We start from the raw sequence: 144,179 nt of genomic DNA, 5'->3' as shown, positions 1-144,179 counted from the left end.
ATCAGTGGCACCGACTGGCGGAGGCCACGCTCCCACGGGGCAATTTCCCCCACGGGGCGGAAAAGGGGTCACCGCCAGGTGGTAAGGAGTCGGCGCATGGCCAACAATGGGTCGGAGCGCCGGGCGGGGCAGAAAGTCGGAGCACGGCGGAAACCCGGGGCAAGTGTTGATGTGTCCCACCCTCCACTTGCCTTCAGGCGGAAACATCTTACCACCCCATTAGAGGTGGTAATGGCCCTTAAAAAAGGGGGCAATTTCGGCCCCCTAATATTTCAAATCTTTCGTCATATTTGTATTTCCTCATACCAGGCAGCATCTTAGTGAATCTGGGTCGAACCCCCTATAAAGCCTCAAAATTATTTGTATAATGTTTGGTTCAATATTGTACTCAGTACTTTAACTGAGGTAACCAATAAGGGAATTTTTTTAACCAATAAGGGAAATAAGGGTTACGGGGAGAGGGCGGGTAAGTGGAGCTGAGTCCACGGCCAGATCAGCCATGATCTTGTTGAATAGCGGAGCAGGCTCGAGCGGCTAGATGGCCTACTCCTGTTCCTAATTCTTATGTTCTTATGTTCTTATTAACATTATTTGTATTGACTCATCTTTACCTCTTGGCTTTTAGATTCTGTGCCTCTTGAGTTTGAACACTGTTTACGTCATTTTTCCAGGGTTTCTGTGGCTTTTCTGCCAAAGTTACAACAAATGCCCAGGAAAACCCCCACGGAATAAAGGGAATTCAGAGAAAACGTCTTTACCTAGCGAGTGGTGAGAATGTGGAAATCGCTACCACAGGGAATGGTTGAGGTGAATAGTATAGATTCATTTAAGGGGAGGCTTGATAGGCGCATGAGGGAGAAAGGAATAGAGGGTTATGAAGATAGATTTAGATGAGGAAAGACAGGAGGGAGCCTCGAGTGGAGCATAAACGCCAGCATGGACTGGTTGGGCCAAACGGCCTGTTTCTGTGCCGTATAGCCTATGTACTCCTATGTAATCCTATGGAAATTCACCCCCTGGTCTCCAAAAGTAAAGAGTGGGTATACACTATTTACCAGGAGAAACCCCAACATTTCTTGAAATAGTGCCACGGATTCTGAACATCGGGGACAGGCAAGTGAAGCTTTGCTTTAGCCGCTCCTCTAAAGGATGATGCAACATTTACTCAATATTTTGTCAGACTAGTTAATGTGCCAAAGTCCCGGAGTCAGGCATGAACCTATAACCTATTGACCCAGAAATGACAGTGCGATCAAGTGAGGCAGAGAGAATGACAATTGGCATCCTCTCAAGTATACAGTCAGTCATTAACAATAATCCTCAAAATATAATTGTATACTTCATCAGCAACTAAAGCTGACACTTTACCGTGTGCATTGAAGCATTGAGTACGAATTATAACATTATGTGTCAGACATTTAGGGAGCTTTTGTCATGAAATTTGGAGATTTTCACACAATTACTTTTGAGGCACAACTGCATATGCAATTCCAGATCAATTTCAACATTATGAATTCAGCATGAGCCACTGAGTTGACCATAGCTGATCCATAAAATACATTATGTTAATGCCTTGAATAATAATTCATTATTTATACTGGCGGTAGATGGAATTATTCTTTCTTCAGTGAGGCCTCACAGTATTTGCAGCATGGAAAATGTAGAAGTGTACTACTCGGGGGATCAAGGGTTATGGCGAGAAAGCAGGAAGGGGGTACTGAAGTTTCATGTTCAGCCCTGAACTCATTGAATGGCGGTGCAGGCTAGAAGGGCTGAATGGCCTGCACCCGCACCTATTTTCTATGTTTCTATGTTTCTATGTTTCTAGAAGGTCAACATATACTTACATAAAATTTTATTTTTGGTCAGCATGAGAGTCAGATGAGTGCTGAATCAGTACCTCGAACTCTCAAATCATCTCAACATTCTTTTCAAACAACTGGTGATTAACTTAGTGTGGATTATGAGAGGCAGGTAAGTTTAAATTAGATGATGTACCATAGTAATAAAAATAGAAAATGCTGGAAATACTCAGGCAGCATCTGTGGAGAGAGAAACAGAGTTAATGTCTCAGGCCGATGACCCTTCGTTGCTTCTCTCCCGTTTAAATGAAGGGAGAGGCATGATGACCACACGCGCACTGACGTCACCCCTGGTCTGCCGCTGAGTGACAGTGGCGGAGACTCCTTCCCACCCCCACTTCCGCCCCTCACCAGTACTTACCGCTGCACTTCTGCCCCTATTATGACCGGCTTCCGGTCCGATGCGAAAAAAACTTCAAAGAGGAGAAAATCGGTCGGAGGCTTGCCTCATCGCACCCAACGGTAAAAACTTCAAAAAAGAGTTAGGTGCGCCCGCTTTCTGGCGGGCCTGAATTTCGACCCCTCTGTTTCTCTCCCACTTTCTAACTTCTTTGCTGCACCTTCTATTCTTTTACTTTCTTTGCACAGTGCTCTTGCACTTTGATTGTTATCTCTATCCTGCCTCTGACTCTTTGGGGATGAATTGCCATGGAGGTTCTCGTGTCTACCATAATTCTGGCAAAAGAGCTGAGAAAACCCTGGAAAAACAGCATAAATTGTGATCCCAAACCTCAGGTATACCTGAGAAAAGAAAGTAAAAAAGACCTGCAATTATATAGTGTCTTTCACGACCACCGGACAAGTCAAAGCACTTTACAGCCAATGAGGTACTTGTTTTTAAGTATAGTCACGGTAATGTAGGAAAGTACAAGAACAGGTGAAAGAAAGGCACGTGTAGGCAGTCAGGGGAGGCAAGGCCTTAAGAAAGAGTAGGTTGATTGGGCACACTTTGGAATTCACAGTTGTCATGGTGCTTTACAAAAGAAACTGGACACTGCCCAGGAGTAGAGTTAGATGCAGTGATCAGAGGTCAGGTTTGTTATGTCTTTAGATTCTCTGATAATGAGGCAATGTATTGTACTTGAACTGCAGTGACCTTAGTCCATTTAATGTAACTCCAGAGTGAGGATCAGGCCTGGCCCACCTGTAAAGGTAACCTACAAGTCTCCCACTGCAGTGCCCTCTGATGGCACACCTCAGTGACCATACAGCTGGTGTACAAGTTTCCCATAGTAGTGCCCTCTGGTGGCATATCATATGTAATAGTACAACAGTAAATATGTCTGGATACATGACACCACTCTCCCCCAAGTCCTTAGTGCAAATTGCCTTCATACATTTACTGTGCTCTGGGCTTAGCTCTATCTGGTTGACCCTTGGAGGGTCGTTTCCATCTTGGGTGAGTCGGTGGTGTTTCGTTGGCGGTAGAGGTGCTGGTGGTTTCTGTTTGTGCATCCATGACCACTCCATTCTCTCCTCCCCACATATAGATTATGCCGGTGGCTCATTACATTCATATACATTCAAATCCAGAAAAAAAAAATTGTATTTACATCATTACAATTGTGGTACAGTTGTGAGGCAAGTACATTTGACTGGTGAGGTGCATACTTGATACATACTTGGAATCAGTACTGGTGTGAGGACAAACTAGTACCAGAACTGCTGGATGGTGTCCAGGCAGTCTGGTGGTGGCGCGGTGCCTAGTGCTGGCAGTGGAAACCCGGTTGGCTCAAGTTGCCTGCTCTCAGGGCCTTTGCTGTTGCTCCCAGCATCGGGCAGGTTCACAGATGCCTGTGACCTCCCTGTCCTTTCCTTATGCCCCGAGTCGCTGCTGCTCCCTGAGGAGCAGTTGTCTGGCAGTGCGCAGGGAACTGCTGACTCGCTTGCCTGGGCGTTATTTGGTTTGAGATCCTGGCTGGTCCCAGTCCCATTTGGGAGAACCATTGCGGGTGACCCTTTGTTCCCGGGTGTGGCCTTGGTGCCTATAGGGTCTGGGGGCTGCACCTTAGCGCAGTTTGCTCTTTCAGGCTCATGGCGGTTGGTGCCATCGGGTGCCTGAGAGGTGGAGCCGATCAGGGGCAGGGTATCGATTCCGGTGCCGTTGCCCTCCTGAGATCGCTTACTCCGCAGCTTGTCTATGTTAGCTGCTTGTGGCCACACTCCGTGGTGCATCACTCTGGTCCCAGGGACACAGGCTACTACATTGGGTAGCTCGCTGAACCTGTGTGCTCCCAATGGGTGCTTGCCCGCTGCATTAATCGCACAATGTTTCATTACTCATTGTAGATAAACTGTAGCTCCGATCGCAATCGCACGACTTTTCTTTGCTTATTACATGTATAAAACTCTGATCATTAATTGTAAGCTTTACATTTAACTCACAGTTGCTGTTATATTGATTGAGAATGTGGACCTGTCCCTTTAAATGTGGTGGTTCCTGGCCTCCTTTAAGAGAGCCTTGCTATCTTTAGCCCAATCCTCTTCTTCACTTGGTACCACGTATCGCTCCCTCAGCACTGCACCTCACGGTCTGGTCACCGCCATCTTTTTCTTCAGCGCTTCACCTCGTGGTTTGGGCGCCATCTTTCTTCCATCCATGATGTCGACTGTGGTGATCCTCTTCTCCCTGGGTTCTGCCACCGAAGCTGGGAAGTCGCCTTTGGATCAGATTTTCTTCCTCCGGAATCCTGCCACTGGAGCCCGGGAGGTGCGTTCAGGTCGTCTCAGCTGGATCATTTCCACGCAGTCATGCTGAATGGTCTGTGCCTCGGGTGCTGTGCTGGTCTGCTCTCTGGTGCCGGATCCAACCTCAGGTGACGGCTTGTTTTGCCTCTGAGCGCGGGCGACGTCTACCGCTGAAGGGATGAAATCTTCCCAGCTCCAATGGATCTTCTCCATCCAACTTCTTCTGAGTAGCGTTGGTCCATCACCTGCAACAATCCACAGGGGTAACTTGTGCACCACGTCTTCATGGAGTACCTTTATATCCGCACTACCAATGTCTGGGATAAGCTCATTGGTGTAGGTGCGCAGCTTTGCCTGAACCAGGACCAACTTGGGTCGTTCAGCTTGATTGTCCCACAGCCTCTCAAAGCTTTTTGATTCATTACTGACTGGCTCGCCCCCGTGTTCACTTCCATGAAGACTGGAGCGCCATTTAACTCGACTTCCATCCTCAACGGGGAACATTCTGTGGTGCAGGTAAACATTCAGTGTGGGGCTGAGCTGCCTCTCTGACTATCGCTTCATAATCCACGCTGGATTCATGGCCATCTGCAGACGCTTCATCAATACAGTGAGTCATATTTCTCTTACACAATCGCTGGAGGTGGCCCTTTGTGCTGCAGCCTTTACACACATAATCCTTAAAATGGCACTGGTAAACCCTGTGATTCCCTCTGCAACACCAGCATGGTGCTACTCGATTAGACCCCTTGGTGGACTCTGAGTTAAGGGACTTGGGGGCCTGTTCTCTCTCCCCTGAGGAGATTTACGTTCTACAGTCCAGTCGCTAAAAGGCGTCATTCTGTGTACAGTACTTGCCGGGTTTGAGTCCTGAGGATGAGTCATCTATCTAGAGCCGCAGGTCGAGGTCATGAATGCCTGGCTCACGGTGATGGCCTTCTGTAGTGTGACTGTGGTATCCGCAGATAGTAGTCTGTGAAGAAAGCCCTCGTGGCCGATTCTGATGACAAAGATATCCCGCAGCACTTCGGTGAGGTGGTCGCCGAAATCACACGGTGCTGCCAGCCTCCTGAGGTCTGCAGCATATTTTGCGATTTCCTGGCCTTTGGGCCGCCAGTAGGTGTAAAACCAGTGTCTAGCTGTGAGGATGCTCTCTTTGGGCTTGAGTTGTTCTTGGATCAGCGTTACAAGATCCTCATACGTCTTGGTCGCTGTCTTCATTGGTGCCAGCAAGTCCCTGACGAGGCCATAGAAGGTTAGTCATTTTCACGTGAAAGTCCGTAATCTCGTCGCGAATTGTTATGTCTTTAGATGCTCTGATAATGACTCAATGAGGCAATGTATTGTACTTGAACTGTAGTGACCTTAGTCCATTTAATGTAACTCCAGAGTGAGGATCACACATGGTGGCCTGCCTTTTATACTAGGCCTGGCACAACTGTACAGGTAACCTACAAGTCTCCCACTGCAGTGCCCTCTGGTGGCACACCTTAGTGACCATACAGCTGGTGTACAAGTTTCCCATAGTAGTGCCCTCTGGTGGCACATCATATGTAATAGTACAAGCAGTAAACATGTTTGGATACATGACAAGGTTGATGAGATTTTTTGGAGGCTTTTGAAAGCAAGGAGAGATGCGGCAAAGCAAAGGGCTTTGGGAAAGGATTTTTGGAGTGCTGGTGTGTGGTGACTGAAGCTTAACCACCGAGGCTGGGGTGAGAAACATACACAAGGCCAGAGTTGGAAAAAGTGCAGATCTGCCATGAACTAACTGAATGACGGAACAGGCTCGTGCGGTTAAATGATCTACTACCATTCCTATGTTCCTATGGACATAGGGTTGGAAAAGGTTGCAAGAGTTTCCAAGAATTTTTAATTCAATACATTGGGGTATAGAATTTGATGAGACAGGAGTGATAGTTCAACAGCACTTCACCAACAACAACAGCTTGTATTTATATAGCACCTTTAACATAGGGAGATGTCTCTTCACAAGAATATTGTGCGATAAAAAAATTTGACACCAAGCCACATATGTAGAAATTAGCACAGGTGACAAAGGGTTATGGTTTAAGGAGTGTCTTGAAGGAGGAAAGAAAGGTAGAGAGGCGGAGAGGTTTTGGCAGCGTGTTCCAGAGCTTTGGACCTAGGCAACAGAAGGCATGGCCACCAATGGTGGAGCGATTATAATCAGGGATGCTCAGGAGGGCAGAATTAGAGGAGCGCAGACATCTCGGGGGGGTTGTGGGGCTGGAGGAGATTACAGAGATAGGGCGGGGCGGGGCCATGGAGGGATTTGAAAATAAGGATAGCATTAGAACCTAGAGTAAAATAATTCATGTGAGCCTATTCCAGACTTTTAATTTCAATTATAGTAGTGTGATCTGATTAGTCTTAAAATTCATTTCTACAAAAGATCTATCATTATGAAATTAGATCTCTGCAAAATAACTTTTTACAGAAGGAATCAATCCATGACCGTTTTTGTGTAGTCTGAGCCATCACCTTCCCAAGGCCGACTAAGGATGGACAATAAATTGCCGGTGATGCTCACATCCTGAGAATGAATAAAATAAATGTTAATTATGCATCTGATTCAGAAATCAATCATTATGTCCTCCAAAAACATACTCAAGGGATGACCAATGTCAAATGTCAAACCATACTGACACAGAATATAGAATTTTAAATGAAAGTACAGAAATTTGAACCCCGATTTTAACTTGGGGCAGGAACTGGACGGGCAGGATTGCGGGTGGGGGGGATTCGGGCGGTGGGGGTTGGGGGGATATTGAGTGGCAATGCCCTGACATCCCCAGCATGAAGCCTGGCATTATTTTAATATGTTTAATGGGTTGCCCATCGGGAAACAGACAGCTTGCTCATTGTCATGGTGCAAGTTCTGGCGGCCCTCCCGAGGCCTATTTAAAGTGGAAATGCATATCTTGAGCAAGGTTGCATTCCCTGCTTTGAGCTTTCATTGCAGCAGTGCTGGATAGAATTCAACTCCTATAAATGAGTTGGAGGGCTGTTCCTAGATTTTCTGCTGCCTCCCTAGAGATTCTGGTAGAGGAGATTATGGCAAAGAGTGGGCTACTGTTTTCCAGCACCCACAGGGGCACACCAAGGCGACTATCCAGCAGGCCTGGACAGAGGTGGCTGAGAGTGTCAGTGCCAGCAACATCACCCCCAGTACCCGAGCTCAAAGCAGAAACAGGTTCAATGACCTCACAAGAGCAACGAGAGTGAGTACAGTTCTTCATCTCTCCGCCTTTGTTTGTATCTCTCAACAACATCTGTCAACATTTCTGGCAGCCCCTCCTCCACCACTCTCAACAGTTCCCTTCCCCCACATCCTTCAGTATACAATCACAAGGACACACTGCACTACTTCGCTTTATCATTCCAAACACAGATATCTCTTCCTTTGCTCTCTTCACATCACGTGTTAACAGCAGTCTCACTCACATCCAAGCACTTGTGCAATCACTAACTCCTCACCTAACTCCTTCCTTACTTGACATTCCACACACTTGGCTTTATACCTCCCCGTCCTCATTCCATCTCACTTCTTCTCCAGCTCTCAGCCCATGCACTATCTGCACAAGCCCCACACATCTCCACTTTTCAACAGCCTCTCACTAACACTCACCCTCTCTGCAGGACAAGCCAACAGCTAATACCAGGGAAAGCAGTGAGCATTGGGTAAGGTGAGGCTGGGGTATTACCTGAGCAGGTTGTCCGCATATTGCTCGTAATCCTTTATTCACCTCAGCAAATATTCAACAAGCTTCACAAATTCAAACTGCATTCTGAAGACTGTCACCTGGTAATGTCCAGCTTCTCAGTGCCATCCTAAATCTTGTCCCTTTTTTCTTTCCTCTAGTTCCTTCTCAGTATTAAGAAATGCCTAAAAAAGGCACCTTGGAGGAGGGCGATGCTCTTGAGGATGCACTGTCATGCGCTCCATCCATCCCAAGCACCTGCACTGCTTCCAGTGCAAGTATATCCTTCCTAAAATAAGGAGACCAAAACTGTATGCAGTACTCCAGGTGTAGTCTCACCAATATCCTGTACAGTTGTAGCAGGACTTCCCTACTTTTATATTCTTTCCCCCTTGCAATAAAGGCCAACATTCCATTTGCCTTCCTGATTACTTGCTGTACCTGCCCACTAACCTTTTGCGTTTCATGCACAAGGATCCCCAGATCCCTCTGTACTGCAGCATTTTGTACTCTCTCCCCGTTTAAATAATAATTTGCGTTTTTATTTTTCCTACCAAAGTGGATAACCTCACATTTTCCTGCATATTACTCCATCTGTCAAATTTTTGCCCACTCACTGAGCCTATCTATATCCTTTCGTAGATTCTTTGTGACCTCCTCACAACTTGCTTTCCCACCTATCTTTATATCATCAGAAAATTTGGCTACATTACACTCAGTCCTTTCATCCAAGTCATTAATATAAATTGTAAATAGTTGAGGCCCCAGCACTGATTCCTGTGGCACCCCACTAGTTACAGTTTGCCAACCTGAAAATTACCCATTTATCCCAACTCTCTGCTTTCTGTTAATTAACCAATCCTTTATCCACGCTAATATATTACCCTAACCCCATGAGCTCTTATCTTGTGCAATAACCTTTTATGTGGCACCTTATCAAATGCTTTCTGGAAATCCAAATACACGACATCTACTGATTCCCCTTTATCCACCTGCTTGTTACATCCTCAAAGAACTCCAGCAAATTTGTCAAACATGATTTCCCTTTCAAAAAACCATGCTGACTCTGCTTGACTGCATTATGATTTTCTAAATGTCCTGCTACTACTTCCTTAATGATGGACTCCAACATTTTCCCAATGACAGATGTTAGGCTAACTGGTCTATAGGTTCCTGCTTTCTGGTTCCCTCCTTTCTTACATAGGGGCGTTACATTTGTGGTTTTCCAGTCCGCTGGGACCTCTCCAGAATCCAGGGAATTTTGGTAGATTACAACCAATGCATCCACTAGCTCAGCAGCCACCACTTTTAAGACTCTAGGATGCAAGCTAATCAGGTCCAGGGAACTTGTCCACCTTTAGTCCCATTAGTTTGCCTAGTACTTTTTCTCTAGTGATAGTAATTGTTTTAAATCCTCCCCCCCACCACCAATAGCCCCTTGATGATCAATTATTGGGATACTTTTAGTGTCTTCTACCGTGAAGGCCGATACAAAGTATTTGTTCAAAGTTTCCTCTATTTCTCTGTTTCCCATTATTCATTCTCCAATCTCATCTTCCAAGGGACCAACGTTTACTTTAGTTATTCGCTTCCTTTTTATATACTGTAGAAGCTCTTACTGTCTGTTTTATGTTTCTTGCTAGTTTACTCTCGTAAGCTATCTTTTCTCTCTTTATCATTTTCTTAGTCGTCCTTTGCTGGTTTCTAAACATTTCCCAATCCTCTGGCCTTCCACTGTTCTTCGCAACATCGTATGCCTTTGTTTTCAATTTGATACCATCCTTTACTTCCTTATTTAATGGTTCATCCTTCTCTTCGAGTCTTTCTTTCTCACTGGAATATATCTTTGCTGAGAGTTATGAAGGATCTCCCTAAATGTTTGTCACTGCTTTTCTACAGTCTTACCCTTTAATATATTTTCCTAGTCCACTTTAACCAACTCTGTCTTCATACCCTTTATAATTACATTTATTTAAGTTCAGGACACTAGTTTGAGAACTAGCTTTCTCACCCTCAAACTGAGTTTGAAATTCTACCATGCTATGATCATTCTTCCCGAGGATCCTTCACTACGAGATCATTAATTAATCCAGACTCGTTACACATTACCAGATCTAAAATAGTCTGCTCCCTGGTTGTTTCCACAAGGTATTGTTCCAAGAAACTATGCCACATATACTCTATGAACTGTTCCTCCAGGCTACCTTTGCCAATTTGATTTGTCCAATCAATATGAAGATTAAAATCACACATGATTATTGCCGTACCTTTCTTTCAAGCCTCTATTATTTCTTGATTTATACTCTGTCCTACAGTGTGGCTACTGTTTGGGGCCTGTAGACCACTCCCACCAGTGACTTTCTACCCTTATTATTTCCTATCTCCACCCAAACTAATTCTACATCTTGATCTTCTGAACCAATATCATTTCTCACTACCGCACTGATCTTATCCCTTATTAACAGAGCTACCCCATTTCCTTTTCCTTTCTTCCTATCCTTACGAAATGGCAAATACCCCTGAATATTCAGTGCCCATCCTTGGTCACCTTGCAATCAGGTCTCTGTAATGGCAATCAGATCACACCCATTTATTTCCACTTGTGCCGTCAACTCACCTATCTTGTTATGAATGCTTCGTGAATTCAGATATAGAGCTTTGAATTTTGTCTTATGTGTATACGCTCTGTCCCTTCCTGTCACACTCTGGTTATCATTATCCCCATCGATACCCGGCACTTTTGTCTTCTCCTTTCTCTTCTTATATTTCCTCTCATCAGATCACTGCCCGCTGCCCCCCCGCCCCCCCCCACTATTTAGTTTACAGCCCTATATACAGCCCTAATTATTCAATTTGCCAAGGCTCTGACCCCAGCCTGGTTCAAGTGAAGTCTATCCCAATGCAACAGATCCTTCCTATTCCAGTACTGGTGCCAGTGCCCCATTGAAACCTATTTCTCCCACATCAATCTTTGAGCCATGCATTCATCTCTGATCTGATTTACCCTATGCAAATTTGCTTGTGGCTCAGGTAGTAATCCAGAGATTATTACCTTTGTGGTTCTGCTTTTTAGTTTGGCCCCTAGCTGCTCATAATCCCTCAGCAGAACCTTTCTGTTAGTCCTACTTATGTCGTTGGTACCTACATGGACCATGACAACTGGATCTTCCCCCTCCCATTCCAAATTCCTCTGCAGCCCTGAGGAGATGTCCTTAACCCTGGCAGCACAGCCTTCGGGACTCATGCTCTCAGCTGCAGAGAACAGTATCTATCCCCCTAACTATACTGTTCCATACCACTACAACATTTATTTTTACTCCCCCCACTTGAATGGCCTCCTGTACATCGGTGCTGTGGTCAGTTTGCTCATCCTCCCTGCTTTTGTCCAAACAGGGGGCAAGAATCTCATACCTGTCGGATAAGAGCAAGGGCTGAGGCTCCTCCAATGCTACATCCTGGGTCCCCATACCTGCCTCACTCATAGTCACACCCACCTGTCCATGACCACGGATCAAATTTGAATTAATTAACCTAAGGGATGTGACTGCCTCCTGGAACACAGCGACCATATATCTCTCCCCCTCCCTGATATATTGCAGTGTCTGCAGCTCGGACTCCAGCTCATCAACTCGGAGCCAAAGTTCCTTGAGCTGCAGACACTTAATGTAGATATGGTCACCGTGGACCTCAATGGGGTCAACCACTTGCCATAACACTTATTTAATTAATTAAGTTTTCACGTTTTGAAAGTTTCGATTTTTAATGCCAGCTCTTAATTTAAACCGATGCCCAAGAAAGAGAGAATAAATACAGACCAACCAATCACTTCCCTACTTTCCTGTGATGTCACACTTTCAATCTTTTTACTTCTTATCTTCCCAGGTCAGTTGGCACTGGGTAGGCTGGCTGTCGCTGCTCCGGCTGACTCGCGCTGTCTTTATCTCCCGATCAGCTGGTGTACTCTCGTGTTGGTTGGGCTGGCTCTCGAGCTGATAATTATGCCCATGGGTTGAGCCGGGCCGCCAACAGGCAGCCTGGCACTCCCTCTTGGGTGCCAGGCAACTTGCCCAGTTGAAATCCTCCCTGGTTGCCCAGTGTTTGCCACTAAAGTGGCTGCAGTGTTCGCAGCGGGCCTCCCCTTTAACTGAAGGGGAGGGACGTTGTGACGCGCCAGCGCGGTGACATCATCAGCGCGGCGCTGATGACTTGGAGCATCGACCACTCCGACCCGACTGCACATCCGACCGGAAACATAAGCCAAAGAGTTGAAAATCACCCGACAGTCTGCCCCATGCATTGGGGCGCGTGGAGCACCTGAACACCATTAGGTGCGCCCTGTTTCAGGCGGAGGGCAATTTCTGCCCCTGCAGCATTTCAGTGTGAGCTGGGGCAATCTGGTTTAGTTGGCTGTGTGGCACTAACAAGGGCACTGGTGGAGTGGGAAAACAGGCACGATATCATCTTGAGAGAGGACAGCAGGGGTCTCTCTCTTGGAGCCATTGCTAAGAAACGGGTTAGCTTTTAATGTGAAAGGAGATGAGTGGCTACTGAATGCAGCAGCAGTTGGTAATGCAGAGTGTACAGGGTGAGATAGAAGAGTGAAGGGAAAAAGAGGGTTAGATGTGAAGAAACCCTGCGCGACATGTCCTCCAGCATTGCCACTCACCACAACAATAATTTGTATTTATATAGCACCTATACTGTAGTGAAACGTCCCAGCAGTGTTGTGAGAAAAAAAATTGACACTGAGCCACATAAGGAGAAATTAGCGCAGGCGACCAAAAGCTTGGTAGATTTTAAGGAGTGTCTTAAAGGAGGAAAGAGGTAGAAGAGTGGAGAGGTTTAGGGAGGGAATTCCAGAGCTTAGGGCCTAGGCAGCTGAAGGCACGCCCACTGATGGTTGAGCGATTGTAATCAAGGATGCTCAAGAGGGCAGAATTAGAGGAGTGCAGATATTTTGGGGGGTTGTGGGGCTGGAGGAGATTACAGAGATAGGGAGGGGCGAGACCACGGAGGGATTTGAAAATAAGGTTGAAAATGTTAAAATCGAGGTGTTGCTTCGAGGGAGCCAACGTAAGTCAGCGAGGACAGGACTGATGGGGGAGCGGGACTTGGTGCGACTTAGGACATGGGTAGCTGAGTTTTGGATCACCTAAAGTTTACAGAGGGTAGAATGTGGGAGGCCAGCCAGGGTGCATTGGATTAGTCAAGCCTAGAGGTAACAAAGATATGGATGAGGGTTTTAGCAGAAGATGAGCTGAGGCAGGGGCATAGACAGTGATGTTACGGAGGTGCAAATAGGCGGTCTTAGTTATGCTGCGAATATGTGATTGGAATCTCATTTCTGGGTCAAATATGACACCAAGTTTGCGCACAGTCTGGTTCAGCCTCAGACAGAAGTTGGGGAGAGGGATGAAGTCAGTGGCTAGGGAATGCAGTTTGTGGCAGGGACCAAAGACAGTGGCTTTGAACTTCCCAATATTTAATTGGAGAAAATTTCTGCTCATCCAGTACTTGATGTCAGACAAGCAGTCTGACAATTTAGAGACTGAAGGGGTCGAGAGAAGTGGTGAGGTAGAACTGGGTGTCGTCGGCATATGTGTAAAAACTGACACTGTGTTTTCGGATGATGTCGCCAAGGGGCAGCATGTCGATATAGGAGGTCGCCAAAGATCGATCTTTGGAGGACACCAGAGGTAATAATGCGGGAGTAGGAAGTGAATCCAATCCTGGTAGTTTTCTGGCTATGATTAGATCGATAAGAATGGAACCAGACGAGTGCAGTCCCACCCAGCTGAATGATGGTGGAAAGGCATTGTAGGAGGATGGAGTGCTCAACCGTGTCAAAGGCTGCAGACAGGTTGAGAAGGACGAGGAAGGATAGTTTACCTTTGTCACAGTCACAAAGGATGTCATTTGATGAGAGCCATTCCGGTACTGTGGCAGAGGCTATGACTCTTCCCCCGCCCTTGTTGTTCCAGAGGGGAGAAGATGTACAGGCGGGCTCGGCCTCTTCCATTTGTGCTCTCCTGCTGCATGTTGTTCGTGACCTTCTCCTGCAAGAATGAAGGCAGTGTATTAGTGGCAGCATTGTGAGGTTTGCAATAGCATTGCGAGTCAGAAGTGCAGAGTGTGTGAGCAGGAGGAGAAGGAGGTGGAGTGCAGTGATTGTTGGAGAGTGAAGGGTAGTAGGGGAGGGGAGTATTGTGAGTAGTGAGGCTGCAGGTGGTGTAGATGTGAGGAGAGAGTAACTGAGGTAAGAGATAAGATTCATACCTTGAAAAAAACTGGTGCGGTCATTGAACTTTTTTCTGCATTGCAGCCATGTCCTGGGAGCTAAGCTTTTTCTGCAACTCCTTTCCACTAGTGACAATAGTGTTGCCTGGAGGTCTTTCTGTCCCCTCGGGGGAGGAAAAAGGACCTCAGTCTTCCTGATGGGGAATAAGGAAATAACAGAGACTCTAAACAAATATTTTGTGTCTGTCTTCACAGTGGAAGACACAAAAAGCATACCAAAAATAGTGGGAAACCAAGGGGTTATAAGAGTGAGGAACTTAAAGTAATTAATACCAGATCAGAAAAAGTACTAGAGAAACTAATGGGATTAAAAGCTGACAAATCCCCTGGACCTGACGGCCTACATCCCAGGGTTCTAAAAGAGGTGGCTGCAGAGATAATGGATGCATTGGTTGGAAAGTTCCTTAGATTCTGGAATGGTCCCAGTGGATTGGAAGGTAGTAAATGTAACCCTGCTATTGAAGAAAGGAGGGTAAGAGAAAATAGGGAGCTATAGGCCAGTTAGCCTGATATCAGTCGTCGGGAAAATGCTGGAATCCATTATTAAGAAAGTGGTATCAGGGCATGTAGAAAATCATAATATGATTGGGCAAGGTCAACAGGGTTTTATGAAAGGGAAATCATGTTTAACAAATTTATTAGAGATTTTTGCGGATGAAACTAGCAGGGTAGATAAGGGGGAACCAGTGGATGTAGTATATTTAGATTTCCAAAAGGCATTCGATAAGGTGCCACATAAAATATTGCTATGCAAGATAAGGGCTCATGGGGTTGGGGGTAATATATTAACATGGATAGAGGATTGGTTAACAGACAGAAAACAGAGAGTAGGGGTAAATGGGTCATTTTCCGGTTGTCAGGCTGTAACTAATGGGGTGCCGTAAGGATCAGTGCTTGGGCCTCAGCTATTTAAAATCTATATTAATGACTTAGTTGAAGGGATCAAGTACAATATATCCAAGTTTGCTGATGATACAAATCCATGTGGGAAAGTAAGCTGTCAGGAGGACACAAAGAGCCTGCAAAGGATTAAAGACAGGTTAATTGTGTAATGTATGTAGGCACCTTTAGTAATGACTCCATGAGGCAGGGTATGATACTTAAACTGTGTAGACCTGTAGTCCTTTATTTGCAGCTCCCGAGTGAGGACCACAAGCTGCGAGCTCCTTTTTATACTGGGTTGCCTTAGGTCTCCAGCAGCAGCACCCTCTGGTGTACAGGTAAGGTGTGTACAGTGTAAGGGTACGTTCAGTGTTGCATAACAGTGTTACAGACATCACACAGTAAACAGGCATGCATACACAACAACACTCCCCCCTAAGCATTTTTCATATCCTTATTGTCATGACCAGGGGAGGTGATCAGTGGTGGCTATAGGAGGTTGTGGTGAGGGTTGTGTGGTTGCCAAGTGTGATCCCTGTGCTTGAGGCTGGCCTCGTACGTTTCTCTTCCCTAACACAGACCAAGTGGGTGTCACTGTTGTGGGATCCTTCAGCGGGGGTAGCCACGGCAGCAGTGGATGTTGTGTATACACTGTGATGTGGGTAGTTGTGGGGTGGTGGTCTGGGCCACAAGACTGGGTGGGTTCCTTGTCCACCAATTGGGATGAGGGTCAGGTCATCACAGGGTTGGCCAGGGAAGCTGGAGGGTATTGGCCTCACACTCCTGGTGTTGGCCCTGATGGCCAGGGGTTGTAGGGCTGGTATGGAGCAGGTTGCCATTGGTGGTGGCTGGGCTGCCCATTGACCACTGTCCCTGTAGTGGGTCTGCTCCCACTGGCTGTGTATGTGTGCTGCAAGGGGCATCATATTCGTTCCAAAGGTCCAGGCTACATGGTCAGGTAGCTTGCTGGACCTGGGGGTCTCTCACAGGGAGATTCCATTGGCATCAACATGGTCCTGTAGGACCCACTGTCCTTTGGCAGTGTCCTCCCAGTATACATGACACCTTGGATCTGATCACATAGTCGAGCCTGCATTGTGCATTCTATCAGTTGCATCACTTTTGGGTGTCCTAGTTTCAACAGATATGGTTACATTAGGCATTTCACATTCTCTATCATTATTGTTAAGCATAATAAACTTGTTCTTAACCTTACTGACACCTGTATTCATCTCATCAGTCATATTAGTTAAACCAGCGTCACAATTCATGGTTACATTGCATACATTTTCATACTTGCATCCTTTTATTGCATCGTTACCTTTAAAGTCCTTGTACTCAAATAGTTGAAACTTCCCCTTTAAATTTCTTTGGTTACCGGTCTTCTTTAAGGGAGCCTTCAAATCCGATTGGTTGCTTGGTGTCGCATGATGCTCCTCCAATGCTGCCCCTCGTGGTATGGCCGTGGCCATTTTTGATTTTAGGTTCTGCTCCTCGTGGTGCTGCAGCCATCTTCTGGCTCTGCTGCAGGTAGGCTGTGGTGCACTTTTCTTCCACAGGTTCGACCCTGGACGTCGGGAATCCATTTCTTTTGTTGATGTTCCTCTTTTGGAGTGCTGCCTCAGCCCGGAAAGTGGAATTTTGATCCTCGGCCCTGGAGATTTCGCCATGGTGCAGCGGAGTCGTTGCCGCGCTGGACAGTGGAACCTCTGGATGCAGTGATGGATCCATGTTCGAGGTCGATTGCCGGAGCCCGGAGACCTGGGGGCAGTTTCGCTTGGACAGGATGCTGTTGTGGTCGATTGGCGGGATTCATCCAAAGTTCTTCAATGGTCGCTTGGCTCATCACAGACTGACTTGCCCCTGTGTCGCTCTCCATAGATACTTTTATCGCCCACGGAGAACTTTCGGTGGAGCATGTATGAGTTCCATACTCTCCTTCCAGGGGTTGAGCAACTTCATCTTCATCTGTGTCGAAGCCCGGTGATCAGTCAACTCATCAGAGACGCGGTGAGTACAGCTTTTTTTGCACATGCTTTGAAGGTGCCTTTTCTCTTTGCATGCATAGTCTTTGTAGCGGCACTGGTGGGCCCTGTGGTTTCCTGTGAAGGAGTTAGTTATAAAGTGGAAAGATTGTTGTAAATCATTAGAAAGATAAAAATTATGGAGATGTCGCACGAGGGTTCGGGATGGAATCTGCAGGAGGTTGCAGGGAGAAGGATGGCAAAACCCTTCTCTGACGAAGAAAATGATGCATTGGTCAATAAAGTCGAGACGCGGTGGGGCGAATTATCCCAGGGTGGGCATGTGACACCTCCACTCCGGATATATCAGAAAATATGAGGCGAGATCACCGATGTAGTGTCGTCAGTGTTCCATGATAGGCATGAATCCAACCAGTGCCGCAAGAAGTGGAACAGCCTGGTTGCTTCTGCAAGAGTAAGTATTAAATAGATTTTAAATTGTAATGATCCACTGAATATGTAAATCTGCCGGATTGTAATGAGGCTGGGTAATTTTGCGTAGTTTCCCTGCTAAGATTTGGACTGGGGTCAGAACCTGCGTCCTTTAAGTCTAATTTGGGCACCGTCTCCTTTTGGGTTACGTTGATGGATGGGGCATGACTGAGCACTGAGGGGTCTGGTCACCTTTACGCAGACTGTGTCAGTCTCTCTGGCTGCTGTCGCTCACACGTCTGGTTTGCCCCATGTGGCGGACTCAGGATTGCGGGACTCAGGGCAGCGTTTCTGCCCTTAGAAGTATCCATGCGGTGCACTGCTCTCGTCGGTTTAGAGTCCCTTAGTGCTTCATTTAGGTGGTCGCTAAAGTCTCACGGTGCAGCCAGTCTCCTTAAGTGTTCCAATCTTTCTACAAAAGTGTCCCAATCTTCCCCATCGGTAAATTGCTGAAAGATGCTGAGATTCGACATGCTGAGCATGTGGTTCGTGACCTCATATTCTCGTCGCCAGTTGTAGTGTATGTAGGCACCTTTAGTAAGGACTCCATGAGGCAGGATATGATACTTAAACTGTGTAGACCTGTAGTCCTTTATTTGCAGCTCCTGAGTGAGGACCACAAGCTGTGAGTTCCTTTTTATACTGGGTTACCTGCAGTGTGCAGGTAACCCTTAGATCTCCAGAAGCAGCACCCTCTGGTGTACAGGTAAGGTGTGTACAGTGTAAGGGTACATTCAGTGTTGCATAACAGTGTTACAGACATCACACAGCAAACAGGCATGCATACACAACAAAGTGAATGAGCATAAAGGTGATAGATGGATTATAATGTGGGGAAATGTAGGAAGAATTGAAAAACAGAATTTAAAAAAAAATGTTGGTGTTCAGAGAGGCTTAGGTGTCTTCGAACAGGAAACACAGAAAGCTAGCATGCACAAGCAATTAGGAATGCAAATGGCATGTTGGCCTTTATTGCAAGGGGGTTGGAGTACAAAAGTAAGGAAGTCTTACTACAATTGTACAGGGCTTTGGTGAGACCATACCTGGAGTACTGTTCACAGTTTTAGTCTCCTTATCTGAGAAAGGGCATACATGCCATAGAGACTGTGCAATGAAGGTTCACTAGGTTAACCCCTAGGATTAGAAGGTTGTCCTAAGAGGAGAGATTGAGTAGATTGGGCCTCTACTCTCTGGAGTTTAGATGAATAAGAGGTGATCTCATTGAAACATATAAGATTCTGAGGGGGACTGACAGAGTAGATGCTGAGAGGTTGTTTCCCCTGGCTGAAGAGTCTCTAATTAGGGGGTATAGTCTCAGGATAAGGGGTCAATCATTTAAGACCGAGAGGAGGAGGAATTCTTCACTGAGGGGTGTGTATCTTTGTAATTCTCTCCCCCAAATTGCTTTGAATGCGGAGTCGTTGAGTATATTCAAAGCTGAGATAGATAGATTTATGGACTCTAGGGGAATCAAGGGATATGGAGATCGGGCGGGAAAGTGGAGTTGAGGTCGAAGATCAGCCATGATCTTATTGAATTGCGGAGCAGGCTCGAAGGGCCGTATGGTCTACTCTTGCTCCTAATTCTTATGTTCTTACGGCAGCCTGGAGCAGGGTCTCTACAGCTGCATCGGAGGACCTCGGTCCTCACTCTGTACCTCTTCAAGTCATTTTAGATCTTCACAGCCTTTCCATGCACTGCCCCTTTAAGAGATGCTGGCTACCCTTTGGTGAAGCTCGATTTTCCACCTTCCCGATGACTAGCGCCGGTAGCTGTAGAGTAAACTGGCAGCACAAATTTAACGTGGCGCCTGCGACCATGGGAACGGGCACTCGGAGCGTGTGGCCCGCCCCCTGCAGACCGTTTTCGGGCGCGATCCAACTTCGAGTCCGTGCTGCACTCTTACCCACCAAGCTAGCTGGAGGAGTGGGCGAATGATAAAAATGTGTCTGCAGCAGGCTTGCGGCAGGAAACTCTAATGGCTGCTATTGCTCTTTCAGACCAAGTCTCAGTGAACTTGGAGCAATTACGTGCGCTGGGTTTTAACTGTGTGAACTATCGATAATGTGCCACAGCACGTTGCTTTTTCTGGGTTCCTCGATAAATACGATCAAGCCAAAGTGCTCGGAGGCGCAAAGGCAATGACAGAATGCTCAGAAGTGAGCTTTCATTGGGGATGATATAGCAGTGCTACAGCTTTGAGCTGCTTTAGGGAAGCAGCAGGATTTGTTTGTTGACACCGGGTACTTTATTAAAGAAACGAGGGTACTGCTTTTGAATTCATTGCACAAGGACCTCTGAGACACCATAATCTTTAGTATAATTTAGAATTAGCTTTAAACTACTTTGTTACACACTTAAGAGAATAATAGTAGATAATAGATAAAGAGTAGGAGAAATCTGGAATTCTCTCCCCCCCAAAAGGCTGCTGACACTGGGACAATTGGAGCTTTCACAACAGAGATAGATAGATTTTTGTTCGGTAAAGGTGTCAAGGGATATGAAGCAAAGGTGGGTAGATGGAGTTAAAATATAGCTCAGCTGTGATCTAATTGAATGGCGGAGCAGGCTTGAGGCATTGAATGGCCTACTCCTGTTCCTATAATAGATGAGAGTTAGTTCTCCGTGCTTACGAAAGAGTCTTTAATATTTAACCAGTTTTAGATGTGGATCAGTGCATCAAGGAAAAGCCATTACTAGCACCGAACAAGTGAATAAATGAAGCAGTTTGTCACCATTATGTGCTAATAAACACAACCTTTCTGAACTCAAGTGGATGTTGCTGCTGATATTTTAGTGCATGGTTATAAAATGATTACAGCTTAAACTGCGAGTACTCTGAAGTTATTTAGTGGCATATTTTACTCTGATGCAAAGAAAGGGTTAACCGTGCTTTTTGTTGTTGTAGATTTGAAGAGTCAATGAACAAAATGAGGGTTGAGTGCAAGACTCCTCTACATACAATGTTGTGAGATACATAGAAAACCAACCAATCACAAAATGGTTTCTTCACACTTCTCAAGCAGCAAAAACATCCACCTAGCTGTGGCAAACCTAAGTTGTGTGAAATGGTTTCACGGTAATGGAGAAGATTCCAATTTTTGTAGCGGGCTGCACATACAGGAACAATTACATGCACTTTGCCAAAACTGGTTCAATGGTCCTTAAAAAGTCATTTATGGTGTTTATCGGTAGACTTTATAGAAGTGCGTGTGTTAATAAATTTGTAAACTTATTCTCTTTGCTCTTTAAAATTCTGTAGTTGAAACATAATAACAGTTCTGATTACTTCATGGGGCCGAAATTGGTGAAGGCCAAGGCCTGCCCAAGTGCCGCCCAAAGGAGCGGCGATGGCCGCCGAGAGACCGGGCGGTACTTTGCCTGGAGATTCCTCTCAAAGAGGTAGCAATACTACCCAGTGGCCAAACAACGGCTTACACCGTCAATCTGGGCGGCAGCAGGCGGGAGCTCTCAATCTCGGCGGCAAAGGCTCTTGCCGCCCAAGTGCTGCCGAGGATGGAGTTGGGCCCAGAGAGGGTGGAAGACCTGCAAATAAAAATCATGGCAGAAAAAAACACCGGAACACCTTCAGGGGACCCCATCCAGGTAAGTTGCTGTGAAAATGTTTTTTAAACTATGGGTCACTAACCTTTTTTTTCCATTCTTCATACCTATCATCGGGGTTAGAACAGCCTCCACGCAGTAGTCCTTCCCCCTGCTCGCGCCGACTCCCACCTGCACCAATCTGGCATCTCAGCAGGTGGGAAGCCACTTGCACTGCTTGGCCACCAGAGGATGTCAGCGGGCGGTTCCGGGAGGTACTCCCCCCTCCCCACTCACTCCAGCCCATATAAGAGCTGAGATGTAGGCTATCGCCCATATTTGCTGAAAAGTGGAAACTAGTGCCCGATTATAGCCCATTTATCGCCGGCCCAACTTTCAGTATACATGAATGAGCTGCATCGCCCGGCCTACTTAAAAAAAAATATGATGTCCTCTTCGTGCAAGGCCAAGAATAGTGCTTATAATGGAAACTTGCGCTTGATTATGGCCCAGATTATGGCCGAGCGCTACTTTCGGCATTTCGCCCACAATTCACCCAAATGATCACTGGCCCAAAAATACGCTGAAGAAAAGCTGCAATAACTCAGCACTACTCAGTACTACGGGGAGGATCTGTAGTAAAAGGCTGTCAGGAGAATCAATTTGTGAGTGATTTTAAGGGCCTTATTGACTCTTGCCAATCATCTAATCACATTTGTATTTCTTGAGGACAAATTAAGAGCGTTTATAGCGATTTATAGTGATGGGGCCTATACTTTCTCAACCAGTATTGATCACTAATCACATGCTGCAGAATAGAGATGGGAGAATAAAATGAGAAAAGTTACATACAAGTACATTGCTGTAATGTCAGAGTTAATAAATCATGGATCTTTTCCCCTCTGGTCCACAATACAAGTAGAAGCAAAACTAGGGTATGTCATCCCATGAGGAAGGAAATGGAGTTCACCTCAGTTAGCTGATAGACTTTATTTTATAAAGCAACAGGGGCTAGAATAAAAGAAAGGTTCTATAATGTTATTGATGGGGACCAGGTCCCTTGTTCTCTCTGTCAACCCCCGTGGGAAAAGTTCTTTGCCTGAAAGAAAAACGTGCATGCGCAGAAGGCTGTTGCTGTGGTTGCTAGCCTTGCACGACTAAATACATCGCTAAGGCTATCGCCCAAATTAAAAAGGCGAAACTAGCGGTTTTTAAAATGAGTGATATTCCAGGGATCATAAAAAATAAAAAAAGCACTAAGGCCATATCGTCCATTTTTGGGCGATAGAGACCATAGTGGAAAGTCTAGCCCTATATTTTAATTTGGGCTCAGTGGGGGTCATTTGGATTTTGTGCCATAGTGTAAATTGGTGATAGCGAGTTGGCAGCCCATTTTACATCTCTCCCGATTGACTTCAATCAAAATATAAAATGGGAAACATAAAATGGACCACTAATTCGTTATCACCTGTTTTACACTAGTGAACAAAGTTAAAATTACCCCCCAGGTATTATTTATTTGCTCAATTAATGCGAAAAAAATAACTTCTGACAGATTCCTGAATCAAATCTTTTGAGAAGTCAAATTAGTCACACTGACACCAACTTAATTCAGCTAATTAGGTGTAAGTTTAGCCTCAGTACACAACTGAGCTAAAAGGAGAATGATCATATCGCAAACCTTCACTACACATGGAGAGCTCACATAGAGCACAGATTCTGCAGTCCACAAGTTTCTGACTACATGTATTGCCTGCAAAACCATAATTGATACACCATCTTTGATGGACAATTGAAAATATCACACTCTTAAATACTTTAACTCACGGGTAGGAAAGCAGCCTAGTGAGCGAGCAGCCCATCCAGGAGTGGGTGTGGGAGGACCAGAAGATATTATTGGCCTGGCCTCATTCACATGCCGCTGGCCGACTTCCTGAGCAGAACGACCATAGAAACATAGAAACATAGAAAATAGGTGCAGGAGCAGGCCATTCGGCCCTTCGAGCCTGCACCGCCATTCAATGAGTTCATGGCTGAACATGCAACCTCAGTACCCCATTCCTGCTTTGTCGCCATACCCCTTGATCCCCCTAGTAGTAAGGACTACATCTAACTCCTTTTTGAATATATTGAGTGAATTGGCCTCAACAACTTTCTGTGGTAGAGAATTCCACAGGTTCACCACTCTCTGGGTGAAGAAGTTTCTCCTCATCTCGGTCCTAAATGGCTTACGCCTTATCCTTAGACTGTGACCCCTGGTTCTGGACTTCCCCAACATTGGCAACATTCTTCCTGCATCTAACCTGTCTAAACCCGTCAGAATTTTAAACGTTTCTATGAGATCCCCTCTCATTCTTCTGAACTCCAGTGAATACACGCCCAGTTGATCCAGTCTTTCTTGATATGTCAGTCCCGCCATCCCGGGAATCAACCTGGTGAACCTTCGCTGCACTCCCTCAATAGCAAGAATGTCCTTCCTCAAGTTAGGAGACCAAAACTGTACACAATACTCCAGGTGTGGCCTCACCAAGGCCCTGTACAACTGTAGCAACACCTCCCTGCCCCTTGCTATGAAGGCCAACATGCCATTTGCTTTCTTAACCACCTGCTGTACCTGCATACCAACCTTCAATGACTGATATACCATGACATCCAGGTCTCGTTGCACCTCCCCTTTTCCTAATCTGTCACCATTCAGATAATAGTCTGTCTCTCTGTTTTTACCACAAAAGTGGATAACCTCACATTTATCAACATTATATTTCATCTGCCATGCATTTGCCCACTCACCTAACCTATCCAAGTCACTCTGCAGCCTCATAGCATCCTTCTCCCAGCTCACACTGCCACCCAACTTAGTGTCATCCACAAATTTGGAGATACTACATTTAATCCCCTCGTCCAAATCATTAATGTACAATGTAAACAGCTGGGGCCCCAGCACAGAACCTTGCGGTACCCCTCCAGTCACTGCCTGCCATTCTGAAAAGTACCCATTTACTCCTACTCTTTGCTTCCTATCTGACAACCTGTTCTCAATCAGCACACTACCCCCAATCCCATGTGCTTTAACTTTCCCATTAATCTCTTGTGTTGGACCTTGTCGAAAGCCTTCTGAAAGTCCAAATACACCACATCAACTCATTCTCCCTTGTCCACCCTACTGGAAACAGCCTAAAAAAATTCCAGAAGATTTGTCAAGCATGATTTCCCTTTCACAAATCCATGCTGACTTGGACCTATCATGTCACCTCTTTCCAAATGCGTTGTTATGACATCCTTAATAATTGATTCCATCATTTTACCCACTACTGATGTCAGGCTGACCGGTCTATAATTCTCTGTTTTCTCTCTCCCTCCTTTTTTAAAAAGTGGGGTTACATTGGCTACCCTCCACTCGATAGGAACTGATCCACAGTCTATGGAATGTTGGAAAATGACTGTCAATGCATCTGCTATTTCCAAGGCCACCTCCTTAAGTACTCTGGGATGCAGTCCATCAGGCCCTGGGGATTTATCGGCCTTCAATCCCATCAATTTCCCCAACACAATTTCCCGACTAATAAGGATTTCCCTCAGTTCCTCCTTCTTACTAGACCCTCTGACCCCTTTTATATCCGGAAGGTTGTTTGTGTCCTCCTTAGTGAATACCGAACCAAAGTACTTGTTCAATTGGTCTGCTATTTCTTTGTTCCCAATTTTGACTTCCCCTGATTCTGACTGCAGGGGACCTACATTTGTCTTTACTAACCTTTTTCTCTTTACATATCTATAGAAACTTTTGCAGTCCGTCTTAATGTTCCCTGCAAGCTTCCTCTTGTACTCTATTTTCCCTGCCCTAATCAAACCCTTTGTCCTTCTCTGCTGAGTTCTAAATTTCTCCCAGTCCCCAGGTTCACTGCTATTTCTGGCCAATTTGTATGCCACTTCCTTGGCTTTAATACTATTCCTGATTTCCCTTGATAGCCACGGTTGAGCCACCTTTCCTTTTTTATTTTTACGCCAGACAGGGATGTACAATTGTTGTAGTTCATCAATGCGGTCTCTAAATGTCTGCCATTGCCCATCCACTGTCAACCCCTTCAGTATCATTCGCCAATCTATCCTAGCCAATTCACGCCTCATACCTTCAAAGTTACCCTTCTTTAAGTTCTGGACCATGGTCTCTGAATTAACTGTTTCATTCTCCATCCTAATGTAGAATTCCACCATATTATGGTCACTCTTCCCCAAGGGGCCTCGCACAATGAGATTGCTAATTAATCCTCTCTCATTACACAACACCCAGTCTAAGATGGCCTGCCCCCCTAGTTGGTTCCTCGACATATTGGTCTAGAAAACCATCCCTTATGCACTCCAGGAAATCCTCCTCCACCGTATTGCTTCCAGTTTGGTTAGCCCAATCTCGATGCATATTAAAGTCACCCATGATAACTGCTGCACCTTTATTGCATGCACCCCTAATTTCCTGTTTGATGCCCTCCCCAACTTCACAACTACTGTTTGGAGGTCTGTACACAACTCCCACTAACGTTTTTTGCCCTTTGGTGTTCTGCAGTTCTACCCATATAGATTCCACATCATCCAAGCTAATGTCCTTCCTAACGACTGCATTAATCTCCTCTTTAACCAGCAATGCTACCCCACCTCCTTTTCCTTTCATTCTATCCTTCCTGAATGTTGAATACCCATGGATGTTGAGTTCCCAGCCCTGATCATCCTGGAGCCACGTCTCCGTAATCCCAATCACATCATATCTGTTAACATCTATTTGCACAGTTAATTCATCCACCTTATTACGGATACTCCTTGCATTAAGACACAAAGCCTTCAGGCTTGTTTCTTTAACACCCAAGAAGATAGCCTATACCAATTGCCTGGCCAGTAAAATTGAGTGTCTTAGAGGCTGCCGGCCGGGTCTATGCTAAGTGCAAGGATGGGGTAGTGGTGGGCTGGGGATGGGGGATTTCCAAGCTGTCAATCGTTTGGGAAGTGGGTGGGAAGCAAGTTTTTGCAGATAGGCTACACTTCCCTTGTGTAGCCTGGAGGAGCACTCCTGCTCCTTCTGACCCCACAAAGGAATGAAATAAACTTACCTGAAACGGCCTCTTCTATTGCTGACCTTTCTACTTCAGCCTGTCAGGAAAGCCACAGCCATTTCCCCACTCAGGCTAACCTTAAAATGACAGTCAGGTCCTAATGATGTCATCGGGACCCGATCTGCATATTTAAAGTAGTACCCCACCAGTTTTGAGCGGATGTTCTTGGTGCCAGCAATTTAAAATTGCAGTCAGCGGGATTGGCACGTGAGGCAGGCGGGGAAATCTCACGCTCTATTTTAACAGCTGTATTTTAAGTGATTATTAAAGTCTGGTTCTCACCAGGTGAGGGAAGGAGTGTTAATATTTTCCACGTCGTGTAAATTTCATAATCTAGTTGGACCTTTCCAGTTTACCATCCAATCTAACCTTATCGATCTAATATATTTACATCAACCATGTGCAGTGGAGTAAAACTAGATTTCAAAGTCACACTTATCATGGCACAATCATCCCGTGAATCACGTTTTTAAGTCCACTTCATTGCGGGAGACATAAAGCTTTTAATGCTATTATCTAACACATAAATTATAGATGAACCAAAATATTGATGTTACTTAAATTGACAATGGGTAGTATTCAGTTGCAGTTGTTTATAGGAACATGGAGGAATTACTTATCTCATTATCATCTCATTTTGCCTTGCAGCACTGTCATTTAACTATTCCTGCCCTCCACCCTATTATAGACCCGACCCCTCTCCTTTCCCTGGCTCTGTGCTTGCTCAAAAGCTGTTTATTTCTAATATCTGCCTGTTCTGACAAAAGGTTAGCGACCTGAGACGTTAACTCTGTTTCTCTCTCCAGAGATGCTGCTTGACCTGCTGAGTATTTCCAGCATTTTCTGTTTTCATTTGATGAAGATGGGTTTCCTGCCCTAACTGTGTGCCCAACTGCTCAATGTATATTCTTAAAGGTGAGTTTTTTCTCCGCGTTATCTTTGTGGGAGTTTGGTCTGCGTCGTATATTGGTCATAGAAAGAAAAAAAAGGAAGAGTACATTTATATAGCGCCTTTCACGACCACCGCGATGTCTCAAAGTGCTTTACAGCAAAGTAATGAAGTATTTTTGGAGTGTAGTCACTGTTGTAAATGTCATTTGTAAATGTATAGATTAAACCCATGTTTAGTAGATGTCATGGGGATAGAAATAGGTTTAAGCCTGTTTTCGGATGCAGAATGGACACCACGCTCAGAGTGAATGTTACTAAGGCCCAAAATTTGTCCACCTGATGAATTTTAATACAATAGGTGAGCTGCCAGTACTACGCGTGCTGTTCATTGGCTGTTTGCCTAATAGTAGCATCAGTATTGCATGTTAAAAGTAGTCTGCACCTCTTAAAGGGGATGTGCACTTTGGCTGTAAGTAACTGAAGATTGTGACAATGACAGGCACAGGAGAAGCTGCAAGGGCCCCCCGTGTTCCTGATGCTGCATTGGCGATATTGGTGGATGATGCCGGCAGGAGGAGAGACAATTGAAATTCAGCAGGCAACAGAAAGATATCAAGGCAAGCAGCAAGGTGCGAGTGAGCAGAGGTGGCAGAGTGGGTCAGTGTCCGAAGCAATGACCTCACAAGGTTAACCAAGGTAAGCCAAGTCTCCTAACATAAGAACATAAGAACATAAGAATTAGGAACAGGAGTAGGCCATCTAGCCCCTCGAGCCTGCTCCGCCATTCAACAAGATCATGGCTTATCTGGCTGTGGACTCAGCTCCACTTACCCGCCCGCTCCCCGTAACCCTTAATTCCCTTATTGGTTAAAAATCTATCTATTTGTGATTTGAATACATTCAATGAGCTAGCCTCAACTGCTTCCTTGGGCAGAGAATTCCACAGATTCACAATCCTCTGGGAGAAGAAATTCCTTCTCAACTTGGTTTTAAATTGGCTCCCCCGTATTTTGAGGCTGTGCCCTCTAGTTCTAGTCTCCCCGACCAGTGGAAACAACCTCTCTGCCTCTATCTTGTCTATCCCTTTCGTTATTTTAAATGTTTCTATAAGATCTCCCCTCATCCTTCTGAACTCCAACGAGTAAAGAACCAGTCTACTCAATCTATCATCATAAGGTAACCTCCTCATCTCCGGAATCAGCCTAGTGAATCGTCTCTGTACCCCCTCCAAAGCTAGTATATCCTTTCTTAAGTAAGGTGACCAAAACTGCATGCAGTACTCCAGGTGCGGCCTCACCAATACCCTGTACAGTTGCAGCAGGACCTCCCTGCTTTTGTACTCCAGCCCTTTTGCAATGAAGGCCAACATTCCATTCGCCTTCCTGATTACCTGCTGCACCTGCAAACTAACTTTTTGGGATTCATGCACAAGGACCCCCACATGTCTCTCATTACTCTCTGCTTAGCCTTGCACTACCTGTTGGCCCAGCATGGACAACCTTTCCCTCCCCCAATGACATAGGAACAAGAGTACCACTCAGAAAAACTTTTGCCAAAGCAGCCCAAAGGCAACCGAGAAGCCTAAAATGACTAGCCAGAGACTTACCTTAATAGAGGTTAGGATTGATTTAAATACCACTTGTGAAAGCTGCTTGCCAACTATGCCTGCCATGATTTTCTGGGCGGGTAAAGGAAGTGAAGTTTCAGACACACACGGACATCTATTTCACAAAAGGATCCTGATTCAGGCGCAGGACCATGACTATCATATTTAAATGATACTTGCACTTGTTTCAGGCAGCCGCAAAGGATGGCTGTTTAGCACCCGAATCGATATAAATTCAATTTTGTGGTGCCTGTTTTGGAAATCATGTCAACTACATACCCGTTTCCACCCCCATCTGTTTGTATGCTAGAACAAGGCCCATTTTTTTCGGCCTTAGCCACCTAGTGGAAAGTCTAGCCCATAAATTGGAACAAGTTTCTGCATAATTCAAAATATCACTGCTGTATGCAAAAATAGACTCAGTTGTGTAGCTTTTGTATGTGGATAATGGACAGCATATAAATGTCATGTAAAAATTTAAACTCAGATCATTAGGCATGTCATGTGCTTTTTGGTGACCTGCACATATTTATGTTAAAAAAATAATTCACAGGAAAACCTTCACAATCTGTCAATGTAAACGCACATTAGACATGCCTGTTGCCATAGTTACAGATGAGATAATTTTTGTTTATAGTCGTCAGTTGTCAGAAAACCAACATAAATTAATAATTAAAGCTATCTATATATTTCTTAAATATTTACTTTCAAGTGGGGAGCATCAATCCATTCCAAAGTGCATTGAAAAGCCATATGTCATAGTGGGCTGGATGCAATGGCCTAGAAATTCGATCACACCACGCCTGTTTTTCAGGTGTAGGACAGGCACCTAGAGATCTACTATAGTGGATGGTTCATGGACATCCATCCTGTGCTGGAATAACGGTACTTGCCATATTCAAGCGGTCGTCTCCGTAGCCACCCAAGGTGCGCGCCGAAATGATTTATTAAAGCTTATTAACCTATTTAAATAAGGGTCCTACTCTGGTTCTAGAACCTTTATATTTAAGCAAGGATCCTATGCTTGTTGTAGGACCCTCTGTCGTTCACATGAAACGTTAAACTGAGGCCCGTCTGCTCCCTCAGCTGGACGTAAAAGATCCCATGGCGCTATTTCAAAAAAGAACAGGGGAGTTATCCCCAGTGACCCAGCCAATATTTATCCCTCAATCAACATAACACAAACAGATTATTTGGTCATTATCGCATTGTTGTTTGTGGGAGCTTGCTGTGCGCAACTTGGTTGCTGTATTTCCTTTCATTACAACAACAACTATGCTTCAATAAAAAAGTATTTCATTGGCTGTAAAGTACTTGGTAACATCCTGAGGTCGTGAAAGGCGCCATATAAATGCAAGTCTTTATTTCTTTTTTTCTGCTTTATTAAATTCGTGTGCCCCAGCTCCTGACACGCGGTATAATAAACTCTCCCAGCAGGTCATGATGCTAACAGTCAAAAAGCACCATGCAGGAGTGCTGTTTGATGGGCTCATGCGCTTCATACAGGTTAGTTGCTGGTTTGTCCTCTTCAGCTACAAGTTAATTTCTGGGCCTTTTATTGGCCTATTTATGGCAATCCATGAGTGAATTGTGAGTTCTGTGCCAATGATCGACTGCTTTTCTCTGCTTCTGAAAGAGTTTTACTCCAACCATGGGTGGTTTGGTAGGGTTGCCTGTGGGCTGGAGGAGGAAGAGGAGTAGCTGGGAGAAGAGGCCATACGCACAGCAGGTCTTCAGTGAGCACTCCTCGTACCTTAACTACATCGAGGAGCAATGTGCGAGGAGCCTTTGTTTTACCAAGGAGGCTGACACCTACTGCAGCCACAACTGGAGCCCCAAACCAGGGCTGTCAAGATCACCATGGCCCTTCTACGTCACGGGGTTGTTCCAGGCTGCAGCAGGTGACATTAGTGACCATTTGTAGTTTGCTGTGGCCATTGTGTCAGGGAGGTGACCAAGGCTCTCTACACCAGGAGGAACACATACATCACATTCCCAAAAGACAGAGATGAGCAGGACAAAAGAGCATGAGGCTTTGCCCACATTGCAGGCTTCCTCATGGTCCAGGGTATCATAGATTGTAGCTTTCTTGCCTTGCGTGCTCCTCATCACCATCTTGACATCTTTCTGAATAGAATGACACCAGAACTGAGAAGTTATAAGTATCAAGAAACACGCATCATGAGATCTGGATCTGCACGGTCTCTCTGGGAGTTCACCATCGTCTACAGACTGCAAGGCTGTGCGCATCACCCGCGCCAAGACGGGAGCCGACAACTGCTGGATGGACCGCCGCCTAATCCAATCCATCATCGACATCAACATAGCCCTAAAGCGGAGGGGGCAGCAGAAGCAGTGCCACAAAAAAGTCAATGCCAGAGCACTGAAGGACCCAGCTAAGAGAGCCCTATACAGCCAGCGCCTCACAGCTAACCTGGCGTGCCTTGACAACCCCGAGACGCAGAATGCCCACAGCGCTTGGTCTGCCCTCCAGGCCTCCATAATCAGTGCCTGCAAAGAGACACTCAGTTACTCAACCAGGAAACACCAGGACTGGCTTGATGAGAATGATCAGGAGATCCAAGAGCTAATTGATCGCAAGCACAGGACATTGCTGAGCCTTAAACAACAACCCAATGCGGGAGCAACAAAACAGGATTACAGACGGCTCAAGGCTGAGGTCCAACAAAAAACCTGGGACCTAAAGTGATACATCCTTACTATACATTATAAATGCACGCGAGGCCCATGCTTGAGAGAAGGTCAATCTGTGACCTGTCCTTTATTCCTTAGCACTCAAGTGATGAAAGTGAGTGGAGCTTCCCCTTTTATTCCTGAAGGTCCAGGTTAGGAGTGTCTCCCACAAGTTCACCACCTAGTGGTCATTGTTCTCACAGTGTACAACTTGGGTCAGTTTATACATGGGTTACAATGCTGGTTGAATTCATGACATCACCTCCCCCCCAAAGTCTTATTGGGATCACAGGTTGAGTCTCTCTGGTGGTTTACGCTCTCTTGTAGAGCACCTGAGTTGGGGCTCCGGTTGTTGGGCGCTGACCTGAGTGTCTGCTGTTTGCGGTGCCTCAGGCCTGTCCGGACTGCCCACAGTGATTGGGCTCTCCTCCCCTTGGTTCCGGTGTTCGGTCATCTGTGGTGGAGTGAACTCTATATCGTGTTCTTCCTCTGCTTCTTCTATGGGATTGCTGAACCTCCTTTTTGTTTGATCCATGTGTTTGGGACAGATTTGTCCATTGGTAAGTTTAACTACCAGAATCTTATTTCCCTCTTTGGCAATCACAGTGCCTGCGAGCCATTTGGGCCCTGCAGCGTAGTTGAGAACAAAACCAGGGTCATTTACATCAATACATCACGCCCTCGCATTCCTGTCATGGTAGTCATATTGTGACTGGTGCCTGCTCTCGACAATTTCTTTCATGGTGGGGTGTATAAGGGATAACCGGGTTTTGAGCGTCCTTTTCATTAGCAGCTCTGCGGGTGGAACCCCTGTGAGCGAGTGTGGTCGGGATCTGTAGGCCAACAGGAAGCGTGATAAGCGGCTTTGTAGGGAACCCCCTTGGATTCTGAGCATCCCCTGTTTGATTATCTGCACTGCTCGTTCTGCCTGGCCGTTTGAGGCCGGCTTGAATGGTGCTGTTCTGACATGGTTAATTCAATTGCCTGCCATGAAGTCCTGGAATTCAGTGCTTGTGAAGCACGGGCCATTGTCGCTGACCAAGATGTCTGGTAGACCGTAGGCAGTGAACATTGCCCGTAGACTTTCTACCATGGCAGAGGATGTGCTTGAATTTAAAATGTCACACTCGATCCATTTGGAGAGGCGTCTACTACAACCAAAAAAATTTTTCCCATGAAAGGACCTGCGTAGTCCACATGGATGTGTGACCAAAGCTTGGCAGGCCATGGCCAGGGGCTAAGGGGGGCTTCCCTGGGCGCATTGCCCAGCTGGGCACACGTGTTGCACCTGCGAACACAAAGTTCCAGATCTGCGTCTATCCCTGGCCACCAAACATGTGACCTGGCAATTGTCTTCATCATGACAATTCCTGGGTGCTCATTGTGGAGTTCTCTGATGAACACCTCTCTGCCCATCTGGGGCATGACTATGCGGTTGCGCCACAGAGTGCAGCAGCATAGAGTGGCATTCGTGAGTTTGGTAAGTGGGTGAGTTTTAAGGGTTATTCTCTTTAAACCATTTGGAGGCTGGAGTAAATTTTTAGTGGCAATTGACAGTAGCTTCTAAGTAAGTAGCAGTTTAATTTAAAGGGGAAAAGTTAAATAGTTGGAAATCTTTCAGGTTTAGGCAGAGAAAAACAATGTAACTCTCCAGTAGGAGGCAATTAGCAGCTAGTTAAAACCAGTTCTGTAAATGACTGACCAGTAGTGAGTCATCTGACCTAGATACAGTTTAAAAAGAGGCAGCTCGTGCAGAGCACGGAGTGCAACAGCATAGGGTGGCATTCATGAGTTTGGTAAGTGGGTGAGTTTGGGCAAGTGGGGGTAGCAGGTGCTGTTTTGTCTTGTTTTTCCTACCAGTGCTGACACTAGAGCAACTGATAAGGAGTGCGAGAGTTGGAGACGGAGGCCCAGAGACCAGCCCAACCAACTGCAGACAAAGATAGAGGGGTGCAAAATTGAGAGGTGATGTCACAGTCAAGCTGGTAAGTGGTTGGCTGTTCGACTGGTAAGTATAACTCCCTTTTAGACTGACTTTTAGATTGGTTTAATTGGCAGCGAACTACTAAGTAGCTGTTTGGTGTTTAAGTAAATTTTAGTAAGTAAATTAATTTAAGGGTTAAGTCATGGCAGGAGAGCTTGGACCCATGTCAGGCTCCTCCTGTGCTATGTGGGAGTCCCTGACTACTATGTGTGTGGGAAGTGTGTCCAGCTGCAGCTCCTGACATACCGCATGACGGCACTAGAGCTGCGGTTGGACTCACTCTGGAGCATGCGCGATGCTGAGAATGTTGTGGATAGCACATTTACTGAGTTGGCCACACCGCAGGTAAGGGTTAGGACAGATAGTGAATGGGTGACCAAGAGACAAGTCAAGAGCAGGAAGGTAGTGCAGGAGTCCCCTGCGGTCATCTCACTCCAAAACAGATATACCATTTTGGATACTGTTGGGGGAGACGACTGACCAGGGGAAGGGACCAGCAGCCAGGTTCATGTCACCATGGGTGGCTCTGCTGCACAGAAGGGCAGGAAAATGAGTGGGAGAGCTATAGTGATAGGGGACTCTATTGTAAGGGGAATAGGAGTTTCTGCAGCCGCAACCGAGACTCCAGGATGGTATGTTGCCTCCCTGGTGCAAGGGTCAAGGATGTCTCGGAGCGGATGCAGAGCATTCTGGAGAGGGAGGGTGAACAGCCAGTTGTCTTGGTACATGTAGGTAAGAAGCGGGAAGAGGTCCTACAAGCTGAATTTAGGGAGCTAGGAGTTAAATTAAAAAGTAGGACCTCAAAGGTAGTAATCTCTGGATTGCTACCAGTGCCACGTGCTAATCAGAGTAGAGGGAGCAGGATAGTTAGAATAAATATGAGGCTTGAGCAGTGGTGCAAGAGGGAGGGATTCAAATTCCTGGGACATTGGAACCAGTTCTGGGAGAAGTGGGACCTGTACAAAAGGGACGGTCTGCACTTGGGCAGGGCTGGAACTGATGTCCTGGGGGTAACATTTGCTAATGCAGTTCGGGAATGTTTAAATTAATATGGCAGGGGGATGGGAACCTATGCAGTGAGACAGGGTGAAGTAATATGGAGTCAGAAACAGATGGTAGAAAGGTAAAAAGCAATAGTGGAAGGCCGAGTAAACAAAGGCAAGAAACAAAAAGGGCCACACTACATCATAATTCTAAAAGGACAAAGGGTGTTAAAAAAAACAAGCCTGAAGGCTTTGTGTCTTAATGAAAGGAATATCCGTAATAAAGTGGATGAATTAACTGTGCAAATAGATGTTAACAGATATGATGTGATTGGGATTACAGAGACATGGCTCCAGGATGATCAGGGCTGGGAACTCAACATCCAAGAGTATTCAACATTCAGGAAGGATAGAATAAAAGTAAAAGGAGGAGGGGTAGCATTGCTGGTTAAAGAGGAGATTAATGCAATAGTTAGGAAGGACATTAGCTTGGATGATGTGGAACCTATATGGGTAAAGCTGCAGAACACCAAAGGGCAAAAAACGTTAGTGGGAGTTGTGTACAGACCTCCAAACAATAGTGGTGATGTTGGGAAGGGCATCAAACAGGAAATTAGGGGTGCATGCAATAAAGGTGCAGCAGTTATCATGGGTGACTTTAATATGCATCTAGATTGGGCTAACCAAACTGGAAGCAATACGATGGAGGAGGATTTCCTGGAGTGCATAAGGGATGGTTTTCTAGACCAATATGTCGAGGAACCAACGAGGGGGGCAGGCCATCTTAGACTGGGTGTTGTGCAATGAGAGAGGATTAATTAGCAATCTCGTTGTGCGAGGGCCATTGGGGAAGAGTGACCATAATATGGTGGAATTCTGCATTAGGATGGAGAATGAAACAGTAATTTCAAAGACCATGGTCCAGAACTTAAAGAAGGGTAACTTTGAAGGTATGAGGCGTGAATTGGCTAGGATAGATTGGCGAATGATACTGAAGGGGTTGACTGTGGATGGGCAATGGCAGACATTTAGAGACCGCATGGATGAACTACAACAATTGTACATCCCTGTCTGGCGTAAAAATAAAAAAGGGAAGGTGGCTCAACCGTGGCTATCAAGGGAAATCAGGGATAGTATTCAAGCCAAGGAAGTGGCATACAAATTGGCCAGAAATAGCAGCGAACCCGGGGACTGGGAGAAATTTAGAACTCAGCAGAGGAGGACGAAGGCTTTGATTAGGGCAGGGAAAATAGAGTACGAGAGGAAGCTTGCAGGGAACATTAAGACGGACTGCAAAAGCTTCTATAGATATGTAAAGAGAAAAAGGTTAGTAAAGACAAACGTAGGTCCCCTGCAGTCAGAATCAGGGGAAGTCATAACGGGGAACAAAGAAATGGCAGACCAATTGAACAAGTACTTTGGTTCGCTGTTCACTAAGGAGGACACAAACAACTTTCTGGATATAAAAGGAGTCAGAGGGTCTCGTAAGAAGGAGTAACTGAGGGATATCCTTATTAGTCGGGAAATTGTGTTGGGGAAATTGATGGGATTGAAGGCCGATAAATCCCCAGGGCCTGATGGACTGCATCCCAGAGTACTTAAGGAGGTGGCCTTGGAAATAGCGGATGCATTGACAGTCATTTTCCAACATTCCATAGACTCTGGATCAGTTCCTATTGAGTGGAGGGTAGCCAATGTAACCCCACTTTTTAAAAAAGGAGGGAGAGAGAAAACAGAGAATTATAGACCGATCAGCCTGACATCGGTAGTGGGTAAAATGATGGAATCAATTATTAAGGATGTCATAGCAGCGCATTTGGAAAGAGGTGACATGATAGGTCCAAGTCAACATGGATTTGTGAAAGGGAAATCATGCTTGACAAATCTTCTGGAATTTTTTGAGGATGTTTCCAGTAGAATGGACAAGGGAGAACGAGTATTTGGACTTTCAGAAGGCTTTCAACAAGATCCCACACAAGAGATTAATGTGCAAAGTTAAAGCACATGGGAGTGGGGGTAGTGTGCTGACGTGGATTGAGAACTGGTTGGCAGACAGGAAGCAAAGAGTAGGAGTAAATCGGTACTTTTCAGAATGGCAGGCAGTGACTAGTTGGGTAACGCAAGGTTCTGTGCTGGGGCCCCAGCTGTTTACATTGTACATTAATGATTTAGACGAGGGGATTAAATGTAGTATCTCCAAATTTGCGGATGACACGAAGTTGGGTGGCAGTGTGTGCTACGAGGAGGATGCCATGAGGCTGCAGAGTGACTTGGATAGGTTAGGTGAGTGGGCAAATGCATGGCAGATGAAGTATAATGTGGATAAATGTGAGGTTATCCACTTTGGTGGTAAAAACAGAGAACAGACTATTATCTGAATGGTGACAGATTAGGAAAAGGGGAGGTGCAACGAGACCTGGGTGTCATGGTACATCAGTCATTGAAGGTTGGCATGCAGGTACAGCAGGCGGTTAAGAAAGCAAATGGTATGTTGGCCTTCATAGCGAGGGGATTTGAGTACAGGGGCAGGGAGGTGTTGCTACAGTTGTACAGGGCCTTGGTGAGGCCACACCTGGAGTATTGTGTACAGTTTTGGTCTCCTAACTTGAGGAAGGACATTCTTGCTATTGAGGGAGTGCAGCGAAGGTTCACCAGATTGATTCCCGGGATGGCGGGACTGACATATCAAGAAAGACTGGATCAACTGGGCTTGTATTCACTGGAGTTCAGAAGAATGAGAGGGGATCTCATAGAAACGTTTAAAATTCTGACAGGTTTAGAGAGGTTAGATGCAGGAAGAATGTTCCCAATGTTGGGGAAGTCCAGAACCAGGGGTCACAGTCTTAGGATAAGGGGTAAGCCATTTAGGACCGAGATGAGGAGAAACTTCTTCACCCAGAGAGTGGTGAACCTGTGGAATTCTCTACCACAGAAAGTTGTTGAGGCCAATTCACTAAATATATTCAAAAAGGAGTTAGATGTAGTCCTTACTACTAGGGGGATCAAGGGGTACAGTGAGAAAGCAGGAATGGGGTGCTGTAGTTGCATGTTCAGCCATGAACTCATTGAATGGTGGTGCAGGCTCGAAGGGCCGAATGACCTACTCCTGCACATATTTTCTATGTTTCTATGTTTCTAGGCAATCGGCCTGAATCGAGAGTTCATCCCTGCGCCTGTGAAATGGTTTAAATTCATCAGGGCATGCCCTGTACGTGGCTGCCCAGTCCTCATTCAGGATATATTTCTTGAGTAGAGACAAAAGTGGGTCTCTATTTGTCCAGACTTTAATCTGACGGGCTGTCATGGGTGAGCCTTCGCTTCCAAAAGCTTCAAGAGCCATGACCATCTCAGCAGCATGCTCAGTAGCCCCCTCAGTGGTGGCTAGTGGGAGCCTGCTGAGTGCATCTGCGCAGTTTTCGATGTCCGGTCTATGCCGAATTGTATAGTCACAGGCGGCTAACGTGAGTGCCTACCTCTGTATGCGGGCCGATGCGTTTGCATTTATGGCCTTGTTGTCGGCCAAAAGGGACGTTACGGGTTTGTGATCTGTCTCCAGCTCAAATTTCTTGCCATACAGCTACTGGTGCATTTTCTTTACCACATATACAAATGCAAGCGCCTCCTTTTCTACCATCCCGTAGCCCCTTTCTGCCTGGGGCAGACCTCTTAAGGCATAAGCTACCGGCTGTAACTGACCCTTGGCATTAACATGCTGAAACACACGCCCGACACCATAGGACGCCGCATTGCACGTTAACACAAGTTCCTTAAAGGGTCATATAGCGTTACAGATATTTGGAACATAACAAATTGCGTGTTCTATTAAAAGCTCTTTCCTGGCTGTCCCCCCAAACCCATTCGCGACCTTTGCGTAGGAGCACATGTAGCGGCTCTAGCAGCATGCTCAATTTGGGAAGAAAGTTACAAAAATAGTTCAGGAGCCCCAGGAACGAGCGCAGCTCTGTCATGTTACGGGGTCTGGGTGCTCTCTGGATCGCTTCCGTCTTGGACGCAGTAGATCTGATCCCGTCTGCTCCTACCCTCAGCCCCAGGAATTCTACTTCTGGAGCTAGGAAGATGCACTTCGCCTTTTTCAGTCGCAGCCCTACCCGGTCCAGTCTGCGTAGCACCTCCTCCAGGTTGTGGAGGTGTTCTTCAGTATCGTAACCCGTGATGAGGATGTCGTCCTGAAAAACCACCATCCCTGGAATCGACTTGAGGAGGCTTTCCATATTTCGTTGGAAGATCGCGGCGGCCGAGCGAATCAAGAACGGACATCTGTTGTACTCAAATAACCCCTTGTGTGTCGTGATGGTGGTCAGTTTCTTCGACTCACTCGCCAGCTCCTGGGTCATGTAAGCTGAGGTCGGGTCCAATTTTGAAAAAAGTTTGCCACCGGATAGCGTTGCAACGAGGTCCTCCACTCTCGGTAGCGGGTACTGGTCTTGGAGTGACACCCGATTGATGGTGGCCGTGTAATCACCACATATCCTGACCGACCCATCCGCCTTGAGCACCGGCACAATCGGGCTCGCCCAGTCACTGAATTTGACTGGCGAGATGATGCCTTCCCTCAACAGGCGGTCCAATTCGCCTTCTATCTTTTCCCGCATCACGTACGGCACCGCTCTGGCCTTGTGGTGTACTGGCCTGGTGTCCGGGTTTATGTGAATCACTAACTTGGCCCTCATGAAAGTGCCAATGCCGGCTTGAAATAATGAGTCAAATTTGTCCAGGATCTGTGAGCATGATACTCGCTCCACAGAGGAAATTGCATTGACATCGCCCCATTTCCAGTTCATGACAGCAAGCCAACTCCTCCCCAGTAGTGCGGGACCGTCCCCCAAGACAACCCAGAGTGGCAACCTGTTCCCCGAATCTTTGTGGGTCATGACTACCGTGGCGCTGCCTAGCACCGGAATGTTCTTCTTTGTATATGTCCGTAGCTGTTCGTCAATCAGTGATAATTTTGGCCTCCTGACCTTGGACGCCCACAACTTTTCGAACTGTTTGATACCCATCAGGGACTGGCTGGCCCCCGTGTCTAGCTCCATTGATACTGGGATGCCATTGAGGAGCACTTTCATCATTATCGGTGGCGTCCTGGTGTATGAACTGTATACGTGCTCTACATGAACTCGCTGAACTTCAGCTTCCAGCGATTTCCCCCAGCGTTCATTTCTGCAATTTCTGCAGGTATTTTGCTCATCTTTGCAACCTCCGGCTGAGTGTGTGCCTCCACGCCTCCAACATGAGCTGTTGTTGGAAACAAAAAATCCCTTGCCAGTCGATCGTCCCTGACTGCCCCTGTGACTGTCCTTGAGTGCGCCATTAACAGGCGTTGATGGCCCCATTACTGGCCGCATTGTCCCTTGCAATGGCGTGAATTGCCGTTCAGCTTGCCATTGTCTCTGTCAAACTCCCCCTCTGGGTTCGACTACATGTTGGGGCATGCCCGATTGTCCTTGTCTGCCTGGAGAACTGTGTGCTGCTTTAACAATGTTGAATCTCTGTCCCAACCATTCCTTAACACAGTACCTCTCATCTGTTCTGCTAGTGGCTATGCTCGCGAGGTTTAAATCCCAGTTTCTCGTCGCCATTGATACATCCTTACTATACAGTATAAATGCACACGAGGCCCATGCTTGACAGAAGGTCAGTCTGTGACCTGTCCTTTATTCCTTAACACTCAAGTGATGAAAGTGGGTGGAGCTTCCCCTTTTTTCCTGCAGGTCCAGGTTAGGAGTGTCTCCCACAAGTTCATCACCTAGTGGTCATTGTTTACAGTGTACAACTTGGGTTAGTTTATACATGGGTTACAATGCTGGTTGAATACATGACATAAAGAACAGGTGGTGGATGAAGAAAGCACAGGAGATACAGCAGCTGGCTGACAACCATGATGTGCGAGGATTCTTCATCGCAGTCAAGGCCACCTATGGGCCAAACACCCAAGGCCCCACCCCACTGCTGGCCAAGAACGGGGAAACTCTCATCAAGGACACTGAGGCAGTCAGGGCACTTCGAAGATCTCCTCAATCGAGACTCTGCCTTTGACTTGAGTGTTCTTGACTCCATCCCGCATTATTTTACCCGCCACCACTTCAGAGACCCCAACACTGCACGAGGTAGAAAAAGCCATAAGACAGCTGAAAAACAACAAGGCTACGGGTGTGGACGGAATCCCTGCTGAGGCACTGAAGTATGGCGGAGAGGCACTGCTGGCACGAATACACAACCTCATCTCTTTCATCTGGAGGGAGGAGAGCACGCTGGGGGATCTCAGAGATGCAGTAATCGTGACCATCTTTAAAAAAGGGGACAAGTCTGATTGTGGCAACTACAGAGGAATCTCCCTGTTATCAGCCATTGGGAAAGTCGCCGCTAGAGTCCTCCTCAACCGTCTTCTTCCCGTGGCCGAGGTGCTCCTCCTGGAGTCACAGTGTGGATTTCGTCCCCGATGGGGCACAACGGATATGAATTTTTCAGCGCAACAGCTACAGGAAAAATGCAGGGAACAACGCCAGCCCTTATACATGGCCTTCTTCGACATTACAAAGGCCTTTGACACTGTCAACCGCGAGGGTCTATGGAGCGTCCTCCTCCATTTCGGATGCCCCCAAAAGTTCGGCACCATCCCGCGCCTGCTCCACGATGACATGCAGGCCATGATCCTTACCAATGGATCCATTAAAAGACCCAATCCACATCCGGATCGAGGTCAAACAGGGCTGCGCCATCGTTCCAACCCTCTTCTCAATCTTTCTTGCCGCCATGCTCCACCTCACAGTCAACAAGCTCCCCGCTGGAGTGGAACTAAACTACAGAACCAGTAGGAACCTGTTCAACCTTCATCGTCTCCAGGCCAGGTCCAAGACCACCCCAACCTCTGTCGTCGAGCTACAGTACGCGGACAACGCCTGCGTCTGCGCACATACAGAGGCTGCACTCCAGGACATAGGCGACGTATTTACTGAGGTGTTCGAAAGCATGGGCCTTAAGCTAAACATTTGTAAGATAAAGGTCCTTCACCAGACTGTCCTCCCCACATAGCACTGCCCCCCAGTCATTAAGATCCACGGTGCGGCCCTGGACACCGTGGACCACTTCCCATATCTCGGGAGCCTCCTATCAACAAGAGCAGGCATCGATGATGAGATCCAACACCGCCTCCAGTGCGCCAGTGCAGTCTTCGACCGCCTGACAAAAAGTGTGTTTGAAGATCAGGCCCTCAAAACTGCCACCAAGCTCATGGTCTTCAGGGTTGTAGTAATACCTGCCCTCCTGTATGGCTCAGAAACATGGACCATGTACAGTAGACACCTCAAGTTGTTGGAGAAATATCACCAACGATGTCTCCGCAAAGTCCTACAAATCCCCTGGGAGGACAGGCGCACCAACATCAGCGTCCTCATTCAGGCTAACATCCCCAGCATTGAAGCACTGACCACACTCAATCAGCTCTGCTGGGCAGGCCACATAGTCCACATGCCAGACACGAGACTCCCAAAGCAAGTGCTCTACTCGGAGCTCTTTCATGGCAAACGAGCCAAAGGTGGGCAGCAAAAACGCTACAAGGACACCCTCAAAGCCTCCCTGATAAAGTGCAACATCCCCACTGACACCTGGGACTCCCTGGCCCAAGACCGCCCTAAGTGGAGGAAGTGCATCCGAGAGGGTGCTGAGCACCTCGAGTCTCAACGTCGAGAGCATGCAGAAATCAAGTGCAGACAGCGGAAAGAGCATGCGGCAAACCAGTCCCACCCACCCCTTCCCTCAACAACTATCTGTCTCACCTGTGACAGAATCTGTGGCTCTCATATTGGACTGTTCAGCCACCAAAGAACTCATTTCAGGAGTGGAAGCAAGTCTTCCTCGATTCCGAGGGACTGCCTATGATGATGATGAGACTGATGGGCTCCATGGTGTGAGCAGAACTCTGTGCAATGCTAGAGGCGGACTCCTTCATGCTCCTTACCACTGCTGAGAGCCTCTCGGGCACCTTTGCCATTGCACCTATGAGCCTCTTGCTCTTTTGTCCTGCTTATCTCTGCCCATTGGGAATGTGATGTATGTGTTCCTCCTGGTGTAGAGAGCCTCGGTCACCTCCCTGACACAATGGTGCACAGTGCATGGCCATCACCCTTTGTGTGAATGCCTCCCCATCGAGGTCGTCCTTTGAGTACTCGTCCTCCTGGGAGATGGCTCCCGAGGTTCCCTTTCCCCTTGGCCTTGCTGCAGCCCACTAGGCCCTGGTGCATCACCTAGTGCAGACCCCTCTTATAATCTATCCTCTAATGAACGTGTAGTGCCAGTATCTGAGCTGGTGCCTCAGGGTGAGAGAAGCAATGATGCAGTGCTCGGCTCCGGCTCCTCCTCCTCCTCTTCCTCTCCCTCCTGACTGTCTTGGGGGGCTCAGGTGCACACTCCACATATGCTGGCTGGTTATCTGAAAGCATAAATGGCACAAGAGTCCATTAAGGTGAGGGCAGTGAGGCAGGAATGGAGCAAGGAATGCAGACAGTATGAGGAGCTGGAAAGTGAGAAAGCCTTCTGGTGTGAGGGGGAAGTGGGATGAAAGAAGGAGAGGGGATAAAGATACCATTGTTGCCCCCAGCGGAGTTGATGTCTCCACCTGCCATGGTGCCCACCACCTGTGAACCCCAGCACTCGTTCCTCAAGGTCAGACAGCGGACGCAGTTCAGGTTCCCCTCCTCCAGTCCTCTGCTGCTCCTCTCTGTTATGTGCCATCTTGGCCTGCAAAAGAAAGGAACTTGTGTGAGTAAGAGTCCAGCTATGTATGTGGACGATATGACTATCATGGTTGAACATCTTAGGGTTTTCCTTAATTTTACTGGGCAAGAATTTCTCGTGCTGTCTCTTAGCATTCCTAATATCATTTTTAATTTTGCCTCTTAACTTTCTATATTCCTCTAAAGATTCTACAGTATTTAGCCGTTGATATATGACATAAGCATTCCTTTTTTTGTTAACCTTCCCCTGTAAGCCTCTAGACAACCAGGGAACTCTAGAATTATTTTTCTATCGTACACGCCCAGCAGTGTGATCACCCCTTTTTTATTTTTCAATTCGACCCATATGGCCTCATTTGATGATTTCTCTAACATATCATCCCTCCTCACTGCTGTAATAGTTTCTTTAATCAGTACCGCGACCCTTGCCCCCGCTTTTTGCCCGCTCTATTTTGCCTAAAAATCCTGTAGCCAGGAATGTTGATGTGCAAAACCTGCCCCTCTTTCAGCCATGTTTCTGTAATGGCTATAATGTCATACTCCCAAGTGTTTACCTGTGATCTTAGCTCATCCGCCTTATTCGCTATACTCCTTGCATTAAAGTATATACATTTCAGCATAGGAAGACCTCCTTGCTTACTACTTACTAAACCCTGTTTCCTCTGTCTTATAGATTCACTTTCTAGATTCTTGCTATCCAATTTCTGCTTTACTTCCTTCCCTTTTGAATTTGTTATCCGGTTCCCATCCCTCTGCCAAACTTGTTTAAACTTTCCCCAACAGCATCAGCAACAGTAAGAGGGTAACTAACGAAAGGGTAGGGCCTATTAGAGACCATGAGGCTAATCTTTGTGTAGAGGTAGAAAAAGTTGGTAGGGTTCTTAACGAATACTTTGCATCTGTTTTCACAAAGGAAAGGGGCAAAGCAGATACTGCTATTGAGGAGGAGTGTGATATTCTGGATGAAATAAATATAGTGAGAGGGGAAGTATTAAGGGGTTTAGCAGCTTTGAAAGTAGATAAATCCCCAGGCCTGGATGAAATGCATCCCAGGCTGTTGAGCGAAGTAAAAGAGGAAATAGCAGAGGCCTTGACCATCATTTTCCAGTCCTCTTTGGATCTGGGCATGGTGCCGGAGGATTGGAGGACTGCTAATGCAGTACCCTTGTTTAACAATAGAGAAAGGGATAGACTGAGTAATTACAGGCCTGTCAGCCTAACCTCAGTGGTGGGAAAATTATTGGAAAAAATCCTGAAAGACAGGATAAATCTACATTTGGAAAGGCAAGGATTAATTAGGGACAGTCAGCACGGATTTGTTAAGGGAAGATCATGTTTGACTAACCTGATTGAATTTTTTGAGGAGGTAACCAAGAGAGTAGTGTGTACGATGTATATATGGACTTTAGCAAGGCTTTTGATAAGGTCCCACATGGTAGACTGGTCCTGAAGGTTAAAGCCCATGGGATACAGGGCAAAGTTTCAGGTTGGATCCAAAATTGGCTTGGAGGTAGGAAGCAAAGGGTAATGATTGATGGATGTTTCTGTGATTGGAGGGATGTTTCCAGTGGGGTTCCACAGGGCTCAGTACTGGGTCCCTTGCTTTTTGTGGTATATATCAACAATTTCGATTTGAATAAAGGGAGTATGATTCAAAAGTTTGCAGACAACACTAAAATTGGCTGTGTGGTTGAAAATGAAGAGGAAAGTCATGGGCTGCAGGAGGATATCAATCTACTGGTCAGGTGGGCAGAGCAGTGGCAAATGGAATTTAATTCAGAGAAGTGTGAGGTGATGCACTTTGGGAGGGCTAATAAAGAAAGAGAGACCAGCGGGGAGTCAGAAGGTGGAGCGGGACGTTGCTGAGGCTACAAGAGTCCCAACAGGAGTGTCAGCAGTTCGAGAGGCCAGCAGGGTGTCAGGAGGTGGAGCGGGATGTTGCTGAGGCCTACAAGAGTCCCAACAGGAGCGTCGGCAGTTCGGAGAGGCCCAGTCAGTGCAGCCGGTGCAGCTGCAGCAGGGAGGCAAAAAAGAAGTAGAAAGAAATCAAAAGGTGACGTCACAGCCAAGGGGGTAAGTGATTGGCTGGTGATTGGTAAGTAGTTTTTCTTTTACATACCAGTAAGCAACCTTTAGCATTGTTGTTGCCAATTTAAGTTTATCTAAGGGTTAACTCATGGCAGGACAGCTCGGACACGTATTATGCCCCTCCTGTACTATGTGGGAACTCAGGGACGCTTCTGGTGTCCCTGACGACTACGTGTGCGGGAAGTGTATCCATCTGCAGCTCCTGACAGACCGCATTGCGGCCCTGGAGCTGCGGGTGGATTCACTCTGGAGCATGCACGATGCTGAGAATGACGTGAATAGCACGTTTAGTGTGTTGGTCTTACCACAGGAAAAGGATACACAGCCAGAGAGGGGATGGGTGACCAGCAGGAAGAGCAGTGCAAGGAAGGTAGTGCAGGAGTCTCCTGCGGTCATCCCACTGCAAAACAGATACACCGCTTTGGGTACTGTTGAGGGGGATGACTCATCAGGGGAGGGCAGCAGCAGCCAAGTTCATGGCACCATGGGTGGCTCTGCTGCACAGAAGGGCAGGAAAAAGAGTGGGAGAGCTAGAGTGATAGGGGATTCAATTGTAAGGGGAACAGATAGACGTTTCTGCAACCGCAACCGAGACTTCAAGATGGTATGTTGCCTCCCTGGTGCAAGGATCAAGGATGACTCAGAGCGGTGCAGGACATTCTGAAAAGGGAGGCTGAAAAGCCAGTTGTTGTGGTGCATATAGGTACCAACGATATAGGTAAAAAAAAGGGATGGGGTCCTACAAGACGAATTTAGAGAGCTAGGAGCTAAATTAAAAAGTAGGACCTCAAAAGTAGTAATCTCAAGATTGCTACCAGTGCCACATGCTAGTCAGAGTGGGAATAGCAGGATAGCTCAGATGAATACATGGCTTGAGGAGTGGTGCAGAAGGGAGGGATTCAAATTCCTGGGACATTGGAACCGGTTCTGGGGGAGGTGGGACCAGTACAAACCGAACGGTTTGCACCTGGGCAGGACTGGAACCAATGTCCTCGGAGGAGTGTTTGCTAGTACTGTTCAGGAGGAGTTAAACTGATATGGCAGGGGGATGGGAACCTATGCAGGGAGACAGAGGGAATGGGGGCAGAAGCAAAAGATAGAAAGAAGAAAAGTAAAAGTGGAGGGCAGAGAAACCTAAGGCAAAAAGCAAAAAGGGCCACATTACAGCAAAATTCTAAAGGGACAAAGTGTGTTAGAAAGACAAGCCTGAAGGCTCTGTGCCTCAATGTGAGGAGTATTCGGAATAAAGTGGACGAATTAACTGCGCAGATAGCAGTTAACGGATATGATGTAATTGGCATCACTGAGACATGGCTCCAGGGTGACCAAGGCTGGGAACTCAACATCCAGGGGTATTCAACATTCAGGAAGGATAGACAGAAAAGAAGAGGCGGGGTGGCATTGCTGGTTAAAGAGGAAATTTATGCAATAATAAGAAAGGACATTAGCTTGGATGATGTGGAATCGGTATGGGTGGAGCTGCGGAAAGCCAAGGGCAGAAAACGCTAGTGGGAGTTGTGTACAGACCACCAAACAGTATTGGTGAGGTTGGGGACAGCATCAAACAAGAAATTAGAGATTCATGCAATAAAGGTACAGCAGTTATCATGGGTCACTTTAATCTACATATTGATTGGGCTAACCAAACTGGTAGCAATGCAGTAGAGGAGGATTTCCTGGAGTGTATTAGGGAGGGTTTGCTAGACCAATATGTTGAGGAACCAACTAGGGAGCTGGCCATCCTAGACTGGGTGATGTGTACTGAAAAAGGACTAATTAGCAATCTTGTTGTGCGAGATCCCTTGGGGAAGAGTGACCATAACATGGTAGGATTCTTTATTCGGATGGAGAGTGACACAGTTAATTCAGAAACTAGGGTCCTGAATTTAAGGAAAGGTAACGTCGATGGTTTGAGACGTGAATTGGCTAGAATAGACTGGCAAATGATAATTAACGGGTTGATGGTGGATAAGCAATGACAAACATTTAAAGATCACATGGATGAACTTCAACAATTGTACATCCCTGTCTGGAGTAAAAATAAAACGGGGAAGGTGGCTCAACCATGGCTAACAAGGGAAATTAAGAACAGTGTTAAATCCAAGGAAGAGGCATATAAATTGGCCAGAAAAAGCAGCAAACCTGAGGACTGGGAGAAATTTAGAATTCAGCAGAGGAGGACAAAGGGTTTAATTAAGAGGGGGAAAATAGAGTACGAGAAGAAACTTGCTGGGAACTTAAAAACTGACTGTAAAAGCTTCTACAGATATGTGAAGACTAAAAGATTAGTGAAGACAAACGTAGGTCCCTTGCAGTCGGATTCAGGTGAATTTATAATGGGGAACAAAGAAATGGCAGACCAATTGAACAAATACTTTGGTTCTGTCTTCACAAAGGAAGACACAAATAACCTTCCGGAAGTACGTGGGGACCGAGGGTCTAGTGAGAAGGAGGAACTGAAGGATATCCTTATTAGGCGGGAAATTGTGTTAGGGAAATTGATGGGGTTGAAGGCCGATAAATCCCTGGGGCCTGATAGTCTGCATCCCAGAGTACTTAAGGAAGTGGCCCAAGAAATAGTGGATGCTTTGGTGATCATTTTCCAACAGTCTATTGACTCGGGATCAGTTCCTATGGACTAGAGGGTAGCTAATGTAACACCACTTTTTAAAAAGTGTGGGAGAGAGAAAGCGGGTAATTATAGACTGGTTAGCCTGACATCAGTGGTGGGGAAAATGTTGGAATCAATTATTAAGGATGAAATAGCAGCGCATTTGGAAAGCAGTGACAGGATAGGTCGAAGTCAGCATGGATTTATGAAGGGGAAATCATGCTTGACAAATCTTCTGGAATTTTTTGACGATGTAACTAGTAGAGTGGACAAGGGAGAGCCAGTGGATGTGGTGTATTTGGACTTTCAAAAGGCTTTTGACAAGGTCCCACACAAGAGATTGGTGTGCAAAATGAAAGCACATGGTATTGGGGGTATATACTGACGTGGATAGAGAACTGGTTGGCAGACAGGAAGCAGAGAGTCGGGATAAACGGGTCCTTTTCAGAATGGCAGGCAGTGACTAGTGGAGTGCCGCAGGGCTCAGTGCTGGGACCCCAGTTCTTTACAATATACATCAATGATTTGGATGAAGGAATTGAGTGTAATATCTCCAAGTTTGCAGCTGACACTAAACTGGGTGGCGGTGTGAGCTGTGAGGAGGACGCTAAGAGGCTACAGGGTGACTTAGACATGTTAGGTGAGTGGGCAAATGCATGGCAGATGCAGTATAATGTGGATAAATGTGAGGTTATCCACTTTGGGGCAAAAACGTGAAGACAGAATATTATCTGAATGGTGGCAGATTAGGAAAAGGGGAGGTGCAACGAGACCTAGGTGTCATGGTTCATCAGTCATTGAAAGTTGGCATACAGGTACAGCAGGCGGTGAAGAAGGCAAATAGTATGTTGGCCTTCATAGCTAGGAATATAGGAGCAGGGAGCTCTTGCTGCAGTTGTACAGGGCCTTGGTGAGGCCTCACCTGGAATATTGTGTTCATTTTTGGTCTCCTAATCTGAGGAAGGACGTTCTTGCTATTGAGGGAATGCAGCGAAGGTTCACCAGACTGATTCCCGGGATGGTTGGACTGACATGAGGAGAGACTGGATCGACTGGGCCTTTATACATTGGAGTTTAGAAGGATGAGAGGGGATTTCATAGAAACATACAAGATTCTGACGGGACGGGACAGGTTAGATGTGGGTAGATTGTTCCTGATGTTCTGGGGAAGTCCAGAACCAGGGGACACCATCTTAGGATAAGAGGTAGGCCATTTAGGACTGAGATGAGAAGAAACGTCTTCACTCAGAGAGTTGTTAACCTGTGGAATTCCCTGCCGCAGAGAGTTGTTGATATATTCAAGACGGAGTTAGATATGGCCCTTATGGCTAAGGGGATCAAGGGGTATGTAGAGAAAGCAGGAAAGGGGTACTGAGGGAAGGATCAGCCATGATCTTATTAAATGTTGGTGCAGGCTCGAAAGGCCAAATGGCCTACTCCTGCACCTATTTTCTATGTCTATGTTTCTATGTCTATGTCCACTTAATAGTATAGATGGACAAAGGGACCTTGGAGTGCTTGTCCACAGATCCCTAAAAGTAGCAGGCCTGGTGGATAAGGTGGTTAAGAAGGCATATGGAATGCTTGCCCTTATTGGCCGAGGCACAGAATATAAGAGCAGGGAGGTTATGCTTAAATTGTACAATACTTTGGTTAGGCCACAGCTGGAATATTACGTGCAGTTCTGGTCACTGTATTATAGGAAGGACGTGATTGCAATAGAGAGGGTGCAGAGGAGATTTACTAGGATGCTGCCCGGAATGGAGTTATGAGGACAGATTGGAAAGGAAGGGTTTGTTCTCTCAACCTCCTCTGTTCCAATGAGGAGACCTTATTGAGGTGTACAAAATATTGAGGGGCCTGGACATAGTGGAGCCCACACTGCAATATGTGCTGCGCGCGCTGGGTCCATGCAGCAGAGCAGGTCTCCAGTCGTCCTGGTTAATCTTTGCCACTGGACCAAGACCTAACTCTGTCAAGCCCATGTAGTGGCTGGTGTGCAACAGTCACCACACGTTAAAAAAATTCACGCACCAGCATCTTCCACCCCCTCAATTGGAGTTCAGGACTGGAACATCGGGTTCTTCTTTGAAACACCTGTGAACTCATGGAAGCAAGTCATCCTCGTTTGAGGGACCGCCTGTGGTGGTTGATGATGATGAATGAGGGAGAGGAGGGAGAAAAAAAAAGAGAAAGGAGAAAAAAAAAGAGAAAGGAGAAAAAAAAAAAGAGAAAGGAAAAAAAAAAAGAGAAAGGAGGAAAAAAAAAAGAGAGAAAGGAGGAAAAAAAAAGAGAGAAAGGAGGAAAAAAAAAGAAAGGAGAAAAAAAAAAGAGAGAGAAAGGAGAAAAAAAAAAGAGAAAGGAGAAAAAAAAAAGAGAAAGGAGAAAAAAAAAGAGAAAGGAGAAAAAAAAAAGAGAAAGGAGAAAAAAAAAGAGAAAGGAGAAAAAAAAAAAAGAGAAAGGAGAAAAAAAAAGAGAAAGCAGAAAAAAAGAGAAAGGAGAAAAAAAAAGAGAAAGGAGAAAAAAAAGAGAGAGGAGAAAAAAAAAAAGAGAGAGGAGAAAAAAAAGAGAGAGGAGAAAAAGAGAGAGGAGAAAAAAAAGAGAGAGGAGAAAAAAAAGAGAGAGGAGAAAAAAAAGAGAGAGAGGAGAAAAAAAAGAGAGAGAGGAGAAAAAAAAGAGAGAGAGGAGAAAAAAAAGAGAGAGAGGAGAAAAAAAAGAGAGAGGAGAAAAAAAGAGAGAGGAGAAAAAAAGAGAGAGGAGAAAAAAAGAGAGAGGAGAAAAAAAGAGAGAGTGGAGAGTGGAGAGTGGAGAGTGGAGAGTGGAGAGTGGAGAGTGGAGAGAGGAGAGAGGAGAGTGGAGCGAGGAGGAGGTGTGGCAGCATGTACTCACCTTCACCACCCGACTGAGGTCATTGAATTGCTTTCGGCACTGGGCCACCTCTCGCCACATGGCCCTGAAAACCTGTGGAGATGGCCTCCTTCCCGATGGAGGGAACAGCGACTCCCTCCTTCTCTCCACTGCCCCCACCAATGTCTCCAGAGCACATCATTAAACCACGTGGCCCTGTCCCTTGAAGCGGGATTCGCACCAGCCATTTGACAAAAGGGCTCTGTTGCTGAGATGCACAGATGACGGACTCAAGTGCAGCAACTCTTTTAGAGTAAACAAATAAACATTAGTTCAAGTGCCCCCCCCCCCCAATCTGGGGACACTCCAGACACTTTTAACTGCCCTCTTTTTTTTTCATTTGTGATTTTTTTTTTTTGGGCATTAAAATCATATAATTTACAAGTGCCCCCTCTGAAATCTACTGCACCTGATATTCCCTGGCAGTCTCCCATCCAAGTACTAACCAGGCTTGAATTCTGCTTAGTTTCCAAGACCAGATGAGATCGGGCATTTTCAGACTAGTGTGGCCGCAGGCAAAATCCTTGAGATGTTACTGTAAGAACGGCCTGCAACCAGAGGATCATTTAATCCTCGAGTAGAAAGCAACAAATGTGATAGCTTGGAATTGAACCCAGATCAACTGCTTAGCAGGAACCATGCTTACCACTGTACCACAATCACACAACTGACTCAAGTGCAGCAATGCTGAATATGAGCAGCAGCAGGTTGGAATTACCTCCCCTTTAAGAGCTGGCGTCTGATTGCTGAATGTGACTCAGCTGAAATTGGTTAACTCTCTTATCTCCCAGCTGAGGCCATTATCGCCTCATTTACCGCCTCCTTCTTTCCTGGGGTGAAAATGCCCTCTTTCCCACAATTCTGCAAAGCATTTCGCCAGGCGCTAAATTTTCTAAAAGTTAAAAGTTACTGCCCCAAACAAGATGGACACCCCCTGATAAACTTGCAGAATGGGCATATAGTTCTTAAATGAAATTCAACTCTGATAAATGTGAGGTATTACATTTTGGTAACAAAAATAGGGAGGTCACATATTACTTGGTAAAATAAGAATCTAAATGGGGTAGAGGAACCAAGGTATCTCTGAGTACAAATACACAAATCACTAAAAGTATCGACACAGGTTAACAAGACCATAAAAAAGCAAGCCAGGCACTAGGGTTTATTTCTAGAGCGATAGAATTGAAAAGTAGTGAAGTTATGCTAAACTTGTATCGAACCTTGGTTAAACCACACTTGGAGTACTGCGTATAATTCTGGTCGCCATATTATAAAAAGGATATAGAAGCACTGGAGAGGGTACAGAGAATATTTACAAGGATGATACCAGAAATGCGAGGATATACATATCGAGGAACGGATGAAAGGCTGGGTCTCTTTTCTCTTGAAAAGCAAAGGCTGAGGGGGGACTGAATGGAGATCTTTAAAATCTTGAAAGGTTTTGATAGCGTGGATACGAAGATAAATTGTTTCCACTTGTGGGGAAGAGCATAACTAGAGGCCATGAATATAAGATAGTCAGCAAGAAATCCAGTAGGGAATTCAGAATTAACTTCATTACCCAAAGAGTGGGGAGAATATGGAACTCGCTACCACAGGGATGGTTAAAGCAAATCAGGCAACTCTCGATTATCCGCACACGGATGCAATGGGAAACCCTTGTAACGTCATTTAAAATTCCGTGTGTGTGCATGCTGCCAATGTCACTCTGATGTTCCTTTCGAATGTTGCTTTTAAGGGCTCCGCCTTGCCTCAACTCCCGCTGCTGCTCCCAAGCAGTTCCACTGCCTCTCATAATTCATTAAAATGCCACGAACAGTTACAAGAAGTAATCAACAAGCCTAATGGTCTTTGGATCTAGAGGACTAGAATTCAAGGATTAGAAGATACGCTACAGCTATTGGTTAGAGCACACCTGCAGTACTGAAAGTATTAACAGTAAAGTCAACTCGCTCTAACGGAGAAATCGTTTACCCGGCATAGCCCAATCCCCGAGGGACCCGGATAATCGAGAGTTGCCTGTAGTATAAATGCATTTAAGGGAGGCTAGATAACCATATGAGGGAGAGGGTATAGAGGGTTGTGCTGATAGATTTAGATGAGGAAAGATGGGAGGTGACTCAAGTGGAGCATAAACACCGGCATGGATGGTTGGACCGAATGGCCTGTTTCTGTGCTATATATCCGATGTAATCCTACGTAGTGCATTTTAACGTCAGTGCAACACTTTGGTGTCCCCTTCATCCCTTTCAAACTATAATTGAACTTTTACAATCTGTGCGGTGCACACAAACTGCATTGCATGCTTAAGATATTCTAATGTCTCACAACCATGATTATCAGCTTGGCATCATTCACCACAGAAGTTTTGACATATTAATCCCAGGTTCTCATTGAGCATTGGATGCACAACAGCCCTGTAGTGTGGGTTAGCTTTTTGACCATTCTGTGTTAAATCAATGCCAAATCCACAAAGATCCAATTTCTCCAGTGGTTGATAATATATTGACATAACATTTTTTTTTGTTACTTGATCCCATTTTTAGAAAACAGATCTGAATTATTGATAGCATTGTTATTGCACAGTTATTTTTAGATTGTCTTTTAATTTTAACTTACTTTTAATTTGTTTCCACCCCCTCATAATTCAGCATACTTTTCTCAGCCCAAATCTTCAATGGTGACTTTAGTGAGCAATGAGCGATGTTTTGGTTAATTTCTTTGCACCAATTTTACAATAGGAATAAGAGCCTAGAAATTGGTCCATTTTTCAGGCACTACTCGAACGACTAAGGATCCAATATGGAAAGCAAGAAACGGTGTACTTTTGGCCTGCCATATTGGTTAAGGACAAATAAGAGTTGTCCTTTACCCACATCTTAAGTTTGCGGGCTGCACCTGGAGAAACCAACCCTAGAGATCATCTGCAATGAAGAAGGTAAATAACTTAACTGAATGTGAGCATTTCTGCTCCCACCGACTCCATACGTAAATCTCCCCTCCCCCCATCACTGCTCCCGACTCTCGATCACACACCCAACCCCGACTCCCGGACTCCTCTTCCGGCCCCCGATCGGTTCCCCCAGCCTCCTTTCCAGAGCCAGAACTCAAGCCCTGGCCTTCGACCTTAGGCCCCGACCCAGGACCAGATCCTTGACAATAATTACCCCAGAGTCACTTCAACGTTGGCAGCAGCCCAAACGTGGAATCCTCTTGAGCAACGAGCTCTTCACACTTTGCCAGCAATATTGAAATGAGGCCCAGGACCCAATATCTGGAGACCCTCAGGCCGTGCCATTCAGGCACAAGGGGGGGGGGGCGGGAACTATGTCCCCCCCTACACCCACAACTGGTTGCGGCCCAATCTCTAGGTCAAGAAGTGGAGTGGCAGTAATAAAGGATGCAAAGTCCATTTCACGCTCGATCAGTCTTGCTCACCTTTTAACTCACATCTATTTTTCATTTAAATTAAGAGTAAAATATGCCCCTTAATATAAAAATTACACTTTAGCCAAAGAATAGTCAGCTTGATTTATGTATGCTCACTGCTGAGCTCCGGAGATGGATAGCACAGATGTTTAATAGATCCGAGTGTATACAGCCTCACAGTGACTGGACAATGGGATTAATTATTGATTAAGTGAAACTAATCACTATCAAATGTCATGATACTTATTTTCTGTTACTTAGATATTAATATTTAAAGATTTTATTGTTTATTTTAATAAAATATGCATATCATTCAGAAATTCTAATGAAGGTTACAGAATTTCGACCTCCTCAAACATGTAGGCCTGAGATTTCCACGGGAGTCTCTGGTGGGCGATCAGCAGTTTCTCCAGGGTTTCTGCTGATCTTCCACTAAAGTTACAACAGGAAATCGAGAGAACCCCACGTAAATTCAGGGCCATGGTTTTCTGAATACTTGGCCTTTACCTGGTAAGTAATTGATCAAGGCAAGTGATGGCCAAGTACCCAGCTCTATTAATTAATTCCGTACATCATAGCATCTTGTCAAGTTATACAGGACCGTATGCTACAAACTGAACTCAAATTTACCACCAATGCTTCTCGAGGTGAATCACCAAAGGGATCCAAAATGAAAACCGTATAGCTCTGCTTCTTTTCTGAGCTTGTTTTCTAGAGAAATGGGGCTTCAGTGAACTGAGAGAGAGAGAATCAGAGTCCAGGCATTTAGGCCTGAGCATTTAAACTGAAGCAAGATCAAATCACCAGGCAAAAATGGAGGCTACGCTAGGGGAATGAGAGAGAATGTCCCAGTGAAATAAGCTAGACTAAAACAGCTCGTACACTCTTCTGTAGTTTTATAGCTGTGCTATGACCAAATCTGTGTCATCATCATCTGACATTAAAACTGAAGCGTTCATACATGTGTGTATGTGTTTACACATTGTGTGTGTGTTTACACGTGTGTGTGTGCATACAAGTGTGTAAGAGAGACATAGAGAAAGAAAGAGAACTGTGAACATTGAAACATAGAAACATAGACATTTATAGCGCAGAAGGAGGTCATTTCGGTCCATCGTGTCCACGCCAGCCGACAAAGAGCCGCACGGCCCATGGTCAGCAGCCCTAAAGGTTACATATAAACCTGTGAACAACGACGGAAAGGCAAAGAGCATGCAGCCCAAACCAGACTGCCTCACATAACTGCGACACCCCTTATACTGAAACATTGTACACTCCACCACAACCGGAGCTATGTGATCTCCTGGGAGAGGCAAAAAACAGATAAAAACCCAGGCCAATTTAGGGAGAAAAAATCGGGGAAATTTCCTCTCCAACCCATCCACGCAATCAAAACTAGTCCAGGAGATCACCCTGGCCGTATTCTATTCCCTGCAGTACTTATTATATCTGCGCCATCCAACAAAAGGTCATCCAGTCTACTCCCAATTATCAGCTCTAGGTCCGTAACCCTGCAGGTTACTGCACTTTAACGATTTAGATGAAGGAATTGAGTGTAATATTTCCAAGTTTGTGGATGACACGAAAGTGAGGGGCGGTGTGAACTGTGAGGAGGACGCTAAGATGCTGCAGGGTGACTTGGACAGGTTAGGTGAGTGGGCAAATGCATGGCAGATGCAGTATAATGTGGGTAAATGTGAGGTTATCCATTTTGGGGGCAAAAACACGAAACCAGAATATTATCTGGATGGCGGCAGATTAGGAAAAGGGGAGGTGCAACGAGACCTAGTTGTCATGGTTCATCAATCACTGAAAATGGGCATGCAGGTACAGCAGACGGTGAAGAAGGCAAATGGTATGTTGGCCTTCATAGCTAGGGGTTTTGAGTATAGGAGCAGGGAGGTTGTCCTGCAGTTGTACAGGGCCCCCCGTGGAATGTTGTGTACAGTTTTGCTCTCCTAGTCTGAGGAAGGACGTTCTTTCTATTGAGGGAGTGCAGCGAAGGTTCACCAGACTGATTCCAGGGATGGCTCGACTGTCATATGAGGAGAGACTGGATCAATTGGGCCTTTATACACTGGAGTTTAGAAGGATGAGAGGGGATCTCATAGAAACATGTAAGATTCTGATGGGACTGGACAGGTTAGATGAGGGAAGAATGTTCCCGATGTTGGGGAGGTCCAGAACCAGGAGACATAGTCTTAGGATAAGGGGTAGGCCATTTAGGACTGAGACGAGGAGAAATTTCTTCACTCAGAGAGTTGTTAAACATAGAAACATAGAAACATAGAAACATAGAAAATAGGTTCAGGAGTAGGCCATTCGGCCTTTCATAGAAACATAGAAAATAGGTGCAGGAGTAGGCCATTCGGCCCTTCTAGCCTGCACCGCCATTCAATGAGTTCATGGCTGAACATTCAACTTCAGTACCCCATTCCTGCTTTCTCGCCATACCCCTTGATCCCCCTAGTAGTAAGGACCTCATCTAACTCCTTTTTGAATATATTTAGTGAATTGACCTCAACAACTTCCTGTGGTAGAGAATTCCACAGGTTCACCACTCTCTGGGTGAAGAAGTTTCTCCTCATCTCGGTCCTAAATGGCTTACCCTTTATCCTTAGACTGTGACCCCTGGTTCTGGACCTCCCCAACATTGGGAACATTCTTCCTGCATCTAACCTGTCTAAACCCGTCAGAATTTTAAACGTTTCTATGAGATCCCCTCTCATGCTTCTGAACTCCAGTTTATAAAGGCCCAATTGATCCAGTCTCTCCTCATATGACAGTCCAGCCATCCCTGGAATCAATCTGGTGAACCTTCGCTGCACTCCCTCAATAGAAAGAACGTCCTTCCTCAGATTAGGTGACCAAAACTGTACACAACATTCCACGTGGGGCCCTGTACAACTGTAGTAACACCTCCCTGCCCCTGTACTCAAATCCCCTCGCTATGAAGGCCAACATGCAATTTGCTTTCTTAACCGCCTGCTGTACCTGCATGCCAACCTTCAATGATTGATGTACCATGACACCCAGGTCTCGTTGCAGCTCCCCTTTTCCTAATCTGTCACCATTCAGATAATAATCTGTCTCTCTGTTTTTACCATCAAAGTGGATAACCTCACATTTATCCACATTGTACTTCATCTGCCATGCTTTTGCCCACTCATCTAACCTATCCAAGTCACTCTGCAGCCTCATAGCATCTTCCTCACAGCTCACACTGCCACCCAACTTAGTGTCATCTGCAAATTTGGAGATACTACATTTAATTCCCTCGTCTAAATCATTAATGTACAATGTAAACAGCTGGGGCCCCAGCACAGAACCTTGCGGTACCCCACTAGTCACTGCCTGCCATTCTGAAAAGTACCCATTTACTCCTACTCTTTGCTTCCTGTCTACCAACCAGTTCTCAATCCACGTCAGCACACTACCCCCCAATCCCATGTGCTTTAACTTTGCACATTAATCTCTTGTGTGGGACCTTGTCGAAAGCCTTCTGAAAGTCCAAACACATCACATCAACTGGTTCTCCCTTGTCCACTCTACTGGAAACATCCTCAAAAAATTCCAGAAGATTTGTCAAGCATGATTTGCCTGCCGCAGAGAGTTGTTGATGCCAGATTATTGGATATATTCAAGAGTGAGTTAGATATGGCCCTTACGGCTAAGGGGATCAAGGGGTATGGAGAGAAAGCAGGAAAGGGATACTGAGGGAATGATCAGCCATGATCTTATTGAATGGCGGTGCAGACTCGAAGGGCCGAATGGCCTACTCCTGCACCTATTTTCTATGTTTCTAAGTTAAGTGCCCATCCAACCATCTCTTAAAAGTGGTGAGGGTTTTTGCATCCACCACTCTTCCAGTCCGCGAATTGCAGATCCCCACAATCCTCTCCGTAAAGAAGCCCCCCCTCAAATCCCCTCGAAACCTTCCGCCAACCACCTTAAAACTATGTTCCCTCATTATAGACCCCTCCACCATTGGAAATAGGCCCTTACTATCCACTATGTCCAGGCCCCTCAATATTTTGTACACCTCAATAAGGTCTCCTCTCAACCTCCTCTGTGCGAATGCGAACAAATCCAACTATCCAATCTATCCTCATAACTAAGATTCTCCATTCCAGGCAGCATCCTAGTAAATCTCCTCTGCACCCTTTCTAGTGCAATCACGTCCTTCCTATAATACGGTGACCAGAACTGCACGCAGTACTCCAGCTGTGGCCGAACCAAAGTATTATATAATTTAAGCTTAATCTCCTTGCTCCTACTCTATGTCTCGGCCAATAAAGGCAAGCATTCCATATGCCTTCTTAACTACCTTATCCACCTGGCCTGCTATCACTTGACAAGCACTTCAAGGTCCCTTTGTTCATCTGCATCTGCTTAATGTGTACACCCTTTCCTTATTAGCCCTCCCAAAGTGCATCACCTCACACTTCTCTGAATTAACATAGAAACATAGAAACATAGAAACATAGAAAATAGGTGCAGGAGCAGGCCATTCAGCCTTCTAGCCTGCACCGCCATTCAACGAGTTCATGGCTGAACATGAAACTTCAGTACCCCCTTCCTGCTTTCACGCCATACCCCCCGATCCACCGAGTAGCAAGGACTTCATCTAACTCCCTTTTGAATATATTTAGTGAATTGGCCTCAACTACTTTCTGTGGTAGAGAATTCCACAGGTTCACCACTCTCTGGGTGAAGAAGTTTCTCCTTATCTCGGTCCTAAATGGCTTACCCCTTATCCTTAGACTGTGACCCCTGGTTCTGGACTTCCCCAACATTGGGAACATTCTTCCTGCATCCAACCTGTCCAAACCCGTCAGAATTTTAAACGTTTCTATGAGGTCCCCTCTCACTCTTCTGAACTCCAGTGAATACAAGCCCAGTTGATCCAGTCTTTCTTGATAGGTCAGTCCCACCATCCCGGGAATCAGTCTGGTGAATCTTCGCTGCACTCCCTCAATAGCAAGAATGTCCTTCCTCAAGTTAGGAGACCAAAACTGTACACAATACTCCAGGTGTGGCCTCACCAAGGCCCTGTACAACTGTAGCAACACCTCCCTGCCCCTGTACTCAAATTCCCTCGCTATGAAGGCCAACATGCAATTTGCTTTCTTAACCGCCTGCTGTACCTGCATGCCAACCTTCAATAACTGATGTACCATGACACCCAGGTCTCATTGCACCTTCCCTTTTCCTAATCTGTCACCATTCAGATAATAGTCTGTCTCTCTGTTTTTACCACCAATGTGGATAACCTCACATTTATCCACATTATACTTCATCTGCCACGCATTTGCCCACTCACCTAACCTATCCAAGTCACTCTGCAGCCTCATAGCATCCTCCTCGCAGCTCACACTGCCACCCAACTTAGTGTCATCCGCAAATTTGGAGATACTACATTTAATCCCCTTGTCTAAATCATTAATGTACAATGTAAACAGCTGGGGCCCCAGCACAGAACCTTGCGGTACCCCACTAGTCACTGCCTGCCGTTCTGAAAAGTCCCCATTTACTCCTACTCTTTGCTTCCTGTCTGACAACCAGTTCTCAATCCATGTCAGCACACTACCCCCAATCCCATGTGCTTTAACTTTGCACATTAATCTCTTGTGTGGGACCTTGTCGAAAGCCTTCTGAAAGTCCAAATATACCACATCAACTGCTTCTCCCTTGTCCACTCTACTGGAAACATCCTCAAAAAATTCCAGAAGATTTGTCAAGCATGATTTCCCTTTCACAAATCCATGCTGACTTGGACCTATCATGTCACCTCTTTCCAAATGCGCTGCTATGTCATCCTTAATAATTGATTCCATCATTTTATCCACTACTGAGGTCAGGCTGACCGGTCTATAATTCCCTGTTTTCTCTCTCCCTCCTTTTATTATGTCACTGGCACCCAAGTGCTCTCCCACTAATACCCCTTCAACCTGCCCAGCTGCATTCCCCAAAACTAAATCCAAGACCGCCCCCTCTCCTGTTGGGCTTGCTACATACTGACTAAAAAAGTTCTCTTGAATGCATTTCAAGAATTCCGCTATACCCTTCACACTAAATTTGTCCCAATCAATATTTGAATAGTTTAAATCCTCTACTGTTACTACCCTATAGTTTTTAGACTTCACAGTAATTTGCCTATGTTATGTATTTAACCCCTTGTAACCTGCATCACACCTGACCACCAGATGGCCGACCTGTTGGAGTCCCAAGGGATCCCAGCATCCATTGGGAGCACAGTATATAAGCAGGTCACCCACAAGGCACCGGCATTCTGGAACCTTAATAAAGGAGCTAAGGTCACACTTGCTCATTACACATAGCAATCAGTCTGACCATTTATTATGAGTGTAACAATTAGCGACGAGGTAACGAACAACCGCGCGAAAATGCAAAGAACAGTCGGCATCCTAGAGAAGTTCTCAGAGGGGAACGATTGGGAGGCCTTCGTGGAAAGACTCGGCCAATACTTCGTGGCCAATGAGCTGGAAGGAGAGGCAAATGCGACCAAACTAAGGTCGATCCTCCAAACTGTCTGTGGGGCCACTACCTATGACCTCATGAAGAATCTCCTGGTCCCGGCTAAATCAACAGAGAAATCCTATGAAGAACTGTGTATGCTGGTCCGAGAGCACCTAAATCCTAAGGAAAACGCTTTGATGGCGAGATATCGGTTCTACACGTGTCAATGATCGGAGGGCCGGGAAGTGGCGAGCTACGTTGCCGAACTAAGGCGCCTTGCAGGACATTGTGAGTTTGAGGGATTCCTCGAACAAATGCTCAGAGACTTTTTTGTACTAGGCATCGGACATGAGACAATCCTTCGCAAACTGTTGACTGTAGAAACTCCGAATCTGAGTAAAGCCATAACGATAGCCCAGGCATTTATGTCCACCAGCGACAACACCAAGCAGATTTCGCAGAACAAAGAAGTTTCGGCCAGTACTGTGCATAAAGTAACGTCGGTTTTGAGCAGAAATGTACAGGACAGAACGTACACGCCGGCTGCTGTGGTCCGACCTCAATTGACCCAGAGTCCGCCATCATCTGTTAATGCGAGGCAGTTAACACCCTGTTGGTGCTGCAGAGGCGATCATCGGCCCCATCAATGCCGCTTTATGCATTATGTGTGCAATGGCTGCAGAACAATGGGACACCTTCAACAAATGTGCAGGCGAGCTGCAAACCCTGAAAACCCTGCAAACCACCACGTTACAGAGGAAGATCGATCCACAGTGGATCAGACGGAATTGGAAACTCGTACGGAGGAGGCAGAGGTGTACGGGGTACACACGTTCATGACGAAATGCCCACCAATAATGTTGAAAGTTGAAATGAACGGTATTCCAGTGTCTATGGAGCTGGACATGGGGTACAAGTCAGTCCATAATGATTAAACAGCCTTCGGCAGGCTGTGGGGAAAGAAGCACACAGGCCCAAGCTCAGCCCCATTCACACTAAACTAAGGACTTACACAAAGGAACTAATCCCTGTAATTGGCATTGCTGAAGTCAAAGTCTCCTATGATGGAGCAGTACACAAACTCCCGCTATGGATTGTGCCAGGGGATGGCCCCACGTTGTTTGGCAGAAGATGGCTGGGGAAAATCCGCTGGAACTGGGATGACATCTGAGCGCTTTCATCCGTCGATAACACCGCATGTACCCAGGTTCTAAGCAAGTTACCTTTGTTATTCGAGCCAGGCATTGGAAGCTTCTCGCGGGCAAAAGTGCAGATCCATTTGGTTCCCAGCATTGACCCATCCACCACAAGGCTCGGTTGGTACCATACATGATGCGTGAAAAAGTGGAAATCGAGCTGGACAGGCTGCAATGCGAAGGCATCATCACGCTGGTGGAATTCAACGACTCGGCCAGTCCGATTGTTCCGGTACTCAAGGAGGATGGTACGGTTAGAATTTTCAGGGACTATAAAGTAACAATTAACCGTTTTTTGCTGCAGGACAAGTACCCGCTACCCAAGGTAGACGACCTATTCGTGGCCCTGGCTGGAGGGAAGACGTTCACCAAGCTGGACCTGACCTCGGCCTACATGACGCAGGAGCTGGAGGAGTCTTCGAAAGGCCTCACCTGCATCAACTCGCACAAAGGTCTGTTTATCTACAACTGGTGCCCATTCGGGATTTGGTCGGCCTCAGCGATCTTCCAGCGGAACATGGAGAGCCTGCTAAAGCTGATTCCTTGCACAGAGGTCTTCCAGGACGACATATTGGTTACAGGTCGGGACACCATGGAGCACCTGAAGAATCTGGAGAAGGTTCTTAGTCGGTTGGATCGCGTGGGGCTCAGGTTGAAATGTTCGAAGTATGTTTTCCTGATACAGGACGTTGAATTCTTAGGAAGAAGAATCGTAGCAGACGGCATCAGACCTACCGACGGCAAGACGGAGGCCATCAAGAACGCGTCAGGACCACTGAACGTGACGGAGCTGCAGTCGTTCCTGGGACTCTTTAACTACGTCGGTAATTTTCTACCTGGATTAAGCACCCAGCTGGAACCCCTACATGCGCTACTGCGCAAGGAAGACGACTGGGTATGGGGGAATTGACAAGAGGCTGCCTTTAAGAAAGCCAGAAACTTATTGTGTTCTAACAAACTGCTTGTAAAATCCATGTAAACGATTGGTGCTAGCTTGCGATGCGTTGTCATACGGGGTCGGATGCGTGTTACAAAAGGCTAACGATTCGGGAATTTTGCAACCAGTTGCGTATGCATCCAGGAGCTTGTCCAAGATCGAAAGATCCTACAGCATGATTGAAAAAGAGGCTCTGGCGTGCGTTTACCGGGTAAAAAAAAATGCACCAGTACTTATATGGCCCAAGTTCGAGCTTGAAACTGACCACAAGCCGCTTATATTGCTATTCTTGGAGAGCAAAGGGATTAATACCAATGCCTCTGCCCGCATCCAATGATGGGCACTCACGCTGTCAGCATAAAACTATGTAATCCGCCAAAGACCGGACACAGAGAACTGCGCAGATGCTCTCAATCGGCTACCATTGCCCACCACCGGGGTGGAAATGGCACAAACAGCGGACTTGCTCATGGTCATGGAGGCATTTGAGAACAATAAATCCCCCATTACGGTCTGCCAAGTCAGGACCTGGACCAGCCAGGATCCTTTACGGTCCCTGGTAAAAAACTGTGTCCTTCATGGGAGCTGATCCAGTGTCCCAGTGGAGATGCAGGATGCGATTAAGCTTTTCCACTGACGGAAAAATGAGCTGTCCCTGTAGGCGGACTGTCTTTTATGGGCCAATCAAGTAGTCTTGCCCAAGAAAGGCAGAGACACATTCATTTGCGAACTGCACAACATCCACCCAGGCATCGTAATGATGAAAGCCATAGCTAGTTGAGCACCGCTAAGTTTGTGGCCCTGGCCATCCAAACCATGGTCGAGGATCCATGTAGACTATGCGGGCCCATTCCTGGGCAAAATGTTTTTAGTTGTCGTGGAAGCTTACTCAAAGTGGATTGAATGTGCAATAATGTAAGCACATCCATGGCCACCATTGAAAGTCTACGTGCTATGTTTGCCACGCACGGCTTGCCTGATGTCCTAGTCAGCGACAATGGGCGGTGCTTCACCAATGCTGAATTCAAAGAATGCATTAATTGCAACGGGATCAAACATGTCACATCTGCCTCGTTCAAGCCCGCATCCAATGGCCAGGCAGAACAGGCAGTTCAGACCATCAAGCAAAGCTTGAAACGCATGTCGGAAGGCTCCCTGTAGACTCGGTTGTCCCGAGTACTGCTCAGCTACCGCACCAGACCCCACTCACTCACCGGGATTCCCCCAGCTGAGCTGCTCTTGAAAAGGGCACTTAAAACAAGGCTCTCTCTGGTCCACCCTGATCTACATGATCACGTGGAGGACAAGCGGCATCAACAATGTGTGTACCAAGACCGTACAAATTTGTCACGTGATATTGAGATCAATGATCCGGTGTTTGTGCTCAATTATGGACATGGTCCCAAATGGCTCGCTGGCATGGTCACAGCCAAAGAGGGGAGTAGGGTATTTCAGGTCAAACTGACCAAACCCACAGAAAACACTTGGACCAAATTAAACTGCGGTTCACCAACAGCTACGTACAACCTGAAGAGAACACCATCAACTTTGACCTTCCAACACACACACAAGTGGCAACTGACATTACAGTTGATCACGAAACCGAATTCATCATCCCTTGCAGCCCGGCAAGGCTGGCTGCCCAACAGTCCAGTGAGGAACTGACACACCCGCCCACACCAGCATTTGTAATGAGACGATCGACAAGGGAGCGCAAAGCCCCAGATCGTCTCACCTTGTAAATAAGTGTACTTGTTGACTTCGCGGGGGAGTGATGTTATGTATTTAATCCCTTGTAACCTGCATCACACCTGACCACCAGAGGGCCTACCTGTTGGAGTCCCAGCATCCCTTGGGAGCACAGTATATAAGCAGGCCACCCACGAGGTACTGGCACTCTGGAACCTTAATAAAGGAGCTAAGGTCATACAGTACTCAGTCTGACCATTTATTATGAGTTAACAGCCTACATGTTTGCTCCTCTATCTCCCTCCCACTATTTGGGGGTCTACAATACACACCCAGCAGTGTGATCGCCCCTTTTTTATTTTTCAGTTCGACCCATGTGGCCTCATTTGATGATCCCTGTAACATATCATCCCTCCTCACCGCTGTAATAGTTTCTTTAATCAACTTCAGCTCAATTGTTTCGGGATTTGGGAGAATCATAAATAGGTGTACTGTGATTATATTTCTACAAAAGTAGCAACTTTTAAACTGTAAAAAAAAAGGGGGGAAATTGTTTAAGCCATCATCTGGGGTGATGTTAGGATTGGGAGTTGCCATCACAAAGAATGAGAGCAGTAAATGGAGCTGTATATATGCTTAAAAGTAATATGCATCAAAATAAGTTACATTTGTAAAGCTAAGTAAATGAGTAGCAATAGTAATGAGAGAAATCAGCGAAGTCTGGACTGTGCGGAGGGTTAGGTGAGAGTAGCTGTATTGCTCATTTGCAGTGTTGTAGAGAGAGTATAGAGAGGCAGTCTGTCGTACAAAACAGAAGTGCCCATGTTTGTTATTGTTAACTTTGGCTCTCTCCATCATTTAATTGTGATCTGACATGGTCTCTTTGTGAGCTACATGACCAAGATGGTCACCAAGTTACAGCTGCATGACTGAAGTTATGAAATATGTAGCAGCCTTACAACCCTTTTACATTAAGTTGAAAAACGCTGTTAATATACAGTGAGAGATTTTGCAGCCTGTGCTTACACATTACTAAACACATATTATATCATGAGGCTTGTATTTTGCAGCCCATGTCGTGCTCCAGGTCATCCTGGAAATTCTTTGTGAGTTCTGCAGACTTTTGGTCAGTGAATGTGTGTGATTCCAGAGCAGAAGGTCATCGCCAATTCACGTTGGTAAATGATTTAGTCGTTTTATAATAGAAAGCTGAGGTCTGTGACAGATGGCTGCATTTTCTGTAACCCGAGGGACTACAAATCACTATGACCTTGTAATTCCACCCGAATGTCAATACATCAGCGATGAAGAGTGACAGTGACTGCGGCGTTTGTTGGGGGAAAACTCGAACCTCTGTCAATAACTCCCAATTTCAACTTCAGCCCAATTGTTTGGGGATTTGGGAGAATCATAAATAAGTGTACTGAGATTAAATTTCTGCAACAGAAGCAACTTTGAAACTGTAAAATAAAAGGGGAAATGGTTTAAGCCATCAGCTGCAAACTGCGCCTAAGTAATTGTGGATCACAGAAGCCAGTATTCGTATCACCAGGGAACAATTTAAGTGACGTTCCCAGATAATTTCCCAGTAGCTGCAGACTGCTACTAGTAGCTATTATTCTTGCTGAAGAGGCATCATACCTATAAACTATTAGGAACATTACAGAACGTATGAAAGCCAAAGACAACATCAAGATCTCATGTGACTGGATTAGCCCCTCCCCCCGATTAACTTGAAGGAACATTTTCTCATCTGACTTTCTTCAGTTACAGCTTGCTAATAAAGGTTGGAAGCCGAGCTGATTGTTTGGGTTAGTTTGATTAACAGTCACTTTGCTCTGTTTATTGGTAGATTTCAAGGGTGATGCATTGTGGAAACCATTTTAAAAGAATGCAGGAAACACATGATGGTGCCGAGTCGTTTGAAAAGGTTTCTTTGCCCAGTGAAATTTACCATGCCACAGCAGGCACTGTAGTTTATAAAAGCAGAAAATCCATGCAGGGGCTGCCAATAAATGCAAATAAATGCTGATCACAGCACTACTACACACTAGCCATAAGGACAAATATTTTACACAAACAACACTAATGGTGGGGACTTTAACTGGGAGCAGGATTCGGCCGAAGGGGAGAGCGTCAAATCCTGCTCCCTCCCATCCGCCCATGCCCCCACCCCCCCCACTCCCCCTCCCTCCAGCCGCCCCTACCTCTTCCCCATACGCCATTAATTTGAAGTCTGGGCTATTTTAAGCCCAGGGACCCATTTGTATCCCACTGGCAGTCAGCTGGTTAAAGCCTTGCGGCCCAGCTGGAAGGTAATATAAGAACATAAGAAATAGGAGCAGGAGTAGGCCATTTAATATGATCATGGCTGATCCAATCACGGACTCAGGTCCACTTCCCTGCCTGCTGCACAGGTAAATGATGGGGAGGCAGTTTCTGCAGGGTCTGGTGGGTGGGGGAAAGGGTCCTGGTGCAGCAAAGCCCAACACTTTCCTCATAGTGCCTAGAGGAACACCCCTGCTCTACCCGGCCCCAAATAGGAAGGTTGAACCCTTTCCTTGTGTGGCCTCTTGAGTCTTCAGAGCAGCTTTCAGTGGGTGAAGCTTAACCATGGCAGGGGCCCTGCTCAGACCCCAGTTAATAGGCCATGGGGCGCATTATGTCATTTTGTGTGCATATATGTACGAGGCTCCCGCCTGAGTTAGGCTCCTTTTGAAACATCTCCTGTCCGGTTTCCACCATGCAGTGGGAGTAAAAATTACCCCACGGTGATTTTGCTGGGTTGTTAGCTCTCGTCTGAAGACGGGTTCAGGATCTACAATACAGTGAGCTGTAGCAATTTCAGTTAATTGCCTTTATGTGTTTTCACTGGGTAAACAATTAAAAGTGTCAGAAATTGTGAAGGAGAATAAATTTTAAATAGCCTACCATTGAGCCATTCATATTTATTAATTTCGGCTGCCACTTATCTGCCAATCAAATCAGCCTGTCAACGTCGTCCATGTTACTGGCAACTTCTTTCACAATCTTTGTCATCATTTTCCATATCCTTCAATTTGATATGTGTTTCCTCTATTCTTGTTCATATTATATAACGTGGCCCTAAAATTCCAAGGAGCTTCCTCCTGTCTCCCGCTGTAACTTCAGCGGGCCACGGGGAATTTCAAGGCCTGTATATCTAAACGAGTGGAGTCACTGAGCAGCTTTGCCAAAAGCACTGGGAAATTGATGATATTAAGAGCTAAGTAAAATATCTACAATTAGAAACCTTGAACAGAGATTCATTTTTGCTTGGAAGGTACATAATATGCATATAAGATTGGGAGATGTGTAATGTGTATGTCAACTACCGCCCCATCAGTCTACTCTCAATCATCAGCAAAATGATGGAAGGTGTTGTCGACAGTGCTATCAAGCGGCACTTACTCACCAATAACCTGCTCACTGATGCTCAGTTTGGGTTCCATCAGGACCACTCACATCCAGACCTCATTACAGCCTTGGTCCAAACATGGACAAAAGAGCTGAATTCCAGAGTGACTGCCCTTGACATCAATGCAGAATGTGACATCAAGGAGCCCTAGTAAAACTGAAGTCAATGGGAATCAGGAGGAAAACTCTCCACTGTCTGGAGTCATACCTAGCACAAAGGAAGATGGTTGTGGTGGTTGGAGGTCAATCATCCCAGTCCCAGGACATCGCTGCAGGAGTTCCTCAGGGCAGTGTCTTAGGCCCAACCATCTTCAACTGCTTCATCAATGACCTTCCCTCCATCATAAGGTCAGAAGTGGGGATGTTCGCTGATGAATGCACAGTCTTCAGTGCCATTCGCAACTCCTCAGATAATGAAGCAGTCCATGCCCACATGCAGCAAGACCTGGATGATATTCAGGCTTGGGCTGGTAAGAGGCAAGTTAAATTCACGCCACAGAAGTGTCAGGCAACGACTATCTCCAACAAGCGAGAGGCATGATTAAGAATTTGCAGATGATACAAAAATTGGCTGTGTGGTTGATAATGAAGAAGAAAGCTGTAGATTGCAGGAAGATATCAATGAAGTGATCAGGTGGGCAGAACAGTGGCAAATGGAATTCAATCCAGAGAAGTGTGAGGTAATATCATTGGGGAGGGCAAACAAGGCAAGGGAATACACATTAAATGGTAGGACACTGAGAATTGTAGAGGAACAAAGGGACCTTGGAGTGCATGTCCACAGATCCCAGAAGGTAGCAGGTCAGCTTCATAAGATGGCTTAGAAGGCATACAGGATACTTGCCTTTATTAGCTGAGGCATAGAATATAAGAGACGGGAGGTTATGCTTGAACTGTATTAAACACTAGTTAGGCCACAGGCTAGAGTACTGCGTGCAGTTCTGGTCACCGCATTACAGGAAAGATGTGATTGCACTAGAGAGGGTACAGAGGAGATTTACAGGGATGTTGCCTGGACTGAAGAATTTTAGCAATGAGGAAAGATTGGATAGGTTGGGTTTGTTTTCTTTGGAACAGAGGAAGCTGAGGGGAGACCTTATTAAGGTATATAAAATTACGTGGGGCCTCGGTAGAGTGGATATGAAGGACCCATTTCGCTTAGCAGAGAGGTCAACAACCAGGGCGCATAGATTTAAAGTAATTGGTAGGAGGTTTAGAGGGGATTTGAGGGGATATTCTTTCACCCAGCGGGTGGTAGGAGTCTGGAACCCACTGCCTGAAAGGGTGGTAGAGGCAGAAATCGTCACCACATAAAAAGTACTTGGATGTGCACTTGAAGTGCAGTAACCTACAGGGCTATGGACCAAGAGCTGGAAAGTGGGATTAGGCTGGATGGCTCTTTGTTGACCAGGGCAGACACGATGGGCCAAAATGGCCTCCTTCTCTGCTGTAAATTTATATGATTCTATGTTCACAGCATTGGCATCCAATTGACATCCGAACTGTGCTTTCAACCCCATATTGTCTTCATAGAAACATAGAAACATAGAAACATAGAAACATAGAAAATAGGTGCAGGAGTAGGCCATTCGGCCCTTCTAGCCTGCACCGCCATTCAATGAGTTCATGGCTGAACATTTAACTTCAGTACCCCATTCCTGCTTTCTCGCCATACCCCTTGATCCCCCTAGTAGTAAGGACCTCATCTAACTCCTTTTTGAATATATTTAGTGAATTGACCTCAACAACTTTCAGTGGTAGAGAATTCCACAGGTTCACCACTCTCTGGGTGAAGAAGTTCCTCCGCATCTCGGTCCTAAATGGCTTACCCCTTATCCTTAGACTGTGACCTCTGGTTCTGGACTTCCCCAACATTGGGAACATTCTTCCTGCATCTAACCTGTCTAACCCCGTCAGAATTTTAAATGTTTCTATGAGGTCCCCTCTCATTCTTCTGAACTCCAGTGAATACAAGCCCAGTTGATCCAGTCTTTCTTGATAGGTCAGTCCCGCCATCCCGGGAATCAGTCTGGTGAACCTTCGCTGCACTCCCTCAATAGCAAGAATGTCCTTCCTCAGGTTAGGAGACCAAAACTGTACACAATACTCCAGGTGTGGCCTCACCAATGCCCTGTACAACTGTAGCAACACCTCCCTGCCCCTGTACTCAAATCCCCTTGCTATGAAGGCCAACATGCCATTTGCTTTCTTAACCGCCTGCTGCACCTGCATGCCAACCTTCAATGACTGATGTACCATGACACCCAGGTCTCTTTGCACCTCCCCTTTTCCTAATCTGTCACCATTCAGATAATAGTCTGTCTCTCTGTTTTTACCACCAAAGTGGATAACCTCACATTTATCCACATTATACTTCATCTGCCATGCATTTGCCCACTCACCTAACCTATCCAAGTCGCTCTGCAGCCTCACAGCATCCTCCTCGCAGCTCACACTGCCACCCAACTTAGTGTCATCCGCAAATTTGGAGATACTACATTCAATCCCCTCATCTAAATCATTAATGTACAGTGTAAACAGCTGGGGCCCCAGCACAGAACCTTGCGGTACCCCACTAGTCACTGCCTGCCATTCTGAAAAGTACCCATTTACTCCTACTCTTTGCTTCCTGTCTGACAACCAGTTCTCAATCCATGTCAGTACACTATCCCCAATCCCATGTGCTCTAACTTTGCACATCAATCTCTTGTGTGGGACCTTGTCGAACGCCTTCTGAAAGTCCAAATATACCACATCAACTGGTTCTCCCTTATCCACTCTACTGGAAACATCCTCAAAAAATTCTAGAAGATTTGTCAAGCATGATTTCCCTTTCACAAATCCATGCTGACTTGGACCTATCATGTCACTTCTTTCCAAATGCACTGCTATGACATCCTTAATAATTGATTCCATCATTTTACCCACTACCGATGTCAGGCTGACCGGTCTATAATTCCCTGTTTTCTCTCTCCCTCCTTTTTTAAAAAGTGGGGTTACATTGGCTACCCTCCACTCCATAGGAACTGATCCAGAGTCAATGGAATGTTGGAAAATGACTGTCAATGCATCCACTATTTCCAAGGCCACCTCCTTAAGTACTCTGGGATGCAGTCCATCAGGCCCTGGGGATTTATCGGCCTTCAATCCCATCAATTTCCCCAACACAATTTCCCGGCTAATAAGGATTTCCCTCAGTTCCTCCTCCTTACTAGACCCCCCGACCCCTTTTATAACCGGAAGGTTGTTCGTGTCCTCCTTCGTGAATACCGAACCAAAGTACTTGTTCAATTGGTCCGCCATTTCTTTGTTCCCCGTTATGACTTCCCCTGATTCTGACTGCAGAGGACCTACGTTTGTCTTTACTAACCTTTTTCTCTTTACATATCTATAGAAACTTTTGCAATCCGTCTTAATGTTCCCTGCAAGCTTCTTCTCATACTCCATTTTCCCTGCCCTAATCAAACCCTTTGTCCTCCTCTGCTGAGTTCTAAATTTCTCCCAGTCCCCAGGTTCGCTGCTATTTCTGGCCAATTTGTATGCCACTTCCTTGGCTTTAATACTATCCCTGATTTCCCTTGATAGCCACGGTTAAGCCACCTTCCCTTTTTTATTTTTATGCCAGACAGGAATGTACAATTGTTGTAGTTCATCCATGCGGTCTCTAAATGTCTGCCATTGCCCATCCACAGTCAACCCCTTAAGTATCATTCGCCAATCCATCCCAGCCAATTCACGCCTCATACCTTCAAAGTTAGCCTTCTTTAAGTTCTGGACCATGGTCTCTGAATTAACTGTTTCATTCTCCATCCCAATGCAGAATTCCACCATATTATGGTCACTCTTCCCCAAGGGGCCTCGCACAACGAGATTGCTAACTAATCCTCTCTCATTACATAACACCCAGTCTAAGATGGCCTCCCCCCTAGTTGGTTCCTCGATATATTGGTCTAAAAAACCATCCCTTATGCACTCCAGAAAATCCTCCTCCACCGTATTGCTTCCAGTTTGGTTAGCCCAATCTATGTGCATATTAAAGTCACCCATTATAACTGCTGCACCTTTATTGCACGCACCCCTAATTTCCTGTTTGATGCCCTCCCCAACATCACTACTACTGTTTGGAGGTCTGTACACAACTCCCACTAATGTTTTTTGCCCTTTGGTGTTCTGCAGCTCTATCCATATAGATTCCACATCATTCAAGCTAATGTCCTTCCTAACTATTGCCTTAATCTCCTCCTTAACCAGCAATGCTACCCCACCTCCTTTTCCTTTTATTCTATCCTTCCTGAATGTTGAATACCTCTGGATGTTGAGTTCCCAGCCCTGATCATCCTGGAGCCACGTCTCCGTAATCCCAATCACATCATGTTTGTTAACATCTATTTGCACAGTTAATTCATCCACCTTATTGCGGATACTCCTTGCATTAAGACACAAAGCCTTCAGGCTTGTTTTTTTAACACCCTCTGTCCTTTTAGAATTTTGCTGTACAATGGCCCTTTTTGTTCTTTGCCTTGGGTTTCTCTGCCCTCCACTTTTCCTCATCTCCTTTCTGTCTTTTGTTTTTGCCTCCTTTTTGTTTCCCTCTATCTCCCTGCATTGGTTCCCATCCCCCTGCCATATTAGTTTAACTCCTCCCCAACAGCACTAGCAAACACTCCCCCGAGGACATTGGTTCCGATTCTGCCCAGGTGCAGACCGTCCGGACTGTACTGGTCCCACCTCCCCCAGAACCGGTTCCAATGCCCCAGGAATTTGAATCCCTCCCTGCTGCACCATTGCTCAAGCCACGTATTCATCTGAGCTATCCTGCGATTCCTACTCTGACTAGCACGTGGCACTGGTAGCAATCCCGAGATTACTACTTTTGAGGTCCTACTTTTTAATTTAGCTCCTAGCTCCTTAAATTCATTTCGTAGGAACTCATCCCTTTTTTTACCTATGTCATTGGTACCAACGTGCACCACGACAACTGGCTGTTCTCCCTCCCTTTTTAGAATGTCCTGCACCCGCTCCGAGACATCCTTGACCCTTGCACCAGGGAGGCAACATACCATCCTGGAGTCTCGGTTGCGGCCGCAGAAACGCCTATCTATTCCCCTTACAATTGAATCCCCTATCACTATCGCTCGCCCACTCTTTTTCCTGCCCTCCTGTGCAACAGAGCCAGCCACGGTGCCATGAACTTGGCTGCTGCTGCCCGCTCCTGATGAGTCATCCCCCTCAACAGCACTCAAAGCAGTGTATCTGTTTTGCAGTGGGATGACCACAGGGGACCCCTGCACTACCTTCCTTGCACTACTCTTCCTGCTGGTCTTCCATTCCCTCGCTGGCTGTGGACCCTTCTCCTGCGGTAAGACCAACTCGCTACACGTGATACTCACGTCATTCTCAGCATCGTGGATGCTCCAGAGTGAATCCACCTTCAGCTCCAACTCCGCAACGCGGACCGTCAGTAGCCGGAGGTGGACACACTTCCCGCACATGTAGTCGTCAGGGACACTGGTGTTGTCCCCGTGTTCCCACATGGTACAGGAGGAGCATATCACGTGACCGAGCTGTCCTGCCATGACTTAACCCTTAGATACACTTAAATTGCCGACAACAATGTTAAAAGTTACTGACTAATAAAGAAAAAGAAAAACTACTCACCAATCAGCAGCCAATCACTTACCACGTTGGCTGTGACGTCACCTTTTGATTTCTTTCTACTTTTTTGACTTCTCTCACAAAGACCATCTATTTGCACCTCTGTAACACCACTCCCTCCACCCTTACATCAGCCCATCTGCCATGAAAACTCTCATCTATGTCTTAGATACCTTCAGACTCAACTATTCTAATGCTGTTCTGGTCAGCCTCCCATATAATATCCCACAGCAAGTCTCGCTCATCCATCACTCCTATCTTTGCTGGCCTACATTGGCTCCTAGACCCCAAAACATCAAATTTAAGATTCTCAACCCCATATTCAAATCCTTTCATAGTCTCGGCCCATCTTATCTCTGCACCCGCTTTCAGTTTGACAATCCCCCAAAACCCTGTATCCTTTGACTCTGGCGTCTTGCACTTCACCCCAGCTCCTCACATTGGCAGCCATTCTTCAGTTGTCTCGGCTCTACACTCTGGAACTCCTGAAACCTCTCCACTTCAGGGTTGAAAACTTTGGCTGGAGACAGTGCTGCAGGTTGAATTATATGCATTCTGACCACATGACTTCTGCAAATATTATTGCCTGAGAAAGGTCGGGTCCTGTGTAGTTGAGTGTCTTTGCTCGTGGTTTTGTGGCAGCAGCTGTTGTGAAAGAAATTCCAAGAACCATGAGGCCACCGTGAGCAGTTGGGAGGGGAAACCGAGGGTGGGCAATAGTGGATATTGAGGGGGGCAAGAGGGGAGACCGAGGGCAGGGCAAAGGGGAAACCGAGGACGGAGAAGAATGGATACTGAGGGAGGCAAGAGGGAAGACCGAGGGGGGCAAGAGTGGATACTGAGACGGGCAAGAATGGATACTGAGGGGGGCAATAGTGGATACTGAGGGGGGCAAGAGGGGAGACTGAGGGTGGGGAAGAGTGGATACTGAGGGGGGCAAGAGGGGAGATCGAGGGTGGGGAAGAGTGGATCCTGAGGGGGGCAAGAGGGGAGACCGAGGGTGGGGAAGAGTGGATACTGAGGGGGGCAAGAGTGGAGATCGAGGGTGGGAAGAGTGGATCCTGAGGGGGGCAAGAGTGGATACTGAGATGGGCAAGAGGGGAGACCGAGGGGGGAAAGAGGGGAGACTGAGGGGGGCAAGAGGGGAGATCGAGGACGGGGCAAAGGGGAAACCGAGGGTGGGTAAGAGGGGAGTCCGAGGGGGGCAAGAGTGGATACTGAGGGGGGTGTGAGGGGAAACCGAGGGTGGGTAAGGGATTCTCAGGGGGGAATCCAGAGATAGGAGGAACTTTGGTTCCACCAGTAACTAATGGTAACTCACTGAAATTGTAGTGATAACTAATAGTAAATTGGTAATATTTGGACTCCCCTCATAACCAACAGTAATACAATAACTCACTGATAGTCTGTATGTATCTGGCAGTAATAGGTGTAATGGCCCAATAGCCTACCTGTAACTAGTTGTAATCCTTTAACCTGTTGACAATTATTCTGACACCACAGCCAGAATCCCCTGGCACTGTGCGCAGTGAAGTCAGCCTCCCCAGTCATTGCCACTTTAACAGGCCCGATCTCTCTCCCTGTCTCCTTGGACTTTGGTTTAAACTCTGGCCCCGCGTGAAGGTGACAACTCTGAACGGGGAACCTGACTTAAAGCCAATCTGTACTTGGACTTCACACGTCAAAACTGGCCAGCACAGACCGAACTGGGCTCAGTGTTTGGGGCACATCATCCGAAACTCAACTCAGCACCAACATTTCTAAACCACTCCCTGGGCTCAGACTCAATAAAGGAAAGTTTTCATAGGCTAATAAAAATGACAGCGAGGAGGCCATCCTGCCCCCAGTGCTGTGCCAGTGTTGGGGTTCTCTCCTGTAAACACATCCTCCCAGATGGGTTTTTATATTCCCGCTCTTCAAATATCGAAACAGTTCCCTTTGAAATTATGGTTTAGTCTCTGCCTGATTAGTCATATGTGGTGAAGTATCCCACAGTCCAATAGTCCACAGTTCAAGAACTGTCCTCTGCCCTTCCCCCTTGGTTCTTACAGTGAGAATCCTTGGTCTCTGTCCCATTGTTCCCCATTCGCCCACCTATGACAATCATCTTTCACTATTTACCCACAGTGAGGTCCCCAGATTTCACTCACTCCTTTACTGGCTGCCCCTCTCAGTGCCCCTCCCACTCACCACCTTGCTGCTGCTCCCAGCTTTGCAGGAAATTCTGGACCCACTTCCACTCCCACTGCATTCTCCCCATTTGCTTGAGCCCCAATCCCTCGACCCCTTGTCCCCTTCTCTCCCCAACCCCATCTCTTAAGCCCCCAACCTCAATTTCCATTTCCCCTGAGCCTCCATTCCCCAGTCTCTCTCGCCCCTGAGCCTCCAGTCCCCAGTCTCCCTCCCCCCATCTCTCTCCCCCGATCCCCATTCCCCAGTCTCTCTCCCCCGAACCTCCAGTCCCCAGTCTCCCTCCCCCGAGCCCCCTTTCCCATCTCTCTCACCCGATCCCCATTCCCCAGTCTCTCTCCCCCCGAGCCTCTATTGGCCAGACTCCCTCTCTTCCCACTCCCCGATTTCATAGCGCCCCCCCCCATCCCCTGAATACTGGGACTTCTCCATTCCCGCCTCCCCCGATTTCCAATTCTCCAAGTCCCCCTCCTAACTGTTCTCCTCACCGACCCAGCTCTCAGTGGGTGAGGTCACCGAGTGGGAGGCGGCTATCCATTGCCGATGACGACACGGGGCGAGATGGTGGAGGACACACTGCAGCAGGAAATTTAAATCACTGATCTCCTGGGCTGGTGGGGACGGTGCTCGGGGAAGGAATCGCGGCAACTCCCGGTCATTGCGAGAGTGTTAGGAACCCTACTGCCACTCCACCTCTCTCTTCCTTAAAACCCACCTCTTTGACTAAGCTTTTTGTCACTTCTTCCGACATCTCTCTCTTTGGCTCAAAATTTGACCATGGATGGTGAGTCATATGATGACATCAAGTTATCAGCTCTCTATATCCTACATTATCACTGTGTGGCTTTGGATTTTATTTCTACACATGTTTTTCTAGCACTCTTGAGAATCCAATATTCATCCTTTTAAGATTAAAAGCTGCTATACTGCGAGTTCCTCTCCCAGAACAACTGACAGGCACAAACAGTAAAGCAGATAAAGTTAATGCATTTTAATGTAATGCATCTTTTAACATTTCAAATTCTGAGAGCTCAACTTTAAATTTCATTCACGTCAAACTGAAAAAAATAGCAAAATGCCGACCAAAACCTACTATAAAAATACCTGACAACTCGAAAACAGCCCTTAATATACACACAAGACATATATTTACACCGGAGGTTCTTTTGGAGACAGTGTTGAAAAGGATTATACAGTTGTCACAGTGACATGGAAACACTCCATCCCCAGGGCCAACTCAGGTTTATGGAGGCGCTCTTCTTCCTCTCATTCCCAGTTCACCCTGACACTTAGTCCCACCTCACCCCTCCTCCCCTCTCCATTTCACGATGGCACACTTCTTCCCCGCCCCCACCCTCCCCCCCCCCGTTATATATGTAAACTTGTATTTCATCTGTACAGCCACCAGAGGGTTCATCCCCTGAAATCCCAAGGGATCCCATAATCCCTTGGGAGCACAGGTATTTAAGAAGGCCTCACGGGTTAGAGAGGCACTCTGGAGACCTGCAATAAAAGACTACGGTCACACTTTACTTTGAGCTCAGTGTTCAGTCTGACTCTTTCTCCATACATAACAACTGGCGATGAGATACAGATAGCGAACCCAAAGATGCAGAGAACAGTGGGCATCCTGGAGAAATTCTCGGAGGGAGATGATTGGGAAACTTTTGTGGAGCGACTCGACCAATACTTCGTAGACAACGAGCTAGATGGGGAAGAGAACGCTGCCAAACGAAGGGCAATCCTCCTCACCGTCTGTAGGGCACCAACGTATGGCCTCATGAAGAATCTGCTCACTCCAGTGAAACCCACGGAGAAATCGTACGATGATTTGTGCACACTGGTCCGAGAACATTTGAACCCGATGGAAAGCGTTCTGATGGTGAGTTACCGGTTCTACACCTACAAAAGGTCTGAGTGTCAGGAAGTGGCAAGTTATGTCGCCGAGCTTAGACGCCTTGCAGGACATTGCGAATTTGACGGACATTTGAGCACATGCTCAGAGACTTTTTCATACTTGGCATTGGCCACGAAACCATACTTCGCAAACTTTTGACTGTAGAGACCATAACCTTGAGTAAGGCCATAGCGATAGCTTAGGTGTTCATTGCCACCAGTGACAATACGAAGCAAATCTCTCAGCACACAAGTGCTGCTACAAGTACTGTGAACAAAGTGATGTTGTTTTCGAATTGCAATGAACAGGGCAGGTCACACATACCTGCAGCTGCACGTCCGCAGATGTCTAAGACACTACCATCAAGGATGATGAATGCAAGGCCATTAACACCATGTTGGTGGTGCGGGGGTGATCATCGTTTCCATTCATGCTGATTGAAAGGGTATGTTTGCAAGGGCTGTGGAACAATAGGACACCTCCAACGTATGTGCAGGCAAGCTGCTAATCCTGTTAAACCTGCAAACCATCATGTTGCAGAGGAGGACAGATCCACGGAGGATCACGACGAACCAGAGCCTTAGACCGAGGAGGCAGAGGTACATGGGGTGCACACATTCACCACAAATTGTCCCCCAATAATGCTGAATGTTGAACTAAATGGACTCCCGGTGTCAACGGAACTGGAGCGCGAGCCAATCCATCGTGGGCAAAAAGACTTTCGAAAGGTTGTTGTGCAACAAAGCCTCAAGGCCAGTTTTAACTCCAATTCGTACGAAACTAAGAACTTACACGAAATAACTGATTCCTGTAATTGGCAGTGCTACCGTAAAGGTCTCCTACGATGGAGCGGTGCACAAGCTACCACTCTGGGTGGTACCGGGCGATAGTCCCACACTGCTTGGCAGGAGCTGACTGGGAAAGATACGCTTGAACTGGGACAACGTCCGAGCGCTATCGCCTGGTGACGACACTTCATGTGCCCAGGTTTTAAACAAGTTCTCTTTGCTGTTTGAACCAGGCATTGGGAAATTCCAAGGAGAAAAAGTGAAGATCCACCTAATTCCGGGGGCGCAACCCATCCATCACAAGGCGAGAGCAGTACCGTACATGATGAGAGAAAGGGTAGAGATCGAGCTAGACCGGTTGCAAAGAGAGGGCATCATTTCACCGATCGAGTTAAACGAATGGGCCAGCTCGATCGTTCCTGTCCTCAAGGGAGACGGCACCATCAGAATCTGTGGCGATCACAAAGTAACTATCAATTGTTTCTCTCTGCATGACCAATACCCACTACCAAAGGCTGATGAATTCTTTGCAACGCTGGCAGGAGGAAAGATGTTCACGAAGCTGGATCTGACCTCAGCCTACATGACGCAGGAACTGGAGGAATCATTGAACGGTCCCACCTGCATCAACACGCACAAAGGTCTTTTTATTTATAACAGACGTCCGTTTGGAATTCGATCAGCGATATTCCAGAGAAACATGTAAAGTTTACTGAAGTCAGTCTCGCACACTGTGGTCTTCCAGGACGACATCTTGGTCACGGGTTGGACCACAGCAGAACCTGGAGGTGGTTCTTAGTCGATTCAACCATGTGGGGCTCAGGTTAAACTGCTCGAAGTGCGTTTTCCTGGCGCCTAAAGTGGAGTTCTTGGGAAGGAGGATTGCGGCGGACGGCATCAGGCCCACCAACGCGAAGACGGAGGCAATCGAGAACGCACCGAGGCCACAGAACATGATGGAGCTGCGGTCATTTCTGGGACTCCTGAACTACTTTGGTAACTTCTTACCGGGTCTCAGCACATTGTTAGAACCACTGCATCAAAAGGGGACGAATGGGTTTGAGGCAAAGCCAAAAAAATGCCTTTGTAAAAGCGAGAAAATTGTTATGCTCAAACAAATTGCTTGGGTTGTATAATCCATGTAAGCGTTTGGTACTAGCATGTGATGCGTTGTCATATGGCATCGGGTGTGTATTGCAACAAGCTAGTGATTTCGGGAAACTGCAACCGGTTGCTTATGCATCAAGGAGTCTGTCTAAGGCTGAGAGAGCCTACAGCATGACTGAGATAGAAGCATTAGCGTGTGTCTATGGGGTAAAGAAAATGCATCAATACCTGTTTGGGCTAAAATTTGAATTGGAAACTGACCATAAGCCACTGATATCCCTCTTTTCCGAGAGTAAAGGGATAAATACCAACGCATCAGCCCGCATCCAGAGATGGGCGTTCACGTTGTCCGCATACAACTACGCCATCCGCCATAGGCCAGGCACAGAAAACTGCGCCAATGTTCTCAGTAGGTTGCCATTGCCCACCACGGGGGTGGAAATGGCGCAGCCCGCAGATTTAGCCATGTTTATGGAAGCATTTGAGAGTGAGCAATCACCTGTCACCGCCTGGCAGATCAAAACCTGGATGAGCCAGGACCCCTTATTATCCCTAGTCAAAAGCTGTGTGCTTCACAGGAGCTGGTCCAGTGTCCCAGTGGAAATGCAGGAAGAGATAAAGCAATTCTAGCGGCGCAAAGATGAACTGCCTATACAGGCAGACTGCCTTCTATGGGGCAATTGAGTAGTGATTCCCAAGAAGGGCAGAGACACCTTCATCAATGACCTCCACAGTACCCACCCAGGCATCATAATGATGAAAGCGATAGCCAGATCCCACGTGTAGTGGCCTGGTATCGATGCGGACTTAGAGTCCTGCGTTCACAGATGTAATACATGCTCGCAGTTAAGCAATGACGCTGCTAAGTTTATGGTCTTGGCCCTCCAAACCGTGATCTAGGGTACACGTCGACTATGCAGGCCCGTTCTTGGGTAAAATGTTCCTTGTGGTTGTAGACGCGTACTCCAAGTGGATTGAATGTGAGATAATGTCGCCTAGCACGTCCGCTGCCACTACTGAAAGCCTGCGGGCCATGTTTGACACACACAGCTTACTTGACGTCCTGGTGAGCCACAACAGGCCATGTTTTACCAGTCCTGGGTTCTAATAATTCATGACCCGTATCGGGACCAAACATGTCACATCTGCCCCATTTAAACCAGCGTCCAATGGTCAGGCAGAGAGAGCAGTGCAAACCATCAAGCAAGGCTTGAAGAGGGTAACTGAAGGCTCGCTGCAGACTCACCTATCCCGAGTCCTGCTTAGCTACCGCACGAGACCCCACTCACTCACTGGGATCCCACCTGCTGAACTGCTCATGAAAAGAGCACTTAAGACAAGGCTCTCATTAGTTCACCCTGATCTACATGAACAGGTAGAGAGCAGGCGGCTTCAACAAAGTACATACCATGATAGCGCAAATATGTCACGCGACATTGAAATCAATGATCCTGTATTTGTATTGAATTATGGACAAGGTCCCAAGTGGCTTCCCGGCACTGTCGTGGCCAAAGAGGGGAGCAGGGTGTTTCGGGTCAAACTTTCAAATGAACTCATTCACCGGAAACACTTGGACCAAACTCAGATTCACGGACTATCCTGAGCAACCCACCTTAGACCCTACCTTTTTTGATCCCCCAACATACACACCAGTGGCAACTGGCACCATGGTTGACCACGAAGCAGAACCCATCATCCACAGCAGCCCAGCAGGACCCAACACACCAGGCAGCCCAGCAAGGCCAGCTGCACTGCAGCCCAGCGAGGGCCCAACAAAGGATTCAACAACACCAGCTTTCACACGGAGATGATCAACCAGGGAAAGAAAGACCCCAGATCGACTCACATTGTAAATAGTTACACTATTGACTTTGGGGAGGGGGGGGGGGAGTGTTGTTATATATGTAAACTTGTATTTACTCTGTACAGCCACCAGAGGGCTCATCCCCTGCAGTCCCAAGCAATCCTATCATCCCTTGGGAGCACAGATATTTAAGTAGGCCTCACAGGTTGGAGAGGCTCTCTGGAGACCTGCAATAAAAGACTAAGGTCACACTTTACTTTGAGCTCACAGTGTTCAGTCTGACTCTTTCTCCATACATAACACCCCCCACCCCTCTATGTTGTGTGCCACTCTCCTTCCACTTCTTCCCCCCCTCAGTTCATGCTGACGCTCTGCCTGCATTTCTCCCTCAGCCCTGCTCCTGGCCCCAGACCTCAGCCCTGCTCCTGATTCCGACATGTTACTGCTCCAGGGGTTTGAGTACTACTGGACACTGCTGGCTTGAATTTCTGACCTCACAAAACTATTGCACAGTGGCATTCAATCGCCTAAAGTGGTAGCAGGCAGGTGCCAGGAGTAGTGCTGAGGGTGGGCGGGGGCAGGACGGGGGCATCAGGACTAATGACTTACACGTGATTAAGAGCAAACGGACACTGGCCTAGAAATTCAGGTGTGCTGAATTCAGGTAAGTATATTTTAAAAACTCACCTTGCTGGTTGCGGCTCCCTGTTAGGCCGCACTTAGGCCTGTTTTCTGAATGCCCGCCAGCTCCCTCAGGGCAAACCAAACTGATGGCGGGGGCCTTAAAAGGGTGTTAGGCCTTTTATTTCGATATGGAAAATGCCTAACATCGGTTTCAGGCGTGGGCACTGCAAGCCGATTTTTTGGCAGGCAGCGCACTTCCCGCTCATAATGAGCATGCGCTTCCTGCCTGTCATATTGGAGGCTGAGAAGGCTGGTTAGTGCCCCAAAAATGGGCACTGTGCAGCCAAATCACCAGGTCGTTATCTCCCAAACTCTGAGTGACCACGTGAAACAGTTGGCGTATATGCATTTTGCTTAATTATTTGCTCAGTTTTATGAGATAGAGTGATGAAGCTGTTTCAACAATGGGGAAACTGTATCGTTAGATTTCCTGTATAAATCATTTATCCGTAGCTTTATTTTCAATTTGCAAGCTATAGGCTGCCTTTTTCACTGCATCTGTGATGTGCAAAAAAAGTAATAAACATAGTTTAGAAGTATCAGTACATTATCATGGTACAATGGACATATTCCCCGGTGTGCAGTCGAAATCATTTGAGTTTCACAAGTATTATTTCCTTTGAGATTATGGGATTTCAATTTAATGCAATCCCATGCTTTGTTTTACACTGAGGATAGTTTTATAACGGTTGCCTGAACACTGCCTTAAGGTGAACCTACCATAATCAAATTTATGGCTGTATAATCCAAATTGTTGTTTTTTTTGCGTGAGGTGCAATCTGATGGGGACACTTCCTGAGAGACTGCTAATCAATTTAGGCAAAGTGAGAGCAGGGCTGGAGAAACAGAAACAAATCTGTATAGCGGGGCTTAAATTGGATTTCAACTTTGAGGCCCAATTGATGAACAAAGCCTCGAGACTTCCATACATTTCCACAGGTGTAATTTATAAAATGAAGATATCTGCGAATGTCCAACATGTAAACTTAATTCAGTATGCGTTATTCTGATGATGATTATGTTCAATCTGTTTAGAGCATTTTAAAAACATTAACATCAGGAATTTCCTTCCCCTAATCAGCCATCTTAACTTTGGCACCAGATTGATGGAAGCCCCGTTTATGCGCCAGATCCGTGGTTCCCACTGAGGATGCGACGGAAGATCGGGGAACACGCCCCAATCAACCCCCCCCCCCAACCCTCCCCAATTCCTCCCCCCCTCCCCCCCAACCCCTCCACCCCCCACTGCCCCCGAGGAAATTCCAAGCTTAAGGGATTTTTTTTCATTTAGTAAAGCACAGAAGCATATGAATAACAATAATGGTGCAACACGAGAATGGAATCCTGATAAACTGGGGCATCAAAAATATTGGCATTGGATGAGTGAAGTTCCAGGAAATTGTATACAACAGGGAGACAGAAGGATCCAATGTGACTATTAGAATTAGATCTGCCCAATGTCTGGTGAGTTCACGGGAGACAAAAAATCATATGTTCTGGTGACCAAAATCTCCAGGCTAATGCAGAACCGATCATGAGGGAATATTGGGAGGGAATTCCTTGCGAGAGGCGGGAGGAGCAGGGTTGGTGACAAGTGGCTAAGACACCTCAGTGTAAAAGCCTTCAGCTCTCTAGTCCTAGTGTCCTTAGAGAGCATCAAGAGCTCCATATATATGTGTCGTTCACATTAGTTCAGGAAAGGAGCCAAGTTTGAATCAATTTGTCCTGATAAAAACATGGAGAGTATTTTTCTTCTGATTAGCTTATGGTGCAAAAACTATGGAGCCAGTATGATCTAGCCGGTTATCCCACCTGGAACCATATACTGTACTGATATACAATGCCATACAGCGTATAACAACAAATTAATCTGGCAACCTTTGCCAGGATCCAGAGCTACCTCCACTGGCAGCCTAGTACACAGTCCAGTGTGTTGTATTGAGATTCATCTATGGACCCTGTTATGGTCACAATTTAACTAAGAGTAGTCACAAGGTGAGTTTGCTATTTGGAATATCAACATCCAGTGTTTACTAAGTTCTGTTCTAAAAATGTCGTGAAAAATTATACTTGCAATGATGAGCTGGATTTCATCACAACACACCAACAAATAGCCGAAAATAGAAAATTGGGGATTTATATGTCAGTACCTGTAAAAAGAAACGATAGGCTAACATTCGGGTATGGACACTTCATCAGAATTGGAACATGAAAGAAAAAAAAGAAAGACTTGGATTTATATAGCGCCTTTCACGACCACCGGATGTCTCACAGTGCTTTACAGCCAAAGTACTTTTTTTGGAATGTAGTCACTGTTGTAATGTGGGAAATGTGGCAGCCAGTTTGCGCACAGCAAGCTCCCACAAACAACAATTTGATAATGACCCGATAATCTGTTTTTTTTGTTATGTTAATTGAGGGATAAATAGTGGCCAGGACACCAAGGATAACTCCCCTGCTCTTCTTCAAAATAGAGCCATGGAATCTTTTACACCCATCTGAGAGAGCAGACAGGGCCTCTGTTTGACATCTCATCCAAAAGACAACACCTCCAACAGTACAGCACTCCCTCAGCACTGTAGTGGAGTCAGCCTAGATTTTTGCGAGTGGGATTTGAACCCACAACCTTCTTGATGTAAAGGCAAGTGTGCAACCCACTGAGCAATAGCTAATACTTAGAAAAGTACTGTTAGTGGGGCTGGACACAACAAAGGAAAGGGAGCGAGAACAACAGGTAACAGTATCAGTTCAGCCTAATAATGATGCTCTTATCTTTCAGATTCCAGTTCTGGCAAAGACTCCACTCCTGGAGCATTAAACTATTATTTCTCTTTACGGGTGTTAACTGAACCTGATGTTTATTTCCAGCACTTTCTGTTTTTGTTTCAGATTTCTAGCATTTGCAATTTTTTCTTTTTATTTATTAATTGAAAGCAAATGGGAGGGACTGAATTTGTGACTTCACTATTGCCAAAGCACTGTTTATGACACAAATTGTTTGAATCAACTAGTTAATTTTAACCGGGGGTAATCCAAAATCTTCTAGATTGTGCAATGAAATTCTGCCATGCTGGGAATATAATTTATGCAGTGCATCAAGATGACAGACTAGTTTTAAGTAAACTATTTAAATTGATCACTTACCTCACTGTCGGGTTGGACCCCCTTTAACAGTGTTGGATACTGTTGCTGGTCGATGCAGGCTATCCTGCAAAGGTACAGAAAATATTTTCAACTGGTTGCAGTAACAAAATGAATGGAAGGAAAATCAAGAGGTCCCTTTCAAGACACGCACTCCAGCCTGCCCGGTCTTACCAATATTGTGATGCTCGGGAGCAGTCCAGGAAAATCTCTCCTGTAATTTCTCTAATTAAAGGAACTTCTACAACAATAGCTGTTAGACTCTGAGGTCCCAATCTTAAAGGGGCAGCGATCTTAATGGCTGAGCCTCATTACTATAACTTACATTGAACTCCCTGGTCCCTGAGCTCAGCCAGATGCATTCTCTGGTTGGCGGGTGAGAAGAGAAGATCGCAGGTAGGAGGCCGCAGCTCAGGATCGATCCCTGGCATTCTGATTAAGTGGTGGGGGTGGTGAAGGCGATCAGGATAGATGGAGGGGGAAACACTCCAGCTCCTCCTGGCCCACAAGGATACCTACTAACACATTAAAAAGGTACCTGCCTGGGCCTCCTCTTGCCCACGATCCACCTCCTGGCAGGTTTGGCCTGGCGGAGAAGCTGTCACCCACTCAGGCCTCTGACTAAATTAGCAGAGCGGGTCCCGATCTGCATATTTGAAGCCGGCTTGGGATGGGTGTCCTGCTTGTCTGCTGAAACCAGCAGGATAATATGCGGACAGGTCGAGAAGGTAGTGGGATTGGAGGGGTAAGTCATTCCCCTCTTTTTAACCCCCTACCCTTCCAACCCTGGGGGCAGCCGGGTGGGGAAGGTGTTAAAATCGGGGCCTATAAGCCAACGCTGACAATGGTCCCATCTTCCTTTATTGCTCCCGTGCTATTGTGCTCAGCTCTGGTGTTGAATCAGATAGCCTGGTAACTCCACCGCCTGCTGCAGCATCTCACATCAACCTGCTGGACAGAAAGATTTAACTTCCCTGAAATGAGGCAACCAAATAAAAAACCCTGTCGTTTAAAGAGTCCTTACCCAAATCTTAAATGTTCCATATAAAGCTCTGCTTGCAGCTGAAAATCTGTCACTGTTCATGATTCAAAAAAGTTATCCTTTTCTTTTCTGTCTTAAATGAAACCGCATAATTCCATTCAGGATTTTGAGGAAAATATAGGGTCGTGGAATCTCTCCACAATGTGTACTTCATGATTCCATAAAGGTCAAACAAAGAAGCACCTCCAACATCTATGCCTTATTAGTATTCATTGAGTGCATTCATTTTTCCAAGTCAGACAAGCAGACTCCACATACTTTATTGATCCACATCAAAGAGGTTTATGAAATCGGCTAAGCTGTGGGCTACTGACATCGAACACATTCTACAGGCAACAGAAAGGGCTCTTGGAAGATGATGAATTTGACATCTACAGGTTATATTTAATGTACGTAGCAGAAGGTTTCAGCATAGCTTGACGAGACACCACTACATTGTACAGGCATTTTATCTTTGCTCGTTCATAGTGGGGCTATTAAGGCTTAAAAGTGGATTCCTAATAGAAAGTACAGTAAAGCTCAGACAGGAGAGTTGGTTTTAAAAATGGACTATATGTCATTGTCATGTAAAGCCATTATAACTGAAGTTCACAATATGTCATTGCAGTCAACTTACCACAAAAAAGTATCTTTGATAACCAGTTTTTGTTCTTTCACTGTGAGTGGAGAGCAGCTAATTGAGAACACGGCTAATATTTTGATAAAATATTAATTTGCTTGGATTCATATTTAATGAAATTGTGTACAGAAATTAACTTCAAAGGTCAGAGCAGAAATTGTGAAGGTGATACAACTGATTCCCGCACTCCTCCTGTGTGGTGTTTTGGGACTAAGTGCAGATTGCGAGTTTAGGATCAAGCACAGCAAAAAAATAAAACCGGTAACATTAACAAACTGGCCAAGCGCCAATCTATAGACAGGATGTCTCTGCGGGTACCATTCTCCCTCATCATCTGTCTCAAATTTAAACTACTTTCAGATCAAAAATACGTCTTTATCCCTCTCCCTTTAATCTGCCTATAAACTTCTTTCTGTCTGCTTTATTTTCCTCTTTTTTTTATCATTTGCTTATCATCTCCGTATCTAATTTTCTTGTCAATGTTCACCCTTTCCCTGAGGTATGGTTCCAAGGGTACCTCATGCCGTCCCACACCTTGCCCAATTTGTAGCCCGGATGGTGAGCAGACTATTTGAATGTGGAGGCATCACTGCCGAGTGGAATCTATCATATCTTAAAGTCCACACAAGCAGGGTTTCAAACACAGGTCACTTGCTAGTAATTAGGGATGGAAACTATTGTGTTCCCAACACAGATGAGACTGCATACAGGGAGGTTAAAGTAACAGTGGCCTCAGTCTTTATTAAGACACTCCAGAGTGAGGAACAGGCCTGAGGGGCCGGCTTATATACAGTGCTCCCAAGGAATGCTTGGATCCCTTGGGACTTCAGGGGATGCACTCCCTGGTGGCAGAATATGGGAGTGCATGCTTTACAGATACACAACATCATTCCCCCCCAAAGTCAAAGTGAAAATTATTTACAAGGTGAGGCGGTTGGGAGCCTTTCTTTCCCTGGTGGACCGCCTCGGTACAAATGTCTGTTCTGGTGTGTTGGCTGTGCCCTCGCAGGGTTGGCGTGTTGTTGGCCCTGCAGGGCTGCTGGATGAGCCTGGCCTTGCTGGGCTGTTGAGTGTGATGGGTTCAATTTCCTGGTCCGGGGTGGTGTTATTGATCCTTTGGGTGTGTGTTGTGGGCTCCAAAAAGGTGGTGACTGCTGTGGGTTGTTCAGGGCAGTCTGTGAACCACAGCCTCGTTTGGTCCAGGTGCTTTCTGCAAATATGTCCATTGACTACAAACACCCTATTCTCTTCTTTAGCTATCACCGTGCCCGCGATCCACTTGGGACCATGTCCATAGTTTAGCACATACACAGGGTCATTCAGATAAATTTCTCATGACACAGTGGCGCGACCATCATTTACATTTTATTACTGCCGCCTGCTCTCTACCTGATCATGCAGGTTGGGATGAACCAGCAAGAGTCTGGTTTTAAGTGTCCTTCTCATGAGTAACTCAGCCGGGGGCACCCCTGTGAGTGCGTGGGGTCTCGTGCGGTAGCTGAGCAGTACTCGGGACAGGAGGGTTTGGAGTGAGCCTTCTGTGACTCGTTTAAGGCTCTGTTTGATGGTTTGTACTGCCCGCTCTGCCTGCCCATTGGAGGCTGGTTTAAACGGGGCCGATGACATGTTTGATCCCATTGTGGGTCATGAATTCTTTAAGTTCGGCACTGGTGAAACATGGCCTGTTGTCACTGACCAGTATGTCAGGCAGGCCGTGGGTAGCAAACATGGCCCTCAGGCTTTCAATGGCAGCGGTGGCGGTGCTTCCCGACATTATTTGTCGTTCAATCCATTTTGAAAAAACATCCACCACCACCAGGAACATTTTACTGAGAAACGGGCCCGCATAGTCGACGTGGATCTTCGACCATGGACTGGAGGACCAGGACCACAAACTTAGTGGTGCCTCTCTGGGCGCGTTGCTCAACTGAGCACATACGCTGCATTGCCGTACGCAGGACTCTAAGTCAGAGTCGATACCGGGCCATCACACGTGGGAACTGGCTATCGCTTTCATCATTACTATACCCGGGTATGTGCTGGGGAGATCCGAGATGAACGTCTCCCTGCCTTTTTTTGGTAGCACTACGCGGTTACCCTGCAACAGACAGTCTGCCTGAATGGGCAGCTCGTCCTTTCGCCGCTGGAACGGCTTGATTGGCTCTTGCATTTCAACGGGGATGCTGACCCAGCTCCCATGCAGTGCATTGTTTTTTACTAGGGACAACAGAGAATCTTGGCTGGCCCAAGTCCTAATCTGGCGGGCCATGACAGATGATTTATCATTTTCAAACACTTCCATGACCATCAACAAGTCTGCGTGCTGTGCCACCATCAACAAGTTTGTCGGCTGCGCCATTTCCACCCCAGTTCTCGGTGTCTGGCCTGTGGCGGATGATATAGTTATACGCTGATAGCGCGAGTGCCCACCTTTGTATGTGGGCTGAGGCATTAGTATTTATCCCCTTGTTTTCAGCGAACAGGGATGCGAGGGGCTTGTGATCGGTTTCCAGCTCAAATTTGAGGCCAAACAGGTACTGATGCATTTTCTTTACCCCGATCACACACGCGAATGCCTCTTTCTCAATCATGCTGTAGGCTCTCTCGGCCTTAGACATGCTCCTAGAAGCATAGGCGACAGGTTGCAACTTCCCTGCAACGTTAGCTTGTTGTAATATACACCTGACTCCGTACGACGATGCGTCACATGCTAGTACAAGTCTTTTACACGGGTTATACAATACAAGCAGCTTGTTGGAGCATAAAATGTTTCTAGCTTTCTCAAAAGCAATTACTTGGTTTTTTTCCCATACCCAGTTCTCACCTTTGCGCAATAACACATGTAGGGGCTCTAAAAGGGTGCTTAACCCCGGTAGGAAGTTACCAAATTAGTTGAGGAGTCCCAGGAACGACCGCAGCTCCGTGACGTTCTGTGGCCTGGGCACATTCCTGATAGCCTCTGTCTTGGTGTCTGTAGACCTTATGCCGTCCACCGCAATCTTTCTCCACAAAAACTCCATTTCTGTTGCCATGAAGAAACATTTCGACCTCTTCAGACACATCCCTGCATGATCCAGTCGCTGGAGGACCTCCTCCAGGTTTTGTAGGTGCTCAGTGGTGTCCTGACCCGTGACCAATATGTTGTCCTGAAAGACCACCGTTTGTCGTACTGACTTGAGTAGGCCCTCCATGTTTCTCTGGAAGATCGCTGCAGCCGACCGAATTACAAACGGGCATCTGTTGTAGATGAACAGTCCCTTGTGCATGTTGATGCAGGTGAGGCCCTTCGGAGACTCCTCCAGCTCCTGCGTCATGTAGGCCGAAGTCAGATCGAGCTTGGTGAACGTTTTGCCTCCTGCCAGCATCACAAATAGGTCGTCTGCCTTAGATAGCGGGTATTGGTCCTGTAGCGAGAAACGATTAATAGTTACTTTATAATCGCCGCAAATCCTGACCGTGCCATCACTTTTGAGTACTGGAACAATCGGGCTGGCCCACTCTCTGAATTCCACTGGGGAGATGATGCCCTCATGTTGCAACCTGTCCAGCTTGATTTCCACTCTCTCCCTCATCATGTGAGGTACCGCTCGCGCCTTGTGGTGAACAGATCGTGCCTCTGGGACCAAGTGGATCCGCACCTTCGCCCCGGAAAAGTTTCCAATGCCTGGCTCAAAAAGGGAAGGAAATTTGTTCAGAACCTGGGTACATGAGGCCTCATCGACATGTGATAGCGCTCGGATGTCATCCCAGTTCCAGCGGATTTTGCCCAGCCAGCTCCTTCCAAGCAGTGTGGGGCCATTGCCCGGGACAATCCAGAGTGGCAATTCGTGCACCGTGCCTTCGTAGGTGACCTTGACTATGGCGCTGCCCAGGACAGTGATAAGCTCTTTGATGTACGTTCTCAGTTTCGTGTGGATGGGGCTCAGGGCTGGTCTGAATGCCTTGTTGCACCACAGTCTCTCAAACATATTTTTACTCATGCTGGATTGGCTAGCACCAGTGTCCAGTTCCATGGCTACAGGTAAGCCATTCAGTTTTACATTTAGCATTATAGGTGGACATTTCATCGAAAATGTGTGCACCCCATGTACTTCAGCATCTGCCTCCTCTCTCTGAGGCTCAAAATTGCTTTGATCCACCATGGACTGATCTTCCTCTGCCACGTGGTGGTTAGCAGGTTTTGCAGAACTTACAGCTCGTCTGCAAGCTCATTGGAGGTGCCCCATTGTTCCACAGCTCTTGCAAACATACCCTTTGAAGTGGCATGAATAGGCTGAATGGAAGCCTCCACAATGCCAACAAGGTGTGAATTGCCTTGCATTCATCCTTTGTTGGGGACTCTGAGTCATCTGGGTCACCTGAGGCCTGTTGGCAGTTGCAGACTCATGGGTTCTGCCGTGTACATTTCTGCTCGGAACACAGTTCCAGTTAATTTATGAACAGTACTAGCACTTGTGTGCTGAGAGATTTGTTTGGTGTTATCGCAATGGTCTTACTGAGGGTCGGTGTCTCTACAGTCAAAAGTTTTCGTTGGATGGTTTCATGGCCAATGCCCAGTACAAAAAAGTCTCTGAGCATTTGCTCCAGGTAGCCATCAAACTCACATTGTCCTGCAAGTCACCTTAGCTCGCTACTTCCTGACCTTCAGATCACTGGCACGTGTTGAACCGATACCTCGCCATCAGCACGTTCTCCCTCAGGTTAAGATGATCCCGAACCAGTGTACACAACTCCTCATATGACTTATCTGTGGGTTTCACCGGAGCCAGAAGATTCTTCATGAGGCTGTAGGTCGGTGCCCCGTAGACTGTGAGGAGGACTGCTCTCCTTTTTGCAGCCCTGCCTTCTCGGTCCAGCTCATTGGCTACAAAGTACTGGTCTAGCCGTTCGACATAGGTTTACCAGTCCTCACCCTCCGAGAGTTTCTCCAGGATGCCCACAGTTTGCTGCAGCTTTGCATTGGATTTGTATTCTCGTCGCCAGTTATTGTGTTTCTAACACAGATGAGGCTGCACACAGGGAGGTTAAAGTAACAGTGACCGCAGTCTTTATTAAGACACTCCAGAGTGAGGAACAGGCCTTCGGGGCCGGCTTATATACAGTGCTCCCAAGGGATGCTGGGATCCCTTGGGACTTCAGGCAATGCGCTCCCTGGTGGCGGAATATGGGAGTGCCTGCTTTACAGATACACAACAGAAGCCCTAACCTATTTTCCCCTCCTTAACACTGAAGGCAATTGTAGGATGTCTACCCCTGCCCCAGTTGAGAACAGCTAACAGCGCAGACTAGCGATCTAACTTGGTACCTTTTAATCTGCATGGTACAGTTACTAAATCGATAAATTTACTGACCCATCATTGAGCCAATTTTCTTGTCTGCTGTTTCTTTTTTCCCTTCTCTTTTTTGTGCCACTTTTTGTTCTTTCATCTGTGTCTATTTCTCGACCATTAAAGTCCTCTGTTCCTTTGCATTCTCATGAATTTCTTCTTCCTCACCATGCTTGTTTCTTGACTGTTGCTGTTTCTCTCTTTACATTTCTGCATTTCTGTTTGCTGTCGGAGTTGTGCCACTCCACCGTTAGCTTTGTGAAACTGCATCTCGCTAACTGCCTCACCATTGAAATGCACTGAACGGCGTGAAATTGCTCTATCTGCGCGGTAAATACGGACTAAACTCGCCACAGAATGTTAAGCCTTGCTATTTCAAGCATAAGTACTCTTTTAACGATGTGATAATTATTAATTACTGCCAATCAAACTCCCTGGCACTATTACAAGTGTGGAGTCTCATTCCTTCAGGTTGTAATTGTTGAAGATTTTTATATATTTTTAAACTTTTCCTTCTATCTCTTTTTTACTCTTTCTCTCTTAATCCAATCTTTCTTTCACTCATTTTATTTATCATCTGTACCTGATTTGACTTTGAATTCATCAACTTTAATTTACATTTCCTTCTCAGTCCTTGCTCTATTTCTCAATCTTTCAATCTGATTAGTTAAGGAGATGCTCAGTTTTTTGCCCTGTTTAAATATCAGCCGCAAAACTAAGACCATCTATTTCCACCTCCGTAACATCGCCCGTCTCTGCACCTGCCTCAGCTCATCTCTTTCTGAAACCCTCATTCATGCCTTTGTTACCTCGAGACTTGACTATTCCAATGCTCTCCTGGCTGACCTCCCACGTTCTATGCTACATAAACTTGAGGGCATCCAAAACTCGGCTGCCCGTGTCCTAACTCACACCAAGTCCCGCTCACCCATCACCCTGTGCCGCTGACCTACATTGGCTCCCGGTTAAGCAACGCCTTGATTTTAAAATTCTCATCCTTGTTTTCAAATCCCTCCATCGCATCTCCCCTCCCTATCTCTGTAATCTCCTCCAGCCCCAGAAGTCTCCCAAAGATATCTGTATTCTTCTAATTCTGCCCTCTTGGTGCATCCTTGATTATAATTGCTCAACCATTGGTGGCCGTGCCTTCTGTTGTCTACTCCTAAGCTCTGGAACTCCCTGCCTAAACTTCTCCATTTGTCTACCTCTCTTTCCTCCTTAAAACCTACCTCTTACTGTCCTAATTTCACCTTATGTGGCCCGGTTTAAAATATTTTGTCTTAGACCACTCCTGTGAAGCGCCTTGGGATGTTTTACTACGTTAAAAGCGCTATATGATACTTAAAGGGTTGATGGTGGATAGGCAATGGCAGACATTTAAAGATCACATGGATGAACTTCAACAATTGTACATCCCTGTCTGGCGTAAAATTAAAACGGGGAAGGTGGCTCAACCGTAGCTAACAAGGGAAATTAGGGATAGTGTTAAATCCAAGGAAGAGGCATATAAATGGCCAGAAAAAGCAGCAAACCTGAGGGCTGGGAGAAATTTAGAATTCAGCAGAAGAGGATAAAGGATTTAATTAGGAGGGGGAAAATAGAGTATGAGAGGAAGCTAGCTGGGAACATAAAAACTGCCTGCAACAGCTTCTGTAGATATGTGAATAGAAAAAGATTAGTGAAAACAAACATAGGTCCCTTGCAGTCAGAATCAGGTGAGCACAATCACCGGATCATTGATCTCAATATCGCGTGACAAATTTGCGCGGTCATGGTACACATTTTGTTGATGTCGCTTGCCCTCCACGTGATCATGGAGATCAGGGTGGACAAGAGAGAGCCTTGTTTTGAGTGTCCTTTTCATGAGCAGCTCTGCTGGGGGAACCCCGGTGAATGAGTGGGGTCTGGTGCGGCAGCTGAGCAGCCTTCGGGACAGGCGGGTCTGCAGGGAGCCTTCCGACACGCGTTTCAGGCTTTACTTGATGGTCTGAACTGCCCATTCTGCCATTGGATGCGGGTTTGAACAGGGCAGATGTGATGTGTTTGATCCCGTTGTGGGTCATGAGTTCCTTGAATTCAGCACTGGTGAAGCACGGCCCATTGTCGCTGACTAGGACATCAGGCAAGCCGTGCGTGGCAAACATAGCTCATAGGCTTTCAATAGTCGCCGTGGACGCGCTTACAGACATTATTGCACATTCAATCCATTTTGAGTAAGCGTCCATGATAACCAAAACATTTTGCCTAGAAATGGGCCCGCATAGTCTACATGGATCCTCGACCATGGTTTGGAGGGCCACGATCACAAACTTAGCGGTGCCTTTCTGGGTGCATTGCTCAGCTGAGAGCAAGTGTTGCACTGGCGCACGCATGACTCTAAACCTGAGTCGATGCCGGGCCACCACACATGGTATCTGGCTATGGCTTTCATCATTACGATGCCTAGGTGGGTGCTGTGTACTTCACATATGCATGTGTCTCTGCCTTTCTTGGGCAAGACCATGCGATTGCCCCACAATAGACAGTCCGCCTGCAGGGACAACTCGTCTTTGTGTCTGTGGAATGGCTTAATCGCCTCCTGCATCTCCACTGGGACACCGGACCAGCTCCCATGGAGGACAGTTTTTTTACCAAGGACAGGAGAGAATCCTGGCTGGTCCAGGTCCTGATTTGGTGGGCTGTAACGGGAGACTTTGCGTTCTCAAATGCCTCCATGACCATGAGCAAGTCCGTCGGCTGTGCTATTTCCACCCGGTGGTGTGCAACGGCAGCCGACTTAGAGCATCTGCACAGTTCTCTGTGCCTGGTCTGTGGTGGATTACATAGTTGTATGCCGATAGCATGAGTGGTCATCTTTGGATGCGGGCAGAGGCATTGGTATTAATCCCTTTGTTCTCAGAGAACAGCGATATGAGCGGCTTGTGATCAGTTTTAAGCTCAAACTTGAGGCCAAATAAGTACTGGTGCATTTTTTTTACCCTGTAAATGCACACTTTTTCAACATGCTGTAGGCCCTTTCGGCCTTGGACAAACCACTGGACACGTAAGCGACCGGTTGCAAAATCCCCAATTCATTAGCCTGTTGTAGCACACACCCGACCCCGTATGACGACGCATCGCAAGCTAGCACTAATCGTTTACAAGGGTTATACAGGACAAGCAGTTTGTTAGAACACAACAGATTTCTGGCTTTCTTAAAGACAGCCTCTAGTGATTTCCGCCATACCCAGTCGTCTCCCTTGCGCAGTGGCGCATGTAGGGGTTCTAGCAGGGTGTTTAACCCAGGTAGGAAATTACCAAAATATTTATGGAGTCCCAGGAACGACCGCAGCTCTGCCACGTTCTGTGGCCACGGTGCGTTCTTGATAGCCTCCGTCTTGGCATCGGTGGGTCTGATGCCGTCTGCTGCGATTTTCCTTCCCAAGAATTCGACGCCCTGTGCCAGGAAAACACACTTCGAGCGTTTCAACCTCAGCTCCACGTGATTCAACCAACTAAGAACCTCCTCCAGATTTTTCAAGTGCTCCATGGTGTCCCGACCTGTAATCAATGTGTCGTCCTGGAAGACCACTGTACAAGGAACCGACTTGAGCAGGCTCTCCATGTTCCGCTGGAAGATTGCCGCTGTTGACCGAATTCCGAACGGGCACCAGTTGTAGATAAACAGACCTTTGTGCGTGTTGATGCAGGAGAGGCCTTTCGAAGACTCCTCCAGCTCCTGTCTCATGTAGGCCGAGGTCAGGTCCAGCTTGGTGAATGTCTTCCCTCCAGCCAGGGTCACAAATAGGTCGTCTACTTTGGGTAGCGGGTACTGGTCCTGCAGCGAAAAACGGTTAATCGTTACTTTATAGTCCCCACAAATTCTAACTGTGCCGTCCTCCTTGAGTACCGGGACAATTGGACTGGCCCAGTTGTTGAATTCCACTGGCGCGATGATGCCTTCACGTTGCAGCCTGTCCAGCTCAATTTCCACTTTTTCACGCATCATGTACGGTACCACCCGAGCCTTGTTGTGGATGGATCACGTACTGGGAACCAAATGGATCTGCACTTTCGCCCCCGAGAAGCTTCCAATGCCTGGCTCAAACAACGATGGGAAGTTGCTCAGAACCTGGGTACATGAGGCGTCGTCGACGGACGAAAGCGCTCGGATGTCGTCCCAGTTCCAGCGGATTTTCCCCAGCCAGCTTCTGCCAAACAACGTGGGGCCATCCCCTGGTACAATCCATAGCGGGTGTTCGTGTACTGCTTTGTCGTAGGAGACTTCGACTTCTGCACTTCCAATTACAGGGATTAGTTCCTTGGTCTAAGCCCTTAGTTTGGTGTGAATGGGGCTGAGTTTGGGCCTGTGTGCCTTCTTTCCTCACAGCCTGTCGAAGGCCTTTTTACTCATTATGGACTGACTTGCCCCCGTGTCCAGCTCCATAGATACTGGAATGGCGTTCAGTTCAACTTCCAACATTATTGGTGGACATTTCGTAGTGAACGTGTGCACCCCGTACACCTCTGCCTCCTCCATACGAGTCTCCAATTCAGCCTGATCCTCTGTAGATCGAACTTCCTCTGCAACGTGGTGGTTTGCAGGGTTTGCAGGGTTTTCAGCTCGCCTGCACATTCGTTGGAGGTGTCTCATTGTTCTGCAACCATTGCATGCATAGTGCTTAAAGTGGCATTGATGGGGCCGATGATCACCTCCGCACCACCAACAGGATGTTAACTGCCTCGCATTAACTGTTGATGGCGGACTCTGGGTCAATTGAGATCGGACCACAGCAGCCGGCGTGTACATTCTGCCATGTGCATTTCTGCTCAAAATCGACGTTACTTTATGCACAGTACTGGCCGAAATTTCTTTGTTCTGCAAAATCTGCTTGGTGTTGTCGCTGGTGGACATAAATGCCTGGGCTATCGTTATGGCTTTACTCAGATTCGGAGTTTCTACAGTCAACAGTTTGCGAAGGATTGTCTCATGTCCGATGCTCAGTACAAAAAAGTCTCTGAGCATTTGTTCTAGAAATCCCTCAAACTCACAATGTCCTGCAAGGCTCCTTAGTTCGGCAACATAGCTCGCCACTTCCTGGCCCTCCGATCGTTGACATGTGTAGAACCGATATCTCGCTATCAAAGCGCTTTCCTTAGAATTTAGATGCTCCAGGATCAGCATACACAATGCTTCGTAGGATTTCTCTGTTGGTTTTGCCGGGACCAAGAGATTCTTCATGAGGCCATAGGTTGTTGCCCCACAGACAGTTAGGAGGATCACCCTTCGTTTGGTAGCATTCTCGGCCCCTTCCAGCTCATTGGCCACGAAGTACTGGTCGAGTCTCTCCACGAAGGCCTCCCAATCGGTCCCCCTCTGAGAACTTCTCCAGGATGCCAACTGTTCTTTGCATTTTCGCGCATTTGTTCATTACCTCATCACCAATTATTACACTCATAATAAAGGGTGAGACTGGGTACTGTGTGTAATGAGCAAGTGTGACTTTAGCTCCTTTAATAAGATTCCAGAGTGCAGGTACCTCGTGGGTGGCCTGCTTACATACTGTGCTCCCAAGGGATGCTGGGATCCCTTGAGACTCCAACAGGTGGGCCCTCTGGTGGTCAGGTATCATGCAGGTTACAAAGGGTTAAATACACAACATTCATGGTTGTCTCTATCTATCTATTCTATTTCATCCTTTGGCTGTGTTCATCTTTGTCAGTGTGCTTTATCCCCCATTGTCTCTTGGCTATGTCTACCTCCATCAGTATGACTGGAGGAGGTTACAGAGATAAGGAAGGGATTTGAACACGTGTCTAAGAATTTTATGTGTGGTATTACAGAGTGAAACTAAAGAAAGAAAGAGAGAAGAAAAGTATTTATATAATGCCTTTCACGACTACCAGATGTCCCAAAGCACTTTGCAGCCAAATAAATATTCTTGAAGTGTAGTCACTGTTGTAATTTAGGAAATGCAACAGCCAATTTGTGCACAGCATGCTCCTACAAACAGCAGTGTGATAATGACCAGATAATCTGTTTCTTTTTTTCTGATAATGTTGATTGAGTGATTATTATTAGCCAGGACACCGGGATAACTCCCCTGATCTTCAAAATAGTGGCCGTGGGATCTTTTACGTCCATCTGAGAGAGCAGACGAGGCCTCAGTTGAACATCTCATCTGAAAGACGGCACCTCCGACAGTGCAGCGCGCCCTCAGTACTGCACTGGTGTGTCGGCCTAGAATTTTGCACTCAAGTCTCTAGAGTGGGTCTGGAACCCACAACCAACTGACTCAGAGGCGTGTGTGCTATCCACTGACACTAATGTTGGTGGTCTTTGTGATGGAGAGCGTATAGGTTCTTAAACTGATTTCGGGGCCAAATAAGATTCTGAGGTTGCGAACAGTCTGGTTCAGGAAAAGGGATGAAATCGGTGGTGAAGGAACAGCGGTTGTGGCAGGAGCCAAAGACAATGGCTTTGCTCTACCCAATGTTAAACTGAAGGAAATGATGGACCATCCAGGGCTGGATGCCGGACATTAGACAGTAAAGGGACCAAGAGTGGAGTGGTAGAGCTGGTGTCGTCAGTGTACATGTGGAACCTGACATCGTGTCTTAGGGTCTTGGTGCCATGAGGCAGCATATCATAGCATATCATAGCTCAGCACAGAGGAGGTAATTCGGCCCATTGAGTCCACACCGTCTCTTTCGAAGAGCAATCCAGATGGTCCCAGTATCCCGCTCTCCCATATCCCTGCAATTATTCCTCCTTCAAGTATTTATCTGATTCCCTTTTAAAGGCTATTATTGAATCTGTATCCACCACCCCATCAGGCAGTGCATTCAAAATCCTAACCACTGATTGTGTACCTAAATCGTTCATGGTTTTAAACACCTATCCAATCTCCCTTTAGCCTTCTCTGCTCCAAGGAGAAAACCAGCGTCTCCAATCTATCGACATAACTGTAATCCCTCATCCCTGGAACTATTTTAGTAAATTTCTTCTGTACCCTTCCCAAAGGCATCTTTCCTTTCCTAAAGTGTGGTGCTCAGAATTGGACATAATTTCCAGCTGGGGCCAAACTAGTGTTTTATTTAGGTTTAGCATAACTTCCTGGCTTATGCCTCTATTTATAAAGCCCAGGGTCCCATATGCTTTGTTAACTGCTTTGTTAACCTGTCCTGTCACCTTCAAAGATTTGTGCACAAACACCCTCAAGTCACTTGGTTCTTGCAGCCCGTTTTAAATGATACTATTTAATATGTATGGTCTCTCCTCATTCTTCCAACTAAAATGTATCCCCTCACACTTCTCTGCATTACATTTCATCAACCATGTATCCCCCTAGTCCACCAGCCTGTCTATGTCTTCTTGAAGTCTATTACTATCTTCTTCATTGTTTACTACACTTCCAAGTTTCGTGTCATTTGCAAATTTTGAAATTGTGGCCTATATCCCCAAGTCCAAGTTATTAATGCAGTGTCAACCACATTGCTGTGGGTCTGAAGTCACATATAGGCCAGACCAAGTAAGGATGGATGTTAGATTCTTTTCCTAAAGGACATTAGTGAACCAATGGATTTTACAACAATCTGGTATTTTTACTGATACTAGCTTTTTATTCCAGATCTATTTAATTAACTGACTTTAAATTCCCCAGCTGCCTTGGTGGGATTAGAACTCACGTCTCTGGATCATTAGTCCAGGCCTCGGAATTACTAGTCCAGTAACATAACCACTATGATGTGCTATGCTATCCCTATCCTTTTCCCCTTTTTGAATAAGGGTGCAACATTTGCAATCCTCCAGTTCTTTGACACCACCCCTATATCTAAGGAGAAAGACATAAGAAATAGAAGCAGAAGTAGGCCATGTGGCCACTCAAGCCTGATCTGCTAAGAAAGAGGAAAGAAAGAATTGGATTTATATAGCGCCTTTCATGACCACCAGACATCTTAAAGCACTTTACAGCCAATGAAGTACTTTTGGAGTGTAGTCACTGTTGTAATGTAGGAAACGTGGCAGCCAATTTGCACACAGCAAGCTCGCACAAACAGCAATGTGATAATGACCAGATAATCTGTTTTTTTGTTATGTTGATTGAGGGATAAATATTGGCCAGGACACCGGGGATAACTCCCCTGCTCTTCTTCGAAATACTGCCATGGGATCTTTTACATGCACCTGAGAGAGCAGACAGGGCCTCGGTTTAACATCACAGCTGAAAGACAGAAGGATTGGAAGATTGTGGCCAATACTCTGCAATTTCCACCCTTACTTCCTTCATCAAGCTAGGATGTATCCCACCCGGATCGGGTGACTTATCCACTTTAGTTAGTGCTAGTCTGTCTCGTATCTCCTCTTTATCTCATCCAGTATCCCAAAAACCTCCTTGTTTACCCTAGCTTTGGCAATATCTGCTTGCTTAGTAAACACTGATGCAATGCACTCATGCACCTCTGCAAATATATCTCCATTTTGGGCCCTAATCAGCCCCACTGACAACCTTTTTGCTGTTAATATGCCTATAGAAGACCTTTGGATTCCCTTTTATGTTAGCTGCCAATCTATTCTTGTACTGTCTCTTTTGCCCCTCTTATTTGCTTTTTTCACTTCTCTTTTTATATTCAGCCTGATTCTCCCTTATATTATCACGCTGACCTCTGTCATTTTCTGCTTCACCCTACTCTCCAACTCCTTCATCATACAGGGATATCTGACTTTGGTTGTACTCCCTTTCAGGAATGTACCCGAACATCTCCTCTTTAAAGGTCGCTCATTGCTCCATTACATTTCTGCCTACTAATCTTTGATTCCAATTTACCCAGGCCAGATCCCTCCTCAATTCATTGAAATTAGCCCTCTTACAGATAAACATAGAAACATAGAAAATAGGTGCAGGAGTAGGCCATTTGGCCCTTCGAGCCAGCACTGCCATTCAACGAGTTCATAAGAACATAAGAATTAGGAACAGGAGTAGGCCATCTAGCCCCTCGAGCCTGCTCCGCCACTCAACAAGATCATGACTGATCTGGCCGTGGACTCAGCTCCACTTACCCGCCTGCTCCCCATAACCCTTAATTCCCTTATTGGTTAAAAATCTATCTATCTATGATTTGAATATATTCAATGAGTTAGCCTCAACTACTTCCCTGGGCAGAGAATTCCACAGATTCACAACCCTCTGGGAGAAGAAATTCCTTCTCAACTCGGTTTTAAATTGGTTCCCCCATATTTTGAGGCTGTGCCCCCTAGTTCTAGTCTCCCCGACCAGTGGAAACAACCTCTCTACCTGTATCTTGTCTATCCCTTTCATTATTTTAAATGTTTCGATAAGATCACCCCTCATCCTTCTGAACTCCAACGAGTAAAGACCCAGTCTACTCAATCTATCATCATAAGGTAACCCCCTCATCTCCGGAATCAGCCTAGTGAATCGTCTCTGTACCCCCTCCAAAGCTAGTATATCCTTCCTTAAGTAAGGTGACCAAAACTGCACGCAGTACTCCAGGTGCGGCCTCACCAATACCCTGTACAATTGCAGCAGGACCTCCCTGCTTTTGTACTCCATCCCTCTCGCAATGAAGGCCAACATTCCATTCGCCTTCCTGATTACCTGCTGCACCTGCAAACTAACTTTTTGGGATTCATGCACAAGGACCCCCAGGTCCCTCTGCAGCGCAGCATGTTGTAATTTCTCCCCATTCAAATAATATTCCCTTTTACTGTTTTTTTTTCCAAGGTGGATGACTTCACATTTTCTGACATTGTATTCCATCTGCCAAACCTTAGCCCATTCGCTTAACCTATCTAAATCTCTTTGCAGCCTCTCTGTGTCCTCGCTTTCCCACTAATCTTTGTGTCATCTGCAAATTTTGTTACACTACACACCGTCCCCTCTTCCAGGTCATCTATGTATATTGTAAACAGTTGTGGTCCCAGCACCGATCCCTGTGGCACACCACTAACCACCGATTTCCAACCCGAAAAGGACCCATTTATCCCGACTCTCTGCTTTCTGTTAGCCAGCCAATTCTCTATCCATGCTAATAACATTTCCTCTGACTCCGCGTACCTTTATCTTCTGCAGTAACCTTTTGTGTGGCACCTTAACAAATGTCTTTTGGAAATCTAAATACACCACATCCATCGGTACACCTCTATCCACCATGCTCGTTATATTCTCAAAGAATTCCAGTAAATTAGTTAAACATGATTTCCCCTTCATGAATCCATCTTGCGTCTGCTTGATTGCACTATTCCTATCTAGATGTCCCGCTATTTCTTCCTGAATGATAGCTTCAAGCATTTTCCCCACTACAGATGTTAAACTAACCGGCCTATAGTTACCTGTCTTTTGTCTGCCCCCTTTTTTAAACAGAGGCGTTATATTAGTGCTTTCCAATCCAATGGTACCTTCCCAGAGTCCAGAGAATTTTGGTAGATTCTGGCTGAACATGCAACTTCAGTACCCCATTCCTGCTTTGTCGCCATACCCCTTGATCCCCCTAGTAGTAAGGACTACATCTAACTCCTTTTTGAATATATTTAGGGAATTGGCCTCAACAACTTTCTGTGGTAGAGAATTCTACAGGTTCACCACTCTCTGGGTGAAGAAGTTTCTCCTCATCTCGGTCCTAAATGGCTTACCCCTTATCCTTAGACTGTGACCCCTGGTTCTGAACTTCCCCAACATTGGGAACATTCTTCCTGCATCTAACTTGTCTAAACCCATCAGAATTTTAAACGTTTCTATGAGATCCCCTCTCATTCTTCTGAACTCCAGTGAATACAAGCCCAGTTGATCCAGTCTTTCTTGATATGTCAGTCCCGCCATTCTGGGAATCAGTCTGGTGAACCTTCGCTGCACTCCCTCAATAGCAAGAATGTCCTTCCTCAAGTTAGGAGACCAAAACTGTACACAATACTCCAGATGTGGCCTCACCAAGGCCCTGTACAACTGTAGTAACACCTCCCTGCCCCTGTACTCAAATCCCCTCGCTATGAAGGCCAACATGCCATTTGCTTTCTTAACCGCCTGCTGCACTTGCATGCCAACCTTCAATGACTGATGTACCCAGGTCTCGTTGCACCTCCCCTTTTCCTAATCTGTCACCATTCAGATAATAGTCTGTCTCTCTGTTTTTACCACCAAATTGGATAACCTCACATTTATCCATATTATACTTCATCTGCCATGCATTTGCCCACTCACCTAACCTATCCAAATCACTCTGCAGCCTCATAGCATCCTCCTCGCAGCTCACACTGTCACCCAACTTAGTGTCATCCGCAAATTTGGAGATACTACATTTAATCCCCTCGTCTAAATCTTTAATGTACAATTTAAATAGCTGGGGCCCCAGCACAAAACCTTGCGGTACCCCACTAGTCACTGCCTGCCATTCTGAAAAGTACCCATTGACTCCTACTCTTTGCTTCCTGTCTGTCAATCAGTTCTGAATCCACATCAGCACACTACCCCCAATCCCATGTGCTTTAACTTTGCAAATTAATCTCTTGTGTGTGACCTTGTCGAAAGCCTTCTGAAAGTCCAAATACACCACATCAACTGGTTCTCCCTTGTCCACTCTACTAGTTACATCCTCAAAAAATTCCAGAAGATCAGTCAAGCATGATTTCCCTTTCACATATCCATGCTGACTTGGACCTATCATGTCACCTCTTTCCAAATGCGCTGCTATGACATCCTTAATAATTGATTCCATCATTTTACCCACTACCGATGTCAGGCTGACCGGTCTATAATTCCCTGTTTTCTCTCTCCCTCTTTTTTTAAAAAGTGGGGTTACATTGGCTACCCTCCATTCCATAGGAACTGATCCAGTCTATGGAATGTTGGAAAATGACTGTCAATGTATCCGCTGTTTCCAAGGCCACCTCCTTAAGTACTCTGGGATGCAGACCATCAGGCCCTGGGGATTTATCGGCCTTCAATCCCATCAATTTCCCCAACACAATTTCCCGACGAATAAGGATTTCCCTCAGTTCCTCCTTCTTACAAGACCCTCTGACCCCTTTTATATCTGGAAGGTTGTTTGTGTCCTCCTTAGTGAATACCGAACCAAAGTACTTGTTCAATTGGTCTGCCATTTCTTTGTTCCCCGTTATGACTTCCCCTGATTCTTCTTCCACACCAAAAAGGGATGAGTTCACAGGTGTTTCAATGAGGGACCTGACATTCTAGGTCCCGAACTACATTCTGAAGGGTGGAAGATGCCTATGCATGGATTCTTTTAACGTGGGGTGGTCGTTGCACACCAGCCACCACACGGGCTTGACAAAGCTAGGTCTTGATCCAGTGGCAAGGGTTAACCAAGATGACTGGAGACCAAGCTCTGCTGCAGATCTAGTGCGCACACATGCTCCTACTATCCACAGATCGCAGTGTGGGCTGGCCCGTGCTGCCCCTGGGCCCTCGCCCCTCCTGGGCCCCGAATCCTCGCCTCTCCTGGGCCCTGATCTCTCACTGCTCCTCCGCCCTGATCAAAAATGGAGCAGTCAGAAACAGGACATCAATTAGTCTCCTCTTATCTTGGAGACATTAAATATTGACACTGTTAAGTATTTTTATTCTCAGTTGCTCCTTGTCCTTGTCCACAACTAATCTCAACCTTAGGAACAGTGATCCTAGGATCACTTCACTATTCTTGAGATGCTCTCCAACTGTGACATGCTGTAATGTAGGAATCACAGCAGCCAATTTGCACACAGCGAGCTCCCATAAACAGCAATGTGATAATGATCTTTTGTTATGTTGATTGAAGGATAAATATTGACCAGGGATAACTCCCCTACTCTTCTTTGAAATAGTGCCATGGGATCTTTTCCGTCCACTTGATAGAGCAGACAGGACTTTGGTTTAACATCTCATCTGAAAGACAGCACATCAAGCAGTGCAGCACTCTCTCAACACTGCACTGGAGTATCAGCCTAAATTTATGTGCTCAAGTCCCTGGAGTGGGACTTGAACCCACAGCCTTCTGACTCAGAGGCGAGCATGCTACCCACTTAGCCACAGCTGATACTTGAAATACTTCAGATCGATTTGATGATTAATGGCTAACCTAGGTGTACACCAGTTCAAGTCTATGCCCCATGGATTTGAGGGAGAAAAGATATGGTTCATACCAGGGTGAATGGCCAGGGTGGGAAAGACAGAGGGTTTTGCGGGGGACAAGAACATCAAAGGCAGTGGCGAGGGTCCGAGTAAACAGATTGACAGCTATAGAAGTATTGCGGTGGATGGAGGGCGAAAGGATAGACAGTTGGGAGTTTGAAAGTGCTGTTGAGTGACTTGAGGGAGAGTTTTTTTCAGGGGTAGACACAGAAGGAAGTGGGGTTGGAAGGAGGTAGGGATATGTGAGTCGTGAGGGATGGGTAATAAGAGATAGCTTTGTCTGTCATTGAAAAAAATGGAAATATGGAATTTTTTGGAGCTATAGGGGGTGGCCATGAATATGGGTAAGAGAGTTTATATGGAGGGAGAGGTTAAGGGAAGCCAGGAAAGCAGTGAGATGGAGGTTGACATTATTGATGATGAGGAGTTGCTCAGTTCAGAAACTAAGGCAGAAAAGGAGTGAGGGTATCTTAGTGAGAAATCTGATGGGGCTTGTGTGGACAGGAGAGAATGAACATTTTAAAGAACAGGTGAGCATGTGGAACAAGATGAAGTGCTCAAAGGAGGAGAAGATGCCAATGGAGCAGAGGGATGGACCAAGATGAGATTTGATGGTAAGGGCTGCACCACCACATTAGCAGTTTGAGGAGGACATGTGGTGGAATGTATATCTAGGTGGGGAGGCAAGGTACCTTCACCTGTGAGCTACATTTCAATCAAGAGAATGGACATTCAGGAGGGCGATGCAAAAATGCATGGGAGGTCAGCAGTGGGAGGTGTGAGTGGGACAAGAAAGAGGTTGGCCAGATTAGCCTCCAGTGGGCACAGTGGGTGGAATGGTCAACGAAAGAGGAGGCTGGGGTAGTTGGGGTTGCTATTCATAAGGAGGCAGTGAATGGTGCCTCAATGGGGTCTTTAGAAAATGTTGAGAGAGGCACAGATGGTAGCTATGAACTTATCCAAGAGGGATTCAAGCCTAGGATGGCAGCTGGCGAGTAGGTAAGCAGAGGAATAGTGAAGGATTGGGCTAAGGATTTTGTGAGGTGGGCGAGGTTCAAAGTACCTGAAAGGAGAGAAATGACTGGGTGACAGGAGGGGTAGAAACAGGAGAGAAGGTCCAAGAGGGGTAAAGAGTAGACATCCAGGCCTTCAGCAAAGGTTATAGTTGTAATGTATTTGCTTCATGGGTTCTTTGCTTAAGAATTCATAGCACCTCATTGCTATTATGAATTAGCTGGTTTACTAACAAAAGGTTTAACAATTACACTACAGGTTCAACCTCCCAAATCCGGAAAACTCAAGACCGAGGCCGATCCAGATTTTGGGTATTTCCAGATTTCGGAACATATTTCCGACGTCCCGAATCCGGAAACGCCTGGGCCGACTTTCATGTACCTGTATTTTCCGACAGCGCGTCGATCTGGCCTAGGAAGGAACACCGGAGGCAGCGGGTAGAAGAGGAGTAGCCAGACCCAGGGCACAGCGCGCATTTCCGATGCCCGAATTTTAACTTTTGGCGCACCCGTATTCTGGGCGGAAAAAAAACACCCGAGAAAAACCTGTGTTGCAGCCCCAAAAACAGCGGTAGGTAGGAAGAACTGCAAAAAAGGCAAGTTAAAGTTTTTATTTTTAAATTATTTTTCAGCGATTTAGTAAGTAAAGGTTTTGTGAATGCTTTGTGAATTTTTATTTTTAGTTCTTTGCAATTTGTTTGGGGTGTGTGTGTCTGTACGTATAACGGAGGTGGGGGGGTGGGGGGCGCGGGGGATTATTTACTGTTGCGGAATAAACCTATTTGGCTCAGTGGTGACCCGTAGTTAGAAAAAAACCGCCCGGGAAAAACCTGCGTTGCAGCCCTGCGTTGCAGCCCTGCCAGCAGCGATAAGTATAAAGACCTGCAAAAAAGGTAAGTTAAAATTGTTATTTTTTATTTCTTTTTCAGCGATTCACTAGTTAAGTTTCTTGTGACTGTTTTGTGATTTTTTTATTATTTGCAATTTTTTTGTGTGTTTCCCCTCTCCCTCGGCCCAACTCGCAGAGGTAATCGGCCTCAGACTAAAGCTGACGAAGACCGCGGTTTCTGCTGATTTTTACAGCTGGGCCTTTAAAAAACAACGGAGTGATTAGCGGTAATTTTGGTGGGAAAATACTGCTATCGTCGTTTTTAAAAATATCCGGATTTTGGAACATTTTCCGAATTCCAGATGATCCCTCCACGGATCAGCACGACATCCAGATTTCAGAACATTCCGGATTTTGGAACTCCAGATTTGGGAGGTCGAACCTGTACACATTACCAGTTCATCCACTAGGCTAGCAACTGCATACCTCATCCTGGATGACCTAGACCCAACTGACTGTGAACATCACATGACTGGCTGAGCCATTCACAATGCAACAGCTCTACAACTCTTTTGATTTGCAACAGCTCTACAAACCTGTGAGCATACTCACAGGTGCATATATTACAATAGTAAATACAGTTAATCTGATGTTGGATTATTTTAACTATGGACATCATTTGCATTGCAGGTTGTACAACAAACTCATTTCATCCATCTTCACAGAATTGTATAAGTCCTTACGAGACTGTGGGGTCTCAGTGACCTGATGGTATTTGTTATGTATTAATGCTTGGGGGGTCACCAGACACCAGAGGGCACCGCGATCGGAGGTCATCGGGCTGTACACATGTGGCATGTGTGCTTGGTCACCTGTATATAAGCTGGGTGTCTTTGTCACGCAGGCACTTTCGGGCTGGAATAACCTGAGTGAGTTTACAGTAACCAGACTCTTGAGTCATAACAATTGGTGATGAGGTAATTTAAGAACCTTCGCATGCACAATGGGCATGGTTGAAATCCTGGAGAGATTTGTGGACGGTGAGGATTGGGCAGATTTTGTCAACCGCTTGGATCAGTATTTTGTGGCCAACAGCATGCAGACAGAGGCCTACACAGTTAAGTGCAGGGCAGTTCTCCTCACCGTTTGTGGTCCGAAAATTTACGGCCTCCCGAAGAATCTTCTCTCGCCTGTACGTCCGGCAGAAAAAGGGTACGAGGAATTGTGTACGTTGGTGGGTAACCATCTGAAGCCAAAAGAGGGGATCATCATATCACGCTACCGTTTCTACACACATGTTCGTGCTGAGGGCCAGGTCGTGTCAGGATTTGTCGCTGACCTGTAATGTCTTGCTGAGCCTTGTAAGTTCGGGAACATGTTGGAAGGCATGCTGCGTGATGTCTTCGTGATAGGCATCAGCCATGATGCGATCCTCAGGAAGCTGTTGGCTGCAGAGGTGCTGGATTTAAAAAAGACGATTGCGACTGCCCAGGCATGCATGATGACGGATGATAATTTGAGGCAAAGTCGGAGTTCCATGGCAAGTACTGTAAACAAGATGGTGTCGTCTTCTGGGCAGAGCTGCTTACGCGAAAGCTGCCGCTGCTGAGAGCCCGCCAACTGGTTTGAACCAGATTTCACCCTGTAGGCGTTGTGGGGGCAATCATCAGCCTCATCAGTGTCAGTTTAGACAATACTCATGTTCGAAAGTGGGGCATCTTCACAGGATGTGTCCACAACGGAGCAAGCGTGGTGCAGCTCACCACATGATTGATGAGGACCAGTTCAGTGATGGCCCGGCTACGCAACCCAAGGAGGAAGTGCATGGACTATATTCGTTCCTGAGCAAGAGCCAGCCGATAGTCGTTAATGGTGTGCCTGTATCAATGGAACTGAACACGGGTGTGAGCCAGTTGATAATGAGCTAAAGGACATTCGACAAGCTGTGGGACACTAAGGCTGCAAAACCAAAGCTTAGTCCAGTCAATGCCAGGTTGCGTACTTACACTAAGGAACTCATACCGGTGCTCGGCAGTGCAGCAATCGAGGTGTTATATAATGGTCTGGTTCACGAGCTACCATTATGGATCATCCCAGGTAATGGTCCAATGCTGTTCGGCAGGAATTGGCTCGAGAAAATCGCTGAACTGGAATGATGTCAAGATGTTGTCCTCGGTGGATGATACTTCGTGTGCTCAAGTATTGAAAAAGTTTCCTTCTTTGTTTAAACCAGGAATTGGTAATTTTACGGGAGCCAAGGTGCAGATTTACCTGGACTCCTATTCAAGGCCGGTCTATCACAAAGCTCGGTCTGTTCCGTACACGATGAGGGAGAAGGTTGAAATTGAACTTGACAGACTCCAGCGTGAAGGGATCATATCACCAGTCGAGATTAACGAGTGGGCTAGTCCTATTGTTCCTGTGTTGAAGAGTGATGGCACTGTCAGGATTTGTGGAGACTACAAGGTTACGATTAACCAATTTTCGAAACAGGATCACTGATTCGAAAACCAAGGCCATCAAAAATGCACCCAGGCCTCAGAATGTGACGGAGCTGCATTCGTTTCTTGGGCTACTCAACTACTTTGGTAATTTCTTACCCAGATTGAGCACTTTACTAGAGCCTCTGCATGTGTTACTAAGAAAAGGCGACAACTGGATCTGGGGTGCGTCTCAAGATAGAGCCTTTGAGAAAGCCAAGAATCTGCTATGTTCAAACAAGTTGCTTGTTCATTATGATCTGTGTAAGCGTCTTGTATTGTCCTGTGATGCATCATCATATGGGGTTGGCTGCGTCCTCCAACAAGCAAAGGAATTGGGCAAGCTACAACCTGCTGTGTATGCTTCGAGAAGTCTGACTAAAGCAGAAAGAGCTTACAGTATGGTAGAGAAAGAAGCTTTGGCCTGTGTGTATGAGGTAAAAAAAAATGCACCAGTACCTGTTTGGTCTTCGTTTTGAAATAGAAACGGGTCACAAGCCACTCATTTCATTGTTTGCGGAAAACAAAGGTATTAATACCAATGTATCGTCCTGCATACAAAGGTGGGCGCTGACATTGTCTGCCTATGATTACGTCATCTGTCACAGAACTGGTACTGAGAATTGTGCCGATGCACTGAGTCGTCTGCCCTTACTCACAACTGAGGTGGAGACGCCTAACCTGGAGACCTATTGTTAGTAATGGATGCTTTTGAGAGTGAAGGAACCCCTGTCACTGCTCAACAAGTTAGGATCTGGACCAGCCATGACCCTATTTTATCGGTTGTGAAACGTTGTGTACTCAGTGGTGATTGGTCTGCCATACCTGTGGAGATGCGCGAGGAAACCAAACCTTACAACCGTCACAAGAATGAGCTGTCCATTCAGTCAGACTGTTTACTGTGGGGTAATTGTGTAATCATGCCTAAGAAAGATCGAGAAAAATTTGTACGTGAACTTCATAGCACTCATCCTGGTATTGTCATGATGAAGTCCATTGTTAGGTCTGATGTATGGTGGCCTGGAATTGACTCTGATCTGGAATCATGTGTGCATCAGTGCAGTACCTGCATGCAGCTAAGTAAAGTACCAGCGGAATCTCCGCTGTGTCTTTGGTCATGGCCATCCAAACCATGGTCGAGGATCCACATCGATTTTGCAGGCCCGTTCCTAGGAAAGATGTTTTTTGTCATAGTAGATGCATATTCTAAGTGGATAGAGTGTGTTATTATGTCATCCAGCACATCTACAGCTACCATTGAGTGCCTTCGTATCATGTTTGCTACTCATGGTTTGCCTGACATTGTTGTGTGCGACAACGGATCTTGCTTCACAAGTCTTGAGTTCAAGGAGTTCATGAAACTCAATGGCATCAGACATGTGAGATCAGCTCCATTCAAGCCTGCTTCTCATGGTCAAGCAGAGCGTGCCATTCAAACGATCAAGCAAAGTATGAAACGTGTAACTCAGGGCTCACTGTAGAGACGGTTGTCATGTATATTGCTCAGTTACAGGTCAACACCTCATACGCTTACTGGGGTTCCTCCTGCTGAACTACTGATGAAGAGAAATCTCAAGACCAGGCTTTCTCTTGTTCATCCTGATTTGAATGATCGTGTTGAAAACAGACGTCAAAATCAGCAATGGTGTCATGATCGTGTTGCCGTGTCACGTGACATCTCGGTCAACAATCCGGTTTATGTACTGAACTATGGTCAAGGTCCAAAGTGGATCGCCGGCACTGTTACAGCCAAAGAGGGTAACAGGGTATTTATTGTCATGCTCAAGAATGGGCAAACATGCAGGAAACACCTTGACCAGGTTAAACTGCGGCACACGGATGAACTGGAACCGAGTATGGAAGATGCAGTCAGTGACCAATAAACCATTGTTCACTCATCAGAGGACTCTGCTGATATTACTGACTCTGAACCTTCAGTCTCTGATGTGGTCATGACCACTCCCATCAGATCGGCTACTCAGCCCTCAGTCTCAATGGACTCAGAACGCTCGCCCAGAGCCAAAGTTGAAATGAGACGATCAACTCGTGAGAGGAAAGCCCCAGACCGTCTTAATTTGTAAAAAGACTGTTGTTAATATTTTAAAAGGGGGATGTTATTATTTATTAATGCGTGGGGGTCACCAGACACCAGAGGGCGCCGCGGTCGGAAGTCAGCGGGCTGTACGCATGTGGCATGTGTGCTTGGTCACCTGTATATAAGCTGCATGTCTTTGTCACGCTGGCACTCTCGGGCTGGAATAAAGATGGATCAGGTTGCACCTGAGTGAGTTTACAGTAACCAAACTCTTGAGTCATGACAGTATTTTAATAGTCGACGGTCATTTCAGACATAAGCTGTTTCTGAATATTTAAATGTTAAGTAATCTGCACATACGTCACAATAAGTCAGGCTTAGAGCTCGGGTTACCAGAATAAATAATAATGTCATACACAGTTAAAAAACAATTGTTGAATAGAATAAATGATTTGCCATAGGATAGGCGATTTCCATTTTAGCCACAGTTGCTCTCTGCAGATCCTGGAGGCTGAAATAGACTTTTGTTAGTTCTTTTAGAATTTAAGGTGCTAGCTTTCTCCATCGGTACCCAGCCTGGTCAGGCAAATGTTTGTAATTTTATTTTACAAGGGGTAGGTGAGGGACTTCCTTTACATCATGGACCATTTTCCACACTGCCTGCCAGGCTTCTCAGGTGATGGCAATGGAGATAATATTCACCTGGACATTTCTCAGACTCCTTCCTAGCATTTGACTTGAGAAGTGAGGAGATTCCTTTGCCAAAGATGAGCACCCGCCTCGACAAGAGCTCCCAGATGATTGACACTTCCATTTCTATAAAACATGCTTTTCTTGATTTTGCAGTTAATTCCTAACTCTCCAATCGACACAGATGAATTGTCTGTTACAGCATAGAAACATGGAAAATAGGAGCAGTAGTAGGCCATTTGGCCCTTCAAGCCTGCACCGCCATTCAATATGATCATGGCTGATCCTCCATCTCAACACCATGTTCCCGCTTTCTCCCCATACCCCTTGATACCTTTTGAAACATAGAAACATAGAAACATCGAAAATAGGTGCAGGAGTAGGCCATTCGGCCCTTCGAGCCTGCACCACCATTCAATAAGATCATGGCTGATCATTCACCTCAGTACCCCTTTCCTGCTTTCTCTCCATACCCCTTAATCCCTTTATCGGTAAGGGCCACATCTAACTCACTCTTGAATATATCCAATGAACTGGCATCAACAACTCTCTGCAGCAGGGAATTCCACAGATTAACAACTCTCTGAGTGAAGAAATTTCTCCTCATCTCAGTCCTAAATGGCTTACCCCTTATCCTTAGACTGTGTCCCCTGGTTCTGGACTTCCCCAGACATCGGGAACGTTCTTCCTGCATCTAACGTGTCCAGTCCCGTCAGAATTTTATATGTTTCTATGAGATCCCCTCTCATTCTTCTAAACTCCAGTGAATAAAGACCCAGTCGATCCAGTCTCTCCTCATATGTCAGTCCAGCCATCCCGGGAATCAGTCTGGTGAACCTTTGCTGCACTCCCTCAATAGCAAGAACGTCCTTCCTCAGATTAGGAGACCAAAATTGAACACAGTATTCCAGGTGAGGTCTCACCAAGGCCCTGTACAACTGCAGTAAGACCTCCCTGCTCCTATACTCAAAACCTCTAGCTATGAAGGCCAACATACCATTTGCCTTCTTCACCGCCTGCTGTACCTGCATGCCAACTTTCAATGACTGATGTACCATGACACCCAGGTCTCATTACACCTCCCCTTTTCCTAATCTGTAGCCATTCAGATAATATTCTGCCTTCGTATTTTTGCCCCCAAAGTGGATAACCTCACATTTATCCACATTATACTGTATCTGCCATGCATTTGCCCACTCACCTAACCTGTCCAAGTCACCCTGCAGCTTCTTAGCGTCCTCCTCACAGCTCACACCGCCACCCAGTTTAGTGTCATCTGCAAACTTGGAGATATTACAATCAATTCCTTCATCTAAATCATTAATGTATATTGTAAAGAGCTGGGGTCCCAGCATTGAGCCCTGCGGCACCCCACTAGTCACTGTCTGCCATTCTGAAAAGGACCCGTTTATCACGACTCTCTGCTTCCTGTCTGCCAACCAGTTCTCTATCCACGTCAGTACATTACCCCCAATACCACGTGCTTTAATTTTGCACACCAATCTCTTATGTGGGACCTTGTCAAAAGCCTTTTGAAAGTCCAAATACACCACATCGACTGGTTCTCCCTTGTCCACTCTACTAGTTACATCCTCAAAAAATTCTAGAAGATTTGTCAAGCATGATTTCCCTTGTGTCGAGAAATCTATCTATCGCCTTCCTAAATACATTCAGTGACTTGGCCTCCACAGCCTTCTACTGTAGAGAATTCCACAGATTCACCACCCTCTGAGTGAAGAAATTTCTCTTCATCTCAGTCCCAAATTTCCTATCCCGTATCCTGAGACTGTGACCCCTTGTTTAGACTTCCCAGCCAGGGAAACATCCTCCCCGCATCCAGTCTGTCCAACGCCATCAGAATTTTATATGTTTCAATGAGATCGCCTCTCATTCTTCTAAACTCTAGTGAATGCAGACCTAGTCTACACAATCTCTCCTCATGCGGCAGTCCTTCCTTCTGGTGAACTTTCACTGCACTCCCTCTATGCAGACTCGCCTATCCCGAGTCCTGCTTAGCTACCGCACGAGACCCCACTCACTCACTGGGATCCCACCTGCTGAACTGATCATGAAAAGAGTACTTAAGACAAGGCTCTCGTTAGTTCACCCTGATCTACATGAACAGGTAGAGAGCAGGCGGCTTCAACAAAGTGCATACCATGATAGAGCAAATGTGTCATGCGAGATTGAAATCAATTATCCTGTATTTGTATTAAATTATGGACAAGGTCCCAAGTGGCTTCCCGGCACTGTCGTGGCCAAAGAGGGGAGCAGGGTGTTTCGGGTCAAACTTTCAAATGGAGTCATCCACCAGAAACACTTAGACCAAATCAAACTCAGATTCACGGACTATCCTGAGCAACCCACCTTGGACCCTACTTTTTTTTGATCCCCCAACATACACACCAGTGGCAACCGGCACCATGGTTGACCACGAAGCAGAACCCATCATCCACAGCAGCCCTGCAGGGCCCAACACACCAGGCAGCCCAGCAAGGCCATCTGCACAGCAGCCCAGCGAGGGCCCAACAAAGGATTCAACAACACTAGCTTTCACACCGAGACGATCAACCAGGGCAAGAAGGGCCCCAGATCGACTCACATTGTAAATAGTTACACTATTGACTTTGGGTGGGTGAGTGTTGTTTTTTTGTGGACTTGTATTTACTCTGTACAGCCACCAGAGGGCTCATTCCCTGGAGTCCCAAGGAATTCCATAATCCCTTGGGAGCACAGGTATTTAAGGAGGCTTCACAGGTTGGAGAGGCACTCTGGAGACCTGCAATAAAAAGTCTAAGGTCACACTTTATTTTGAGCTCACAGTGTTCATTCTGACTCCTTCTGCATACACAATAATCACAATTTAAATAATACTTTGTCTTTATGTTTTTCCGACCAAAGTGGATAACTGCACATTTATTCACGTTATACAGCATCTGCCATGTGTTTGCACACTCACTCAACCTTTCTAAATCGCCTTGTTGTGTCTTTGCATCCTCCTCACAACTCACAATCCCACCTAGTTTTGTGTCGTCAGCAAACTTGGAAATAGTACATTTGGTTCCCTCATCCAAATCATTTATATATATTCTGAATAGCTGGGGTCCAAGCACTGATCCCTGTGGTATCCCACTAGTCACTGCCTACCACCCCGAAAAAGACCCATTTATTCCTACTCTCTGTTTCCTGTCAGTAAACCAATTTTCAATCCATGCCAGTACATTACCCACTATCCTATGTGCTTTAATTTTGCATACTAGTCTCTTATATGGTACTTCTGAAAATCCAAATACACTACATCCACTGGTTCTCCCTTGTCTATTATATCAATTACATCCTCAAAAAACTCCAGTAGGTTTGTCAAACACGATTTTCCTTTCATAAATCCACATTGACTTTGTCTAATCCCGTTGATATTATCTAAGTGTGCCGTTATCACATCCTTTATAATAAACTCTAGCATTTTCCCTACTACTGATGTTAGGCTAACTGGTCTGTAGTTCCCTGTTTTCTCTCTCCTTCCTTTTTTAAATAATGGGATTACATTTGCCACCCTCCAATCTGCAGGAACTGTTCCATAATCTATAGAATTTTGGAAGATGACAACGAATGCATCCACTATTTCCATGGCTACCTCTTTTAGTACTCTGGGATGCAGATTATCGGGCCCTGGGGATTTATCGGCATTCAATCCCATTAGTTTCTCCAGCACTATTTTCTCACTAATAATCATATCCTTTAATTCCACTTGCTCACTACACCCTTGGTTCCCTAGCATTTCTGGGACGTTATTTGTGTCCTCTTCCGTGAAGACAGAACTGAAATATTTATTTAATTATTCTGCCATTTCCTGCTCATTAAAGTGCTAAACTTTGACTATCAGGACTGACCTCTGATTGGATGGCTTAAAATTGAAACGTGCAATAAATCAGACGGTTGCTGGCCAGAAACTAGTGCATTTGCAACTGTTCCAAAAATAATAAGGCAAGGCTTATAGAAACAATTCCTCCCTGAGGACCCCTAACAGAAAACTGCATGCTGCCCTCATGCCACCGCCCCCCGCCCCGCCCCCACCCCACCCCGCCCCCACCCCACCATGCTATTGGCCAAAACTATTGGTTGTATGAGACTGGGACATAATTTGCCATGGATGAAAGGAGATAGTTAATTCTTTATAACTATTACAAAATAGTACATGCCAAACATACCAGTTATAAACTGTGCCATTGAGGTGGCAATTGTGCTTGCAGCCACCAGCCTTCTGGTCTGTTGAAAGTTGACAGCTAATAGATTTTTGCTGTTGATGTTGGGAGTGATTGCTAAGGTTTATTTAGCCATACAACCGTGAGGCTTTCTTCAAATTTGGAAGAAAAAAAATCTCTTTCATCTTGATCTCTCAGCAGGATTTCTGCGGTGTTCATGGAAATTTAATGAGATCAAGAAAAGAAAAAAATGTTGGTACGCACACCCGGATCACTACTTTTGAGACTTCTACTGGTAGTAGGCAGCTAAAGAGTTTCCGCATGAATTGGGAGTGAGTGCGACATCAGTATCCTAGAAGGAGGTTAGCAAAAGGGAATTGGATAAGTACCTGAAGGAAAGTTGGCAAATAAAATCAGGGAAAACCCAAAGATGTTTTATAAATACATTAAGAGCAAGAGGATAACTACAGAAAGAGTAGGGCCTATTAGGGACCATAAAGGAGATCTGTGTGTGGAGATGAAAGACATGGGTAGAATTCTTAATGAATACTTTGCATTCGTTTTTACAAAAGAGAGGGGTGATGCAAATTTTGCAATGAGGGAGGAGGAGTGTGAAATATTAGTTGAGATAAACATTGTGAGAAAGGAAGTAGTAAGGGGATTAGCAGCTTTGGAAGTGGATAAGTCATCAGGCCCAGATGAAATGTATCCCAGGCTATTAAGTGAAGCAAAAGAGGCTCTGACCATCATTTTCCAATCCTCTCTGGCTTCAGGTGTGGTGCCAGAGGACTGGAGGACTGCTAATGTGGTACCTTTGTTTAAAAAGGGAGAAAAGTGATAGACCAAATAGTTACAGGTCAATCAGCCTAACCTCAGTGGTGGGAAAATTATTGGAAAAAATCCTGAGGGACAGGATAAATCTTCATTTAGAAAGACACGGATTAATCAAGGGCAGTCAGCATGGATTTGTTAAGGGAAGGTCGTGTCTGACTAACTTGATTGAATTTTTCGAGGAGGTAACCAGGAGGGTCGATGAGGGCAGTGTGTATGATGTAGTGTATATGGATTTTAGCAAAGTTTTTGATAAGGTCCCACATGGTAGACTGGTTATGAAAGTAAAAGCCCATGGAATCCGGGGCAAAGTGACAAGTTGTATCCAAAATTGGCTCAGAGGCAGGAAGCAAAGGGTAATGGTTAATGGGTGTTTTTGTGACTGGAAGGCTGTATCCAGTGGGGTTCCGCAGGGCTCAGTGCTGGGTCCCTTGCTTTGTGGTATATATCAATGACTTGGACTTAAATGTTGGGGGTATGATTAAGAAGTTTGCAGATGACACTAAAATAGGCTCTGTGGTTGATAATGAAGAAGAAAGCTGCGGACTGCAGCAAGATATCACTGTACTGGTCTGGCGGGCAGAACAGTGGCAAATGCAATTCAAGCTGAATAAGTTTGAGATAATGCATTTGGGGTGGTCTAACATGTCCTACCACATTAAAGGGTAGGACATTGAAAAGTGTAGAGGAACAAAGGGACCTTGGAGTTCATGTCACAGATCCCTGAAGGTAGCAGGCCAGGTAGATAACATGGTTAAGATGGCATACGGAATGCTTGCTTTTATTAGCCGAGGCATAGAATACAAGGGCAGGGACGTTATGCTTGAACTGTATAAAAAACTGGTTAGGCCACAGCTGGAGTACTGTGTGCAGTTCAGGTCACCACATTACAGGAAAGATGTGATTGCACTGGAAAGGATGCAGAGGAGATTTACAAGAATGTTGCCTGGACTGGAGGATTTTGGCTATGAGGAAAGATGGGAGATGCTGGGTCTGTTTTCTTTGGAACAGAGGAGGCTAAGGGGAGACCTGATTTAGGTGTGTAAAATTATGAGGGGCCTAGATAGAATGGATAGGAAAGACCTATTTCCCTTGACAGGGATCAACAACCAGGAGGCATAGATTTGAAATAATTGGGGGGAGATTTAGAGGAGATATGAGGGGAAATTTCTTCACCCAGAACGTATTGGGGGTCTGGAACACACTGCCTGAAGGGGTGGTAGAGGTAGAAACCCTCAACATATTTAAAAGATACTTGGATGTGCACTTAAAGTGCCGTAACCTACAGGACTACGGACCAAGAGCTGGAAAGTGGGATAAGGCTGGATAGCTTTTGGTCAGCCGGCGCGGACACAATGGGCCGAGATGGCCTCTTTCCATGTTGTAAATTTCTATGATTCTATGAAACAAATTTGCAGGTTGCAGGGAAAGGGCAGGGGGAGTGAACTAGCTGAAATGCTCTTGTAGAGAGCCGGCATGGGCTCGACAGGCCGAATGGCCTCCTTCTGTGCCGTAACCATTCTATGATTGAAGATAGGTGGCAGAGATGGTAGCAGTTAACCAGCACTGAAGGATTCCTCTCCCATGGTTCCTGAGCCAGAGCAGAAGTGGACTAAATGTAACCCAAGGTTGTGTCTGAACTAAACCACTATAATTCAAATATATAATCCCTAAAGCATTTCATAGCAAGCTTTTCAGATTTCCTCGACTTCTCATAAACTTGTGGTGTAACTGAATGAAAGTTCCTCAAAATCTTTGTAAATAAAAATTGGCCTTAATTGGATGTGCATGGATCAATCCTGAAATGTACAATTGATTCTCTCTGGCCTTTATTGTATGAATAGAATGTAAAATAATTTATTGGCCCATTGTAGTTTTATTTTTTTTGTCAGAGATAGATACCACTGTTTCTGAATTCAAGGCATTCTAATTACACGCTCACCTTTTGCCTCTTAGTGTAAATGGAAAAGAAAATGTTTTACAATAGCATTCTGTTTTGTTTACATTTTTCTCTTTCTCTTTCCTTTGGTGATAGTTTGATTAGCAATAATAATTTCCCCATTGATATATCGATGGGATACAAGCTCCTTTACGTATGCAGCACTGACAAAGCTTCTTTCATTTTGCTCAGGTCGTACGCTATTAATTGAAAAATGTTTAGCAGGATTAATACTCGGCCCAACTTCAACTCTCAGTTCATCATAATAGATCAATGGGAACTAAACTCGTAAATCAGTAACTGTCTTTCCTCTCCCAGTCTCACACAACAGCCAATATTTGCAATGGCAGTCAGTTAGGTTATCATTGAAAGTGCCTTTCCAGACGGCAGCAGCTGAGAAGAGGAACTCACCACATGGGGAATTACAGGGGGAGTCCTGTGAGCTATGAAACAACATATTTATACATTGGCCCTTTGGGACTACCTTGCAGCCGACTTTCAAAGGAAGGGATAGAGCCTGGACCATCAGATTGTGTGACCCTAACCTATATAGCTAGGGAAGTCCATCTGTGAAATAGGACATCCTTTAAAAAAAAGAAAATGGGTGTTAATTAAATAAGACCTCTTTACATCTGGGGTTAGTCAGTGTCAGGCTTCCTGCCTAACGCTTGATTTTGTGCGAAATGATCTCACTCTGCCACTGATACTCTGCTTATTGTTTACTGACGGTTGTTGTGGAGGAAGTCATTTCTGCAGGAAAACTTCAAAAATCATGCAAGCATTTTCAAACTCTCAGTCAGGACAAACCAGGCTGTGGCATTAAAGGTCTCACAGAGATGACATTTCAACTCATCACATGCGGGATAGATCAGAAATGCAGTCAGAATCAGAGTGCGTGACCTGAATGTACAGGATGATATATGAACATCCAATGCGGTAAACTTCATGAAGTTCATGAAGACTCGTCTTTGGCTTTTTCTTCAAAGATTGGATCTGCTGTGGCAGATTAGATAGGGTGCAGGATGCACACATTCTCTCCTTTAGCTATGGATCCACCAAGCAAACCTATAGCTGATCTGAGTTATTTATTATAGCCGAGTGTATCGTGTATTCAGAAAAATAACATCACCCCACCTAATTTGCTTTTACTGTGCAACCATTTGTTTCTTTTGTTTTGTATATCACTCCATTACATGTGCAAAATTCTAACTGGACATTGTGGGAGAATCAAAGTGCTCAATTTTCCATCAAACTGTTTTTTGGCGTACTTGAAGAGTTGCGCCCGTTTTTTTGGGGCCCAAGTACGCCAAAAAAAAAAGTAATCTAAGCTCCCCCGATTTAATTCTTCATTTTGGCGCCGCCTAGCCTATCGTTTAATTTTGGGGGTGGAGCCTTGATCTAAGTCAAAAAGATCAGGTTGCCACGGTAACCAGGGACACAATGCGGGTTGAGGCTGGAAAATGAAACATACAGCCAGCCAGCTCACAGCAATCTGCACAAGCATATTACAGCAACTTACCAAGCACATTAAACATTGCAGCAACTTACCTCCATTGTTATTAAAGTATAATGACAAAAGTCTAACTCCCCCCTCTTCTCCCCGATGTCGGTCCCGGTCACCGCACCTATCCCAGGCCGAATGGCCTCCTGATCTTGGTCCCCGCACCTATCCCAGGCCAAACAGCCTCCTCCCTCCCAGCCCCTGCACCTAACTATGCCCAAAAGGCTTCCCCCGCTCTCACCCACTCTCTCTCTCTCCTCTCTGCTGCTGCTGCTGTCCGGGCATCTGCTGCACTGATTTACTTACCTGCCCTGATTTTCTTAACTCACCAGAAGGATTTTCCACAGTGGCTACATACTCTTTGTCGGCCGGCGTGGACACGATGGGCCGAAATGGCCTCCTTCTGCGCTGTAAATTTCCATGTTTCTATACACTGTCCTAAGAAGAATTGGAGTAAATCGGAGCTAGCCAAATTTGCTTGACTGGCCAGAATTGGCACGGATGGCAGGTTACGCCCCCACAAAAAAAAACTAACCTAAAAAAATCGTAACTAACTGAGTTCCACTGGTGCACATTGATTGGGGAAACTTGTATATTTTAACTTAGACCAAAAAAAGCGCCGCGCGCCAAAAAAAACAACGCAAATCACTGGAGAAAATTGAGCCCAAAGTCTTTGAGTGACTGTTGTTTTGTCGTCAAAGCACCAAAGAAAATAGAGTGTGACACTTTTAAAGTATATTTAAGCTGCTTCTGTTCAGGGACAGAGGATTCTGTCTCCATTTCAAAAGAATCACGAAGGTCAGCAGTTTACGCTTTGACCTGGAAATGACACCGCAGGACACTGCTGTTTGAATGCTTAATGCGCTCGTCATTCTCGCCACTGTTCTACCCCATTTAAAGCAAACCAGTGCCTGCCCACACTAAAATAGGGATACGCTATTATTTTATTCGTACGCCAGTGTCGCGTGGGATAATTAAAGGTCCAAACACTTACTGCAAAGCTTTTTGAACCGTATGTAGTATTTGTCCAGAAAGCCATGTGTAGAGAACTTGGGGTAGATCTTTGTGCGATCGTGTAACGTGGATGAGAGCAGAGCAGCCCGTTTTATATCTCTTCCCATTTTGATTTCCATTGACCACCATGGAAATAAAAGATTGGGAGAGCTGCACAGCGGGCTCCCGACTCGCTGTCACCCGTTAGGTGCGGGTACAAAGCCAAGCTCTGCACTGTTGAGTTTGTGGCATTGCAGTATATGTTCCCCTGCTCACCAATGTTAGCAGGAAAAGTCAGCACGGTTATAAAAGGAGGAAACGCCTTTTGTGCTCACATTGACTTTTTCGCTACGCATTAGCTCGGGGAGAAATTGCTCCCCGGTGTGTTCATTCAGTATTGCTCCGACAAAGCATTCCTGGTCAAATGACTCACTGCAACTTACTTGAATTCTGTCCCTGTGTTAGGCAACTTTTCACACAATTGTAGCTCGCCAAGAGAATAGCAATTTTGTTTTAAATTTCCATGTCACAATTCAGTGGTTGCTGTTAAGCATTTTACTGCAGAATATAGCCAGGCAACAGTGATCCCATCCTCCCCAGGATATGCTGCTGAAGCACAAGCTACAGCCCTGCTAAGTACTGTGCTGTTCAGATCATTTAGAAGAGGATCTTGTTTCTGAGTAAAATAATTGAAATTTACTTCTTTCAAATATGATACAGTTCTTTAAGAACTACCTGCCTACTTTTTTCAACCCTGAAACTAATACTACCAATTAAAGATGGTGTTTTAATGTGCAGATATATTGGTTCCACAAACTTGAATTTTTAATATACAACATGGTTTAAAATATTTAAAAGCTCACGCTTTTTTTCGAAGTAAGACTGATTTTATGCAGCACTGAAAGAATAATGCGAAGTTCTCATTATTATATTGCCTCGGTGTTGCACAAATTTATTTTGTGAAACTAAAAATAAAGATTTATTGGATAAAGAAGGAAACATAGAATGTTGAACAGTTATGACTAATTCCAATTCCCCTTTGAGAGGTCACTGAAATATGCCAGTGTTGTTGTCTCCACTTTTACTATTTTGGTTGTTAAGTGTAATGTAAAAGCCATCACAGACTAACCTGCAAAATGTTACTCAGAATTCAGTTAAAGTACAATTCAAATTAGGTTCCTCTTGATAGAAATCTTTAACCTTATTTATTTATTTACTTTGACCATTTCTTAAAATATCTTTGTCTTTTCATTTTGAATGTTCTGTTCTTTTTCATTGTCGCCTCTTCCCCTTTTCCTTTCTATCAGATAGTGTTCTTTTCCAAGCTGTCACCAGGTTCTACAACATAGCATCTGCAGAGACCTACCAAGATATGTGCTCTCCAAATCACTATAGCAACACAGAACTGGGAGCAGTTACTGTAAACTTGAAAATATGATTCTCCCAGCCACCCATACTATTCTGACCAGACTGAAATCTTTCTCTGAATTTTAAGTAGGTCAGAGATTTTATACTTATAAGCCTAGCTCGGAACACCATAGCAACTAAAATGAGGCAATAAATCAACCTAATGTTGGCTTTCAGAGTATTGCTCAGAATGGATCAATTCTGATCATACAAGGTGGCAAGTTTTTGTGCCTAGTCACTGATAAGTGTGGATACCCTGGGAATATGACACACAAACAGGGGAATTGTGAGAAAACACCTTCAGACATATCATCTCCCCTGGTAATCTGGGAAAATAACTCCTTATGGGAAACCAAAAAAGATCAAACATCACAAAGCTTTCTTATTCCATAGCTGCGGAATTCGGATGTTTTTTGTCACAAATATTACTATCTTCTAAAACTTTTTGAATAAAATGGTCTTCTATTTTAATCTTACATCCTTATATTGTCAGGAAGAGAAACACCCACTGAGAAAGGTATGAATGAAGATGTGTAGAAGTGGGTTATTATTAACTATACACGGTGCTGATAGATTTAGCTCCTTTCCCATTCCGTTTTCTGAACTACCTCTGTCCAAATGTTCCCTTCACATCAGAATCATCTGCGTCTCCCCTGGTTACAGTTGTATACCTAAAATTCCACCACTCAGCTATTGATTTTTGTAAAGAAGCAGGCGCCAATTAAATATCCCGTCAAGTATACCAACTGGTGCCACACAGTAAAGTCTCTCTCAAAGGCCATTGAAGGATATGGCATTTAGCATCCAATCCCTAACCGGTTATTAGTTACCCAGGAATAAAGCAGGCATCAATGCAATCTGTATTTAATTTCAGATATTTGTTGGTTTCACTATCCAGTCTATTTGAGAAAAATAGATGTTCAGTCTGTAATTATTGGAACATTTTACCAACAATTGATTAGTAACAGGAGTCCAGTCTCACTTCCAACTATAGCATTTCCTCTGTCAGACTGGCACTAGGAATGAAACTAATATTTGATTAAAGCTGCTACAATCCTTCTCAGTCCGCGTGTGTCTATTTTACATCACCTTATTGATTCAGAATTAACTACTTACAGGAAAACTGATAGTGTGCATGAGGAATTACTTGCGAACTGTCAGGTTTCAGTCAACCTTTTAATGGATTATTAAACCACCAAATATGGAGCCGACACTCTTTTTTTGTGTGTGTGTCTTTCATTGATATTGTAATACTGTAAACAAATGTTCTTGATGCTGTTAAGGCAAATCGTTGGGCAATCAAGTTGATTACCCATCAGTTTAGCTTGACAGTGACAAGAAAATGTTCTTGCTTGGCGTTTTAAATACATGTCTACATGAAAATTGAATTTAAAAATAGTCAAGTTACAAAAAAAGTGATCTCTGTAACCATGGGCCGAATCAGAAATGGGGAATTATTGCAACAAATTGAAATAAAATCCTATCTTATGAACAGAATTGTTTGAGAAATTAAAATATGCTTTCATTCTGCTGTATATTTCAATAAATGCTGATAGAATGCCAAAGCAGAAACAAAAACCCTGTAATTTTATTAAAAACAGAAAATGTTGGAAATACTCAGCAGGTCAGGCAGTATCTGTGGAGAGAGAAACAGTTCTGACGAAGGGTCATCAACCTGAAACGTTAACTCTGTTTCTCTCTCCACAGGTGCTCCCTGACCTGCTGAGTATTTCCAGCATTTGCTGTTTTTATTTCAAATTTCCAGTATTTTGCTTCTTTAATTTTATTTTATTTGCGCATTTCCCATTTTCTCTCCCTCTTGGTCTTCCAGGCCATGCATTCCTGACTGTGGCTGAGGAGATAGGAGGCGATGAATATCTCCACATACTTTGCTAATCGTGCTCTGTATTTAGATGGTAAAGCATGACACAGGATAGAATCCATACATACCCAGCTGGGATGTTGCGGTTGGCTTGAAGGAAAATTTATTATGTGGTTTCATGGTGCATTTTGCTCATTTTTGCAGGGCACCAAACCTTTATATTGTGTACAGCAATGATTAATATAACAGAACCATATCGCTAATCTGCTGGCTTGTTACGTGAGACAATACTGCATGAATTAGCAATTCACAGATTGATTCTAACTGTCAATATTGCAGCATATTACTGTCAAAGTAGCTTAAATGCTCTATCCAGACAAACTGTCATAATAGGCCCAAAATTGTTGAAGGCCCCCGTCCGCCCAAGTGCCACCCTAAGGACCACCGATGGCCGCCGAGGTACCTGACGGTACTTTGGGTGGGATATTCATGGTGAAGATCCTTCAAAGGGCGGCGGGCGGCAAATGAGGAACTTACGCCGCCAATCTGTGCGGCAGCCGGCGGGAGCTCTCATTCTCGGCGGCAAAGGCGCTTGCCACCCAAGTACTGCCGAGGATGGAAATGGGCCCATGGAGGGTCGAAGACCTGCAAAGAAAAATTATCAGGAAAAAAAACCCATTGGAAGACCTTCAGGGGACCCCATTGAGGTAAGTCGGTGTGGAAAAAAAAAAAATGCTTACTAATCTTTTTTTCAGGATCGTCATACACACCGTCGGGGACAGACCAGCCTCCAGCCAGCGGTCCATCCCCGTTCTGGCGCCGAATCCCGCCCGCATCATTATGGGAGCTCAGCGTGTGGGAGGACAGTTGCACCCCACGGCCATCCGCTGACGTCAGCGGGCGGTTCCCAGCGGTTCTCCCCTCCCGCCCGCTCTAGCCCATATTGAAAGTGGCACTGGGCGGATCTTCCAGAGGAATGGCAGTGGCAGTGGGTGGCAGTGGGTGGCACTGAGTGGGGAATTCATCAATTTTATGCCCAATGTCTCACTCATTGGCTTTCTATTGTAACATGAATAGTCTGAATTTAACAGTCTTGTGGAAGTGGATTTGACTTCTTATTATGAGGGGTTTTGATATATAAATAAGGAGAAACTGTTCCCAGTGGCAGAAGGGTCAGTAACCAAAGGGACAGATTTAAGATAATTGGCAAAGGCACCAGGGGGGAGATGAAGAGATTTTTTTAATACAGTGAGTTGTTGCAATCTGGAATGCATTGCCTGAAAGGGTCGTGGGATCTGCTTCCATCGTAACTTACAAAAGGGAATTGAATAAATATTTGAAAATGAAAAATTTGCAAGGCCATGGGGAAAGGACAGGGGAGTGGGACTAATTGTCTTTTAAACAGCCGGCACAATGGTTCAAATGTCATGTGCTGTAAGAATCTATGATTGAGTTAGACACAAGAACATAGATTGAGCAAAATAAGAGACACATGCAAAACCTAGTCTCGGAGCTGAAATTCCATTGGAGTTCAATCAATCTCCTGTCGGAATTATGGTGGTAGATCGGCAAAACTCCCATGGAAAAGTTAGAAATGGCTGTGTCCCTTGGGGTACCACCAGTTTCCTGCTTGAGTTACGATGGAATTTCAGACCCATAATATTTATAAAGAAAAGTACAGTTTGTGACAGCAGAAGAAAGCGAGCTGTTTCTGATATTATCTAATTGGATACAGCTAATTGAGGTTACGCCAGTCTTCTTAAAAATGTTCTGCATCTTTAATAACTCATTTTAAGTAATCACAGATTATTTTTGCAGTTTTATGCAATGCTGTTGCAATAATATTTTGCCTATATTCATTTAGCCTAATCTCAAATGTTATCCAAAATTTTTATTCAATAATTTTTTTTAATTCATAAAGAAACAAAATCATTTTAGTCAATGAGACCTGTCGACTCAATTTTCGCATGGGCAGTTTCTGCAGTGTCACATGGTTGCATGCACTCACCGGAGATCTCACATCTGTTTCAGTTAGGTCCCAGATGGTGCTTCTGGTACATTTAGTATTTACAAATATTTTCAGATTTTTATTTTCTGTAAATTTTACATTGTTAATGGAGGGAAAGAAACAGATAACTTTCATTATAAAGCACCTTATCACAACGGTCAGTGCAACAGCTTAAACTTTCATTGATATCGCCCCTTTAATTAGAACAATGGCCCAAAGCACTCCTCAGAGATGTGAGGTAACAGATACTGAGCCAATTAAGGAGAAGCCAGGACAGGTGCCCAAAGAGGTGGGTTTTAAGAAGGACCTTAAAAGAGCAGAGGAAGGTGCAGTGGGTAAGGGAGGGAATTCCAAAGAGTGGGAGCTAGACAGCTGAAGGCACAGTTGCCAATGACAGGGTGGGGTGGCGGGGGGAGGGGCGTGTCAAGCACAAGAGGCAGGAGTCCGAGGAATGGAGAGTTTGAGATTACAGAGATAGCGAGGGGTGAGGCCATGGAAGGATGTAAAGACAAAAGACAAGAATTTTAATTTTGAGTCGCTGGGGGAGCGGGTGCCAATGGGGTTCAGCGAGGATGGGGTGATGGGTGAGTGAGACTTGGTGTGGGATAGACTAATAGCCTCAGTGTTTACATTTCTGAAAGATGGGAGGCTGACAAAGAGACCACAACAACTTCTATTTATATAGCGCCTTTAATGTAATAAAATGCCCCAAGATGCTTCACAGGAGTGTTATATAAAGTAACACAATTTGACACCGAGCCATATAAGGAGATGTTAGGTCAGATGACCAAAAGCTTGGTTGACGAAGTAGGTTTTAAGGAGCACCTTAAAGGAGGAAAGAGAAGTAGAGAGGCAGAGAGATTTAGAGAGGGAGTTCCAGAGCTTAGAACCCAGGCAGCTGAAGGCATGATCGCCAATGGTGGAGCATTTAAAATTGGGATGCTCAAAAGTCCAGGATAGGTGGTGTGCAGAGGTCTGGGGGATTATAGGGCTGGAGGAGATTACAGAGATAGGGAGGGGCGAGACCATGGAGGGATTTGAAAACAAGAATGAGAATTTTAAAATCGAGGCATTACTCAACTGGGAGCCAATGTAGGTCAGCGAGCACAGGGGTGATGGGTGAACGGGATTTGGTGCAAGTTAGCACACCTCAAGTTCATGGAAGGTAAAACTAGAGAGGACGGCCACAAGTCCATTGGAGTAGTCAAATCTAGAAGTGATAAAGGTATGGATGAGGGTTTCAGCAGCAGATAAGTTGAGGTAAGGGCAGAGACAAGCGATATTACAAAAGTGGAAAGAAGCGGTCTTGGTGATAGAATGGAAACGAGGTAGGAAGCGGAATTCATGGCCAAATATGACGCCAAGGTTGTGAGCAGACTTAATCAGCTTTAGACAGTTGCCGGGGGAGGGATCGGGGCCGAAATTCAGCCCCGCCGGAAACCTGACGCACCTGCCTTTTGCAAAGTGTTTTTACCGCCGTTTCAGATGAGGTCGTCTCTTTCCCGAAATTCAGCTCTTTGCCTTTTTTTTTAAACAGCCAGGAAGTCGGTCATAATGGGGGCGGAAGTGCTGTGGTAAGTGCTGGTGAGGGGCGGAAGTGGAGGCGGGATGGATTCTCCGCTGCTGTCACTCAGCAGAGGAGCGGTGGTGACGTCATTGCGCGTCTGCATCACCACGTACCTCCCCTGCTTTAAAGGGGAGCGAATCGGCGATTATTTAGGATCAGCCACTGGGCCACCAGGAAGGGTTTTGGCCGGGCCAGCAGCCTAGCACCCAAGAAGGGGTGCCAGGCTGCCTGTTGGCGGCCCGGCCGAACCCGGGGGCACAATGGTCCTGCCGACATGGAAGACGGCCGGCAAAAAAATAAAATGGTGGCCGCGGCAGTGGGCCCTTGCCTTTAATGGCTGCCGCGCAGCCAGGGCTCAAAAAGAGATTACAAAGTGCACCGACAGAAAAAGCTGTTGGGGGAAGCGCTCGGCGGGCATAAGATTTCTCGGGCTGTATTTCGAGGGAGGTGGGCAGTCCAGGTGCTGCGCGCACTGATGATGCACTCACGGTCGCTCGGCAGCGGTGGGAAGGAAGTGGTGACTGCCAGAAAAACTACCCTGCTGAATTTAGCTTGCGCCGGCCATTCAACCAGAAATCGGCGGCCGCTCGACTCCGCCACATGGCCATGCAATCCGACAGTAACAGTCCTTAACCAGGAGATGAATTTCAGCCCCATCGAATCAGTGGAAAGGGAACGGAGTTCGTGGCGCGAACAAAGACAATGGCTTCGGTCTTTCCAAAATTTAATGCTGAGGTGTACACAATATTGAGGGACCTGGACATAGTGGATAGTAAGGGCCTATTTCCATTGGTGGAGGGGTCTATTATGAGGGGACATAGTTTTAAGGTGGTTGGTGGAAGGTTTAGAGGGATTTGAGTGGGGGCTTCTTTACGCAGAGGGTTGTGGGGATCTGGAACTCACTGCCTGGAAGAGTGGTGGATGCAGAAACCCTCACCACTTTTAAGAGATGGTTGGATGGGCACTTAAAGTGCAGTAACCTGCAGGGTTACGGACCGAGAGCTGGTAAGTGGGATTAGACTGGATGACCTTTGGTTGGACAGTGCAGATATAATGGTAAGTACTGCAGGGAATAGAATACGGCCAGGGTGATCTCCTGGACTAGTTTCGATTGCCTGGATGGGTCAGAGAGGAATTTTCACAGATTTTTTCTCCCTAAATTGGCCTGGGTTTTTATCTGGTTTTTGCCTCTCCCAGGAGATCACATGGCTCCGGTTGGGGTGGAGTGTAGAATGTTTCAGTATAAGGGGTGTCGCAGTTGTGTGAGGCAGTCTGGTTTTGGGCTGGATGCTCTTTGCCTTTCCGTCATTGTTCATAGGTTTATATGTAACCTTTAGGGCTGCTGACCATGGGCCGTGCAGCTCTTTGTCGGCCGGCACGGACACAATGGGCCAAAATGGCCTTCTTCTAGAAACATAGAAACATAGAAAATAGGTGCAGGAGTAGGCCATTCGGCCCTTCGAGCCTGCGCCGCCATTCAATGAGTTCATGGCGGAACATGCAACTTCAGTACCCCATTCCTGCTTTCTCGCCATACTCCTTGATCCCCTAGTAGTAAGGACTACATCTAACTCCTTTTTGAATCTATTTAGTGAATTGGCCTCAACAACTTTCTGTGGTAGAGAATTCCACAGGTTCACCACTCTCGCCGTGAAGAAGTTTCTCTTCATCTCGCTCCTAAATGGCTTACCCCTTATCCTTAGACTGTGACCCCTGGTTCTGGACTTCCCCAACATTGGGAACATTCTTCCTACATCTAACCTGTCTGAACCCATCAGAATTTTAAACTTTTCTATGAGATCCCCTCTCATTCTTCTGAACTCCAGTGAATACAAGCCCAGTTGATCCAGTCTTTCTTGATATGTCAGTCCCGCCATCCCAGGGATCAACCTGGTGAACCTTCGCTGCACTCCCTCAATAGCAAGAATGTCCTTCCTCAAGTTAGGAGACCAAAACTGTACACAATACTCCAGGTGTGGCCTAACCAAGGCCCTGTACAACTGTAGTAACACCTCACTGCCCCTGTACTCAAATCCCCTCGCTATGAAGGCCAACATGCCATTTGCTTTCTTAACCGCCTGCTGTACCTGCATGCCAACCTTCAATGACTGATGTACCATGACACCCGGGTCTCGTTGCACCAATTTCTGTACATCTCCCCCTTGAATTACGGTCATGGTACTCATTTTGGGACTGGCGCTTGCATTCAACAATGTCGGACAAGACAGGATGAATGAGGGACAGCTGCGTTTTGAGTATACGTTTCATAAGGAGCTCCGCGGGTGGGACCCCCATGAGCGAGTGTGGTCGGGACCTATAGGCCAGCAGGAGGCGCGATAGGCGGCATTGAAGGGAGGGACCTTGAATCCTGAGCATGCCTTGTTTTATGATTTGGACCACACGTTCTGCCTGGCCATTGGAGGCCGGCTTGAACGGTGCTGTCCTGATATGGTTGATGCCATTACCCGACATGAACTCGCGGAATTCGTAGCTAGTGAAACATGTGCCATTATCGCTAACAAGGATGTACGTAGACTCTCCACAGTGGTGGATGTCGTGCACGAATTCAAAATGATGCACTCGATCCATTTCGAGTACGCATCAACCACGATGAGAAACATTTTCCCCATGAATGGGCCCGCGTAATCTACGTGAATGCGTGACCATGGCTTGTTGGGCCAGGGCCACAGGCTGAGCGGGACCTCCCTGGGGGAATTTCCCAGCTGAGCATATGTCGTGCACCTGCGAACACAGTATTCCAGGTCTGAGTCAATTCCAGGCCACCAAACGTGTGACCGGGCAATGGCCTTCATCAGCACGATGCCTGGGTGCTCGCTGTGGAGTTCCCTGATGAAAGCTTCCCTGCCCCTCTGGGGCATGACTACCTGGCTGCCCCATTGTCGGCAGTCGGCTTGGATAGAGAGCTCATCCATCCGCCTGTGAAATGGTCTGACCTCCTCAGGGCATGCTCCGTGTGCGGGCACCCAATCCCAAGTCAGGACACATTTCTTAATCAAAGATAGGAGGGGATCTCTGTTGGTCCAGATTTTGATCTGGCGGGCTGTGATGGGGGAGCCTGTGCTGTCAAAGGCATCGACGGCCATGACTGCCTCAGCGCTTTGCTCCGCTGCTCCCTCAGTGGTGACCAGTGGAAGCCTGCTGAGCGCGTTAGCGCAATTTTCAGTGCCTGGCCGGTGCTGGATTTTGTAGTCATATGCAGCCAGCGTGAGAGCCCATCGCTGTATGCGAGCTGACGCTTTGGCATTGACAGCCTTGCTGTCTGACAACAAGGATGTTAATGGCTTATGGTCCGTTTCTAGTTCGAACCTGCTGCCAAAAAGGTACTGGTGCATCTTTTTCACCCTATAGACACATGCGAGTGCTTCCTTCTCAACCATCCCATATCCACGTTCTGCTTGAGAGCGCGACCTGGAGGCATAAGCCACAGGTTGGAGTTGCCTCTCAGCATTGCACTGCTGCAATAGGCACCCAACCCCATAGGGCGATGCATCACATGTCAGAACCAATTTCTTACAGGGGTTGAAGAGGGTCAACAACTTATTTGAACAGAGTAGGTTCCACGCTCAATTGAAAGCCTGTTCTTGACAGTCTCCCCAAAACCAATTGCAACCCTTACACAGGAGCACGTGTAGCGGTTCCAACAATGTGCTTAAGTTCCCAAAATAGTTCAAGAGTCCCAGAAATGAATGCGACTCCGATGTGTTGCAGGGCCTGGGTGCTCATCGAATCGCCTCTGTTTTGGATTCAGTAGGCCGAATCCCGTCTGCAGCAACCCTCCTGCCCAGAAACTCGACTTTGTAGTCAAAAACACACATTAGGCTTCTTGAGTCCCAGGCCTACCCAGTCCAGTCGGCGTAGCACCTCTTCCAGCTTGCGGAGGTGTTCCTCGGTGTCCCGACCCGTGATGAGGTTTTCGTCCTGGAATACGATCGTTCCTTGAATGGATTTGAGCAGGCTTTCCATGTTTCTTTGAAAAATCGCGGCCGCTAATCGAATGCCAAACGGGCACCTGTTGTAAACAAACAGTCCCTTGTGCGTGATGATTGTGGTCAGTAGCTTGGATTCGTCGGCCAGTTCTTGGATCATGTAGGCTGAAGTGAGGTCCAAATTGGTGAACAGCTTGCCGCCTGCCAGCGTGGCAAAAAGATCCTCCGCTCTCGGAAGCGGGTATTGGTCTTGTAGGGACACCCGGTTGATAGTGGCCTTGTAGTCGTCACATATCCTGACCGAGCCATCCGCTGTTAGGACAGGAACAATGGGGCTCGCCCAGTCGCTGAATTCAATGGGCGAGATGATGCACTCTCTCAGCGAACGGTCCAATTCATTTTCAATTTTCTCCCGCATCACATACGGCACAGCTCTGGCTTTGTGGTGCACTGGCCTGGCGTCCGGGGTGATGCGAATCACTACTTTGGTACCTTTGAACGTCCCGACGCCAGATTGGAATAGCAACTCAAATTGCTGTAGGACCTGTGAGCATGAACTTCGCTCCACAGATGACACTGCGTGCACATCCCCCCATATCCAGTTCATCTCAGCTAACCAGCTCCTCCCCAACAGTGCGGGACCATTGCCCGGGACAATCCAGAGCGGCAGCCGGTTCACTGATCCATTGTGTGTGACAGCCAACATTGCACTGCCTAACACTGGAATGATTTCTTTGGTGTACGTCCGTAATTGAGTCTCAATGCGTTCTAGTTTGGGTCTGCTGGCTTTGAGTGGCCATAGCTTTTCGAATTGTTGAATGCTCATGCCATTTGCTTTCTTAACTGCCTGCTGTACCTGCATGCCAACCTTCAATGACTGATGTACCATGACACCCAGGTCTCGTTGCACCTCCCCTTTTCCTAATCTGTCACCATTCAGATAATAGTCTGTCTCTCTGTTTTTACCACCAAAGTGGATAAACTCACATTTATCCACATTATACTTCATCTGCCATGCATTTGCCCACTCACCTAACCTATCCAAGTCACTCTGCAGCCTCATAGCATCCTCCTCGCAGCTCACACTGCCACCCAACTTAGTGTCATCTGCAAATTTGGAGATACTACATTTAATCCCCTCGTCCAAATCATTAATGTACAATGTAAATAGCTGGGGCCCCAGCACAGAACCTTGCGGTACTCCACTAGTCACTGCCTGCCATTCCAAAAAGTACCCATTTATTCCTACTCTTTGCTTCCTGTCTGACAACCAGTTCTGAATCCACGTCAGCACACTACCCCCAATCCTATGTGCTTTAACTTTGCACATTAATCTCTTGTGTGGGACCTCGTCGAAAGCCTTCTGCAAGTCCAAATACACCACATCAACTGGTTCTCCCTTGTCCACTCTACTGGAAACATCCTCAAAAAATTCTAGAAGATTTGTCAAGCATGATTTCCCTTTCACAAATCCATGCTGACTTGGACCTATCATGTCACCTCTTTCCAAATGCACTGATATGACATCCTTAATAATTGATTCCATCATTTTACCCACTACTGCTGTCAGGCTGACCGGTCTATAATTCCCTGTTTTCTCTCTCCCTCCTTTTTTAAAAAGTGGGGTTACATTGGATACCCTTCACTCCATAGGAACTGATCCAGAGTCTATGGAATGTTGGAAAATGACTGTCAATGCATCCGCTATTTCCAAGGCCACTTCCTTAAGTACTCTGGGATGCAGTCCATCAGGGGATTTATCGGCCTTCAATCCCATCAATTTCCCCAACACAATTTCCCGACTAATAAGGATTTCCCTCAGTTCCTCCTTCTTACTAGACCCTCTGACCCCTTTTATATCCGGAAGGTTGTTTGTGTTCTCCTTAGTGAATACCGAACCAAAGTACTTGTTCAATTGGTCTGCCATTTCTTTGTTCCCCATTATGACTTCCCCTGATTTTGACTGCAGGGGACCTACGTTTGTCTTTACTAACCTTTTTCTCTTTACATATCTATAGAAACTTTTGCAGTCCATCTTAATGTTCCCTGCAAGCTTCCTCTCGTACTCTATTTTCCCTGCCCTAATCAAACCCTTTGTCCTCCTCTGCTGAGTTCTAAATTTCTCCCAGTCCCCGGGTTCACTGCTATTTCTGGCCAATTTGTATGCCACTTCCTTGGCTTTAATACTATCCCTGATTTCCCTTGATAGCCACGGTTGAGCCACCTTCCCTTTTTTATTTTTACGCCAGACAGGGATGTACAATTGTTGCAGTTCACCCATGCGGTCTCTAAATGTCTGCCATTGCCCATCCACAGTCAACCCTTTAAGTATCATTCACCAATCTATCCTAGCCAATTCACGCCTCATACCTTCAAAGTTACCCTTCTTTAAGTTCTGGACCATGGTCTCTGAATTAACTGTTTCATTCTCCATCCTAATGTAGAATTCCACCATATTATGGTCACTCTTACCCAAGGGGCCTCGCACAACGAGATTGCTAATTAATCCTCTCTCATTACACAACACCCAGTCTAAGATGGCCTCCCCCCTAGTTGGTTCCTCGACATATTGGTCTAGAAAACCATCCCTTATGCACTCCAGGAAATCCTCCTCCACCATATTGCTTCCAGTTTGGTTAGCCCAATCTATATGCATATTAAAGTCACCCATGATAACTGCTGCACCTTTATTGCATGCACCCCTAATTTCCTGTTTGATGCCCTCCCCAACATCACTACTACTGTTTGGAGGTCTGTACACAACTCCCACTAACGTTTTTTGCCCTTTGGTGTTCTGCAGCTCCACCCATATAGATTCCACATCATCCAAGCTAATGTCCTTCCTAACTGTTGCATTAATCTCCTCTTTAACCAGCAATGCTACCCCACCTCCTTTTCCTTTTATTCTATCCTTCCTGAATGTTGAATACCCTTGGATGTTGAGTTCCCAGCCCTGATCATCCTGGAGCCATGTCTCTGTAATCTAAATCACATCATATCTGTTAACATCTATTTGCACAGTTAATTCATCCACCTTATTACGGATACTCCTTGAATTAAGACACAAAGCCTTCAGGCTTGTTTTTTTTAACACCCTTTGTCCTTTTAGAATTATGATGTAGTGTGGCCCTTTTTGTTTCTTGCCTTTGTTTACTCGGCCTTCCACTATTGCTTTTTACGTTTCTACCATCTGTTTCTGACTCCATATTACTTCGCCATAACTGCGCTATAAATTTCTGTGTTTCTATGTTTCAATGTTAACAGTTCTCTTTCTTTCTCTATGTCTTTCTTACACACTTATGCACACACACACACACACACACACACACACACGTGTAAACACACACACATGTGTAAACACACACACACTTGTATGCACGCTTCAGTTTTAATGTCAGATGATGATGACACAGATTTGGTCATCATGCAGCTACAAAACTACAGAAGAGTGTATGAGCTGTTAGCTGTTTTAGTCTCGCTTCTTTCACTGGGACATTCCCTCTCATTCCTCTAGCATAGCCTCCATTTTTGCCTGGTGATTTGATCTTGCTCCAGTTTAAACGCTCAGGCCTAAATGCCTGGACTTTGATTCTCTCTCTCTCAGTTCACTGAAGTCCCATTTCTCGGGAAAACAAGCTCAGAAAAGAAGCAGAGATGTACGGTTTTCACTTCGGAGCCCTTTCGTGATTCACCTCGAGAAGCATTGGTGGTAAATATGAGTTCAGTTTATAGCATACGGCCCTGTATAACTAGATAAGATGCTATGATGTACGGAATTAATTAATAGAGGTGGGTACTTGGCCATCACTTGCTTTGATCAATTACTTACCAGGTAAAGGCCAAGTATTCAGAAAACCATGGCCCTGAATTTACGTGGGGTCCTCTCGATTTCCTGTTGTAACTTTAGTGGAAGATCAGCAGAAACCCTGGAGAAACGGCTGATCGCCCACCAGAGACTCCCGCGGAAATCTCAGGCCTACATGTTTGAGGAGGTCAAAATTCTGTAACCTTCATTAGAATTTCTGAATGATATGCATATTTTATTAAAATAAACAATAAAATCTTTAAATATTAATATCTAAGTAACAGAAAATAAGTATCATGACATTAGATAGTGATTAGTTTCACTTAATCAATAATTAACCCCATTGTCCAGTCACTGTGAGGCTGTATATTGTCTACGCAGGCATAACGGGGCAACCACACTCGGATCTATTAAACATCTGTGCTATCCATCTCCGGAGCTCAACAGTGAACATACATAAATCAAGCCGACTGTTCTTTGGCTAAAGTGTAATTTTTATATTAAGGGGCATATTTTACTCTTAACACACATCTATTTTTCATTTAAATTAACAGGTGAGCAAGACTGATCGAGCGTGTAATGGACTTTGCATCCTTTATTACTGCCACGACTTCTTGGCCTAGAAATTGGACCGCAACCAGTTGTGGATGCACGGGGGAGGACATAGTTCCCGCCTCCCTTGCGCCTGAATGGCACGGCCTGGGGCTCTCCAGATATTGGGTCTTGGACCTCATTTCAATATTGCTGGCAAAGTGTGACAAGCTCGTTGCTCAAGAGGATTCCATGTTTGGGCTGCGTTGAAGTGACCCTGGGGTAATTATTGTCAGGGATCTGGTCTTCGGTCGGGGCCTGTCTGTGGAGTAAAAATAAAACAGGGAAGGTGGCTCAACCGTGGCGAACATGGGAAATTAAGGATAGTGTCAGAAAAAGCAGCAAACCTGAGGACTGGGAGAATTTTGTAATACAGCAGAGGAGGACAAAGGGTTTAATTAGGAGGGGGAAAATAGAGTATGAGAGGAAGCTTGCTGGGAACATAAAAACTGCCTGCAACAAGCTTCTATAGATATGTGAATAGCAAAAGATTAGTGAAAACAAACGTAGGTCCCTTGCAGTCAGATTCAGGTGAATTTATAATGGGGAACAAAGAAATGGTGGACCAGTTAAACAAATACTTTGGTTCTGTTTTCACGAAGGAAGACACAAATAGCCTTCCGGAAATACTAGCGGACTGAGAGTCTAGTAAGAAGGAGGAACTGAAGGATATCCTTATTAGGCGGGAAATTATGTTTGGGAAATTGGTGGGATTGAAGGCCGATAAATCTCCGGGGCCTGATAGTCTGCATCCCAGAGTACTTAAGGAAGTGGCCCTAGAAATAGTGGATGCATTGGTGATCATTTTCCAACAGTCTGTCGACTCTGGATCAGTTCCTATGGACTGGAGGGTAGCTAATGTAACACCACTGTTTAAAAAAGGAGGAAGAGTGAAAATGGGTAATTATAGACCGGTTAGCCTGACATCAGTAGTGGGGAAAATGTTGGAATCAATTATTAAAGATGAAATAGCAGCGCATTTGGAAAGCAGTGACAGGATCGGTCCAAGTCAGCATGGATTTATGAAAGGGAAATCATGCTTGACAAATCTTCTGGAATTTCTTTAGGATGTAATTAGTAGATTGGACTAGAGAGAACCAGTGGATGTGATGTATTTGGACTTTCAAAAGGCTTTTGACAAGGTCCCACACAAGAGATTGGTGTGCAAAATGAAAGCACATGCTATTGGGGGTAATGTATTGATGTGGATAGAGAACTGGTTGGCAGACAGGAAGCAGAGAGTCGGGATAAATGGGTCCTTTTCAAAATGACAGGTAGTGACTAGTGGGGTGCCGCAGGGCTCAGTGCTGGGATCCCAGCTCTTTACAATATAAATTAATGATTTAGATGAAGGAATTGAGTGTAATATCTCCATGTTTGCAGATGACACTAAGCTGGGTGGCAGTGTGAGCTGTGAGGAGGATGCTAAAAGGCTGCAGGGTGACTTGGACAGGTTAGGTGAGTGGACAAATGCTTGGCAGATGCAGTATAATGTGGATAAATGTAAGGTTATCCACTTTGGGGGAAAAAACACGAAGGCAGCATATTATCTGAATGGCGGCAGATTAGGAAAGCGGGACGTGCAATCAGTCATTGAAAGTTGGCATGCAGGTACAGCAGGCGGTGAAGAAGGCAAATGGTATGTTGGCCTTCATAGCTAGGGGATTTGAGTATAGGAGCAGAGAGGTCTTACTGCAGTTGTACAGGGCCTTGATGAGGCCTCACCTGGAATATTGTGTTCAGTTTTGGTGTCCTAATCTGAGGAAGGACGTTCTCGCTATTGAGGGAGTGCAGCGAAGGTTCACCAGACTGATCCCCGGGATGGCGGGACTGACATATGAGGAGAGTCTGGATCAACTGGGCCTTTATTCATTGGAGTTTAGAAGGATGAGAGGGGATCTCATAGAAACTTATAAGCTTCTGACAGGACTGGACAGGTTAGATGCGGGAAGAATGTTCCCGATGATGGATAAGGGGTAGGCCATTTAGTACTGAGATGAGGAGAAACTTCTTCACTCAGAAAGTTGTTAACCTGTGGAATTCCCTGCCACAGAGAGTTGTTGATGCCAGTTCATTGGATATATTCAAGAGGGAGTTAAGTATGGCCCTTACGGCTAAAGGGATCAAGAGGTATGGAGAGAAAGCATGAAAGAGATACTGAGGGAATGATCAGCCATGATCTTATTGAATGGTGGTGCAGGCTCGAAGAACCAAATGGCCTACTCCTGCACCTATTTACTATATTTCTAAGGTCGAGGGCCAGGGCCTAAGTTCTGGCTCTGGAAAGAAGGCTGGGGGAACTGATCGGGGGTGGGAAGAGGAGTCTGGGAGTTGGGATTGGGTGTGTGATTGAGAGTCGGGAGCAGCGATGAGGGGAGGGGAGTTTAAGTATGGGGTTGGTGGGAGCAGAAATGCTCACATTTAGTTAAGTTATTTACCTTCTTCATTGCAGACGATCTCTAGGGTTGGTTTCTCCAAGTGCAGCCCGCCAACTTATGATGTGAGTAAAGGACAACTCTTATTTGTCCTTAACCAATATGGCAGGCCAAAAGTACACTGTTTCTTGCCTTCCATATTGAATCCTTAGTCATCCGAGTAGTGCCTGAAAATTGGACCCATTTTTAGGCTCTTGTTCCTATTGTAAAATTGGCGCAAAGAAATTAACCAAAACATTGCTCATTGCTCACTAAAGTCACCGTTGAAGGTTTGGGCTGAGAAAAGTATGCTGAATTATGAGGGGGTGGAAACAAACTAAAAGTATGTCCTGAACTCCCATTTAGAATGTGGCTTTGTTCGATGAAGGCGGAGCAAGCTTCCACAGCAGCAATGGAGCTGATTCTTATTGTTTTAGGACAATCTAAAAATAACTGTGCAATAACAATGCTATCAATAATTCAGATCTGTTTTCTAAAAATGGGATCAAGTAACAAAAAAAATGTTATGTCAATATATTATCAACCACTGGAGAAATTGGATCTTTGTGGATTTGGCATTGATTTAACACAGCATGGTCACAAAGCTAACCCACACTACAGGGCTGTTGTGCATCCAACGCTCAATGAGAATCTGGGATTAATAGGTCAAGATCTCTGTGGTGAATGATGCCAAGCTGATAATCATGGTTGTGAGACATTGGAATATCTTAAGCATGCAATGCAGTTTGTGTGCACCGCACAGATTGTAAAAGTTCAATCATAGTTTGAAGGGGATGAAGGGACAGCAAAGTGTTGCACTGACGTTAAAATGCACTACATAGGATTACATCGGATATATAGCACAGAAACAGGCCATTCGGTCCAACCAGTCCATGCCGGTGTTTATGCTCCACTTGAGTCACCTCCCATCTTTCCTCATCTAAAGAGTGTTGCAGTTGTGTGTGGCGGACTGGTTTGGGCTGGATGCTCTTTGCCTTTCCGTCATTGTTCATAGGTTTATATGTAACCTTTAGGGCTGCTGACCAAGGGCCGTGCGGCTCTTTGTCGGCCGGCGTGGACACGATGGGCTAAAATGGCCTCCTTCTGTGCTGTAAATTTCTATGTTTCTATGTCTCTATGTTGGACAAGCAGTCTGAGAGAATAGTGATGGTGCAGGGTTTGGGAGAGGTGGAGGAGAGGTAGAGCTGGGTATCATCAGTATACGTGTGAAAACTCATGGGGGCCGAAATGATTCCCCGCCCGAAACGGGGCGCACGCAATCCGTTTTGAGTGTTTTTACTGCCACAGTGGTTGAGGTCCGCACAGTAGAGCCTGGTCTCCAGTCGTCTTGGACCCCCTTGCCACTGGACCAAGACCTTGCTCTACTAAGCTTGTGTGATAACTGATGTGCAACGGCCATCCCACATTAAAAGAACTCACGCACAGGCATCTTCCACCCTTCAAAATGAAGTTCTGGACCTGGAACGTCAGGACCCTCATGGATAACCCCAACAGCGTCAGACCGGAACGCCGCACAACTACTTCATCGTCCGAGGGACCACAAGGGCGTGCGCATCACCCGCGCCATGACAGGAGCTGACGAATGCTGGACAGACCAGCACCTAATCCACTCTATCATCAACATTAATATAGCCCCCAAGCAGCGACGGCAACAGAAACAATGCTGCAGGAAAATCAATGCTGGGGCACTCAAATACCCTGATAAGTAAGCCCTATTCAGCCAGCACCTCACTGCCAACCTGGCGACTCCCGTTGACCTAGAGACGCAGAATGCCCACAGCGCCTGGTCTATCCTCAAGGCCTCCATAATCAGCACCTGTGAAGAGACACTCAATCACTCAACCAGGAAACACCAAGACTGGTTTGACGAGGACGACCAGGAGATCCAGGAGTTAATAAGCCGCATTAGCAAGATATTTCTGAACTTAAAGCAGCAACCCAATTTGGGAGCAGCAAAGCCGCTCTACAGACGGCTGAAGGCAGAGGTCCAACAAAAATCCCACAACCTAAAGATTAGATGGTGGGTAGAGAAAGCACAAGAGATCCAGCAGTTAGCCGACAACCACGGCGTGCGTGGATTCTTCAGTGCAGTCAAGACCACCTACGGTCCAAGCACCCAAGGCCCTACCCCACTGCTGGCCAAAAACAGTGAGGTACTCATCAAGGAGAGTGAGGCAGTCAGTGCCCGTTGGAAGGAGCATTTTGAAGGTCTCCTTAACCGAGACTCTGTTTTCAACGCGAATGTCCTCAACTCCATCCTGTAGCATGCTACCCACCACTATCTCAGCACAACTCCAGCCTACCACAAGGTAGAAAACGCCATCCATCAGCTCAAGAACAACAAGGCATCAGGAGCAGATGGCACTGAAGTATGGCAGAGAAGCACTATTGGCATGAATGCATGATCTCATTTCTCTTATCTGGAAGGTTGAAAGCATGCCAGGAGATCTCAGAGATGCCGTAATTGTGACCATCTTCAAAAAAAGGGACAAGTCCAACTGTGGCAACTACAGAGGAATCTTCCTGCTGTCGCCAATGGGAAAGTCATCGCAAGAATCTTCCTCAACTGTCTTCTCCCTGTGGCTGAAGAGCTCCTCCCAGATTCAAAATGTGGATTCCGTCCACTAAGGGGTACAACGGCATAATCTTCACCGTGCGACAACTACAAGAGAAATGCAGGGAACAGCACCAACCCTTGTACATGGCCTTCTTTGACCTCACAAAAGCCTTTGACACTATCAACCATGAGGGACTACGGAGCATCTTCCTCCCTTTCGGCTGCCCTCAAAAGTTTGTCACCATCCTCCGTCTGCTCCACGCTGACATGCAGGCCGTGATCCTGACCAACAGATCCACCACAGACCCAATCCACGTCCGGACCAGGGTCAAGCAAGGATGCATCATTGTATCAACGCTCTTCTCCATCTTCCTTGCTGCAAAGCTTCATCTCACCCTCAGCAAGCTCCCTGCTGGAGTGGAGCTAAATTATAGAGCAAATGGGAATCTGGACAACCTCTGCTGCCTCCAGGTCACAGCCAAGGTCGTCCCATCCTCCGTCATTGAAATACAGTAGGCAGATGAAGCTTGCATCTGCGCACACTTGGAGGCCGAACTCCAAGCAATCATCAACACTTTCACCGAGGTGTACGAGAGCATGGGTCTTACACTAAACATCTGTAAGACAAAGGTCCTCTACCAATCTTACCCTGCCACACAGCACTGCTCCCCGGTTATTAAAATCCACGATGAGGCCTTGGATAACATGGACCATTTTCCATACCTCAGGAGCCTACTGTCAACAAGAGTAGACATCGATGGCGAGGTTCAACACCGCATTCAGTGTGCCAGTGCAGCCTTTGGTCACTTGAGGAAGAGAGTGTTTGAAGACCAGGACCTCAAATTTGGCACCAAGCTTATGGTCTACAGAGCTGTAGTGATACCCTCCCTCCTATATGGCTCAGAGACGTGGACTATATACAGCAGACACCTCAAAACACTGGAGAAGTACCACCAGTGCTGCCTCCGCAAGAACCTGCAAATCCATTGGCAGAATAGACGCACCAACGTCAGTGTTCACGCTCAGGCCAACATCTCCAGCATCAAAGCATTGACCACACTCGATCAGCTCCAGTGGGCAGGCCACATCATCCGCATACCTGACACAAGACTCCCAACGCAAGCACCCTACTGGGAGCTTCGTCACGGCAAGCGAGCCCCAGGTGGGCAGAGGAAACGCTTCAAGAACGCCCTCAAAGCCTCCTTGATAAAGTACAACATCCCCACCGACACCTGGGAATCCCTGGCCCAAGTCCACCCAAAGTGGAGGAACAGCATCCGGGAGGGCAATGAGCACCTCGAATCTCATCGCCGAGAACATGCAGAAAACAAGCGCAGACAGCGGAAGGAGCATGCAGCAAACCAGGCTCCCCACCCACCCTTTCCTGCAACCACTCTCTGTCCCACCTGTAACAGAGACTGTAATTCCCGCATTGGACACTTCAGTCACCGGAGAATTCACTTTTAGAGTGGAAGCAAGTCATCCTCAACTCCAAGGGACTGCCTATGATGATGATGGTTGAGGTCGCCTCTTGAGCGAAATTCTGCTCTTTGTTGTTTTTATTCATTCAGATACGGAAGTCGCTCTTAATGGGAGCGATAATGCGGTGGTGGCAACACTAGAGGGGCAGAAATTGGGGGCGGTGCAGAGTGACCGTCGCGATGACGTCATCACAGCGCCACGTCACCACGGCTCTCCCCTTCACTTAAAGGGGAGAGCCTCCGCGATCTTTACACTTCGGTCCACTGCGCCACCAGGGAGGGTTTTGGCCGGGCCAGCAGCCTGGCACTCAAGAGGGGGTGCCAGGCTGCCTGTTGGCGACCCGGATGGGTATTACTTTTGTTATATATGTAAACTTGTATTTACTCTGTACGCCACCAGAGGGCTCCTCCCCTGAAGTCCCAAAGGACCCCA

The 144,179-nt window shown here is 46.1% G+C and overlaps 1 pseudogene; it reads right to left on the bottom strand.

Moving 5' to 3' along the window:
• Positions 1-51,466: 51,466 nt before the first annotated feature.
• On the bottom strand, positions 51,467-51,586 carry LOC139226118 (5S ribosomal RNA; annotated as a pseudogene).
• Positions 51,587-144,179: the final 92,593 nt, after the last annotated feature.

The sequence above is a fragment of the Pristiophorus japonicus genome, chromosome 15 (genome assembly GCF_044704955.1).
Source record: "Pristiophorus japonicus isolate sPriJap1 chromosome 15, sPriJap1.hap1, whole genome shotgun sequence".
In the NCBI taxonomy this organism is placed as follows: Eukaryota; Metazoa; Chordata; class Chondrichthyes; family Pristiophoridae; genus Pristiophorus; species Pristiophorus japonicus.
This window is presented reverse-complemented; position numbering and strand designations above follow the sequence as displayed.